The sequence below is a fragment of the Dendropsophus ebraccatus genome, chromosome 6, assembly GCF_027789765.1.
Source record: "Dendropsophus ebraccatus isolate aDenEbr1 chromosome 6, aDenEbr1.pat, whole genome shotgun sequence".
Lineage (NCBI taxonomy): Eukaryota > Metazoa > Chordata > Amphibia > Anura > Hylidae > Dendropsophus > Dendropsophus ebraccatus.
In genome coordinates, this window is record NC_091459.1 from 40510379 (window position 1) to 40642476 (window position 132098).

General features: G+C 43.9%; 3 protein-coding genes across 9 annotated transcripts in view; 2 read left to right on the top strand and 1 right to left on the bottom strand.

Annotated features, from left to right (window-relative positions):
* Window positions 1-1555, top strand: part of MARCKS (myristoylated alanine rich protein kinase C substrate) — a 3341-nt gene extending 1786 nt beyond the window's left edge. For both annotated transcript variants that reach the window (XM_069974861.1, XM_069974860.1), the window contains one exon: window positions 1-1555. This exon is cut by the window's left edge and continues 469 nt beyond it. In XM_069974861.1, coding sequence (XP_069830962.1) covers window positions 1-296 — 296 coding nt within the window. In that variant the 3' untranslated portion in view covers window positions 297-1555.
* A 63496-nt stretch (window positions 1556-65051) lies between these two features.
* HDAC2 (histone deacetylase 2) lies at window positions 65052-108115 on the bottom strand. Of its 2 annotated transcripts, none has more exons than XM_069974864.1 (14): window positions 108060-108115; window positions 88720-88832; window positions 87098-87215; window positions 86575-86649; window positions 85786-85924; window positions 83246-83387; window positions 80459-80551; window positions 80257-80365; window positions 77803-77943; window positions 74496-74604; window positions 70134-70264; window positions 69304-69459; window positions 66296-66353; window positions 65052-65357 (listed from the first exon to the last, which is right to left on the bottom strand). In XM_069974864.1, exons 2-14 carry the CDS (start codon window positions 88792-88794, stop codon window positions 65327-65329), a joined length of 1377 nt encoding a protein of 458 aa, XP_069830965.1. In that variant the 5' UTR covers window positions 88795-88832; window positions 108060-108115; the 3' UTR covers window positions 65052-65326. The 2 variants fall into 2 exon arrangements, with proteins under 2 accessions (XP_069830965.1, XP_069830964.1); XM_069974863.1 differs by lacking the exon at window positions 108060-108115 and adding an exon at window positions 107676-107971.
* On the top strand, window positions 108101-117866 carry LOC138795580 (uncharacterized). 5 transcript variants are annotated; one of them, XM_069974866.1, is made up of 5 exons: window positions 108101-108207; window positions 112288-112460; window positions 115038-115132; window positions 115670-115816; window positions 116851-117866. In XM_069974866.1, exons 2-5 carry the CDS (start codon window positions 112332-112334, stop codon window positions 117743-117745), a joined length of 1266 nt encoding a protein of 421 aa, XP_069830967.1. In that variant the 5' UTR covers window positions 108101-108207; window positions 112288-112331; the 3' UTR covers window positions 117746-117866. The 5 variants fall into 5 exon arrangements, with proteins under 5 accessions (XP_069830967.1, XP_069830966.1, XP_069830969.1 ...); XM_069974865.1 differs by lacking the exon at window positions 108101-108207 and adding an exon at window positions 108290-108490; XM_069974868.1 differs by lacking the exon at window positions 108101-108207 and adding an exon at window positions 108314-108373.
* Window positions 117867-132098: the final 14232 nt, after the last annotated feature.

The following is a 132098-nucleotide window of genomic DNA, read 5'->3' on the forward strand; positions in this document are numbered from 1 at the left end:
CTGCTGCAAGCAGCACAGAGGAAAAGAAAGAGGAGGCCCCTGCTGCAGCTGCTGCATCCCCTGAGGTTCAGGAGACCAAACCTGAAGAGCCTGTAGCAGAAAAGCCCACAGAGGAGGTAAAGCCTGCTGAGGAGCCAAAGCCTGCAGAGGAAAAACCTGCAGAGGAGGCCCCCGCCACTGTCGCTGCTCCCGAAGCTCCATCTACTGAACCAGAGGCACCAAAAGCTGAAGAGCCCGCAGCTCCAACACAGGAAGCTCCATCCGAATCCAGTCCAGCAGCCGAGTCAGCAGAGTAAAGAGATGGCCGTTTTGAGATAATCAAAGAACTTTTTTTCTCCCCTTGTTTGTTTGTTGGAGTGGTGCCAGGTACTGGTTTTGGAGAACTTGTCTACAACCAGGGATTGATTTAAAGATATATTTTTTTTTTTTTTTTGGTCTTTGTTTTTTTTTTTTTTTTCCTTCCTTACAGATCCCATCTCAAATCATTCTGTTACCACCATTCCAACAGGCCGGGTAGTTTACAGCAGTCACCGGCCTTAATCCTCTTTTCGCATCAGTATTAATGTTTTGCGTACTTTGCATCTTTTATTGAAAAATGTATACTACTTTTCTTTTTTTTTTTTTTTTGTCAATTTATGGACATACCCATACATGAAGGAGATGGGTGGGTCTATGTAGGGGGGGATATTAAATGAAGTGATAGGGGGCCACACTGGGGTTTAGGTGGTGCACACATTGCCAAGATAATGTGCCACACAGAATGGGGTCAGATTTCTTTTTGTTCCTTTTTTTTTTCTTTTTGTTTTGTTCTTCCTCTTTAATTTTAAGAGACGTAATGATGTATTTTGCGAGGGCAGCCTTCTACAAGGTTTACAACACTAAAGGTCTTGACTAAGATGGCAAACGAAATAATAATAAAAAAAAATCAATACCCAGATCATAGTTTTAGTAATTCATTTAAACCATAGGAACTTTTCACTTATCTCATGTTAGCTGTATCAGTCGGTGATTAAGTAGAATTACGAGTTGTATAGGCTTTATTGTTTATTGCTGGTTTATGACCTTAATAAAATGTAATTATGTATTACCAGCAGGGTGTTTTTAACTGTGACTATTGTATAAAAAAAAGGAATCTTGATATCCAAAAGCACATGAAGTTTGCAACTCTTTTCACCCTGGCCATTTTTTGTAAAACTGCAGTCATTGGACCTTTTAACCACACAAAAAAAAAAAAATTTTAAACTCTACAAAGCTGTGATAAGTGGAATGGTTACTGTTTCTACTGTGGTATGTTTTTTTGATTACAGCAGGCAATGCTTTCTTTTCCAGTTGTCTTTAAAGAATTAAGGATTAAAAAAAAAAAACTTCAGATGCAATGTTTTTTTGTGTAGCATCTTTGTCTTTCATGTTTTGTAAATACTGGAGAAGCTTTGACCAATTTGACTTAGAGATGGAATGTAACTTTGCTTACAAAATTGCTATTAAACTCTTGCTTAAGGTGTTCTAATTTTCTGTGAGCACACTAAAAGCGAAAAATAAATGTGAATAAAATGTATACGTTTTGTGTTTCTTTGACATAGTTAAAACACTAACGGCTTACTTCAGTCGTAGAGGTTTTGCTTCTTGCTAACCTGCATGTTGCCCATTTACATTGTGCTTGCTGAGTGTCTTAAAGGGTACTTGGCGGAAAATTTATTTTTGCAGATCCACTGGTATGAGAAAGTTATGTAGTTATTTGTAATTACTTCTAAGTCTTCCAATACTTATCAGCTGCTGTATGTCCTACAGGAAGTGCTGTATTCTTTCTCCTGACACTGTGCTTTGCCACTTCTGTCCATTGCCGGAACTGCTACTGACATGGACAGAGGTGGCAGCAGAGAGCACTGTCAGACTGGAAAGAATACACCACTTCCTGCAGGACATACAGCTAAGTACTGGAAGGCCTGAGATTTTTAAATAGAGGCAATTTTGCCACTATACATAAACTCCTGCTACCAGTTGATTTTGAGAATTTTCACCAGAGTTCTCTTAATATTAATAGGAATATTAATAGGGGGTTTTCAACCCATCTGCCTTTGTTTTGCCTGTTGGTTATGGCACCATTTTGCCTAATTTTTTTTTTTTTTTTTAAAGCTTTGCCTGTAGCCAGTTTATTTCAGAGAATGGACCACAAGACTTGTTTTAAGAACAAAAGGTGCTCATTGACCCCCCCCCCATTCCATCTTACATGCATAATAGCTCTTTTGTGTAACCCAATAAAGTGCATTTACATGTAACCCACCACAATGCCTTGCACCCTGTAGAAGGCTGCACACTTGCTTCAGGGCATGCAGGCCTATTTCCTCTGCTTGTACACATTCCAGACATAGTGTGTAAGACATTCCGGGTATGCTTGGATGGCTCTTTGTGCATTACTGCCGTTCTTCATGCTTTTGCCTGTATGGGGTAGATTGCATTAAATCCTGATATTTTAAATGTGAAGATGTGTTACGTAACAGCTTGCAGACATAGGGGAGATGTATCAAACATGGTGTGAAGTAAAATTGGCTCAGTTGCCCCTACAAACCAATCAAGATTCCATCTTTCCCTTTTAAAAGAATGAAAGGTGGAATCTGGTTGCTAGGGGCAACTAAGACCATTCTATTTAACATCAGTTTGACAAGTCTCCCCCATAGTTCTTTGATCATCCACACCCCCCCTTTTTTTTAAAAAAAAATATATATATATAAATCCTATTTTGGGGAATCTGAGATTGTTGCGGCTTAGTTTACACATGTTATATTAGTGTTTGGTGCTTTACCTCCACCATCAGGGGTTTGGACTCTTGTGACCAATCCTGTCATCTATCCCTTGACTTCTGTAGATGTTATGATGATGGTTCCCTTGTAAGAATAAACTTTTTTCTTTTAAAGGGGTGGGACTTGTTGAACATTGTCACTGTTTTTGTTATGTGAGCAGACAAACAACCTGCTGTAGCCAATGACACCTTCACTTTAGAGCAGGGTTCCTTTAATGTATGGTACCGTATGCAAAAGCTTTTACTCCATAGTGAATGCCATGTATTTAAACATGAATAGTTTTGTTTACACTTGTATAAACTTTTTAGATCAAAATGCGATTTGGTGCCTGTACCACAGGTTGGGAGAATAGATTGGAGTATTAGGCGTAGTAGGCCTCTGCCTAAAGGCTGGAGCTGATACTTGGTTTTAGCTCTTTATAGCACATTGACTTTTTTTAACAAAGTTATTGTAGCGATTAGAATTGTTACTTGTATTCTGCTCTGAGGACTGCAGAAGCTACAGCATGGTTGTATGCCTACAGTCTCTTCTGTCCCTGTTTACATTTTATATACTGGTTTATAAAATGCATACTTTTCAGGTATGAAAACTTTTTTTTTTCTGACATGTAATCTATGTTTACCACAACCTACCAATAAATGGACGACAAGTAGATGAGTCTTATTTTTATGAAGTGGTTGCCAAACACACATGCTTGGCACTTGACTCCCAGCAGCTGGAAAGTTGGATGCCACCCTTGGATGTTTTTGCAGGACTCCCTAGGGTGGCATCCAAGTGAAACACTGAGCATTTGGGTTCAGTGAATGCTGCCAAACTCGAACAGTGACGGGTCTGCTCAATATAAAACAAAACTGTATAGGGGAGAAGGGTGGAAATGAATAATGCACAGATGAATAGTCTAATCCACATGTAACATTTGGCTATTACATCAATGTCAAAATTTGTTACAAACGTCTGATCACATGCCAATGTGCGGACATTATTCAAGATAAATGTCTGCCTATAACTGATCACTTTACAACTTTAACAATGCAGGAAGCCAGTTTTTTTTTATATATAATCAAAATCTCAGCACGTGCCTATCTGCTTTAGGGACTGTTCACATTATAGCCACTGTACTGTGCCAATGCTGAATCTTGTAGATGTAACTATTAAAGATGACTGAGCCTTGAGCATGCACAGCTTTATCCGAAACAGTGTATGGCATTTGAATACCAGTGGCTGACGAGGTTGGATGCAGCCCTAAGGCATCCTGGAAAATATGGATACAACATCAAGCTGTATCCATGTCTTCCAAGACTCCCTAGGGCTGCATCCAACTACGTCAGCCATCGGTAATGAAATGCCACACGCTTGCAGATTTGCTCATGTCTTATAACTGTCAATGAGTGGAGGAATGCAGTCACTCCATACAAGAGTTTTGCATACAGGGCTAGTTTACCTTTCTACCTGGGCCGGTGCATGTAGCAGACACTTATGGACCATTTTAAGACCAGACCTTATCACCTGCTGCATTTTCCAGTTTCTGACTATTTGAGCCCATATTTTTGAAAGGGTGAAAAACAGACACTGGTATAAAATGAGCATATGTGTTGTCACCCCCCCCCCCCCCCCTTCTTACGCTCTGTGCAGTTCTCAGCACCATCCACAAGCTCAGATCCTGCACATTTGATATATACTTATAATACTTCACTGTGTCTTACTGCTCTAAATTAGCTTCCTTTTAGCAGTAGACAATGTCACCTAGGCGGGGCTTCATGACAGTACGGCCCCCTCTCCCCAGCAGGAAGATGGGGCCTATAATTGTTGTGAAGCCCACCTAGGTGACCAGGTCCACAGATGAAATGAAGCTGGGGTGACTGTATCATTTTAATATTTGCTTTTTTTTTCTTTTTTTTTTTTAAGGCGGGGTTAAGCTGCCATACACCATTTATGTAGCTGTTTATTGGGTCCGTAACGGAAATGAGTTACAGGCAGGGCCGTATTTACCACTAGGCACCCGAGGTCCGGTGCCTAGGGCAGCACCAGGGAGCAGGGGGACAGAAAAAACAATTTTTTTTGTTATTTTTTTTAGTTTCCCTTCTCCCGTTCAGACTTGCCAGTAAATCTGGTGTCTTTTCCAGGAGGGTGGCGGGTATGGTGGTATTGGTCATGTCTGGTATCGCCAATAGGTGCTTGAAGGTGGGGCGTCTTCAGGTTTAGTGCCTAGGGCAGCAGCAGCTGTTAATACAGCCCTGGTTACAGGTCAAGGAAAATTGGTGTAGGTGTGTGTGTATGTATGTGTGTATATATATATATATATATATATATATATATAAAAATATTAGCGGGAGATTTATTAAAGGGTGCAAAATTTAGACTGGTGCAAACAGCCCACAGCAACCAATCACAGCTCAGCTTTCAGCTCTGCTAAAATGAAAGCTGAGCTGTGATTGGTTTCTGTGGGCAGTTTACACCAGTCTAAATTTTACACCCTTTGATAAATCTCCCCCTTAGTGTTTTGTAGAAGTCTAAATTTTTGGAGCAAAACAAGCAATTGCAGGAAATTTTGTGACAAATAACCCCCCCCCCCCCACACACACACTCACACACATCCTCTTTTGTAGCACATGGGGGGGAGATTTATCAAACATGGTGTAAAGTGAAATTGGATCAGTTGCCCCTAGCAACCAATCAGATTCCACCTTCCATTCCTCACAGACTCTCTGGTAAATGAAAGGTGGAATCTGGTTGCTAGGGGCAGCTGAGTCCATTTTACTTTACACCATATTTGATGAATCTCCTCCCATGGTTTCTATGTACTTTACCTGTACTTGTCTGTAAAGTAAGCAACATGTACTTTTCTGCAGTGTGTGTGAACCTAGCCTTAGCCGCAAAAGGTATGTACGATATAACAAAGCATTTGAATCTTAAATTTCAGGACTAGACTGTCGTCTTGCACTACTGTTAACATAGGTGTCACTTATAAAAGTATTCCATCTATTCGGCATAGGCCTAAATAGAATTCACTCTGCTCTAGGAGCTTCGACCACTGTTCCATACAGTACCATTGCAATGTCCAAGCTGGATGGATAAGAACAAATTTGCCACGTTTAACTGGATTCTGTAGCACCTGGAATGTGCATAAAATGTTCATAAGGATTAATGACATTGAATCCTAGCCACCAAGAACCTTACCAACGTCCCAACGAAGTGCAGAACTAACTCCAATGGAAGCACCTTCACCATCCTATGGCTCCACATCCGCCTCTGACAAGACAAGGTTCTTATTTTGCGGCAATGCTTTCCATATAGAACAGGATTTCAGACCCACAGTCTATGGTCTATCGATGGCTTCATTTTGTTATATAAGAAATGAAGAGTCTCGGAAACTAATCGTTTTCACAGTCGACCATCTATGTCAAACGGTTTCTGCGTATCCAAGAATTTTGCAATAACTACACCCCAAATCCTGAACTGATTGGATATTGCAACAATGTTTACAAGAAAAAGCCAAGACAATAAGAAATCTGCTGTTCACGCATAGGCCTCCTTTCAGTTGGGAGAACAACCAACACTCTTTAGCATTGGAGCTGTGTGTACATTGCATATTGGCAATGTAAAGAGAGGAAGTGTTTCCAATAGAAATCTTGTACAACATAAACAGTATAGACTTGTTTTTTTGATGTTTCTGTGGGATTATTCCTTTTTCCGTTTTGTTAAGAAAATTGCAGGTCCCATCTACATGGGGGTAAAAAGAAAATTGTATGGAGTACAAGTATAAATCCACAAAGTAATGAACCTACAATAAACCTTGATATTTAATATATTTGAATATTGAAAATTCAAGAATTTTATAGGCTCTACTCCACTATAGCTGTCCTTTTGATGGCTGTGCCCTATGTATACCTTCCTCCTTGTGATGAATGTGTATTTATGATCTCCTGATCTTCCCTTACATGGTAAGAAAATCTTGCGACGACCTAGCTAATTGCTCTCCGGGTTGATAGGATACAGTGTACTTTGCCTAGATTTGGCACTGTTTAAGGTGATCTCTACTTTATGAGTAGAGGGCAGTTTCTGAGATGAGCAAGGTTGAATAGGAGTACAGAATTGTGAAACCCGTTCACTTTTGGGGATTTCTAAATAGAAAATATTCAGGGGCGTGGCCCTAGAAGATTGTCAACAGAACGACCATCTAGTCCCCCTTATGTTTCCTTAATATGTTAGGAAAGATATGTTTATTCCAGGCATGTTTAAGTTACTATAGATTTTCCAACCATATCTGCTGAAAATTTGTTCCAAGTATCTACTGCTCTTTTAGCAAAGTAATATTTTCAGTTTTGCTCATGCCTTTCCTCCAGGCTATATAGATTTAGATCTTTAACTCTTTGCAAATAGGCTTTATGCTTCAGACCGACCATTTTTGTAGTCTTTTGACTTGTTCTATTTTAAGTGAGGTCTCTAGAACTGGACACAGTATTCCAGATCTGGTCTCACTGGAGCTCTCAGCGGGATCACAGTCTCCCTATTCCTACTGGTTATACCTCTAGCTATACAGCCAAGCATATGATTTGCTTTCCCCACCGCCTGCTTGCACTGGTGACTCATTTTAAGGCTGTCAGAAATCACTACCCCTAGATCCGTCTCTTCTGAAGTCTTTGCCAACACAGAACTGCGGATATGATACTCAGAGGATTTCCTTTCTCCAAGTGCATTATTTTACGTTTGAAAATATTGCGCTTTCAATTGTTGTGACCACTTTTCTAGTAAAGCAAAATAATTTTCCATATTACTGACATCTCCAGGAATACCAACCCAATTGCACACTTATGTGTCATCAGCAAACAGATACACTTTAACTACCAAACCGTCTCCTATGTCACTTACAAAGATATTAAAAAGAACAGGACCCAGAACAGACCCTTGTGGCACACCACTTGTAACCAGTCTCTGCTCGGATTATACTCCATTAACAACAACCCTTTGATATCTATCCTTCAGCCAACAACAAATCCACTGAATATGTTCTCTAACTTCAGCTCTTTATGGGGAACTGTATCAAAGGCTTTGCTGAGGTCCAGATAGGCGATATCCACGCACCAGCTTCATCCAGTACTTTTGTGACAGTCAAAGAGATTAGTCTGGCATGATCTGCCATTCTGATTTGGGTCCACCAAGTTTTTGTTTATGTTGTTTTGAAGTATTTCACAATTTTTACTACTACAGATGTAAAGCTTTAAAAAAAACCTTGAACAAAACTCAGTTTTAATGCACATCCCAGTATCTCCTCTAAAGTCAGCACTGACCTCTGAATACTGGCTTTCACACAGCTTACACTGTGTAATCCTTTTGTTCTCTGCTCTCTGCTGGCGACTAATCTACCTCCTCCACCCCACCCCTCTCCATAGGTTAGCCAGAGGCTCGACTGATGTAAAAGAGTCGAGATTTCCTGATAATGAGCAGTGAATAAGAGAGGAGGGGGGGGACCAGGGGAAAGTCTTTCTGAATGCAGATAATGGCATATTTGCCTAATAAAGTTTCTTAAAATCGCCTGTACTATTGATTTCTGCAAAAACAAAAGACAGTAACACTTTAACTATTTGGAAAAGTCTGTATACATGTAAGTTGCTATTCCTTACCTATACTACCAATTATTTTTAGTAGTTAATTTAAGTCAAAGCAGGTTTTACGGGTCCTATGACAGTCAAGAACCGCCACGCTATCACACTATCATAGTGTGACTGTTGATGCTTTACCTACTTTGGAATGCTGTGTCTGATTCACGGCAGACAATGGGGCCTGTGTTCTCCATTAAGTTAAACCTCTGACTTCTCTGTCCATAAAGCACCATGTCAAATGGCTTAGGAATCATCCAGAAAATGTTTTTCAGATATGATGTAAGCAGTGATGCTGCCCTTGGATCGCAGAGTAGTCGTTAGCTAAGTTTCTTATAAATAAGCTCTGAACATTAGCTGTATGTGAGGTTAGATGCCATCAGGTCTAGCTCTTCCCTTTTTGTATGTTTTATGACTTCATAGATAATCTGCTGTGGTGCCATAAGACTTCAAGCAGGGCTGTGTGTGCTTTGAGCCTGAATGGCTAAACATAGAATCAATGGCAATTTCACAAAGAATTCTCTGCTATGATGAATGTTTTAGTAGTAAACAGATCAGCTGCCAAATATAGTGTGGGACCTTACTTTGCCACCAGAACATTTTACCCATTGAGGCATAGACTGTACAATACCTCTGAAAGTATCCTATGGTATAGATCAGACAATTCGAGTAGGCAACAGGAGAGGCAGATGGACAGGAAGCGTATACAGAAGAACGGCCATGGGTCTGGGTACAAATTAGCAGAATCACAAAACACCTTTTATTTGGAGTGCAAAATTCCAACAATGTTCAGGCAAGGGGGAATAGGCAAAACCCAGCAATCACTGAGCTCCATGATATCAGCAAAAAAATTCAATAAAGTATTCTTTTTTGTGAGTCTCCATCCATACGTTGTCCCTTTTAAAAAATTTGAAGACTTTGAGACTCGTGACTGAGACTTCACGGACCCTCTTTTTTTCAAGGAGGATCGGATGGTGTGAGTTTAAATAGGCACAAATGGAACTGGATTGGATGAAGACAATGGCATTGCAGTGGGGCTAGGAGGAACCAGAACCCTGATGCAGAACTGGGACTAGCATGGAGGGCAGCAAAGGAGCGGACAGGACAGAGCCAGGGAGCGGGACTTGGACAGCATAACAGGCAGTATCGGGACGATGCCGGACTTTATCATAGCACATTGTAAGGATGCTGATACAGTTGAATACAGGGATAGCTTCTATGTTTTTCAAACCAGTTTTCTTTTTATGATTTGGAGGAACTAGCTCCCATCTGGAGAGAAGAGAGGGAGTGTGGTAAAGGGGACCTGTGTGCACCCAGAATAGGGCCCAAGTTGCAATTGTGACTGAGGTAAAAAAAAATGTAATTCAACTGACCAGGCCACCTTCTGTCATTGCTCCATTGCACCCTGAGCCTGGCTGCAAACAGCCTAGTCCACTGTTTATGCAGTTTATGTAACTCCCATTAAAGTTATAAGAAGTTGCATGGAAAGTGTTACGCAACATGCTACACCGTTTCTCTAACTCTTGAAGTCCTTAAAGTAAATCTGTCAGGTACATCGATGTTCCAAACAGCTGCCACTGGGAGATAGGAGCCATACAATATGTTTTATATATTTGTGCTTCCAGAATGTAGAAAAATGCTTTTATTCTCCTGTGCAACATGTCAAAGAGGCTTTCCAAACCTTTTGAATTGCTGAGGGCTTTATAGCCTCTTCACTCCCCAGACCTATCCCTGCTTGCTTGACTGACAGCTGTAAGATGGGAGGTCTGGTCTGGTGTAATCGCTGATCGTCCGGGCAGCCCATAGCATATAGCAGCATCTTCTGCCGACGTTTCTATTTCACTGAGCGACGGCAGCAGATCGCTGCAATATGAGTCGTTTGTTTTTTAACATGTTGAAAAAACGACTGCAATAATCAGCTGACATGAACGATGACGGCTGATCATTGCCTTCTACTCCACGGGACGATTATCGGCCGAATACGGCCGATTATCGTTCCGTGGAATAGGGCCTTTAGTCTCTTTTACAATATGCTTGGTGACTCCACTGATTGAACAGAAATATGGTATATGACGGCCTCCTATCTCTCCCCCAAACATGAGAGTTGGGGCATGATGTTGAAGGTTTTAACTGCCTGTTCCTTTTGTTCTCAGAAAGATAAGCCACCTGCAGGAGTCTAGGAGTGGTTTACCCTCTTCTCTCTCTAATCAGAACATAACACTTGATCACCAAATCATCAAACCTACTCTGCTTGCAAGTTGGCTTCAAGGAAAACTCTGGCAATACTGTTGCTGGCATCACTTCACGAGGCGCTTTAGTGAAAGTTACATAAGGTACAACCATCTTGCAACTCTACTTAAATCTTAACCTCTTGGTGAACCATAACGTGTCTGTTCGCCATTGTTTGCAGTGTCTTAGCGCAGTGATTTTCAACCAGTGTGCCGTGACACATGGTTGGGTGTGCCGCGGGGAAAGTTCCCCAAACTATGGTGCCCCTGTGAAACAGGAGAAAACAATAGGGGAGAGAAACCTGGGGATAGGGGAGAAATAGGGGAGAGAAACCTGGGGATGGGGGAGAGAAACAGCGGAGAGAAGCAGGGGGGAGAGAAGTATGGTGGAGAGAAGCACAGGAGAGAAGCATGGGGGAGAGAAGCACAGGAGAGAAGCAGGGGGGAGAAGTATGGTGGAGAGAAGCACAGGAGAGAAGTAGGGGGGAGAAGTATGGTGGAGAGAAGAACAGGAGAGAAGCACAGGGGGAGAAGAAAACAGGCCCAGGTTTCACACTGAGTTAGTATAAATACATTTAGAATCTATATTATTAACTATATGTATAATATGTACTGTTTTAGTGTCATTTTGTGCCATTTTGGTTGGTGGTGTGCCCCGGGATTTTTTAAGTATAAAAAGTGTGCCGCAGCTCAAAAAAGGTTGAAAATCACTGTCTTAGCGCACAATGATGTACAGATTCGTCAAGGCAATTCTGTAGCCATCCCAGCCACGTAATGACTGAAACATCTATAGGGATAAGTGGAACTCCCCCCATCCAATCATGGAATTTAAGATGGGTGCTAAGAATCACAGTGAAAGGACCACTAAAGGGTAAAAGAAATAAAGTTAAAACATTTTTAAAATGTTTTAGAAAAAAATGGGATCACTTTTTGGGAGGACTGCAAATGCGTATGGTGCGCAAAATTGTTTCTGCAAAATCTGTGCTAAATACGGGGTACTGCTGTGACAAACTTTGCTTATGGGTGCTAATTCTCCTGAGTTCTATGTAAAAATGTAAAAATTTATGCTGAAACTAGAGGTGAACGAGGCAGCCGTAAATTTGCTTAGCAAATTTTTGGTCAAATTTGTTAATATTTGCGAATTGAATCTTAACAAATTTAATTAAAACAGCCAAAACTATAGCAGCTACAATATTGGGACTATTACAGAAGTATTGTAAATGTGTCAAAAATTGAAAAATCACAATAAAAAAAAAAAAAGTCCATAAGCGAGTCAATTATCCAATATCCGCCATTCCTCTCCCCTCTGTCCCTATATCACTCTGTTAGTCTCTCCCTGCTCTGCTCTAACTGCCTGCTGCCATCCTGCTCTCTCCTCCACACACAGCCGACTGGCCTCCTCCATTACCGAACCGCCTTATATAGAGGGGGAGGTGCTGCATCAGAGAGGGGCCTGCAGCTGATTGGACAGGTGCTAGGGATTATGGTTAATCCCTTTCTCCCGCCAAATGATGCTCCAGACAGCATGTGCGGCCGCCATTTTGTTTCTTTGCAAACGAATTCAGATTCTTGATTCACCAGATTTGCTTCGCTCATCTCTAGCTGAAACAACATAATATTGGAAACATTTACATTTTTCATTTTTATGACCTAATTCCAACACATTCCGTGAAACATCTGTTTGGTTCAAAAGGTCATAAATTCCTTAAGGGTCCATTCGCACTCACAGGATCCTCAGTAGATTTGATGCCGTGTTCAGTCATTTAGTTACATCGCTATTTCGGACAGCAAATCTGCGGCAGATCCTGGCATGTGTTGATGGACCCTAAGAGGTATCGTTACTGAAATGAGGTCTTTGGGGAAGGAGGGCTGATATGGGTTGGAACTTTAACTCCTCTGCAAACACTATAGTGCCTAAAAAACAGCCAAAGAAAAAGAAGCCCCCCAAAATGTGCACCTGGGATATTTCTAGAAACTATGTATTCAGGGTAATAAATATTTTGCGGAAATTTTCTGTCAATAACTGCTGTGTTAGGCCGTGCTCTCACATGCCATTTATTTTGCGATAATTATGTGTTTTGCAGCGATTTTGATGCTATTTTGCCACAAATTGCCACCTTTACTTTGCTTTAAAGTGAATGTACCGTCACCAACCTTGAAAAATATTTTTTTGCAGTACCTACTTTCCTTTTTTGAAAACACTGCCTGGTTCCCGCGCTCTGTGCCGTTTTCTGCTTGACCACCAGCTTGGAGCACTGGGGGCAGGCCCGGTTTCCCTCTGTGTGATGCCGGGCCTGCTCCAAATGCTCCGAGCAGGGCTGGTGCTATAGCAGAAAACGGAGCCGAGCATAGGAAACAGGCGACCTCACCACTAGGACCCCGTGACTGGCAGGTACTGCAAAAAAAAAAAAATTCAAGATTGGTGATGGTAAATTCGCATTAATTACTGTGATTCGCCTAACTGTTCACAAAGTGCCTATAGCTTGACGTAAATTTTTTCAGGGTTTAGTTAAATCCTTTCAGAGTTTAGGTAAAATTGTGTTTTTATGAGTGTTTTAACATGAGCCTTTCAAACCCACTTCAGAATTGAACTGGTCCTTTTAGAAAATTGGAAATTAGCAAGAAAATTTGCTGCTAAACTTCTAAGCCCTCTAACATCCTAAATAAGTAAGATGATGGTTACCAAATGGATGCCAAGTAGACATAGTGAATATATTGAACTGTTAGCCGCACCCCAATATTCATGTTGAGGATGGGGTCAAAATTAGTTACATTAAAATTAGATATATCAGAATTAAATTCCGGAACAAACAATGTACCCATGCTTGAAGGTTGCCAGTTTGGAACCACTGTTTCAGAAGCATCGACTTGTATTGGTACAATTTCCATCCTCTCTGCTGGTACTGAGAAGACTTTCTAACGTTTGGTCACTAGTTCTGGTTATTTTTACACTAGGACCAGCAGGCACTCCATGGTCACTGTGAAAGCCCTCAAAGTCAAATTCATTATCTGATCGGTTTTGTCGTAGCAGTGGAAGTTCCTGTGATGCTGGCGGCACAGGGGAGCTGCTTTTGACAGCTGCAGAGGAGAGGAGGGCAGGCGGCAGGGGATCGCAGCTGTGCAATTCAGCCTACAGACTTTCTATGGTATCATCTTGATGATAATGATTATTATTGCAATGACTGAACCGATCGAGTTCTGTCACTACCCTAGGGGCCCTGAGGATGCCAGAGCGGCGTGGGGGAGCTGCTTTTGACAGCTCTGGTCTGCCGCACAAAGAAGAGAGGAAGGTGGGAGGTGAAGATCGCGGCTGTTAACTTTAGGCTATAGTCTTGGTATGGAATCCTCATCATAATAATTATTGAATTAACTGTTCCTGAGAGCGTACAGGAAGGCAGGCTTCAGGAACAGGAAATACATTTTATGTCATGAGAGGCTTAAAGGAGTTTTCTCCTTTATAGTAAAATCAGTGCTATAAGTTGGCTGAGCATGGAGATGATGATGATGTGGTCACATGCTCCTCCATGCTCATCCATCTTATGAACAAGATCATACAGAGCAAGACAGCACAGCCTAGAAGAGTGGATCTGGGTGGAGTGGAGAGGGTCAGAGGGACTTGGCTCAAAAGTAGGGACTATCCCTCCAAAAAAGGGACACTTGGGAGGTATGGAATTATACTGGCAGATTCTAGTGCCACAACAGGTGATGTTGGTGGAGATAGGGGTCAGCGTTATGGGAAGTCATCACTTTGTTCAGTGTGAGAGATGATTATCCCTAAACGTTCCTATGTATGGGGAGGGCAGTTAAGAGTGATAACTGACCACCGGACAATGATATGGTCATCAGTTATTGAAAATGTGTGGGGACACTGAACAATTTTACTATAAAGTGGCCAACCCCTATATGTTCCAATAATCACGATTGTCTGAAATAGTACTAGCTGCTAACAATTACTGATATAGGCAAATGTATACATGGGTATCAAAGTACCCATCTATTAGGTTCTTTAATTGCTGGTTCATTGATAAGTCACTGTCACCCGCTCACACAGACTCTGTCGTTTCCCTTCATACCAACTTTAAGATTATCATAGCTGAAATAAATGATGAAATACATTTGCCATTAATCTATCTTGGTTAATAGCCCACGCTTTTAGAGAATAACCATAAACAATCGGCAATGTATGCCTTTTATTCCAGATACATGCTGCACTAGTTAATTAATTAGAATGCACATAAATAGCCTATAGATATGTAAATGAGCCAAACGCAACAGAAGGAACTTGGATTCAGTACATCTTACTACATGCTGTGCTAAATCCGGTACTGAGGAATTAGAATAATGTAGCACTTGCTTTCAAGGTGAGAAAAAGTCTGTTTTTTGTTTTTTATTTTTTTTATTTTCCTTTTAAATAAACATATTTTATGCACAGCATAAGGGAACTGCATGCTATGTTTGCCGCTGATGCCATCATGCTAAATATGCCATCTGATTAATTATATTAGAGAGGCCTCTATGTATTTGCATTGACTCTACAATGAGATGTATACTGCCATTTCTGAGAAACGCTAGTTACATACATGAATATATTAGCTTTTTATATGTTGTACTTTTGGTTATCTTCTCTATTTAGGGGTCTGCACATATAAATACTGCAAGAATTTTTGCAGCAGCTGAAACGCATTGGCCCAGCCCTGTGACATTATAATTATCTTTGATCAGAATTAGCTAACATGTTGAATGCATCAAAACAGTGTGGGATGTGTTCGACTCTGTCAAACTGGACAACTTACCGTGATTCCCTGAAAATAAAACCTAAAATAAGACACCCCAACTACTTTACCCTCTAGCCTAAAGTAAGGCATCTCTCCTAAAATAAGGCACCCCCTACTTTAAACTAGGACACCTCCAAAAGTAAGGCTGCTAGTTGCCACCCGCTATCGCCTCCCAGGACTCACCTAATTCCCTCGTGGACCTCCGAAGCCGGCTTCGTAGGCAACCTGGTCCATGGCCCCCACATCCTCTGCACGCCCTGCCGCACGTTCCGCCACATGTCTGACCTGCCGCTGACCTGCTCTTGGTGAGTATTCTGGGGAGGTCCGGGTAGGATGCCTTATTTAAGACATCCCCCAAAAATAACTGCATGTATTTTTGAGGGAAAAAATATAAGGCACGGTCTTATTTTCTGGGTGACAAGGTAGCAACCGAAATGAATAATGGGAGACAAGGTAGAAACCGAAATGAATAATCGTAAGTGTTCTATACCATATTTTTATTAAATGCTTTCTAGTACAAAGCTGAATTGCATCACCACTGTGTGTTTGTTTTCCATCTGTTAGTAAAAGTTCCTAACATCCCAGAATTCTGAAACATCATCTGCTTCTGGCTTCATGGATGGAGCCTCCTGGTTCAGGTCTTTCCCAGAACCTTCTTATAAATGGTTACTGTTAGGGATGGTCCTAACCTGGTTCGGGTCGGGTTCGTACGAACCCGAACCCTCGGAAATGATTCCCGCTGTCTGCCCTCTCCGTGGAGAGGGTGGATACAGCAGGAGGACCGCCTGGAAAACTGGGATACAGCCATAACCATAGGCTGTATCCCAGTTTTCCAGGCGTCCTCACGCTGTATCCACCCGCTGCACGGAGCGGGCAGACAGCGGGAATCTGATGCCGAGGCTCTTGTGTCCGTAATTTCTGCAGAAGAAATATCCGTACCATCTTTAAAAAAAAGTGGATTGCCTTTAATTTAACTTAACATTAATCACCTTACCATTTTTTGTGGATCTGCAAAAAATGACTGATGCAGTATGGACAATTTTTTTGCGGATTGCAGATGGCGACTGCAGATATAATAAACTGTCCTGAAAAACTACTGAATGTGTGCACGGGGCCTTATTTTATTCAGTACTGCTCCATAAGGTCCTTCATGCTGCTGCTGTTTCTGAAGGTGTCGTATAGAGATATAGGGGAGCTTAGCCTTTGGCCCTTCAGGGACAACTGAAAGTTGTCAATATGATTTAAAAAGCCATTTACAAGTTTTATAATGGCCAGAAATAGTGCTACTCCCCATGTACACACACACATGACAGCTGATCTTGAAAAGCTACCTGAAATAACAAGTGTGCTTTATTTTCTTTAAATATTAGTGTTAAGAGTACTACTGTCTCAGATTATTATCACCTGTTCACAGTATAAGAGATTACAAGCTGATTGCCGGGGGTCGGCCACCGGGACCTCCACCGATCCCAAGACTGGAGATGCAATTACATCACAATGAATGGAACGCTCAGCGTTATAGGTAACATGGCCCCAAGACAGTATCAGCTTGAGCCCCCTTTTTAACCCAAGGGTCTGTTTTCAAGGACCACTGTGTGCACTTTGTCCTTCCAGACAAAGTCTTTCCGGGAGATCAGATTTCTATAAATCTACTGTAGATATCTACTGTACATCAGCCAGTTCATCATGAGGGTAACAAAATAGTTTACATGCCTGACTACCACAGTCTAGAACCATATCCTTATCACTGTATAAGACACATCATGGAGTTATTCCCAGGCGAGTATAAGCCTGTATAATACAATAGCGCTTCTTTCCTTAGAATGTCTGTGTCAATGAGTATGCCGTTATGATTCATGTCTTAGACTGAGTAATTTATTGAAGTTTCTTCTTTAGAGGTAAACATTTCATGGTTTTGTTTGTTTTACAAAAATACATTGTCCTTGCTTGTTCATGTTGCTTCCTACCTCCCCATACATTTCATTATAAACTCTGTGGTTTTTGCATCCCAAATTCTACAAAAATGTTAACCCCTAGAGGACCTGAACAGTTTTTTAATTTTCTATTTTGTTATATATATATATTAGCATGTAAAAAAAAGATTAGCTTTTTTATTGTGCTAGATAGAGATGAGCAAGCCGGCCACAAAACGACAGTTCAGGTTCGTACTAACACGAACCTCGGCCGACTCGCTCATCTCTACTGCTGTGCCTTTGTAATACAGTGGTACCTCGGTTTAAGAGTAATTTGGATTGAGAGCGCTTTGCAAGAAGAGCTCACAGTTTTTAAAAATTGTAACTTGGTTTAAGAGCATTGTTTTAGTTTAAGAGCTCCCTGTTCTAGGGGGAGTGGGGGAGGGGTATGGTCTGCATAGCAGGGTCTACAGCACTGTACTCTACTCTGACTGAGGAAGTCTCTTTCACCAAATCATAACAGATCCACTTCAGGCTGGGGCTTACATCAGGGGACAGGACTGTGGACATAATCTCATCGTAGCTGTAACCCCTCTCTCCCCGGACAGGGAGTGCTGCATGTATGTGTCTACATCTGCCCTGCTCATTCCTTCATGCTCCCTGCAGTCTCTATCAGCCCTTGTATAATCCCATCCTCTCCATTCCTGCTATAATGTGCCTGCACTCACATGTCCAGCCCCAACCTGGCACTGCCCCAGCACGTGACCCAGGGGAGGAGATATTGGCGCACAATGGCTTTAGAATCTGAATAGCCGTACCGACCAAGTTGGATGAAAATATTTGATTATTTCTTGTACATTCGCTTTAATTATATATTAGACATATTTGAAAAGCACATAAGGTCGATTTATAAGGTTAACAGATCACTGATCTCAGGGAGACCAGCTTCTCGGGGTATTCCCCCGAGAAGGACCAAGCCAGGGGATGGCTCCTGTAGGGAAACCACCAAAACCACCATATTAAGTGGCCCTATAAGTCAATGTAATGACAAGGGAAAATCAAGGCCAGGCCACAGACAGCTGTTCCGGGGTGTTGCCCCTCATCAGTGTGGAGCAGGATTCTGGCTAGGTGGGAGCAATGCCTAGTAAAGCCATACGTGAACTCTGCCCCCTCCGCTCTCTCCCCTGCCGCTGTGTCAAGATTGTGACAGTGGCAGGGGACAGAGGAGAGGGGGCAGAGATAATGATCCCATAAGCTGATGTCCAAAAAACGACCTGGGCATTGAGGAATCAATGACCCATGGTCTTGAAAGGGTTAAAGCGCTCAATGCAGTGAAATCCTAGGTGCACTGCTCCCTATAAGTTTGTTTTACCCGGACAATCTGTACAAACCTGAAGATAAAATCTGATGATGAATTCCTGGACACAAGTAAAGATTCCAACGACTTCTAACTTCAATCCGGTTGATATGGGACCCTCATTCTTGTATGCACTAGGGGTGCCAATGAATGAGCCTAGGCCAATCACACACTGGTCACCAGTCTTTTGTAAGAAAACCCCAATAGGCTAAATCATTGTACAAGATACTGTTGAAAAGAGATAAATCTAACCTGTTGACATGTGCCTATTGTGCACAGGGCGCTGAGGATGAAGGTAATTCTTTTACCTTCATCCTTTGCGTTGTTTCCCTGCAGTTTGTAGTTTAATACCACGTCTAGTAAGGCTACTCCGCTTATAAATATTAGAGGGGGCCAGCCTGGCCGGGGAAGATGGAAACGGACATGGAGGGCCTATAACGGTTGACCCCCTTCCGCCTGGGCAGCATCTGTGTTAAGTTGCTGGGAGCGGGGAAACTGTACAGATATGAGCCGCGCGGTGCTGTCATTACAGTGCAGCGCATATCTGTATCTGTTTCCCCGCTCCCAACATCTTATCACAGATGCTGCGCGGGGGTGGGGTGGGTGGGGAGTCCATTACCTTCATCCTTAGTGCCTTGTGCGCAACAGGATTATTTAGTGGAAGGTAGGCACCCCAAGTGAAGCATATATGTGTGGGTGCTACTGATGCTCTAGAAATGCAATATGAATATAGAACAAAAAGAGAAAGCTAAAGCATATTGAATGACACCAAGTGAACACTAAAAATGAATATAAGAACTGCAACATCCAAGGGATTAGGGTTGTGCCTCACTGCTACAGAATGCGATATACTCATGACCTTCAAGAAGTAAAGCATCAAATAAACGGTAACATAGATCAAGTAATGAGAATGAGATATGCACAGATTATACATATACAACCTTAACCTTAAGAGAGAAAAGAAACGTGCACAACAGGGACATATCAGCAGATTAGATTTGTCTAATCTGCTGATAGTTTCCTTTAAACTCTTTTTATATTCTTTTTATATTACATGGCCATTTAACGTATCCATCATTCACTCGAGGTTTTACAAGTGACCCCATATGTTGGTAGAAAAATGTTACTATGAAGATTAGCTGTTGCTGTTGATAAAGCACCATATGTAAAATGTGAGAAAATGCCTGAGCCAGAACCCGATCTGATATAATGCGAGAAATAATGAGGTTACTGCAATTAGTAAGAAGCCATCTTCTTCTTCCTCTTCTGCTGAAACATATAAGGAAAAGATTCTGATAATACAAAGTGATTGTATGCAAGACATCCATGATGATAAGATTTCAACACAGATGACACTTGACAATCTAATATTCAAAAGAAAGGCATGGGTCACTAGTGTTGATATAGTGGGGCTCTAAAAGGTTAGAAAGAGAATAAGCAGCTGTATAAGGGAGTCCCTTAAGACAAGGTTCCCATTGCATTTTGATGTAAATATATGAATATTCCACAACAAAATATATGCCAAAATATGCACCATTTTTTCTTTAAATGTACCTGTCATGACATCTAAGAAATAAAAACCACCAGTGTCTACTTGATTTTATTTCCGCAGCTTCCGCAGTTCAATTAGTGCTGCTCCAGCTTCTGCATTTCACTCTGAGCCAGTGGGAGGGCCCTTAGATCAGTTTACTGAGCTGTGCACAGGGGTGTATACAGGGGCGTGTACAGGACGTGTACAGCTTCTGGCCAATCAGCATTCATCACTGGGCCAGTCTGTGCAGAGCAGAGGGACACCTGACATCACATCCTGAATTTGGTCTTTTTTTTGCTATTACTAAAGATTACAGATGAGCAAATATACAGTAATAACATAGCAGACGGTTTTGTTAGCTTGGCAGTTTTCTTATCAGTTGGCTGCCTTTTAACTCATTGCCACTCTGCGGCCGTTCCTCTCCGGGTTTCTGTGCGGTGTCCTACTAGGGGTGTTACTATTATCCACACCCTTCGTAAAAGTCTGTACTTGTACTTGGGGTCTTATTACAGCTGAAGTGTTACTAAAGATGACCACTAGATGTCGCTGTATTGTATAACTAAGTATGGAAGCTGTACGGCTGAAGTGTCTCAAAGGGTTAATGTATTTGTGTATACCAGATTCTGTGAACCAGTACGATCTCTTCTTTCTTATAGCCTATGACCTCTTCCCTTTTTGCTCTTCTATTACACTCTTTCCACCAAACCACAGCACATCTTACACGCTGGTTAGGAAGTTAGTCCCTTGGGTGAGGGAGGAGTCTTAGTTGACATTCTGTGGAGAAGGAATGCAGCTCAGGTAGCTCACCACAGTTGTTCTGCCTGGGCCCTGGCCCTCCGTCAGGTCCCCCCTAACAATTCGCAGTCTTAGTCAGAGCCCCGCATGGGTAGTAAGCAGGACAGTCACCTCTTACAAACTTCTTTCTTGAAGCACCCGAACCCTGCATAATGCAGTGCTAAACCCCTCAGGAGAGGACTAGCCAACAGATCATTTCAACCCACGTCATGGACTAGGAATAATCACAGTGCAGGACAGTATCCACTAAAGAGCCAAAGAGCTAGGAACTGATCCAGGTGGAGCAAAGTTACTGGAAAGTCTATGAACTCCATCTCGCAACGCGAATGTCAGCAGGAAACCTTTAGCACTCTGCTCATCCCAGGTAACAAGGTCTGGGGCCTGTGTCACCCATTAATACCGCCAAAGCTAGTGGGCATAAGGTGGTGTGAAGACTATAGGGAAATTGTTGTATTCCCTGCTGCACATTTACAAGTAGTAAACCAAGTAACGTTATTGTGATTATTCACCACCACCTGCACAGCATTCACACCACAACCTTGGGACATCTCCCCGTTCTGTGGGTGGCGGGTCCTACTACTACTCGGAAGGGTCATTACACTGCTCTGGCCAACTGTGACTACACTATCCCAAGGGACCCAGCAGCAACCCGACAGGACACCGACCACAGAGGAAAAGGGTACAACCGGCCTTACACCTGAAAAGCAGGCGTGCCATCACAACTGTGTGCCCACCAGGCACTGGCGTCAATTGACAAAACCCAAAGGTCCAGCTGTATCTCAGCCATCCACCACAGGAGTGGTGTCACACTTTCATCTAGCAAGTGACCGGCTGTCCCACTGCTACAACATCATCTGGGGGCTCACCACACCTGGAAAAGCTGTATCCAGTCCTGGGAAACCTCTCCCAGTTTCTTAGGGCTTTTTTAGGACCTGGGAAGGAGCGGCACAGAGTTAAAAAGCAGCAGGCTGATAAGCCAACTGCCAAGCTAACAAAACCGTCTGCTTTGTTATTACTGTATATTCGCTTATGTCTACTAAAGTCAAATGGCTGTAGTGACGGAGCCTTCACTGCAGTTTTCCAGTAAGTGACACACCTAGTGGCTAAATTTAGAGCAGTATTTCATAAAGAAAGCAGGCAAAAAAAAGAGTAAATTGCAAAGATTTGGTATATCACCTCCCCTGGAGATCTAACATGATTTATTGGTACCGATACTGCCCATTTAAGCATGGTTTTATACTTAAGAAAACAAGTCCTTAAAGCGAATTTACTGCTGGTACATTTACTATAAGTCTTTCACATGGATAGAATGGCTCCAGCGCAGGGAAGACAGTCTCGGTTCCCCTGTACTGCACCGTTCTATTCCTGGGATTCTAATAGAGCCGCATCATAGAGGGGCTTGGGCTTCCTCCCACTGGCGGAAGGCCGGCCCGCAATTGAAAAAAAGGATCGCAGTAATGGCTTTTCCATGCTGGCACTGTTCTATCCTTGTGAAAAACTTAAAGGGATTGTACTGATGGTACTTTCGCTTTAATAATTAAAATAAAAACACTTGAAAAAAAAAAAACTCCTTACAAATACATGTGTAAAAGGTATCAATTTACTTGAACAGTCTATAGAATGACAGACATAGGTCTCACCTCCGGGACCAACAAAGGCTCCCTTACCCTGCTAGTTTCGGGCAGCTTGATAACTCTGGGCCATAAAATCTGAACATTTCACAAACCAGTCTACTAGTAGAAAGCCATTACAGGAACGAGGAACAGAAAGTATCATTTTAGAAACTGCAACCTTATCACTTTTACAGATGCAGAGTTTTTCTATTTTTTGACCCATAAGAGATGCCAACCTTTACATGGTCACTTCTAATGAACATTAAGTTCAGGAGTATAAGATTGAAATGTTCTTTTGAAATATTACAAAAAAGTAAGCTACGCAGTCTGTATAGTAGGTAACATTCCAACAGAAAGTATTGGTTTGCATATAATTCTGCATTACTAACCACACATTTCCTGTGTGATTTAGAAAGTTTATTTTAGCTATAGCACGTGCCCCGCATTTGCAGATTAGTCAATAATGTACATTCTCAAACATGATGGAAAGTGTCACAAAAAAAACCTTTCTAAATGCTGTTTCCTCATTTTCACATTTTTCATGTGGCGCATAACCTTCTAAAACACTAGCACTAAAATTAGATGATGTTAGGAGGCCATGCCTTGAGCTGCACTTACCTCTCCTGACTTTGTCCCTTTCCGACCATATTAGTACTTTACAACAGTGGTCAGATGTAGCTCAGCAGTGCAAGGAATTTGTAAATCCACATTCACACAGTGCTGCTTAAAACAAATGAACCAATTCGCTTAGTGATTGTTTTTTGTTTTCACACTACCTGGTTGGTGCTCACACAGAGATTACGGTGGTGCAGTCCTTTTTTCAAAACACCGACCAGTTCTTGCGATTGGCGACATTTTCTTTATGTGAATTTGGCCCGCCCTATGCACTGTGGGCGGGTCCAGCGTTCCTTGTGTAATGATATACCCTCCCCTGTGCGACGCATCTCCATTACAATTAAGTCTGACCACGTCACCGTCGCGAATTGGAACATTCCCTTTAAAGTTGTATGATCCCTATAACTGTCAATGTTCATAGGAATCTACTTGTATTAAGATACATTTTTTGGTGAAAAACTAGATATTCAGGTAATATTAAAGGAGAAGTCCAATGAATATAAAAAAATCCCCACAGGAACCAATCCCCCCCCCCCCCCGAGTTGCGATGTCACAACTCAAATACCCAATCTGGCTGATGGATTGCCCGATGAGCCAATCAGCGACTGCAGTGATGGCCCACCCCAGTTGTTGACTGGCTTAGCGGGCAATCCATCATCCAAGTCGTGACATCTCTGCTGAATGAGATCCCTGAGCCTGGCGGTAGCGTTAAACAATGGCCTTTCATGACTGAACAGCTGTTGTTTGTACGGAGTGGGAACATAGCCTTAATATGTTGCTGCCCAGGTGCAGAACATACCATCCAGCCTATTCTTACCTCTCAGTGCTCCCCAGGTGTCTTCCTACATCATCTTCGGTCCCTGGCTGAATTATTCTGCCTCCACTTCCAGGACAGACTCCTCTGGCAGTAACAGCCAATGACTTACTGAGACAGGATAGCGGTACGGCCAGTGATTGGCTGAGCGGGCTTTCACTACCAGACGAGTCCATCTCTGAAGTAAATGCAGGATCGCTCAACTGGGGACTGAAGATGATGTAGGATGACAACGGGGGAGCATGAAAAAGGAAGAATAGGCTGTTTGTTATGTTCTGTGCCTGGGCAGCAACATATCAAAAGTTAATTTTGAGTGGAATACCCTTTTAAGTCTCAGTCTATCCATTATCCACCTTGAAACACACACACCACCACCACCGTCATTGTAGGGACTTTCCTAGAGAGATTCCTAAGATTACTTCCCCAGAGTAGTTTCTGTTAGCAACATAAATAGAAAAAAATGGAGTAATATACTGGCTGCAACTCCAACTATATTTCAGACTCCTTTATTAAGACTTTTACATTAACATCTCTGAATGCAGTGTCTCTAAGGTATAGTTTAACTATATGCTGTATACCGCTTCACCCTGTTTATCAAACATTCTTCTATCCCTAGCTAGCATCATATAATTACAGCATATGAAATTTCTGTGTGCCAAATAGCACATAAATATTAAATACATGATAACGTTTTTTTATCACAATTGTGTATTACATAGCCAATATCAAATGCACCAAGCCTTCTGCCAGTCATGTCACTGCTGCAATCAATAGCAATAGAGAAATTTAAACAGTTTTGGTGCATGTGTGGTGTGCCACCCCCGCGTTGATATGCAGGTGGTAGGGCCGGTCACTTGCTAGGTGGTAGAGTGTGACGCCAGCTCTATGGTGGTTGGCCGTGATGTAGCCAGACCCTAGGGTGGTATGTCGTGATGCCAGTGCCGGTTGGGCACACAGGTATGGTGGCACACCTGTTTTTAGTTTAAAGGACTGGTTACACCTTGTTCCCCTGTGGTCAGTGACCTGCCGAGCTGCTACGGGGTACCTTGGATTGTTATCACGGTGGTCCAAAGTGGAGTAATGACCCACCTGGACTATTGGTACTGCCACCCACAGAAATGGGAAATGTCCCAAGGAATGTGTGTATACTGTGTACTTGTGTGCAGCAGAACATACATCTTTACCTTGACAGGATACTTTACACTTGATATGACACTTAATGTTCAGGATCCAGATCTGTGAAGAGAGTTGTCATGAATGTGCCTGGGATGAACTCCGTGCGCCCCTCAGCTCGTGCTGCGCAGCTGAGATGGCGCTGATATTCAGTGTTTTGTATGTCTTGTGCAGTAACCTGAACCCTGTCTGAACACTGGCCTATTTCTATCATGATGTTCAGCCCCACCCATCTGCTGTGTGCTCTGGCTATTTAGGAGTTAACTGCTGCCAGTTCTGATCCGCAGGTGATTCTGTTTGGAACCAGGAGCCTTGTCCAATAGGGGCTGGGAGTTTCCCCTTATTCCCTATAAGTGTTTGGCTGAGGCTCATTCTGGTGCCGGATATTGAGCTTCTCTCAGCCTGCTTCTGCCTCTGTTTAGTTCTCTGTTTATTCTGACTATTTTGCCTTGTATTCTGACTATCCCTGCTTGCTGCCTGCCTCTGACCATACTGCCTGTTTATTGACCTTGCTTTTTGGATTGTGTTTTTGTACTGCGCTGCCCGATTGTTGTGACCCGGACTGTCGACCATTCTTTATTGTGTTTTGTCTGTCTGTCTTGTCTTTTTGTCCCACCAAGCCAGTACAGGGACCGCCGCCCAGTTGCTGCCCTAGGGTTTAGCCTAGGGGGCAAGTAGGTAGAGTCAGTGGGCGGGGCTGAGCTTAGGGTTCACTGTCTCTGTGTGTCTGGTGTCACCGGTTCCTGACAAGAGTGCAGACAGTGGTACAGTCACGCTGACTGGGTTGTGTGTTGAGAGGTATAAAGAAGGATCAGAGGAGCAGGTGGAGGATGTCGTGAGAGTCCCAACCCAAGTAGTACTGTGCTCTGCCAGGATGTTGAAGAATGAGGAAGAAATAGAAGAATACTTGAGAGAGAATACTTGTGCCTGTGCACCTATTGCCCTACCAGTGTTGGGGGACCCGTCCTAGAGGGTGATACAAGCCTCAGACCTTGTTACCTGGGATGAGCGGAATGCTGAGGGTTCCCTGCTGACAACCGCGCTGCGAGATAAAGTTCATAGGCTTCTAGCAGCTTTGCTCTATATGGATCAGTTCCTAGCTTTCTGCTTACTGTCCTGCACTGTGAAGGGTTTAACACTGCATAGTGCTGAGTAGAGTGATTAGAGGAGAAACTGTCAGGTGCATCTTGTCTTGCTTTGTAACTGTACAGAAACCTAAATAACACTACATACTAAGGCTGGGGACCTGACAGAGGGCCAGGGCCCAAAGGAACCACTGTAGGGAGCGTTCTAGCTTGCACCTTTCCCCTACAAAGTCCAATATCAAAAGACACACTCTTCCTCTACCCACGTGATTTCCTATCTATAGCTCTCTGTAAGGTGTGCTGTAAATGGGTGAAGAGTGCATAAAGAAGAAGTAAAGAAAGAGATGATAGGACTGAAGAAGATACTCTCATTGGTTCACAGATCGATGTGACATAACAAGCAAACAATAACCCTTTTCATACTTCAGCTGTGCAGCAACTAAGTACATATACCTCCAATAGCGACATCTTGTGGCGAAACTTTATCACTATTGAATCATTACTTACTTATACAAAAGTACAGTCTTTTGTGAAGGGTGTAACCAATAGTAACACCCGTAGTGGGACACCACACATGTCATTGTTGTTCAGTGGGTCTAACTGTCTTCCCAGAGATGCAGTAACTGCAGGTTTGAAATCTCATTGATTCTCAGGGCAGCACAAGGCCTCAGTGTAACAGTCTGTACCAATAGAGTGCTGATGGAATAGATTAGCGGCCCCCAACCTATTGCCCTTGTGAGCCCCATGAACTCAAAAATAGAGGAGAAATTGAGGACAAGAAATCATGAATTTGCAAATATTGGGGGGAATTTACTAAGACTGGCATCTCATGTGTCTTAATAAACCAGGTGCATCTGAGGCTGCCTGTACACCAACATTAGAAATCTACTACCAGGCATAAATTATAGTCAATTGGCCATGTCCTCTTCACACAAAATGAGGCTTCCTCTGAACTAAGCCCCACCCAATTGGTGAATGCATCAAAGAATGGCAAAAAGTCACTGTATTTTTGCAAAAATCGGAGGTTTGCCCCTAAATTTATGACCTTTTGCTATCAATTGTCAGTGTCAGTTTAGTCACTACTCAGGATTCCAATGGCGAGCCATGTATTTTTTTTTTTCTTCTTGGGGTTATATAGGGAGTGATGGCATACATACCCTCACTTTCTCTGTTGTGAACATTTCTGTCAGCAACAACAAGTGGTCAGGAGTTCAAAGAAATGGGAAAAAGTTGCATTGGACAAATTGGAGGTCAGGTCTGGTGGAGTGGAATACAATATGGATAAAAAGGCATGGATGGTTTTTGCAATCAGTTTTTTTTTGTTTGTTTTTTCCATCCATTTTGAAAAAAAAAAAAAAAAAAAAAGATTGAAAAACGCATGCAATTTGTATGCAACTGTTTTGATCAGTTTTTCTGATGACTTCCATTACTAAAAAGAGGATCAAAACGCATCAGGTCTTTTTTTTAACATACACTAAAATTCAGTCAAATACGTTTTTGTGTATGTTAAAAATAAACAAACATGCGTTTTGATCCTTTTTTACTAATGGAAATCAATAGAGAAACGGAACAATACAGATGCACACAAATGTATCCTTTTTTTTTTTTTTGTAAAAACAGATGGAAAAAATTGATTGCAAAAACATAGTGTGAACCCAGCCTTAGGGACAGTTCATGCTTTCCATTTTATTCAACTCATACACATAATAATGACAAGGTATTACATTTCAACAGAGCAATGTGTAAAAAATCTAATGTGAATGTATAGTCCTTTAGAATGTTCAGAAAAAAGGCTTGGTCACTGCTTCTCTACTAAGTACAGATCTTTACTGCCACCCAGTGGGCATTGTGAGGTTATGTTTGTCATAATATATACACATCTCTGAAATGCTGAACCAGTAACATATCTAGAGGCTTAGGAGCCGTGGACTTGAGGAGATTGTATTTTCTTATTTTCGAGTGCAAATTTAATAGGCATAATATAATTTTCATAAAGTCATGAATGTATTTTATCAGACAGAATTTCTCTCTCTATATGTACTGTGTATGTATATATATGTGTATATATATATATATATATATATATATATATATATATATATATATATATACAGAAAATCATATTGTGAGATTTCTAAATAATTAATTTGCATTTTATTGCATGAAACAAGTATTTGATTACCTACCAACCAGTAAGATTTTTGGCTTTCACAGACCTGTTGACATTCCCATTACATATGCCTGCCTGGTACCTGGCTCATCTAAGGGCTGGTAATAGGCAGCAATGACATTTCCAGCATTGCTCTAATAGAAATGTCAATCAGAAACTCAAAATGAATGATTGTCAGTGGATTGAAAAATAGTTCCTTGTAAATGCCTTTAGATTTCATGAGTAATTAAAAAAAAACACACACAGAAAAAAAAATTGTCAGCATGATGCTGGATGGAAAATATAAAGGGAGGACTTGAACTTCACTTTCCTGTTGGATCCACTTCTAGTCCGGCACAAGAACTTAAAAAAAAAAAAACTGCCTTGTGTGATTCTGGCATGAAAGTGTACTCTGTACAACTACTGTGTAAGTGACGATGGTTTGTTTATGAATACTGTATTTTATTACAGTAATTATATTATTTTACTATCGTTATTAGTGTTAAGTAGGTAAGGTGTATCAATAGAGATTAACCCCTACAGTGAGGAAAGGGTTAATCAGTTAACTTTCCCTCCAAACACAAGTCTCCAGGTGGCTGAAAACCTGGTGGTTCTGGTACCTGCTGGTGGTAGTGCCGGCTGCCTGGAACAGCTGTCGGTGAAGGGGTTAATTCAGGGATCAGAGGGAAGCAGCGGTCATACACCATCAAGGCCAACATGTAGGTAAAATGGTGGTGTCACGTGCGAGGCAGTAGATGTCTTGACCAGGACCTGGGCAGTTGAAGCCCTCACCGCTTGGGTTATGTTTTTGCACGCAGGATCTCGGCTGCCTGAACACTGGAGTAGGAGGGCGCAGATGCCTCACTCACACTCAGTCCTCCGGCAGTAGAGAAAAAGGAGATAAGGCCGAGCTGCTCGCTTCCACAGGAGGATCTCCGCAATTCTACAGGGTCCCTGACATGGACAGGCACCGGAAGACAGTTGGAGGGTGTCCGATCACCGCCAAAGTTGATCAGGTAGCGGAGGGTTAATATGAGAGGGCTTTCCACCCAGTACAGTATCAAGATGGGGACAAGGGGGGGGCTCATAAATCTTGCTCGTTGACAGAGTTACAATTTTTCTTTTTTTTTTTAATTATTAGCTTGTCTAATGCTGGGTTTACACGGAACGATTATCATGCGAATTTGCACGATGACGGTCGAATTCGAACGATAATCGTATGTGTAAAGGCAGCGAACGATCGCAAAAAATTCCGTGTAAACAGTCGTTCACTGATTTTACCTATGTGCGAGATAGGCTTAAGCGATCGCAAAACGATCGGAAAACGAATTTTCTGTACGATATATTGTTCCATCTAAATGCTGATCGTTATAAAAGAAAAATCGTTACTTAGAAATCGTTAATCGTACGATTGGGCGAATTATCGCTCTGTGTAAACCCTGCATTACAAAATTATCTTAAACCACATTACCTGTAATCCAGTGTTTCACTGTACTATTATAATAATTTTAATATAACAGCTGCAAAAGCATTCTGGGTTTAAAAAAAAAAATACCCTAATTTGTTAATCCAATTCCTAAATTTCTATAGGACCATAAAACCTTTGGTATTGATTTGTTTTACAATCCAATGAAAAATGTGACACTTCCTAAATCTCTGCAGCCATTTTACTACTGTTGGATTATTACGAAAGAAACTAAAAGAGTAGCAAAATAGTATTATGCTGGATTTGCACAAAAAATGTAATCTGCTGAGTTGATGAGGAAATCCTACCGTGACAGCTGCTTGGACTGGACAGTAAGTCTGCGAAATTGGTGGCTGCTATGGCTGCACAGGATGGATTTATGTAAGTACCAGCAATCTCCAGCTTTCAGGGTGTGCAGAGCTGTTCACATACAGACTGTCTTTTAAGGTCGGGGCATGCCAGGACCTTACTTCAGGGCTCAGAATTGATACTGTTGATGTTTTCAATAATGGGAGAATTTCTTGTTTGAGAAGAACTGAATTGATGAGTTACATTTTGTTAAATTTAGCCATTATAGCTGGGTTGTATCAGTACACTCACAAATGACACAATAATTGAATGTGCTCGGATTTGGAATGTGTCTGCATTCCATGAGGCCCCTAAATACTCCCAGGCTGGAAGGCTCCTACATTCCGGCATTGGAACTAAACACTCTCTATATATTTCCCCATAGTCATTCACATTCAATCCAATTTAAGGCCATGTTCACACATGGCAAAACAGTGACCATTCTGTGACACGGACGTGTAACAGAACAGCCGCTGTCTGAGATGTTCCACCCGGCCTGGTGAACATCACTACAACTTAATTGCAATGTGGGCATATTCAGGTGTGCCCGCACTCCAATTAGCCATAGCTCATAATGTAAAGCACGTCCGGGAGCCCTACTTTACATTGTTTGCATAGTTTATTTTGTGCGGTCTCTTTCCACTGAATAGCGGCTGCACAAAATAGACATAGCAGTTTTCTGTGTGGCCGCATGGAATCCCGGCCATAGTGTATACAGTGTATATACACTGTGGTCGGAATTCCATAGGGGTTAATGCGATCAGACGCTGTGATAAAACAATGGCCGTTGTTTAATAACAAAAAAAATACATGTTGTGAACTTGGCCTAAGGTTAAATTTGTAAAGAATATAAAAAATAAATCAATGGTGTAAATAGATAATTATTATTACTACTACTATCAGTGATAAAGAGAAGTCAATGGGGAAAATCCAAAATACATCTGTTGTAGAGATGAGCGAACCTCGAGCATGCTCGAGTCCATCCGGACCCGAACTTTCGGCATTTGATTAGCGGTGGCTGCTGAAGTTGGATAAAGCCCTAAGGCTATGTGGAAATCATGGATATAGTCATTGGCTGTATCCATGTTTTCCAGACAACCTTAGAGCTTTATCCAAGTTCAGCAGCGACCGCTAATCAAATGCCGAAAGTTCGGGTTCGGATCGACTCGAACCCGAACCCGGTTCGCTCATCTCTAATCTGTTGCATTCTGAACACAAAATTTGACATTCTGCAGATTTGAAATTTGTTCCAATAGTCAAGTTTTTTTCCCCAGTGTGTGACTGATATTTTTCAAATGCCATACATTTTCCTACTAGTGTAAAATTCTATGAATTTTCGGCATTGAAATACCACATGGAAAATACGCGGCAAATACTGTATGTCATGTGTGGAGTTGAGCGCAACTGGAGCATGCTCAGATCTGTTTGGCATTTGATTACCAGTGGCAGAGGAAGTTGGAGGCAGCCCTAGGGAGTCCAGGAAAACATGGATGTTGCCTATGGCCGTATCCATGTTTTCCAGGCAGCCTTAGAGCTGCATTGGTATTCATGCTTGAGTTGTGCTCATCTTTAATGGGGATCACTGCAACTAACAGGACGCTAACAGAACACGGCCTTCCAGTGATTTATAGGGTGATATAGGAAAAGGATCGCCCCCAACCTTAAAAAAAAGAAAGAAAATAGGTTTATCAATTGACCTGAAACCAAAACTGATTTGACCAACTTGAGTTGTGATTGGTTGCTGTAGGGAAAAAAAACAGATAGTTCGGCTCTCTGGCTGTCATATTTGGACCCCCATTACCCCCACTCACCCACTGCCAGGAAAGCAAGGAACCACCACCCTAACTGGCATCTGTATCACTGAGATTTTTTTGTTACCCTGGTTCTAGGGATTATGGGAATACATGGATGGATTATGGCAGTGCTTCTCAAACATTTTCTACTGGAGCCTCACCCATTAGACCAAGGCAATGCCTGGTCCTCACCAGACTGACCAAGAGGGTGACTGGGCCTCATTATCTGTGGTAAAATTCCATTTAAAAGCTGAAAATAATGCTAGGGCTACCTTTCACTCATCTCCCAAGCTCTATATACTAATAAATTAGGTACAAAATAATTTAATATTGTTGCTAAATAAAATAGAGATTTTTGCAAAAAGCAAAAGTACTGTGCAGATCAGTTACTTTGTGAAAACTGCCTCCCCAGCAGGGCCTCACCAACAACTAGGGGGCGCCTCACTGGTGAGGCCCGCCTCACAGTTTGAGAAGCACTGGATTATGGAATACTTATAGACATAGGTATCAGTGGCATGCATGAACTCTGCACATCTTAAACTTTAATTCGCAGGACATGTGTTGAGTATTTCTGACTGTTTTAGTCTGACTTTTAGCCAGTCTTTTTTTTATACTTAGTTGTGTTTTGATCAATGTAATGCCAGATGTTTTGGCTTAGATGAGTATTCGAGATGAGTGAACCTCAAGCACGTTCGTCCAAACCCAAGTGTGAAGCATTTGATTACCAATGGCTGAAAAAGTAGGATGCCGCCCTAGGGAGTTTGGGAAAACATGGATACAGCCTATGGCCTATATCCATGTTTTCCAGACAGCCTTAGGGCTGCATCCAACTTTTTCAGCCACCGGTAATCAAATAAAGAGCGTTCAGGCTCGGACAAACTTAAGCGTGCTTGAGATTTGCTCATTTCTAATGAGTATGACATTCCCTTTTTAATAATTAAGATGTGTTTATCTGAAGTGTAAAACTCCTGGTAGTAAAGGGGTTCAGAGCCATCTTAAAGAGAACTTGTCATCATTTTCATACTGGCCCAAAAAGTTATTGAAACGTCCCAAGCAGCTTCTCCACTTCCCACCAGTCTTGATTGATAGATCTCTTTCTGTTTGGGTATAAGCAAAGATCTATTATTCCAGGTCAGTGAGGTAGGGAGAAGCCGCTGGGGAGCGCCTCAATGACACATGGTTCAGGCAGCTCAAAAACGATGATAAGTTCCCTTTAGTTTAACATATTGGAAGGACACAAACAACTCCCTAAAAGAGCATGTCAGGTAAGAGGAGAGCAGTGCCACCATCAGCACACCACAGCGGCTTGTCGATTCACTCTACTGCTACAAGAATAAAGCAGATAGTCATGCTATCCTGTCTTGGATTTGCTGGTACACATTTTATTAACAAAATGGGACAATGTGTAGCTGTACATAATAGAGATTCTATGTAGAGTAGTGTCAGAATCAATTAAAAGAACAGGACGGGACTGAGTAATAGAGCAGCAAAGAAAATGGGTGCATAGCTGCATGAATAAGTGTAACTTCCTCCCTCTCTGACAAGGGCGCACTGTAATTTGCTGTGAACAATTTAGAAAATTTAAGCCATGTACAAAAAAAAGGTCACATCCTTTGTTCCACTTGACGGCCTTTTTGTTTGTGACCCCAATACTTGCCTGTTGCATACCAGTCTTCAGCCTCAAATGAATACATGCATTATGTGTGCTATTTATCAATACAGGGAAAAGAGAAAAATGGCCATTAGGCCGATTATATGTGCTCAGGAGGTCACATTTCAGGGGCTGAAAAATAGGCTATAACTAGAGACTAATATATGAAGGGTCTTATCTAAGGAATCGGTGTCAGGAGTGTATAGATCGCCTTTATTATAGAGCACATTATAACTAAAAGGAGAACTTTTTTTTTTTTTTGCTCCATTTGAGAAGTTTTATAAAGTTCACAGCATAAAAGTGTGTGTGTGTGTGTGTCGGGAGTGGGGGAGGATTAATGAATGACAATATACACACATAACTCTTATATACTCGATGTGTAAAGGGAAATAGATATGCTGATGATTAGGGCAATCTGACAAATTTGGGAAAAGAGTAGAAGGAAAACAACTGGTATCTGGTTAAGGGTGGTTAAAGGTGCCTTTATACACATTCACAATTTTTAATTAATTTAAATTAATTTTTAACAGCCAAAACTTAAAGTCTTTAAAAAACTATATAATTCAAATTTAAATAATAATCTGCTGGTGGCAACGATGAAAGGATGAGCAAGAAATTGTTTGTATGCCATTGAGCTGACCTCAAAATCATCATTAATCGTTTGCTAGTCTTAGGCCATGTTCAATTGGCATAAAAAAACCAGCCTTTCCGTGGCCCGGTCACAGAGTGGCAGGATGATCTTTTTGGACACAGGGTTCTGATGTGGGCGCATCCGTGGGCGCCCACATCAGAACTCCCCACAGCACACTGTGAAGCTTGCAGCCGCAGCCGCTCGCTTCATAGTGTGCACTGACATGGGTTTTTACGGCCACTATTCACTGAATGGCGGCCACAGAAAACTTGCATGTCAGTTCTATGTGGCGCCGCGAGAAATCCTGGCCGGAGCGTATACTATGTGTATTCGCTCCATCCTGGATCCCATAAAAAGCAAGGCAGCGTATGTTTTTGTTCTGAATCCAACAACGGCCGTACTTTTGCGAAAACATACGTTGTGTGAACATAGCTTTAGGCTGGGTTCACACTATGTATATTTCAGACTGTATTTGGTCCTCATGTCAGGTCCTCATAGCAACCAAAACCAGGAGTGGATTGAAAACCCAGAAAGGATCTGTTCACACAATGTTGAAATTGAGTGGATGGCCGCCATATAACAGTAAATAACGGCCATTATTTCAATATAACAGCCGTTGTTTTAAAATAACAGCAAATATTTGCCATTAAATGGCGGCCATCCACTCAATTTCAACATTGTGTGAACAGAGCCTTTCTGTGTTTTCAATCCACTCCTGGTTTTGGTTGCTATACAGCCTCAAATATACGTAGTGTGAACCCAGCCTTATAGTGTAAACACTTGTTCACAGGCATCAGTATTATATTCTGATATGAAAACGATCGTATTAGCGTTTTTTTGTAGAGATTTATCCTTTCGTGTAAATGTCTCGTTTAAAAGAAAAAATTATCCCTTGTCATTCACTAAACAAGCTATTTATCTGTATGTGCAAAAGGACCCTTACCTGCTGATATGTCTCTATTGTACACAGGGCACTAAGGATGAAGGTGAGTTTTTGTTACCATGTAGTTTGTGGTTGAATCCCTAGGCTAGTAAGGTGGATCGGTGCATTAATCCTGCCCTCAGTGCACCAAACCGCCATATCCTAGGGATTAAAGTACAAACCCGCTATGATAAGGCTTGTGGGACCATAGCCTTAGGGTGTAAAAATAAAGTAAAATAATGCAGTTACATTACTATGTACACCCTTAGGCTATGTTCATACTATGTATAATTTCATTAAACAATGGCTGTAGTTGCAGCTTTGCAATCACGGCTGTTATATAATGAAATTGCCAATTACATTGATTGTAATGGAATACCGGCCAGATTTTTTGCGGCTGCAGAAAAAACTGACATGTTACTTTTGTGCGACCGCTATTCATTGAATGGCGGCCACACAACACTGACAGTTCAGACAACAGTTCGGCTCTGGCCGGACTTTACATTGTTTGCTATGGGTAATTGGGATGCAGACACACTGCAATGTGCCCACATACTAACTCTGAAGAAATGAAGTTCATCCAGCCAGTACTGCAGTACCGGCTGCGATGAACTTCACTGACAACGGTGACACGGCTATGTTACAGAACAGCTGGTGTCTTAAGCAGTGTGAACTCAGCCTTAGGCTATATTCACACACAGTATTTTTGCTTAGTATTTAGCTTCGCATGTTTTAACCAAAACCAGGAGTGGATGGAAAACACAGAAAGGCTATGTTCACACACTTGTTCACCTTCCACATTAGATTGCAAATGCCTTCCCGGTCTGTGCGGAAGGAGGACCATGCCCGGGGACCGCCTGGAATTCTGGGATTCAGCCTAGGTAATAGGCTGAATCCCGGAATTCCAAGCAGTCCCCGGGTACCCTCCTCCTTCCCCACGGACCGGGAAGGCATTCACAATCTAATGTGGAAGGTTCGGGAATGTTCGAGTTAAATCAAATCTAGGATTTTCCGAGGTTCGATCAACTCTACTCATAATTCCTTCCACCTTGCCTAAAGTTACCCCAATGAATACTGCTGTCTCCATCATGGTTCACTGAGGGTATTGGTGGTGTGCAGTGTTGGATTTGCCCCAAACATACCTTTGGGATTTATAGTAAAAAAAAGTTAACCTTGGTCTCATCAGAACATAACACATTTTACCTTGTGCTTTTGGTAGACTTGATGTTGGTTTGGGCAAAATATAGCCGGGCTTGGACGTTCTTCTATATAAGAAAAGGCTTCAGTCTTGTTAACCTACACCAAAGCCCAGACACAAGGAATCTGGAAGTTTGTTGTTACATGCTTATATAACCATATTTATGGTGTTCTATGGTATATCTAATGCCTTGGGAAAAATGTTTGTACCCTTGTTCAGATTAATACCTTTTAGCAATGATGTGTTGTAAACTGTTTACTGACCATGGCTTTTGCTGTACTATACAACTAAGAAAATGTCAGAAAAAATCCTTCTAGAACAGTTATAACAAGGTGTTCACACTTATACAACTACATTATTTTAGATATTTACATAATTCATAAGGTTGAAAAAGACAGGAGTCCATCAATTTCAACCTATGAGCCTACTGTGTTGATCCAGAGGAAGGAAAAAACCCTTGTAAGGCAGATGCCAATTGCACCATCAAAGGTCCAAAGTTCTGTCCCGACTCCAACATGGATATATATCCCTGGATCAACATCCTATCACATGTAATCTATGTGCCCATAACTTGTAATATTATATACTAGAAAATGTACCCGGCGCTGCCCGGGTATAAAGTGTCATTGTGTTAATTAGATTTGTTTCAAGGTCGCCCAGGAGGCAAATCTATGCCCTTGGCAGTGTTATATACAGAGCCTGCTTATATACAACATTGGCAGTGTTATTGCCAGGTACATAGCCATAAAGAGTTTTACCTGATACACAGCTGGAGCAGCAACATACAATTGTCCATGCAGAAAACATGCAGAATCCAGATTGAGGGTGTGTTCACACGTACAGGATCTGCAGCAGATCAGCAGCAGATTTAATGGCCTAGAATGGATTTGCTTTGATTCTGCAGCTTCAAATCTGCGCCTTCAAATCTGCTGCAGATCCTGTACGTGTGAACGCACCCTTATGCCGCCACCTGCAGTGATAGGCCTTGGGCCTTGTTTATTGTCATTGCAGATGATGCTTAAAAGGAAACTGCAATCGTGTAAAAGGTATTGTTTCATCTGAGTTAATCAGTGGAATTCGTGTATACCTCTAGTGTATAGTTGGAGGGGTTCTGTATACCTAAAGTGTATACTTTTTAGGGGTCCTGTATACCTGTAGTGTATAGTTTGGGGGTCCTGTATATACCTATAGTATATAGTTGGTAGAGGTCCTCTATACCTGTAATGTATAGTTTTGGGGTCCTGTATACCTGTACTGTATACAGGGCCGGCGTCAGCACCCGGCTTAGCTGGGCAAGTGTCGGGGCCCTGTCCCGCCAGGGCTGCTTTCATTCCTCACTCAGACTGGCTGGACATAGGGAACATTCACCTCACTGCCTAGCCAGCCAGCGTCTCCTCCGTGCTGTAGATCAGCCTGATCTGCACTCCCTGCATCTTTCTGCTCTGGCCCTGATTAGAGGAGGCCAGACCTGATTAGAGGAGGCCAGACCTGATTGGAGGAGGCTAGACCTGATTGGAGGAGGCCAGACCTGATTGGAGGAAGCCAGACCTGTTGAGAGGAGGCCGGACCTGATGAGAGGAGGCCAGACCTGATGAGAGGAGGCCGGACCTGATGAGAGGAGGCCGGACCTGATGAGAGGAGGCCGGACCTGATGAGAGGAGGCCGGACCTGATGAGAGGAGACCAGAGCAGCTCAGTTCCTGGGCCAGGAGACTGGCGAATGCAAAAAAGGGAAGGGGGTGGGGGGTCAGGGTTTTGTGGAGTGTTTAGGGGCCATGTGACCTCCAATTGCTGCAAAACTACAACTCCAATTATATTCTGCTAGCAGGACATAATGGGAGGTATAGTTTGATAACAACTGAAGAGACACTTGTGGTGTTCTCTGAGATATAATTTTCCAAATGCAGAAAAACTACAACTCCCATCATGTACTGCAGAAAAACTACAACTTCCATCATGTACTGAAAAATTGTGCCATCATCCCCATAAATGAGTGTTGGGAAACACTGATTTATGGGGACAATAGCACAATTTATCTAAGGAGGGCAGTGACACAGTTTATTGGGGAGAAGTGGCACAGATTATTGGGGGTCAGTGAGATTTTTTGGTGGGGATGGGGGAGCAATGGCACAGATTATTGTGGGGAGGGGGGAGCACTGGCACAGATTATTGTGGGGAGGGGGGGGCAGTGGCACAGATTATTGTGGGGAGGGGGGAGCAGTGGCACAGATTATTGGGGGGCAGTGAGAGATTATTGTGCGGAGGGGGAGCAGTGTTACATTTCATAAGGGCAAAGTTCTTTTTGCACAGAGAGAGGCCTTACTACAGATTAAAGCCCAAAGGGCTAACCTACAGATCAGGGGCAGAAAGGAGGCCTGACTACTGATATGCCCACTAAGAGGCGGCACAGCTACAGATATGCACACTAAGAGGGGGCACAGCTACAGATAGGGGTGAAGAGAGGGGGCACAACTACAGAATAAGGCATAAAGAAAGGACATAACTTTAGGGGCACCAAGAGCGTCCTATTACTGTTGGGAGCTTTTATAGAGGAAGGTGCTGAAGTGCCTTAGATGTTTGTCTGGCAGAGGGAGGCTTCTATAAGTGGGCTACACAGAGGGGGGCATCTAAAAGGGGACTACACAGAGAGGGACCTACTGTTTTACTGTCGCCACATGATTTGCTCCACAAAGGGGACCTCTGAGGCTTTGTCGCCTAAGGGCCCACAAAACCCTGGAGCTAGCCCTGACTGTATATTTGGGGTAAGGGGGTCTACCATTTATTTCTGTGAATCTGTTGTGAGGCAGATGCCCTAGCAACCAATCAGATTCCAGCTCCCTATGAAAATGAAAGAAGTAATCCTATTGGTTGCTGAGGCTTCCAACTGCCATATCACCTGTGTGTGCAGTGTGGAGAGTCTCCCATTCATCTCTATGGGGCGCTCTTCCCTCTCCCTGTCCGCTCCTGTACATCTGGTAAGGACGGGACCTTCGTTCTAACCTTCCCGGGCACCCAATGTATCTGTGGGCAAAATTTGGGGTCAAATGGTTTAGGCGTGTGGAAGTCTATACGGGACAGACAGACTTTCATTTTTATGATATAGATATATTATATTATATATTTATATTAATATTTTATATATATATATATATATATAATATAAATGTTCAAGAAAAGAATCCATGCCTCCCTTAAACTTATTTAATGTATTAGGCACAGAGAGTTCCACAGTCTCACTGCTCTTACAGTAAAGAATCCACGTCTGTGCTGATGGTGAAATCTTCTTTCCTCTAGCTGTATAGGATGCCCCCTTGTCATGGTTACAGACCCAGCAGTAAAAAGATCACTATAAAGATCTCTGTACTGTCCATTCATATATTTGTACATTGTAATCAGATCGCCCCTAAGACGTCTTTTTTCTAGCGTAAATAACCCCAAGCCTGATAACCTGTCCTGGTACTGTAACCCACTTATTCCCTCAATGACCTTGGTCGCCCTCCTCTGCATCCGCTGTCTCCTTCTTTTATACCGTTGCCCAAAACTGTACACAGTATTCCATGTGTGGGCTGACTAGTGATTTATAAAGAGGCCAAACTATGTTCTCATCTTTAGCATCTATGCCTCTTGATACATCCCGGGATTTTATTAGCCTTGGCACCAACTTCCTAAAGTTGCGCTTACTGTCCACCACTCTAATTTTTCACATGCCAAAAACCTGGAATTTTAGGCTGGGTTCACACTACGTATATTTCAGTCAGTATTGTGGTCCTCATATTGCAACCAAAACCAGGAGTGGTTTAAAAACACAGAAAGGCTCTGTTCACACAATGATGAAATTGAGTGGATGGCCGTCATATAACAGTAAATAACGGCCATTATTTCAATATAACAGCCGTTGTTTTAAAATAACAGCAAATATTTGCCATTATATGGCGGCCATCCACTCAATTTCAACATTGTGTGAACAGAGCCTTTCTGGGTTTTTAATCCACTCCTGGTTTTGGTTGCAATATGAGGACCACAATACTGACTGAAATATACGCAGTGTGAACCCAGCCTGGGCCAATGTGTACATTTTTTAAATGCATTGTACGTGGCAGGACCCCTCAGGAGCCAGGTGTACATCCATACTGTAACTGCCAGGGTTAGACTTGTGTGACTTGCCTAACTCTGATCTAATGAATGTAACATCGATTCATGGAGTCATGTAAAATTCGTTGCAATTCCCTGCAGACGTCTGAAATGAGACAGTCCAGATTTTCATTCAAGACTTCTCCAGGGAATCACAATACTCGGAAAATGAAATATATTTCACAACACTAATTAAAAGCCAATTCATTAGATTCCGGGAATCTTACTGTAGATTCCCTCAATGCTTGCCAGGAGTATTCCACACTTTCCTATTATACTACACATTTTATTAGCTATCATTTTTGCATTGCTTATAAAACTAGTTACCCAATAATGCATGAGGCATGCTAATCCATGCACCCGGTGTGTTTCATTCTTTCAATGTCTCTTGGTGGAAATATTTTGAGCGCTTCAGAAATAAAACAAAGTATTAAAGTCCTACTGTATTTTCTATTTTATGACAAAACAAAACAAACAAAAAATATGAATAGAATGAAAAGAGGTAAAATACTTAATTTTTATTAAATCCATTTCTTACCTCATATAGCACAAAGAACTCATCAGGTCAATCAGAAAAAAAAATGCCAGTAGTAAATGGGAGATTAAGTTGAATGCTGGATTAGTTTGTCTCAGTACGATCTGCTGCATAAGGAATCAGAGCTCAGAGCTATGCAGCTTAATACAGTTGCAACATTAAATCGCTCTTCCAAGAGAGTCTGTAGAAAGAGGTCACTGGCAGCGGGCCATGGAGGAGGCATGCTGGAGAGGAGCGCAAAAATACTAAACTTCCACTATCAGAATAATACTCTACAATTCTTTAATGGCATACGTTAAACCATTCATCTACTGAGCTTTACATGGCTCAAAAAACATTTTACAGCAATGCAAAAATATCAAGGTTACACTGGTAATCTGTTTTCCATTATAGCACCAATTAGAGGTACTGTAGTCTCCACCTCTGGACAGGAAACAGCACCCTCCTTCAATTTCTTTAAGGGTATGTTCACAAGACGTTTTTTGAGGCCATATTTTTGGACAACTGTTATTTTAAGGTGAAAAAACTGCCGTATTTTGCAAAATTATGGTCGTAAATAAAAGGGCATGTTCATTATTTACGTCCATTATTCTATACGGTGTGCACTGACAGACGATTACCCATTGAATTCCAATAATTTTTTTTAAATTGAAGTCATAATTTCCCCTCAAAATTGGTCCCAAATTTGCCATGTAAGTCGGTTATCTGCCATTAAGGGAGGTGATAAAATTTTGAACTATACACTACAGTTGTGCTCAAAAATGTACATAACTCGGCAGAATTTGTTTTCTTGACAATATGAATGATAACACAAAAACTTTTTTCCCAGTCATGGTTAGTGGTTGGGTGAAGCCATTTATTGTCGAACTACTGTGTTTTCTCTTTTTAAATCATAATGACAAGCTCAAACATCCAAATGACCCTGATCAAAAAATTTACATACCCCAGTTGTTAATACAATGTATTGGCACCTCTGGCCATGTTCACACTACATAAATTTGGTATTAATCATGGCCGTTGTTGCCAATTTGCAACAGCCGTGATTATTACTTAACTTACATTGTGCTGCAACTAGAGGGAATCCCTGCCGGAGTGGATAGACATAGTATACACTCCATCCGAGATCGTTGACGGCGCTGCAAAAAAACGACTTGTCAGTTTTCTGCAGCCGCTATTTATTGAATAGTGGCCACAGAGAACCTGTCAGTTCACACAATGGAGTGTGCGGCTCCGGCCGGTACTGCCTCTGTGCCTCCTTGCAAAAAAAGTAGGGTTTCCTGAAGCAGCAGTACAGAATGGAACATTGTGGATAAGGCAGGAGATGTGCGGCTGTGTAGTGTTAGCACAGTATGGAACATCCTAGACAAGGCAGGAGATAGGCAGCTGTGTAGTTATAGTAGTGGTGGTCGTAGTAGTACCACAGTATAGAACATGATAGAAAAGGCAGGAGATTGGCGGCTGTGTAGTAGTAGTGGTGGTAGTAGTAGAAGTGGTAGCTGTAGTAGTAGTGTGGTGTCCCACCACTGGTGCAATCCTATGCACCTTAGTAAGTCTTTCAGGTTAACAAAGAATGAAATGTAGTACCTTATTTTCTCTACTAGATGTCACCACTGTTTTTGTCTTTTATGCACAGCTGTAGAGTCTAGGGTTAACTGTGTTGTACCATGTGTTTCTATGCTGACCAGTCACAGGTGCTCTTCCTTCTTATCCTATCCTGTCCTTCTCTCTCACCCACGCTCAGCCCCACCACTCACAGGAGGGTTTAGATTTACCCCTGTAGGAGGAGTTAACCTTGTGGAGGAAGGGAGTCAGTTCTTACTTAGTTTCCAGAGAGAGAACACAAAGAGACACAGTTCATGCAGAAGTTAAAGAGGTATTCCCCCAAAAAGCAAAAAAATGTAATGCCCCCAAACCTAGCTGGTCTTACTCACCAAGTCCCCCTGAGTATTTTGAGCCATCTCCCATCTTTCTAGCTGCTGCCATTCCTGAGTTACAAGTTTTTCTAAAAGATGGTCTATAATCAAGATAGGAAACTACATTTCCCATCATGCAATGCTTATACCTGATGATGGTGAACTAGGAGAGCTGAGATGGTGAGACGGTGTAGCAGAGCTGAGATGGCGAGACTGTGTAGCAGAGCTGAGATGGCGAGACAGTGTAGCAGAGCTGAGACGGTGAGACGGTGTAGCAGAGCTGAGACGGCGAGACGGTGTAGCAGAGCTAAAACGGCGAGATGGTGCAGCAGAGGTGAGATGGTGTAGCAGAGCTGAGAGGGTGAGACGGTGTAGCAGAGCTGAGATGGTGAGACGGTGTAGCAGAGCTGAGATGGTGAGACGGTGTAGCAGAGCTGAGATGGTGAGACGGTGTAGCAGAGCTGAGTTTGCGAGATGGTGCAGCAGAGCTGAGATGGTGTAGCTCAGTTGAGATAAACGCCATGCAGGTGAGAGGGAGGGGGGGTTTCAGTGGTGGGGACGGTATCGCCGGTAAGCCGTGGGTGATGGGGGGACCGTCAGCCGCCATGCCACTGGTAAGCTCCGCGGGAGGGCGGGCGGCGCTAGTGGGTTGTGGCTGACAGCAAGTGAGGGGGGGGCGGTAGGGTGCTGCCGCCGGTAAGCGCAGCAGGCGACAGTCTGACAGCAAGTGACGCGCGGGGGGGGGGGATGCCGCCGGTAAGCTACGGGCCAGCATTGAAGCCCAGCCGCAGGTAAGCGACAGCAAGTGACGGGGGGGGGGGGGGCGGTGTGTGCTGCGGGCGGGTGACGGGGGACCTGGTGTAAGTGCCGCAGGGTGCTGCGGGCAAGCAGCATGAGTGAGCAGCGGTGTCGCCGGTAGGTGACAGGGGTGCCGCGGGTGAGGGGTCACAGTCAGGGGGTGAGCTCTGGGGCTGGGGGGGGGAGGGGGGGGCACACGGTACCGGTGACCGGGGTGGCTGCTGTTAGAGAGGGACACAGTGACAGCTGCACTTATCACTGTCTCCCTCTCTAACAGCAGCCACCGCCGTCTTCCTTCACTTCAGTTTGGCTCGGAGGGGGGGGTTTCAGTGGTGGGGAAGGTGTCGCCGGTAAGCCGTGGGTGATGGGGGGACCGTCAGCCGCCGTGCCACTGGTAAGCGCTGTGGCTGACAGCAAGTGAGGGGGGGGGGATGTGCCGCGGGAAGCGCCGCAAGCGAGAGTCTGACAGCAAGTGACGCGGGGGGCAGGGGGGGTGCTGCCGGTAAGCGCCACGGGCAATCGCTTGACAGCAAGTGACGGGGAGGGGGGGGGTCGCCGGTAAGCGCTGCAGGCGAGAGTCTGACAGCAATAGACGCGGGGGGGGGGGGGGGGATGTGCCGCCGGTAAGCTACGGGCCAGCATCGCAAGCCCAGTCGCAGGTGATGGGGAACAGTGAGCCGCGGTGCCGCCGGTAAGCGACAGCAAGTGACGGGGGGGGGGGGGGGGGGTGCCTCCGGGTGCTGCGGGCGGCTGACGGGGGGACCTGGTGTAAGCCCCGAGTGAGCAGCGGTGTCGCCGGTAGGTGACAGGGGTGCCGCGGATGAGGGGTCACAGTCAGGGGGTGAGCTCTGGGGCTGGGGGGGAGGGGGGGCACACGGTACCGGTGACTGGGGTGGCTGCTGTTAGAGAGGGAGACAGTGACAGCTGCATTGATCACTGTCTCCCTCTCTAACAGCAGCCACCGCCGTCCTCCTTCACTTCAGTTTGGCTCGATTAGAAGCGCTAACCCGGCCCATTGAAGAGAAGGAGGACACGTGATGCCGTTTCGGAGGTTGCGGGCCAGGAGCAGGGAGCGGTGTCGGAGTGGATTGAGAGCTGATGATTCTATGCGTTTAGTGGGGGTGAATGCAACTAGATAACAGCAAAACTGTGCAGAATCAATAATAACTTTATATTGGAAAGATGGAAAGCTACGGGTGGGCAACGTATTAATGCAAAAATAATTTTGGGCGGAATACCCCTTTAAGCTGGGGCCTGAATTAGCCAGGACCCCTGACAGGGACTAAGTCTGGTGTCCCACCACGGGACATCAAGGCAAAGTTGTATTATCTGCTGCCCATATCAAGTATCTTAACAGTAAACCAGATTATATTTATGCTAAAGGGACTATGTGATTCTTCATTGAGCACCAACACAGCAAGCACACATTCCTTGGGTCATCTCCCCTTTCTGTGGGTGAGTTCGGTTGGGTTAATACTCCACTCCGGACCACCAAGATAATTGCCCAAGGGACCCACACACAACGTGGCAGGTCACTGTCCACAGGGGAACAAGGTATAGCCAGCCCACTAAAATAAAAGCAGGTGTGCCACCATACCTGTGTGCCCAACCGGCACTGGCGTCACAACAAACTACCACCTATATCTCGGCCAACGATCACAGAACTGGCATCACACCTTACCATCTGGCAAGTAACCGACTGCGCCTCCACACAGGGGGTCACCACACAAGGACCAACAGACTTTCTTTTAGGCAAGCAACTGACAGAGTTATGCAGTGCTAAGTTCACCTTAGGGGAGAGAAACCACTTAGTATAACCCTTGCCCATGCCAGGAATTCTTCTAAACGTGCAAGGCAGTCTCCTGACACTACAGAAACTGATCCCAGTAGGACAACACTACCAGAGTAAAGGTCTACATATCCTACTGCCCAGAGCAAGACGACTGAGAAGTCTTAGGAACCTGCTACACCCAGATAACCGACAACTGGGGCTCGTGCTTCCCACCTAGGACGGCTTCTACCCAACTAGGGAGCAGAAGGTGGTCAGACAATAGTCTATACATAGGCACAAGTATCACTTATCTCTTCTTATCTACACTCCTGTTCCGGCAGGAGTGTAAACGCACCCATATGGTGAACAATTTCAGGTTAACAATAAACAATCTTGTTCGCGATCGTCTATTATTAATCGTGTATTGTTAAAAATAGCTTCTCCTAGTAAGACCCTAACTCTTCCACCACCAATACCCACCAGTATACTTCTGTGTGACAAAGAAAGGAACTATGGTTGCAAGTTTCTCTCTGCTGTATGAAGAACAGCTCTGGTGCACAAACTGCTGCTCTAACAAGAAAATACTGTGCAGAATAGGAGGAGAATAATGTTTATACACCTGTTTATTTTATCAAATAAATAAATATATATATATAGTATATATATTAATTATAGTTACCCATACAAAACATTATTTGGCAACAAGACAGCAAAGAGGAACAACATCAGTCGGCTGGATATGATCGGGCTGCCATTCCAAGGTAGGGAGGGTCTTCTGGTTTATGATTTTCCCTTATTTTTTTTTCTTTCTTCTAAAATGAAAGCAATAACAGATGATGGTAGAGTTACCTGGACTGGGAGGGGCGTCCACGCAGTAATGTCATAGTTAGAGTAATAAGATGGGGCTACTGTGGGTATTTTATGGGGTAATACCATAGACTGTCTTGTGTATTCATGGAGGTATAAGATGGGCTATTATGGGTTTCCATGTGTTAGTACAATGGACTATATTGGGCATTCATGGAATTATAAGGTGGACTTTCTTGGCTATTTATAGGTTAATATGATGGAGTATATTAGGCATTGATGGGGCAGTTACTCGGACTGTCCTCTGTATTCACATAGTAATAAAATAGATTATCTAATGTATATTTATGTGGTACTAATATGGACTATCTTGGTTATTCATGGAGTAATAATACAGACTACGGTATATTAGGTATTTATGGGGTAGTAAGATGAACTATCTTGGGTAATAATGGAGTACTATGATGGGCTCTCATGGGTATGCATGGTGTAATAAGATTGATTATGTTCGATATTCAAGGATTACTGATCTGGAATATCTTGGGTATTACAGGGGTTGACCAGGCTTAGAGCCACTTTTTCCTGATACAACACCTCTCCTGTGCTCCGTTTGCTTGGGGTTTCGCAACTTAGTTCTAATGAAGTGATTGAAGGTGAAATGTAATACTACACACAGCCTGAGAACAGGGGTGGCTCTGTAGCTGTGCATGGAGTACTACAATGCGGTATCATGGGTATTCATGGGGTAATAAGATAGATTAACTTGACTATTTATTGGTTTATAAGATGGACCATGTTAGGTATTGATGGAGTAGTTAGCAGGACTATCCTCTGTATTGGGTAAAAAGATAGACTACCTTGTATATCCATGGGGTAATAACATAGGGTCCTATTAGAAGGCCAGATCAAAAAGTGTAAATGAGCGCCAATCCGCTACCATTTACAGAGCAATTACACGGCCGACTATCGGGCAGAAAGGGCTGTATGTATGTAACAAACACCACATTTTGTCTATAAAAAGGGACAGTCTATTGCTAATAATGTCATCAGGTCCGATATAGGTAAGACAACAAGAACAAGACAAATGAAGATGAGGTCTTGTAAAACTGGTACCTTCACCTGCTTATCTTGCCAGAACTGTAGTAGTATTATAAAAGGTGGCTCTATATGTCATCCACAGAATGGTAATATAATCAAGCTTAAGGGAATGTTCACATGTAAGACTAGCAATGCGATTTATATGTTGAAATGCCCGTGTGGGCTAGTGTATGTTGGTCAGACATCACGAGAAGTGCGCATTAGAGTTAACGAACACAGGTCTGCGATTCGCACCTACGCACAGAAATTAAAACAGACTCCAGAAAGCGACACAAGTAAGAGAAAAAATTATGGAGAAACAACAGTGGCGAGACATTTTCACGAACATAGACATAAGGTATTTGATTTAAAATGGGTTATCTTAGAGGAGATTGCGATAGGAAGCAAGGCAGACATGAGAAAAAAGATTACTCCAAAAAGAAACGTATTGGATATATACATTGGACTGCGTGGCCCCCTAAGGGCTTAATGAAATATGTAATTTTTCTGTATTTCTGTAAAAAATGTAATTAAAGGGACTCCTGGGCATTATATAGTCAAGTAGTGTAAAGGTTATATAACATCTATTTTGATGACGTTAGAATAGGTAATACTAGTGCATACTAGTGTAGATATAATGTAATGAAATCTAATGAATTTAAGAATGTATGCACATAGGTATAGACTCTGTTTTTAGTAAGTGTAATGGATTGTTATTTTGTTTCTTTAATACTCGTTTTTGTTTTTATAGTGACATGTAAATCATTACGTGTGTAGTATAAATATGGTGGCGGCTTCACTTACTGACAGCGCTTGAGAAAGAGGGCTCCTCCCTCGAAACGTAGCGTGCATGCCTACGTCATCGTTCCCCAGAGGGTGAGAGCCTCGAAGGACAGAGACTTGCCGAGCACCGAAGCGTGGTGCGAAGATCATCTGGCGTCTGTCCAACACACTGTGGTGACGTTTTCTATTTATATTCATGTGAAAGACTTTATTATTTGTATTGTTTCAAGCATATTCAATATAAAGATAAACAACCTTTTTTGCAACTTCAAGTTGGCTTAAGTTCCATTGCTTTATTTTTTGCTGGATTTGGTACCAAGTTAGTGGCTTGGTTTTCTGGGACGTGGTCACACAGTGTGTAAAGCACCAGTGGTACTTATATATACTTGCAGGGCTGTATGTATATCATTAGCTATGTCCACCTCTACCGAGAGCATTGGGCATGGTTTTACCTTTCCTTGTCTTTTGACAAGATAAGTTACACTTGACAGATCCCTAGATAAAGCACTTGATAAGACACTTGACAATACGATTATCAGATCTGCGACAGGAATAGAGTGTTGAAGGATACAAAGAAGCAGAGAGGAAGATATTGTGAGAGTCCCAACCCAAGTAGTACTGTGCTCTGCCGGGATGTTGGAGGATGATGCATCTTGAATTCCCTGGAAGATCCTGCCCGCAGATTCCTGGGAGCGCAACTACGCTCCCGGGATCGCAGGCATCGCACTGGAGTGAGCGGCTTTCGGACTGAAAGTCCGCGAAAGTTCCGCTCATCTCTACTATTTACCTGGGATGAGCAGAATGCTGAGGTTCCCTGCTGACAACCGCGCTGCGAGATAGAGTTCCTAGACTTATTGCAACTTTGCTCTATCTGGATCAGTTACTAGCTTACTGCTGTCTGTGGATACTGTCCTGCTCTGTGTCCTAGTCCACAGCGTGGGTTGAGGTTGTCTCTGACTTGTCCTCTCTTGAAAGGGGTTTAACACTGCAGTGTTGTGTAGCATAACTGAGAAGTTATGTGTCCTGTCTTGCTTCCTACCCATACGGGTCTGACTAAGACTGAACTTGAGTAGGGAACCTGGCAGAGGGCCAGGGCCCAGAGAGTACCACTGTAGAGTGCTGTCTAGCTTGCATCCTTCCTCCACAGTATCCAACTCGAAAGACTCATGCACTTCCTCTACCCATGTGACTTCCTTCCTCAGCGTTGAGTGGGTGAAGAGTGCAATAGTAAAGTGCAAAAGTAAAGAGAGAGGTGATGGAGAGAAGAACAGATTCCTATAGGTTCACAGATCCATGTGACATACAAACAATAACCCTTTACATACTTCAGCTGTGCAGCATCTGAATATTATTACACATATCTAATACAGCGACATCTTGTGGCGAAACTTTATCACTACTTTCATCACCAATTCTACACAATAAGTACAGGGTTTTTCTAAGGGTGTAACCAATAGTAATACCCATGGTAGAACACCACACCCATACACCTTATACTTTTGTCAGATGTACCCGTAGCTTGTGCCAGATCAGGTCGTCAATCTAAGGTGGCTCTCCAGAACTACCATAAGCAGATAGTGTTGGTGGTGTTAGGGGTTGGGCGTGATGGAAATTCATCGCCTGACCCACTTGTTCCTATGTATGGGGAGGACAGGCAGTGGGCGCCCCCTTCCCCCCATTATTATCACCATATGAATTACCATCATCTTGTCAATGACCAAATCCAGTATACTAAGACCAATGATACCAACAGAACCAGTTTACAGGGGACAAATATTACCACCAGATACTGATAATTGCAATGTAGTTACATCCAGTGACTTACAGGAGCTTCTTCTCTGAGTGAATAACAGGAGACAATTTCTCTGATTTGCTCACTTTTAGTTTTTTTCCCCACCATCTGGAATGGGCCATTATGAGGACTTCTCCCAGCTATGACTCATCTCCACAGAATCTGCCAGACAAATATTTTAGGCTCCTTATTCATGCGTCATCGTCATCCTCCACATCTGTAGTGCCTCCATATAGCAGTAGTGCCCCCCCACTCCGCCAGGTAGTCTTCCTGTTAGCTATGTACCCCTGCAAGGTATGTAGTATTTCTCATGTAGGTATCACCCTGATAGATAGCAGTTAGAGATGAGCAAACCTCGAGTCGAACCGAACCCGGACATTCGGCATTTGATTAGCGGTGGCTGTTGAACTTGGATAAAGCCCTTCGGGTTCGGATCGACTCGAACCCGGTTCGCTCATCTCTATTAGCAGTAGATAGTCCCCAGTAAACAGTATGTTATGTATCTCCCCTAGTATCCTCCCAGTAGATAGGGGGACTATCAGCAGGTTAGATGAATCTAACTTGCTGATATGTCCCTATTGCACAGAAGACACCGAGGAGGAAGGTGTCTCTTACCTTCCTCCACAATGCCGTTCCGGTGCAGTTAGGCTTGTGCTCCACCGTCCGGTAAGGGTGTCAGGAGCACTGGGGCACCCGTTAGGAGCACTGCCTGCCCTCTTAGCACCAATCTTCTCCAGCCAGTCCGGTTCTCATAACGGGTGCCCCAGTGCTGTTAACGGTCTCATCCGACCATGGAGAACACGACTAAATGCAATAAATACACGACTAATGGTGTTCTGGAGAAAGGTAAGAGACATACTGTACCTTCCTCCCTTGTGAGACCATATGCTGGTGGGTTTAGCCCTGGGCTTCCCCCAAATGCACAACAAAGCTAGACCTCATGTGGCTGGAGTGTGGCAGCAGTTCCTGCAAGATGAAGGTATTGACGCTATGGAATGGCCCGCCCGTTCCCCAGACCTGAATCCGAGTGAGCACATCTGGGACATCATGTCTCGTTCCATCCACAAACATCACGTTGCACCACAGACAGTCCAGGAGTGGGCGGATGCTTTAGTCCAGGTCTGGGAGGGGATCCCTCAGGAGACCATCCACAACCTCATCAGGACCATGCCCAGGTGTTGTAGGGAGGTCATACAGGCATGTGGAGGCCACACACAATACTCCGCTTCATTGTGACTTGTTGTAAGGACATTTACATCCAAATTGGATCAGCCTGTAGTGTGTTTTTCTTTATGTTTTTAATTTTGTGTGTGACTTCATGTCCTACTAGTTTGTCTGTTTATTTAAAGAGGATGTACATCCTCTTTAACCTAAACCCACTGATCGAACGGCGCCGACACGGGGAAGCTGGTACCGCGGTCCGTTTTTTTGGACCGAGGCCCCGTTCCCGTGCACGGTGCCGTTCCATGCACCGGAACCGGCCGGTGCTCAAGCCCAGTGGGAGGGAATTCCCTCCCCTGTAGGACGCGGCTCCATTCATTCTAAGGGAGCCGCGTGGCACCGGCTTCCCCGTGCCGGCGCCGTTCAATCAGTGGGTTTAGGTTAAAGAGGATGTACCTGGTGGTACATCCTCTTTAATGATTCACCTCATATGCGTAATTGCTGCGGTATATAATACTACTAGCAAACAAAACTGTGAGGGCATTAACTGGTCTCTGGGGCATGCTTGGAACAAATTCAAAGCACAAAAAGACCAAAAACTTTATACTTCAACAGCCCAAGGTTCCTCTGTCTCTCTCCTAGCTATAGGAAGTGGCGTTTTCTTTCCAGTCTGACACAGTGCTCTCTGCTGCCACCTCTGTCCAGGAACTGTCCAGAGCAGGAGAGGTTTTCGATGTGTATTTGCTACTGATCTGGAGAGTTCCTGTTGCAGACAAAGATGGCAGAAGAGCACACTGTGTCAGACTGGAAAACAAGAATTACTAACCGGTAATGTCTTTTCTTTGAGCCCATGACGGCACCCCTGGAGAGGACCACCTCCTATTCCCATTGGACAGGAAACAGAACACTGGACCTTAAAAGAATCGCCTCCTCTCACCACACCAGTTCTTTGCAAGGATCCTAGGAGCGAATCTTTTTAACAAACACAACATAGCATACTAACTGTGTTATATAATATCTGCATATATCCATATGTATATATCTACCTCTATATACATCTTTATATGTCTATATATATATATATATATACGCTTTTTTTTTTTTTTTAAATAAAGTATATACATCTAAACATACATTAACTACGTCAAGGTATGTCATATCTCTTTCAAGGGCGGGTATTAGGCGGGGTGCCGTCATGGGCTCAAAGAAAAGACATTACCGGTTAGTAATTCTTGTTTTCTCTTCTCGCCCTATGACGGCACCCCTGGAGATTAGATTAGGAATTTCCCCCGCCTAGGGAGGGACCACTGCGTGCAGTACCCTTCTACCAAACGTCAAGTCCTCTGTTGACGATAGTTGTAATCTGTAATGTCTAAAGAAGGTGTGTGGAGTGCTCCAAGTAGCGGTCCTACAGATCTGCTCTAATGTGACTGATGCCCTCTCTGCCCAGGAAGTGGCTACTGCTCTGGTGGAGTGTGCCCCAAACCCTACGGGGATATCCTTTCCACTGGATCTATAGCATTCCCCTATGGCCTGTTTTACCCATCTAGCGATGGTTTGTGAGGTAGCTGCTTTACCCTTGTTCTTTCCCTGGAAGGATACTAAGAGATTATCAGTCTGTCTCCAATCCCTAGTGACCTCCAGATAGTGTAACAGAATACGCCTAACGTCCAATGTATGAAAGGCTGCCTCTCTATCGTTGGATGGATTAGTGCAAAATGAGGGAAGAACTACCTCCTGGGACCTGTGGAAATTGGATACCACCTTTGGGAGAAAGGCAGGGTCAGGAGATAAGATAATTCTATCATCCCTAATTGTCATGTATGGAGGGTTGATGGAGAAGGCTCTGATCTCGCTAACCCTTCGGGCTGATGTGATAGCGAGCAAGAAGGCAAGTTTCCAGGATAGCAGCCTGATAGGTAATTCTAACATTGGCTCGAATGGAGAAATGGTCAGTCCTGATAACACTATATTTAAGTCCCAAGGAGGGAGTCTTGATTTTATACTGGGAGCCAGTCTAGTTGCAGCTTTTGTGAACCTTTTTACCCATGGATGTTCAGCCAATCTGAAATCAAAAAGTGCACTAAGGGCTGAAATTTGAACTTTTATAGTGCTTGGTCTCAAGTTCATGTTAAGACCCTCCTGTAGAAAGTCCAGAATTAGTGGAATATTAGGAGGAGCAATTACATTGATTGGCTGGTTCACGTACCTACAAAAGGCCTTCCAAGTTCTCAGGTAAATGGCTGATGTAACCCTCTTTCGGCTGGCTAAAAGTGTGGATATCACCTGAGGGGATAGTCCTCTGTCAATCAGAAGCTGCCTTTCACACGCCAGGCTGTTAAGTGAAGGTTCTGTGCTGTCGGGTGAAGTACTGGTCCCTGGTGTAGGAGATCCCGTCTCTCCGGAAGCACCCAGGGGTCTGCTATCGACAGTCTCCTCAACCAGGCGAACCACACCCTTCTGGGCCAGAAGGGAGCAACCAGAATGACGTCTGCTTTGTCCTGCCTGATTTTGCGTATCACCCGAGATAGAAGCCTGATCGGTGGGAAGGCGTAAAGGAGGCCGCTGTCCCAATTCTGTGCTAGTGCGTCTATGGCAGCGGGGTTGTCCTTCTGAGACAGGGAATAAAATTCTCTTACTTTTCTGTTCGTCCTGGTGGCGAACAGGTCTGCTTTCGGGGTCCCCCAGAGACTGCAGATTTGATGGAAAACCTCCTGGGATAGTTCCCATTCTCCTTGTTTTAGCTTGTTCCTGCTGAGGAAGTCCGCTGTTGTATTGTCTGATCCTTTTAGGTGTAGTGCTGTCAGAGAAAGAAAATGAGGTTCTGCCAACCTGAAGATATGGTGTGTGATCCTCATCAGGTCGGTTGATCTGGTTCCACCTTGGTGATTTAGGTAGGCTACTGCCGCCGCGTTGTCCGACAGTACCCTTACGTTTCTCCCTTGAAGCTCTGGTAGTGCCTGTATTAAAGAGAGAAAAACTGCCTTTAACTCCCGTACGTTTTGGGATTCTCTGGCTTCTTCCGGGCTCCATTTCCCTTGTAGAAGAAGAGGTCCCGTATGAGCCCCCCATCCAGAAGGACTGGCGTCTGTTGTAATAGTCTTTACTTCCGTGATGTTCCATGGAAGGCCCTTGTCTAGATGTTCCCGTTGCTCCCACCAGGACAGGGATCTTAAAGTCTGTGGAGATAGAGAAAAAGGGGAATCTAGGGAATCAGTTACGCCATCCCATTCAGACAGAATTTGACACTGGAGCCTTCTGGTGTGATACTGTGCCCACGGTACTGCCTGGATACAAGAAGTCAAGAGTCCTAACAATGACATGGCTGACCTCATAGTAGTAAGGGGATCAGCCCAGAGCTGCCTGATTCTTGTCTGGACCTGTAAGATCTTATTCTCTGGGAGAAAGGATCTTTGAACCCTGGAGTCTAGGTAGATCCCCAGGAATTTACACCGCTGGCTAGGCGTTTTGTTGGATTTTTCCTCATTGACTTCCCATCCCAGAGAGAAAAAAAACTGACTCTATGAATCTAATATCTGCCTCTAGGGCCATCTGTGAATTGTTAATAATCAGAAAGTCATCAAGGTAGGGGACAACGATGATATTCCTTTCTCTCACATGTGCCATGACTTCTGCCATTACCTTGGTGAATGCTCTGGGAGCTTGAGAGATACCAAATGGCATGGCTGTAAACTGGAAATGAGAAAACTCTGAGCCCATGTTCACCGCCACTCTCAGAAATCTGTAATGGTCAGGATGCATAGGAATATGATAATAAGCATCCCTGAGATCGATGGTGGCCATAAAGCAGTTTTCCGAGAGATTCAGAATAGCAGAAGATATTGACTCCATTCTGAACCTCTCGTAAGTAAGGGCCCTGTTTAGTGGCTTGAGATTAATTATTGTTCTGTATGAACCATTGGGCTTTTTCACAAGAAACAAAGTGGAGTAGAATCCCACTCCCCTCTGTTCCCCGGGAACCGGGATAAGCACTTTTTTATTTAGAAGGGAATGGATCTCAGCTAGAAGAGCCATGTGTTTGTCAGGGTCTGATGACAGGTCAGTACATACAAATCTTTCCCCTGGGGAGGACGAAAAAGAAATTTTAAGGCCAAATTTTATTGTATCCAACACAAAAGTGCTACCAGAAATTGTACACCACTGTGAAAAATAACAAGCTAAACGCCCTCCCACAGGGACCTCATGTCATTGAGGGGCCTTTTTGTCAGAAGAAGGAAAGAGAAAACCCTTATTCTTCTTCTGAGGTCGCCAATCTTTCCTACTACTGACATTTCCCCCCCTAGGTCTCCTACCTCTTCCCCTGAATGGTCTACTGGTCTGTTGGGGTATAAGGGGGAATCCCTTCTTTCTGTCAGAGGCCTTCTCTAGGATAGACTCCAGGGCAGACCCAAATAGAAGCTTCCCTTCACATGGGACTCCACATAGCTTGGCCTTTGATGTGGTATCACCCTTCCACTCCTTTACCCATATAGATCTTCGGGCTGAGTTTGAAAGGGCCGCTGATCGGGCTGACAGCTTTAGGGCATCTGCTGATGCTTCTGAAATAAATGACACAGCATTGTCAATCGTAGTAAATGCCTGATTAAAGTCCTGATTTGGATTACTCTCCTTGACTTTATCTTTAAGTTCAGTCATCCACATTTTTAGTGACCTAGCTACTGAAGTCGTCGCAATCAAAGGCTTGAATGCGGATGTGGATGCTTCCCAAGACTTCTTTAAATATATATCGGCTCTTTTATCTAGAGGGTCTTTAAGCACTGCTGTGTCCTCGAAGGGCAGTGCATTCTTTTTTGAGATCTTCGCCACTGGATGATCTATCTTAGGGGCCCCCTCCCAGGATTCACAATCCTCCTGACCGAAGGGATATTTCCTTTTGTACTAAAAATAGGAAAAAGGTTAGAATCAATATAAGTGTCATATTACATAGTTTTCTTCAAAGATAGATGTAATACCAGACTTACAGCCCGTGGGATAAAGAATTTCCGGTCTGGATTAGCCCACTCGTGACAGATAAGAGTCTTAATACTCTGGTGTACTGGAAACACCAGTCTCTTTTTTGGGGCTAATCCCTCAAACATAATGTCCTGTACGGATCTGGGTTGAGGGGTATCGTCAATCTCCATAGTTAGTCTGACATTTTTAATGAGAGCGTCTATGGATTCAATTGGTAATAGTGACCCTGCAGAGTCCTCCCCTGAGATCTCCTCTGGATCAGAGGCTACTTCACCCTGATCGTCCACCTCTAGTGATAGATCCTGATCTTCCTCATTTATAGGAGAGGGATCCATCTGCTGACTTGGTCCCGCAATGACCAGTGGCTGAGAGTCAGGAGGTGGGTTAATGCTGACTCCAGGCGTCTCAGAGGAAGTTGGGCGAGAGGGTAGAGAGGCCTGCAGAAATACAACAATAAGTACACTCGTAGAGGGGAGCTAAAGCGAAATTCAAATGATGAAACAAGATACTTCTACCTACCCTGATTTCTTGCCTAACCATGTCTCTCATGTTTCTAATGAAGGATGGTCCTTGATCTTCTAATACTCGGTTCATGCACCCCCCACACAAGATCTTATTGTATGAACTACTAAGCCTCTTTCTGCAGACCGGACACTCCTTAATCTTAGTACGCTCCTTTTTAGAGGATCCCTCCTAAAATACAAACCATAACATCCTGATAAGATAGTGTGTTTAAAATACATATATGGGGAGAACCCCTCTTACCACACCATACCGCTGGATTATCTGTAGCAGAGGTCTGGGATTGTTCAGCGCCTTGGGACTCCATCTGACCCAGGATTGGTCTCAGGTCCCCACAGCTGGCACAGCAAAGCACAGTAAAGCACAGCACAGCAAAGCACAGCACAGCACACAGTAACCGTCTTCCTAGCAGCAGGCTCTTTATGCAGGTGCAAGGCACTCTGAGCTCTGCTGCTTTAAATATGGCGCCAATGCACCTAGGGCCGGCTGACCCCGCCCCCGCCGCGGCGCTGATGCGGCACACCCTCCCGCCGTCACCCCCGGCAAGCCGTGGCCTGGGCCTATAGAGCAAGGCCTATAGGGACATCCCCCCTCCGGAAGCCCGTCCCGCGTCATCACGGCTTCCGGGAGCGCGCCGCGACACGTGGGGACGCTGCGCCGACGTCATTACGTCATCGCGCCAACATTGCGTTCCTGCGTCCCCCAGTTCGCGCATGCGCATCCCCGCCGTCTACTCACCGGGACGGACGCCAGAGGGGCCGGGAGACGCGCGGGGCCCGATCATCTGGAGGTGCTGGACGGGCCTCAGTCTTCAGGTATAAATACCTCAGGAGCCGGTACCCGTCTGCCGGTGATCCCTCAGCCCTATGAAGGTCCCTGGAGGAGACCCTCCATGTCCTGCTCCCATGGGACAGGAAACAGTAACTGGTGTGGTGAGAGGAGGCGATTCTTTTAAGGTCCAGTGTTCTGTTTCCTGTCCAATGGGAATAGGAGGTGGTCCTCTCCAGGGGTGCCGTCATAGGGCGAGAAGAGAAAAAATATATTGCTTCCTGCAGGACATACAGCATGTGATAAGTACTGATAGACTGGAGATTTTTTAAATAGAAGTAATTTACAAATCTGTATAACTTTCTGAACCCAGTAGATTTGAAAGAAGAAAAAATAAAATAGCTGGAGTACTCCTTTAAGGACAGGCTGGGTTTTGCAATTCCAGATAAGCTGTCAATCCACAGGTGTAGACTACTTTAAGTAATTAATATCTTTATCACTGCATTCACAAGATACTATGGGAACATGAAGGGAAAACAACTGCTCCTAGGATGCATTGGATTTAAACTCTAAATAGTCATTCATATATAATTTCAAAATTAGAGCGAATGTTTTTACAACTCGTTTGGCACTGGCTCATAGATCCCAGTGGCGCCGTCCATATTTCAAACCTACACCTGATTACCATGACTTGCGCCACTTTCTCAGTCTACAAACAGGGTTGCCCGGTGCACTAGAGCCAAACTTGGTTCAGAAGGCCGTATGTCACCCAGGGGAAGAGATATCGCTACACTGATGACCCGCTTTGCATATAGAAAAATGGACCGTGCCACCGACACCTGCGCTCTGGTGCTGAACAAGTCATTATATTTATATATATATATATTATATATATATATATATATATATATATATATATATATATATATATATATATATATCACACACACACATATATATATATATATATATAAAAATATTTTTTTTTTTTTTTATTAAGGGAAGTTGTACATTAAATGATTTCCCCAGCACCCCAAAAATGTATTGAAAAAATGACAAGAAATAACAGACACTGTAGATCTTGCTTCACCCCAAGATAGTTACATCTAAAAGGTGTTAAAATGCTTTATACATTTCTCTTTAAAGTAAAAGGTGCAAGTCCAAGCAAGGTTAAGAAGATTATGTTGTACTGTATCCGACTGATAGATCAACTATTAAGAAGATTATTTGTGATGAGATCAGCCCTAAGTACAATCTTTTAACTGGATTAAAGTCCTGATGAGAAAAAAAAATACACAATTAGCCACAAAGATCAGGTTGTGCTTCGGATCGTGTATATAAGAGAAGAAGGGTGGCTGTATAGTGTAAGTGGTGTTACCCATTTTATCTGTCGACAACTACCAGGATTGGTAAGGATCACAACGCTGTTTTGGTGTAGGGACATGAATGAATGTTGAATAGTGCACCCCTTTAATTTTTTTAAGCTTACTTTTTATTGGGCAGTAAAAAGATGAAAAAATAGGGGACGAAAAGCAACCAAGAAGTTGTATATGCAGAATCACTTTCAGACTAGGTCTATAAAGTGAAAAGGGTATGGATGCACATGCCTAATCTCCTCTGTGTCATTTTAACCCACCCTGTAGAAAAATCTGCATAAATGACTTTTCCAATAGTGATAAACAGTAAATCACAAAAACTTTACTGTTTGGTCACATATCACAACTGCCACCTAGTGGATGCCAGGGTTATGTCAGCTTTCGTGGAGATTGGCAAGTAGCTATTTTATCATTCTTACTAACTATTACTGTGAGGGTAAAGCACGGCTGCAATCATTTTTAGGGTGTGTTCACATGTACAGGATCTGCAGAAGATTTAATCGCCCAGATCTGATTTGCTTTGAATCTGCGATTTTAAATCTGCTGCAGATCCTGTACGTGTAAACGCACCCTTATAATAAATTAAGAAATCCTTCCTTTACAATTTCTTGTCACCCTTAGGCAGGGCCGTATCTACCACTAGGCACCCGTGGTCCAGTGCCTAGGGCAGCACCAGAGGGGGAAGGAAACAACTTCTTTTTTTTTTTTTAGTCTCCCACCTTCCAGTCAGACTTGCGAGTAAATCTGGTGTCTTTTCAAGGGGGGGTATGGTGGTATTGGTCAAGTTTGGTATGTTGGTGTTACTCAGTCACAGTATGGCGGTGTTAAATGTGATGCCTGGAGCTATTACCTACCAATCCTGTGGTGAGAATTCTTTCAGACAATATGTAGACTGCTCTAATGATTGATTCAATGTGGAAATGTGTTTATGTTTTAAGCAGTTAAAAACCATGAAAAACGCAATTCCAAAACCACTCTCCCCCACGCTCCCCAAGATGGGGCGTCTTCAGGTTAAGTGACTAGGGCAGCAGCAGCTGTTGATACGGCCCTGCCCTTAGGAGAATCTGCCATACAGTTTTAGGGTGCCTTCACACACACCGGATCCGCAGCAGATTTGATGGTGCAGATTTGATGCTGTGTTCAGTTATTTAGATCAAGTCAGCTGCGGATCTGCATCAGAAAATCTGCTGCCATACAGGGTGTGTGAAGCTACCCTTAGGGTGCGTTCACACGTACAGGATCTGCAGCAGATTTGATGGCGCTGATTTGAAGCTGCAGATTCAAAGCAAATCAATTCTGGGCCATCAAATCTGCTGCTGATCTGCTGTGGATTCAAATCTGCTGCAGATCCTGTACGTGTGAACGCACCAGATTAAAAAAAGCCTAGATAAGCCCCTAATATTATTGGCAACAAGAGTCCCTAGAAACGCTCATTCAGCCATTTAATGGCCCCTGTAAGGCTCTGTTCACACGGAGCAAAACTGGTGGGAATTCTCCACCGTGGAATCCCGCCAGCCTCCCTGTCATAATGAAAGCGACAGAGATCGGCAGCTGATCAGATTTTGTCTGGAGGTAAAATCCACTGTTATCAGCTGCACATCTCCCTGTGCAAACAAGAGATATACAGCCAATAATGAACGGTAACGGCTACATGAGCGATGCAATGTATGTTCGGGCCGCCTGGCCACACAATTTATCATGTCTTGTGAAGACTCTGCAAACGATTGCCGATTGGCACCCATTTGCAGCCTTGAACAGCGAGAGATTGCGGCGTGTAAAAGGACCCTTACTACTGGAAGGGGCAGGGGTACTTGTCTACTGCTCATCCTTTTCATTGCCGCATTGTCGGACAAAACTGACGCTATTAAATGTACAGCAAAGGGATGGAATAGCAGCAGTACACATTGAAGAGGTAGTCGTGCTAACACAAGTGCAGCCCCTTCACACAGCTGATCTGCAGGAGAGCCAAAGGTCAGACCCCAGCCAACCGAATATGGATATGCAATTAATATCAAAAGACCAGACAACCTGTTCAAAATATGTTTTATATCTTCATTTGAGACTGGTGGAAAATACATGGTTTCTGGCTCCAGCAGATTAACCCTGAAAAGAACCATGGTATCTGCAAGGTTGTCTGGGGGAGGGGGCTCTCGCAGAGTGCTATTGTGGAGTCCCAATGACTACTCAGCAGCTGAAGGTCAGATCAAGAAGTAGAGATGAGCGCCACTTAAGTATGCTCCGGTCCATCCAAACCCAAGCATGCGGCATTTGATTATTGGTGGCTGAGGAAGTTGGATGCAGCCCTAGGGAGTCCGTGAAAACATGGATACAGCCTATGGCGGCAACCAACTTCTTCAGTCACCGCATGCTCGGGTTTGGATGGACCAGAGCATACTCATGTTGATGTAATCTCCAGTAAGGCGTCCTGTCCTGGCTGTAACAGTCAGTGTAACACCAACAGGTATAGTATGCAGCAGGTAAGGTGTCTTTTTTCCCACCATTTTTAAGTTAGGGACCCACACAAATCACGGACCTTGAAGCGGTGTGTGGGCTTAGGCACTTTGATCATATTGTAACTAACTGCTAATGTTAGTAGTATATAGTGCTGAAAAGCAGATGGTAAGGCTGAAGTTTATGGATGTGCTCCTAGTCTTTTTTTCTCTCCATAGAATTACATTGTATGCAGCAGTTTTGCTGTATATTATAATCGGGACAAAAATTTATAATATATATATATATATATATATATATATATATATATATATATATATATATATATATATATATATATATATATATATATATATATATATATATATATATATATATATTAAATGTGCAAAAAAGACCTTTCCCATTAAATCCCTTTTTTTTTTTTTTTTTTTTTACAGAAAAGGGGGGGGGGGGGGGGGGAAGCACATGGGTATTAGGTAGTGCTGCATTTGCAGTGATCTATACGATAAAACCTCAGGGTTATTTGTCCCACAAAGTGAAGGCCATTAAAAAAATCCCCCCAGAATTACGCAATTGCTTTTTTTTTTTTTTAATCACTTTGCTTCCTAAGAAACAATAAAAATTATCAAAAAGGTCGCAGCAAGAGAGGTATCAATAAAAACTAGAGCTTGTCCCCCCCCCCCCCCCAAAAAAAAAAGCTTGTCCCGTAAAAAAATTAAATGGCAGTCAGTAATGCGGGTTATTAAACTATATGAGTCAGGTATCACTGTAATCATATTGACCCACAGAATAAAGATGAGTGAACCTCAAGCATGCTCGCGTGTGGCATTTGACAGCAGAAGTTGGATGCCGCCCTAGGGAGTCCTGGAAAACATGGAAACAGTCTTTGCAGTTTCCAAAATAGGGTCACTTCTGTGGGGTTTCTGTTGCAAATGGTGCCTTAACCCTTTCGTGACCTGGGGTCATTGATGCCTCAATGCCCAGATCGTGTTTGGACATCAGCTTATGGGATCATTATGATCCCATAAGCTGATGTCCGTATCTCTGCCCCGTCTTCTCTGTCCCCTGCCCCTGTTAATATATTGTAACAGTGGCAGGGGAGAGAAGGGAAAGGGGATAGAGCTCACAGGCGTGTGCCGGCGCGCCCAACCTTCCCTCCCGACCCCGCCAGCTTCCATAGCCAGGAAACCGTAAGCCTGAGGCTTCCGGTTTCCATGGCTACCATTGGGCCTCTGCGATCACTTCGCAGAGCCCCGATAGACACCGGAAAGAGAATTCTCCCTCTGTAGAGGGAGAATTCTCTATCTGGAGCCCCATAGATGCAGCGGGTCCCCGGCTATAACTGATAGCCGGGACCTGCAGTGGATGACACAGGCGCAGGTGTCGTCCTAGATCGCTAATAAACGTTGCTGCAGCATCAGGCATAGGCTGCAGCAACGTTAATTAACAGTGCGGCGGCGGGAGGGGGTAAAGAGTACAAAAAAAAATGTGATAAACTAGCAAAATGGTGCTCCTTCCCTTCTGAGCCCTGCCATATGAGTAAACAGCAGTTTATGACTACATATAGGTGCTGCTACTGCGTAGTACATTTTGGAGCACTTAATCCCATATGTTCATTGTGGGGAAAAAAAGAAATTTCAATCCAAAAATGAATTTTACTGTAAAATAATGTAAAATTTCACTTTAATGGACCAATGCAAAAAACTTTTCTTCAACACCTGTGGGGTCTAAATGCACCAGTTACCCCTATATGAAAGCTTTGAGAGGTGTAGTATTTAAAATGAGATCACTTCTGGGGTGTTTCAAATGTACTGGCACCACAGGGAGCAGTAGAAATGATAAGGTACTCAAAAACTGTTGCAGCTAAATCTGTACTAAGTATGACAAATGGCCCTTCTTCCCTTCTAAGCCCTGCCATATGCTTTAACAGCAGTTTATGGTCACAAACGGGGTACCGCCAGAGTAACTAGTTTTGGGGTGCTTATGCTCTTGTTTTCCTTGCAAAAATGTACAATTTTTTAGCTGAAATTACATATTAGAATTTTTTATTTTTTTTTTACATCCAAATTAAAGTAAACTATCTATGGGGGTCAATAGCTTACTAGCCCCAAAATGAATTCTTTGAGGGGTGTAGTTTCCAAAATGGGGTCTACTGGAGGGGGTTCATATGATAGTTCCTGTAAAAAACCCTAATAGAAAAAAACCCTAATAGAAAAAAAAAAAATCCCCCCCCCCCCCCCCCCAAAAAAAGAGCGGCCCTTTTTCTGTTAATGCATCCTGTGCGTTAAAAAAACAAATTCAAACTGAAAACTTGCAAAAAAATGTAAAAAATTATAAAAGTGTTCAGACTGTGACAGATTGGAAAAAGTCGTGCTCAGCACAGTCATCTCCTGGCTCTACATGGCATGGAAGTCAATGTGGTTTCTTTCCACTGACAGAGAGGGGAGAGGTTGTCATAGCAGCGTGGTTGTCTCCAGCTCATTCCTCTGATCGGTCAGGGTCTGAAAATAAGACTCTGTCCGATAAAAACTTTTGACATGTCAAAAGTTTTTTTTCATGACGGGTACACTTTAAAGAGACTCTGCCAGTAGGTTTATGCTGCTATATCTAAGGGTACCATAACAGAATAGTGACAGAACAGAATGATGTATCCCTTACATAGTTCTGTGCAGGCGATTCAGAGATATCCTCATGAATAACAGAGTCTGAGCACCGCACACTAGTCCTCTACTGAGATTTATCAAACATGGTGTTAAAGTGACACGGTCACCCCCTTTGTGCATTCTGACATCTCTACACAGGTGTAAAGGGTAAATTTAGCATTTTTCAGACCTTATTTCATATCATACGTCATGGTGCTTGTTCAAGTAAAAAGTGTCCTTTTATCAACTGCAGATTGTATTAAGTGGGCGTGGCCTTGCAGCATTAGCAGCACTTAGCCCTGCCCCATTGACGCCAATTGGTTGGCCGACGTAAAGAGGGTGGGGTCTAGAGTCTAGACCTTTAGGCCAGCCTGTTCCAATGGCCGGCAAGGGGGAGGGGCCAACTGTGGCGTTGTGGGCGGGGCTAAGTGGCGCTAATGCCGCAAGGCCCTGCCCACTTAATTCAATCTGCAGTTGATAAAACATTACTTTTTACTTAAACAAGCACCATGACGTATGATATAAAGTAAGGTATGAAAACCGCTAAATTTACCCATTAAACCTGTGTAGAGATGTCAAAATGCACAAAGAAGGTGACAGTGTCACTTTAAGTGAAACTGGCTCAGTTGCCCCTAGCAACCAATCACATTCCACCTTTCATTTTTCAAAGAGTCTGTGAGGAACGAAAAGTGGAATCTGAGTCAGTTCTACTTTACACCATGTTTGATAAGTCTCCCCCATGTGCTTAGTAGTCCTGGATATTCATAAGCACTAGAACACTCTGCCTACCAGCTACTAATTGGCAGTTGTCTATCTGTACTGTATATAAACAGACAGCTGTCAATCAATATCTGGAGGGTGGAGCAAGTGATGCACAACAAAGTCCATTCTCCTGCATATAAGTAGAACGGCTGAACAGAATGATGTAAATTACAACGATCTGTTCAGCATTTCTGTCACTAGTTTACGTTGCCCTCATTTAAGGCGGAACAAACATACTGACAAGATTCCCTTTAGTTTAGAGGATACAGCAGAATTGCCTATTTGGGTTGTATTTTTCAATAAAGTTCAATAAAGATGAAAAAAGCCACAATTAATAAAGGCAAAAAAGGCATTTTAATAGATCAGTTTAAGACATGAAACATAACACATTCATCTTAAATACTATTACATAAAGCATGGCAAAGATAAGAAATGTTGCTCCATAATTAGAAAACTCAATACGACCTGCCAGGAAAACGATACCGTTTTACAATAAATACGGTCCATGCCAAGTGCTAAGGGGGAAGAATCAGAAGTCTCTTGTAAGAAGGTGGGGGATGAGGCATACTCTACTTCCATCTTCAGACAGTATTCAAAAATCCTCTTCGTCTCAGGGATTACTCTGCTGTTCTGACTTGACACTATATAAAAAAAATATAAATCACTATCAGTGGCACACTGCCGTGTGTAAGAAGGTGATGTGTGGCAAACACTGATTAACTGAATAGTCTGGATAACCGATCACCACACGTATCAGGCATTTGGCACTCTCCTGCTGCCGGCCTGTGTAAAAGAGCCTTTATAGTCATAGATATTGGTCCAAAGTTCATTCAGCCGACTGCTTTATTTCCCAACCACAGTTACAGCCAAGAGTCTATGGGGGGGGGGGGGGATTTATCAAACATGGTGTAGCAACCAATCAGATTCAACCTTTCATTTTCCAAAGAGTCTGTGAGGAATGAAAGGTGGAATCTGATTGGTTGCTAGGGGCGACTGAGCCAGTTTCACTTCACACCATGTTTGATAAATCTCCCCCTATGGGTTTGCAATGGAGAGAGGGGGTGGTAAACCACCTTCAGAATCCTCCATGCAGCTGAATTTAAAAATCTTAATGGAATAGTAGTATGCTGCGTTTACACGGAACGATTATCGTGCGAATTTGCACGATAACGATCAAATTCGAACGATAATCGTATGCGTGATCGCACGACGAGCGAGAAATCATTCATTTTGATCTTTGAACATGTTCTTAAATCGTCGTTTGCAAAAAATTCGCAGATCGTTCCGTGTAAACAGTCGTTCACCGATTTTACCTATGTGTGAGATTGGCTTAAGCGATCACAAAATGAGTTTTCCAGAAGCTATGGCTCCTACACAGGGCCAAGGGGAAGTGTTTGGGAGAAAAAGTAAGGTAAAACCTTTATAGCTGTCTGGGACCATACTTTTAACCTAATAAGCTATATTGAAGCACAAGAGAAGGCAATCCTGTGGACTACCCTGCTTCCTAGTTACCACTCTCTGCATGTGCTTACTTTACATCTGTCTGTATGTAGGAGATGGAAATAATTTATTAAGTTACCCTTTGGTGTCCATTTTTTCCACAACATTGTCCTTTGATTTTTCTTCTTCCTTCACATCTGTCGAGATAGAGTTTTGATATTATAAGGCATTACCAAAGATTTAATGCATGCATGTAACTGCTTTCTCAAAGACATATGAAGATGCTTAAAGTAGCAGTTCACAGAATTCTTTATTATTTGCCCCCCTGGCATGTATACTCACCAGCAGTGATAGGTGTTCTACGACGCAGCTTCTTTCTGGTCCTGAGCCACCGTTTAAATCCAGCGCATGGTCACCTCACCCACTCCTGTGACCCCCTTTTCTGTCTCCTTAAGGCCGGGAGTCACGTTTTTTAATGCATTCTCTATGGGAGAGTGTGACTTCCGGCCTTCAACCAACAGGAGACAGAAGAGAGGTCACAGGAGCAGGTGAGAAGAACACGCGCTGGATTTGAACGGCACCGCAGGACCGGAAAGAAACCACAGGACACTGTTCACCGCTAGCGAGTATACAACCCAGCACGCAACTGGGGGAAGGGGGGGTTGCGCAAGTAAAAAAAAAAATAAAAAAAATTGTGAACTGCTGGAAACATCCTTTAAGAACCAGAACAAATAATCACTCTGGTGAATCCAGCCTCCCAGATTGTAGAGGCCGGACAGGGGAAGTACCCACACTTTAGATGACTGTGGCAGCAGGGGTTAAATTACCAGAATAAGTGTTGTCTTTATAGAAGGGCAAGCCCTAGTTTTAATGTGGTCACCTGATGCTGCCACAGCCTAGCAGATCAACTCTGCCAGCTGCTATGGTCACTACAGGGGCTGTTTTCATGGATATCAGAGTTCCAAAGAAAAAGTGCAAAAACACATAGAAATTTGTGTGAATGATCCCCAAAAAAGTGTACCTGTCATCATAAAAAAAAACACGCCAAAAAACGTTTGTCCATTCCCTGCTCGGTGTCAGTGAAAAGAGTCGGGCTCCATAGACTTCCATTATGTGACAAAGCTGGGTGAGGAGTTCACTTAGTGCCGCCTTCTCTCGGCTCATTCTCATGATAGGTACAGGTCTGAACACTCACTGAACTTTTATGATGACTGACACTTTAAATTAAAAATAAATTAATACCCAGAACAATGTTACCAAGACTTGCCTTACCGAAAGACTGTAAATATTATATAAACAAATAAAACTAAAAAAGCATTTAAAGCAGCCCGATGTGTTATTTTGGTAGCCCCAGTTGTACAATTCTGATCATTTAGCATTTAACCCCTTCCAAGACAGAGCCCTTTGATGCACAAAAGTCCGGGTCAAATTAGTGCAATGTTCCTCCCCGCCTTCTAAGAGCCGTAGCGCTTTTATTTTTCCACCTACAGGGCTGGTTGCAGTGTCATTTTTTGCGCCATCATCTCTAGTTTTTCTTAATATCATATTGGTGTAACAGAAAAATTATGATTGCTCTTTATTCATTTTTTTGTTATATATAATTTAATAAAATCAGCAATCCTGGTGTGTAGTTTTTTTTTGCTTCCGCTAATGCCGTTCACAGTGCGGGAACAATAATGTTATATTTTAATAGATCCGACAATTCCACACGCTACGATATGTAATATCTTTATTGATTAATTTATATTTTTATAATGGGCAAGGGGGTATTTTAAACTTTTATTGGGAGGGGGTTTATAAGGGTTTTTTTAATACTTAAAAAAAAAAAAAAAAAAAAAAAGTGTAATAAAAAAAGTTTTGATAACACTTTAGATTGCATATACTGATCTATGCTATGCTATGCTATAGCATAGATCAGTGTTAATAGGCAATCTATGTATAGAGCCTGCCTGAGAGCAGACTCTACACATAGATCGACGATTCGACAGGACGGAGGCAAGGAGCTTACCCCCGCCTGTTGGCAAATGCAATTGGGGCCCCCGCAGCCGTGCTCAGCAACAGATGCTTAATCTGTCACTGAGCACAGATTACCTTAAATGCCACGATCGCTGTAGATGGCGGCGTTTAAGGGGTTCATGAGAGTCGGCTGTGGGATCACAGCTGAATCATTACCTCCGGCGCTGGACACAGATGAGAGCGGGATCGCACTCCCTGCAGCTATCTCGCTCTCTTCACAAAGCCTCCATCAGTGTAGGAACGTATATATACATTCCTACTCCACGGGGTATGTGCAGTAGGAACGTATATGTACAGATTACTGACGCGAATGGGTAATATACTCTGGGACCAAATCTTTAGTTAAAGGAAAAATCAGCAGGTTCGATGAATCTAAGGGCCCTATGACACCAACTGATATCTGACAGATTTTTACAGCCAAAGCCAGGATTGAATATGAAAAGAGGAGAAATCTCAGTCTTTCCTTTATGACCTGTTCCCTGTTTATAGTCTGTTTCTGGTTTTGGCTGCAAAAATCCGTCAGTGTAATAGGGCCCTAACCTGCTCATATCTCACTACTGTCCACAAGGTGCTGAGGATGAAGGTATGTCTCTTCAGTGCACCAAACCACCTTCCTACCCTCGGGATTAAAGGTCCCAACAACTATGAAATCTGCAGGCAGGCAGGGGTGGGTGCAAAATAACTAACAAGTTAAATTACCTGTCTCCCGTGCCTCGTAGCGCCGCCTGGTGTGCAGCTGAGTGGTTGCCTGCTCAGCCAATCAGTGACTGGGTGGGGGGGCTCCAGTCCCTGACTGGCTGAGCGGGCAATTGCTCAGCCGCAGTGACGTCCCTGTTGCTGCTGCAGGAACCGGGTTCGTGATGTACCTGGTTTCCTTAAGAAGATGGCATCTGGTGGCAGTGCTACAAGGCATGGGGTTATTTTCACAGCCACCCCTTCCTTCCTGCAGATTTCAAAGTTAGTGGGAGGTAAGAATCATAGCTTCATTCTCAGCACCCTGTGTGCAATAGGGAGATATAATTAATAATTTAAAGTAAACTAAAACTAGCAGTTTTTAAATCAACGAATGAAAATACTATAGAAAAAGTTTTCAATAGGTTTTAGACGCAATATAGAAATATCAACGATTACCTGACTTCTTATCATCTGCTTCTTTTTTGTCCTCTTCAAGTCTTGCTTTTTTGGTTCCCTTTTTGTGATCAGATACATTACGCCTTCCTCCTTCACCTTCATCCTCAGAATCTGAAAACTCCTCCTCACACGCCATCCGCTTGTCAGATGCCCGTACTAGAAAAAAATATCAATAATGTTAAAGTAGTAATCAGATGATTATTTTTTTTTCCTCTCAAACCAACTGGTGTCAGAAAGTTATACATAGCTCATGTCTTCCAGTACTTATCAGCTACTGTATGTCTTACAGGAAGTGGTTTATTCTTTCCAGTCTGACACAGTGCTCTCTGCTGCCACCTCTGTCCATGTCAGAAACTGTCCAGACCAGCAGCAAATCTGAAATGTTCCTGTCACAGATAGAGGTGGCAGCAGAGAGCACTGTATCAGACTGCAAAGAATAAACCACTTCCTGCAGGACATACAGCAGCTGATAAGTACTGAAAGCAGGATTTTTTTTACTAAATGTAAATTACAAATTTATATAACTTTCTGACACCAGTTGATTTTAAAGAAAAACAATTTTCGCCAAAGCACTCCTTCAGGCTAAGTACCCCTTTTGCAACAAAAAAAGCAGGGATGGACTGCAAACACACATAGGCTATGTTCACACACTGTTGAAACTGAGTGCAAATACTGTGTGGAAACATAGCCTTAAAGTCAGTCACCTTTAAAGCCCTTTGACACGAAAACGCAGTGTGCTAGCTAATATTGCACTGATGTATTGCATACTCCTAGGTCTAGGTTTCTGCTGGCTGCCACTTGAATGTAACTACAAACACAAATTAACGCACTTGAGATACGCTTATCAGGATCTTCTCCTTCCTCGTCACCACTGTCTTCTTGAATGGCATCCTCTGGTATGGCCTGCATCTGAACACCGGGAGCATGTGGCAACATACGCAGGTTCTCAAACAGACGCTGCCTAAATAAATTTGAAAAAAAAAAAAAAAAAAAAGCTAAAGAAAAGCTAAATCTACATAAAATGCATGATCTGCAACATTGAGCATCTATCGGTGAATGCACAAAGGGTTGGTTTCAGACACATAGGTTCCTAGGTATGTGAAAACGTGGCCTAAGAGCAGCCGTGTAATTATGACATTATGCATTATTATTGCTGCATGTTCCAAAAACACTTTTTTTTCCTGAAACTTGGGGAGAAAAAAAAATTGTAAGATCTCTGAGACAATGGGAAGAGTACAAAGAAAAGTGCTTTAGAATTTAGGAGCGGCCAAACACGTTCATAGTATGAGCAGATGATGGGAGGAGTAGTAGTGTGTATCTGTCCCACTGCACCAAGCAGGGAGTGAGGGGGGAGGTAGATGCACTGGCACCTCTCTTCCTCCCTGCTCGGTGCCCCCCATTTGGGGAGCAAGTGTCCTTGCTCCCCAGATTATTCCAGAAACCTATTGCATAAATAAAGCATTACACCACATTACATTAGATAGACTTCAATACAGTGCCATAGACTTCTACATATAGTGCGCCCCCTGCTGGACACTCCATAGGAATTACACCTGATTTGTGACGTCATGGTTTTTGAGAGAATTTGAAGCCTCCCTGATCTCCTAAATAAAGGTAAAGAGCACTAAATTTATTTATTTTTATTATTAACCTGGGAAAAGGGGGTGATTCAGACTTTTATTAGGAGAGGGGGATTTTTATTAATAATGACACTTTTTTTTTTCTACTTTTACACTTTTACTGAACCGCGGCGGTCCCGGGTGCCGCTTGTAGCCCGGGACCGCAGGTATTAGCGGTCACGGTCCGATCGCCGTGCCCGCTAATACAGTAATCGGATGCAGCTGTCAAAGTTGACAGCTGCATCCGATTACCGTTTGCAGCGTCATCCCTGGTGTCTAGTGTGGAGATCGCTTCTCCAGGACGTTGTCCCGGAGGAGCGATCTCTGTTTCTGAAGCCGGCCGGGGACCGCTCCAAGATGGCGCCGTCTCCGGCTCGACACTCGTTTACTGCCGGCTGCAGGAGCCGGAAGTAAACGAGTGCCTATCTCATGGATCTCTGCAGCATATCTATGCTGCAGAGATCTCTATGAGAGATCAGTGCACTTATACTAGAAGTCCCCCAGGGGGCTTCTAGTATAAGTGTAAAAGTAAAAAAAAAAAAAAAAAAAAAAAAAGTGTCATTATTGACCCCTTAAGGTCAAAGCCTATTTTCGTTTTTGCGCTTTTGCTTATTCCATTTTAAGTTTAAAAGTCCATAGCGCTTGCATTTTTTCACCTAGAGATGTATATGAGCGCTTATTTTTTGCGAAACCAATTGTACTTTGCAATGACAGGCATTATTTTTCCATAACATATGCTGCGAAACCGGAAAAAAATCATTTGCGCTGTCAAATTGAAAAAAAAAACGAATTTGTTTTGATTTCGGGGAGTTTTGCATTTACGTCGTCCGTCCTATGGTAAAACTGACTTGTTATGCATGTTCCTCAAGTCGTTACGATTACTATGATATATAACATGTATAACTTATATTGTATCGGATGGCCTGTAAAAAATTCAAACCATTGTTAACAAATATACGTTCCTTAAAATCGCTCCATTCCCAGGCTTATAACGCTTTTATCCTTTGGTCTATGGGGCTGTGTGAGGTGTCAGTTTTTGCGCCATGATGCGTTCTTTCTATCGGTACCTTGATTGCGCATATACGACTTTTTGATAGTTTTTTATTACATTTTTTCTGGATTTGATGCGACCAAAAATGCGCAATTTTGCAATTTGGAACTTTTTTGCGCTGACGCCGTTTACCGTGCGAGATCAGGAATGTGATTAATTAATAGTTCGGGCGATTACGCGCGCGGCGATACTAAATATGTTTATTTATTTATTAATTTATATTTATAAAATGGGAAAAGGGGGGTGATTTGGACTTTTATTAGGGGAGGGGATTTTTTATTAATAAAAACACTTTTTTACTGTAACTAGAAGCCCCCCTGGGGGACTTGTATATAGACAGCACTGATCTCTCATAGAGATCAATGCTGTGTATATACACAGCAAAGATCGATTAGATCGGTCATAGATTACTATGGCCTGCTGCAGGCCACAGCAATCTATTGCCAAGCCGGGATCAGCGTCATTCCGACGCTGAGGCCCGGCACGGGCAGAAGAACGGATCTCCCCCCCGCGATCGCATCGCGGGGGGGAGATCCGTCCCACTAGACACCAGGGACGTGCGGCGCAGTGCCTCTAAGTGCAGCTGTCAGGTTTGACAGCTGCACTTAGAGGCTTAATTAGCCGGCGCGGCAACGGGACCCGCGCCGGCTAATAGAGGCACTGCCCAGCTGCACGTGTCAGCCCGGCGGGACCCCGCTCTGAACACCCCGAGCGGCACCATGACGTATCAGATACGTCATGGGTCGCTAAGGGGTTAATAAAAATCCCCCCCCTAATAAAAGTCTGAATCACCCCCCTTTTCCCAGGTTATTAATAAAAATAAACAAACGTGTGCTATCGCCGTGTGCGTAATCGCCCGAACTATTAATTAATCACATTCCTGATCTCGTACGGTAAACTGCGTAAGCGCTAAAAAATTCCAAAGTGCAAAATTGCGCATTTTTGGTCGCATCAAATCCAGAAAAATGTTAATAAAAAGCGATCAAAAAGTCGTATATGCGCAATCAAGGTACCGATAGAAAGAACATGTCATGGCGCAAAAAAAGACACCTGACACAGCCCCATAGACCAAAGGATAAAAGCGCTATAAGCCTGGGAATGGAGCGATTTTAAGGAACGTATATTTGTAAACAATGGTTTTAATTTTTTACAGGCCATCAGATACAAGAAAAGTTATACATGTTACATATCGTTTTAATCATAACGACTTGTGGAACATATATAACAAGTCAGTTTTACCCCAGGGCGAACAGTGTAAAAACACATATCCACTAAAAACACAAAATGTGTTGTTTTTTTTTCAATTTCACCACACATTGAATTTTTTCCTGCTTTTGCAGTGTACTTTATGCATAAATTCAGTCTGTCATTGCAAAGTACAATTAGTGGCGCAAAAAATAAGGGCTTATGTGGGTTTCTAGGTGAAAAAATGCAAGTGCTATGGCCTTTTATGCACAAGGAGGAAAAAACTAAATCGCAAAAATCAAAATTGCCCCGGTCCTTAAAGGGTTAATCCCATCTAACCCCATCTATATTTAGATTGAGGCCTTCCCATTTTCCTATTTTTAACTGCCAGAAGTGGTTGCGAAGCCAAAAACAGCCAAAGCCAGCAAGTTACACAACTCTAGGACTACACCTTTTGCACAATTGCATTAAAGTCAATGCGAGTCACACTAATTGGGCAATCCTTTAGGTATTTTTTGCTTATCAGCCACCTTCAGCAGCTGAGAAATAAGGCTATAGGGGAGCCACGAGCCCTCCAAAAAAAAAACAGACAACACCTCTCTCAAATGCGCAATCATATTGGAAATTATTTTCGTGAGCCAGTATGCAAATGAGTGGACTATTATCTTCCCCTAATTGTTGTGATTCTTCCTTCTTTAGGAGACAACTGACACTCACTCTGAAGTCTACAGCAGGATAACAATACGTTCACCACCTGTGATGAAGAATCCTTATACACATCGATTCAACCCAAAGATAACAATATTTCCCTGTGCAATTGGGGCAGCAATCAGACGATTAATTGGGTCATCTTGACATGTCAAAATGAAATCATTGGCTGTTCATCTCCCCGTGTAATATAAGATATGGGAATGATGGCAGATCGCAGCAAAGGGAACAGTGAATGATACAGCGATGGCTTGTGTGGCCCTTCCCACCAGACGAAAATCGTTTAGTGTAAGAGCGCCTGTTAATAGACCATGATCAGCTGGCATGCAAAATGCAACAGGAGCGGCAGCAGCAGTCCACCGCCCTGTTCAATGGGCCATCCAAACGATCTAAGGATCGTCCGGGCAGCCCCTCCCGCTGCTGTCCCCCAAGCTCCCGCCCTTCCCTGCTGCTATCTGTGCATATAATAGCAGGAAATAGAATGGAAGTGGGCACTGACCTGACAGGTCTGCGCACGCTTCTTCCTCCTAATCGTGCCGTGTAATACGGACACATTCTGACAAACTGCTGATTAAGTTAATGTAAGATTCAAACATTAGAAAGCCAGTAGATAGTAGCAGTCTCCTTACTTTATTTTTTCCATGTACTCAGGAGTGTTCTGATTGGTCATATTAGAAGGACTAATATGTAGCTTAAAGTCTGGACCAAAATACTCAAAGTAATCATTGTACGGCAGTTCTGAAAGACAAAGCAAAAACATATGTAAGGGACGACATCCACAGTAACCGTACCACACCACAGGCAAGAGCTGATTGTTTTGGCCATTGTATCATAGATAACCAATAAAAGAAATGGGGCATTCAACAGATACTTCTCACGCCAAGACTGTGCCATGCCCTGTGTCCCTCAAGTTATATTAGGGACCATAACAAAAGAAAATTATTAATTTGCTCTGAAGCTCCCAACATTATAAAAAAAAAAAGAACATTTAAAGAGTCACTGTCGTATTTTTTTTTTGCAGAAATCAATAGTCCAGGCGATTTTAAGAAACTTTGTAATTGGGTTTATTAGCCAAATATGCCATTATCTGCATGTAAAAAGCCTTTTCCCAGGTCCCCCCCTCCCTCCTCTTTTCCATCGACTGCAAAAAATCTGAAAATTGTGACTTGTTGCATGAGTCGTACCCTGTCTGCTCTAGGGAGAGGGGAGGGGGGAGGAAGAAGGAGGGAGTTAGCCAACAGCAGATAACAGAGGAGCTGGGTGACAGCTGTAATCTGAGCTCAGACAGGTCAGTGGTGACTGTCCCAGGAGATAACGGTTGAGGTATTTGTAGATTAACTCTTTGTTGTTTTGGTCTTTTCTTTAGCTCTCTCCATAGGAGAACAATGAAGAGAGGGGAGAGAGCTTCAAACTGCTTTTTCATGATAAAAATGCATTTTTTGGCTAATAAACCTAATTACAAAGTTTCTTAAAATCGCCTGGACTATTGATTTCTGCAAAAAAAAAAAAAGAAAAAAAAAATTCACGACAGTGACACTTTAACCCCTTCATGTCAGCAATACATATATAAAAATGTTAACCATTGATGCCCTGACCAGTTAGAAACTCTAAACGTTCCTGGCATAGAAGGGTTTTAATGTATTCGGGGATGCTTCAGTGTGAGCAGCCCCGCACACATTAATAGGAGCCAGAAATAATGACAGACAGCAGCAACCGCACTGTTGTCTGCCATCAACCCCTTTAAAGCGGCACTATCAGCAGGTTCTGTACAATGAACCTCCTGACATACCCAAAGAAGCCCTTCCCCTTATAACTGCAGGACTGTTAATCATTTTTCTCTTCTCCTCGGCATTCTGTAGAAATTCCCTAATTGCTTCTATGCTAATCCGGGGCATCGCACGTCGGCCTGGAGCACCAGCTCGGCCTACCCCCTCCTGTGCCGCTAACTATGCGTACATGAATATGCATAGTGGGCGGCCTGGGGCCAGACAGCTTATTTACACACATTACAAAGTTATATAACTTTGTAATGTGAGTTAATTAAGCAGAAAAAAGACAATCGCAGCACTATGTCTTTAAGTTAGGATGGCACATAAAAACACTATGGGGGGGGGGGGGATAGACCTGCAAAGGGGTACTCCAGCGAAAAGCATTTTCCCAGTAATTGAAACACATTACAAAGTTGACTGTTGACCCCAGGCTTTTCTGTGGCAGCCATTTTGTGACAATGACATCATCAAGACGGAGGCGGGTCTAAGCCCTGTTGGGCCAGCCTCCCTTTGTCAGATGACTCAGGTTGCCAAGCTCTGATTGGCTGAGCAAGATGTAAGCCATCTAACAGTTTTACAGAGTCAGTTAGACATCACAGGAGACAAAGTGCATCATGGGAAACCCCAAACCAGGAAGCTGTGCCTACGCAGATGATGTAATTGTCATAAAATGGCTTCCACAGAACAGCCTGTGGTCAACAGTCATTAGGTAAGAATTAGTTTACTTCCCTTCCTGGAGGGGAGGTTGAGGGGGAAAAGATAGGGAAGGGGGCAGATAGGTGATTGAAGCATATTACAACGTTATATAACTTTGTAATGTGTTTCATTTACTGGGAAAAACTTTTCGCTGGAGAACCCCTTTAAGCCAGTGTAACCAGGGAGACTGTTGCCCATTCCTTGAACTATAGTAATATTTAGCACCAGCAGAATGTCTTAAGGATAACTGATATCTTTAGCTTGGAAAACTGTCTTTTTAACACCACAGACAAAACATATGATGAGTAACAATTTTTACATTTAAAGTGATATTGTCCCCCCTTCCCATCCACAAGCTTAGATGCTAAACATTTGATACATATCTGTATAAAACTTTGTCCACTGAATAAATGAAGTGATTTTAGAGCAGTGACACCTAAGCGGGGCTTCATAGCAGATGGGCCATCACTCCAGCTGGGAGATGGGGCCCAACTGCTGTGAAGTCCCGTCCAGTTGGCACAGCTAACCAATTAAATGATGCAAGAGTTAGGCCACATTCACACACCCGTAGTGCAGTCTGTGGCCGCAGACCGCACTACCGAATGTGCATCCATAGTGCTATCCGTGCAGCAAGAAAACGGTCCTCATTCCAACATGTCTGTTTTTTTGCGGCACGAATCGCGGCCCCCGTATACATGTACGGACGTGTGAACGGGGCCACAGGAAAACATTGGTTTCATGTTCTGTCCGCAATTGGGTGCCCGGAATTGCGGACAGAACAACGAATATGTGAATTAGGCCTAAGGGGGAGGGTGGCCGTATCCCTTTAAACCAAACCATACCCCATTCATCATTACATGATCAGGAGGATCCACTCTAAAAGATGCCACTTAATGAATAGGCCTAAAGTGTTGTAGTCCTTTTTGCTAATTATTACAGCGAGAACCTTTAAAAGGCCTGACATTTTTAGATGTTCAGTCGCTAAGGGGTTACAAACTAACTTTTTTTTTTTACTTCTTTGGAGTACCCTTCTAACTTCTTAATATCCATCCAGCTCACATATGACATACTGTGTGCTGGACCATCAAAAATGCCTCAGTTGTTAAACACAGCGTACCTGTCACAGTGAGAAAAATACTTCCTTAGGCTGGGTTCAGATGAAAAAAGGATGGAAAAAACAGATGCGGTTTTTCACAAAAAAAAACGGATGAAAAAAGTGGATTGCAAAAACGTAGTGTGAACCCAGCCTTTTAGGGGTAGTAAACGGAACTCAGTATTGATTAGGGCATTTCCACAGCAACCCAGACTACCGTCAGCAGCTGCATCTGCATGGAGAAGTAAGCCCTCACTGTGACAGGTACTTTATTTAACATTAGAGAATCATTCCTTTTGGATGGTCCAGCACACAGCATGTTAAGTAAGATGGATTGGTTGGTTTCATATGCTGTAATAATTTATTACATTGACTTACCATTGGGAATTTCACAATCAAGTGCAACAGCAGTCTCATACGTCCAGCAGCGTGCAACATTGCGGATAGTGTACCCGCCTCCACCAAGCATCAGCAGAGGCAAATTGAAAGTCTTTACAACTTCAACACATTTTGCATGACCTGAGGAAATCAAGGTTTTTATTATCACTTATGATTTTTTAAATACACTTCCAATGGAGGGAGCAAAAAAACTTCCAATAAAGTGATACATGGTTGAATAAAGATTTTTAGGGCATCTAAAACAAAAAGGTGCATATTACAGATACTGCCAAGTGGCTGTCATCTACTGACCGCCAGGTCCTGCAACCACTTTGTCAGCTGTCAGTCTTTTTTAAACTGCTGATACTGTGAAGGAGACACCTGGTACCTCTCTGTGCTTCCAGAATGTAAAAAAAAAAAAAAAAATCTTTTATTCTCTGGTACAAACAGTCAAAGAGGCTTTCCCAAGCTCCTGATCTGCTGCCTGCTGCAATGTCTCCTCTCTCCCCTGCTCTTTGCTTGATTGACACCTGGAAGTGGAGTCCCAAGCAGGGTCGGGTATGGGAGGGAAGAGTAAGGAGGTGTTACACGTTGCTGCACTCCAGGAGTTCTGGAAAGCCTCTGACCCTTCATTCTATAGAAAAAAAGCATTTTTTTTTACATTCTGGGAGCACAGACAGATATATAAAAGGTACCATGTGTCTCTTTGATCTCACAGTGTCAGTTTGGAATGTGAATTGCAGCTGACAGATTTCCTTTAAGGTCAGGAGTCTTGAAACATAACTGGGAATGTATGCCAAGCCAGAGATCTCTCCAGAAGCAGGGTGCTGGCTGACTGAGAGGTCTATCGTTGTGGGACCAAAGGGCTTACAATTCTTGAAGGGAAATAAACCACCAGGGGAGTCTAGAAGCGACTTAAGAAGCTTTTACATGGGCCGCTTAGTGTCTCATTGGCTGATAATCGGCAGTTCAATAGACACAGTTCAGACAAGGATGGAAGGAACACCTGACCCTTGGCGCATCTTTTGGATTGCAGTAAAATTTATTGCTATCTGCCACATATATTCCAGTGTGAACAGATGATGCGTGGACAATGGCGAAGGTAAACTGACATCACGGATATGCATATATCCGTGCTGTCAGTTTCCAGATCACCAGCAGTACATACACTTACCTAGTGCTCTGCTGTGTGATCTGGCATCCTTTTGACCCACCCTGCCCTCTCTTCAAGCCACCTCCTTTTTCAGAATGACTGACAGCAGGAGGAGGTAGGGTCAGAGAGCCGGATCACACAGAAGCACACTAGGTAAGTATGCACTGCTGGTGATCTAGAAACAGACACCACAGATCAATACAAATCTGTGCTGTCAGTTTCCATGGCTGCACGAATGATGCAAGGATCGTTCACACAGCCTGGTTGCTCAATTTGTTGTGCCGTGTAAAGGTAAAGCAAACGAGCACCGATCTCCTGTAAAACACATGCCTAAGGATAAGAAAATCACTGTCTGTAGTCTTTTGATCTGGTTTACTTTCACCTGCAGTATAAATACAACGCATGATGTGACTGATCCCTGACCGAAACATATTACAGAATGCTGTGTCACTGTCGGTTGGTTTGTTGTGTTTTTTTGTTGTTGTTGCAGAAATCAATAGTCCAGGCGATTTTAAGAAACTTTGTAATGGGTTTATTAGGCAGATATGCCATTATCTGCATTCAAAAAGACTTTCCCCAGGTTCCCCCTCCCCACTCTCTCTCATCCACTGCTCATTATCAGGAAATCGACTCTTTTATATCAGTCGAGCCCTATGTGAGCCATGGAGAGGGGAGGGATGAGATTAGTCGCCAGGAGAGAACAAAGGATTACACAGTGGGAGCTGTGTGAAAGCCAGTATTCAGAGGTCAGAGCTGACTTCAGAGAAGATAGCCTGGTGATGTAGCTGTAAATTAACTCTTTGTTGTCCTGTTTTGGTGACTCATCTCCCTCCACCCCTCCCCTCTCCATAGAAAACCATGAAGACAGGAGGGAGAGCTTCAAACTGCTTTTTCATTATAAAAATGCATTTTTCGGCTAATAAATCCAATTACAAGTTTCTTAAAACCGCCTGTACTATTGATTTTTTGCAAAAAAAATTTAAACTACATTGACACTTTAAACTAAAAAGAAATTTGTATAAACTTTAAAAGTAATAAAAATAGTTTTCCATTTAGGGAAAGTTAAAAAAACAAACAAAAACAACTGTTCATTCTTAAAGCAGAATCTTTTGTTAAGAGGACTATAAAAACACACTGGACAGCCTTAAAGGGTCACTGTCATAATGCCGTCCACAGTTCAGCATGGAGACACACCGCTCACTCTCAATAATGTCATGTTATCCTGACCTGTGGAGCAGCATCACTGCAGTGACCACACAATCGGCAAACTCTCCACAAACAATTCAAGCGTCTATTATTACCTTTCACTGTCAAATTGAAACATCCAAGGCGATCCCCAGACAATGAGTCGGCTCCACATTGTAAGACTACAGCGCTGGGCTGGTACATTTCCATCACTTTTGATATGATCTACATTGCAGAAATGACCATATAAATGTTACTAGCATGTGTCACACACGTAGTGATGCAATATGAAGATCAGTCAGTATGTGTTATACTCACTGGTTTGAATATCTGTCCATAAGATTCATCATCGATCCCATCCCTCATTGGGAAATTGACAGCATAATACTTTCCTTTACCAGCGCCGATATCCTAAAAACACATATCAGAATAATAAAAGCCAACAGACACGGAATCACAGCAAAACTTTACTTTCACCCCAAGTTAATTTCAGAACTTTCCCATCTCCGCTAATATAATTATATGTGTACAATTCCTCAAGTTAAAGTGTCACTGTCATTTTATTTTATTTTTTGCAGAAATGTACAAGCGATTTTAAGAAGCTTTGTAATTGGGTTTATTAGGCAAATATGCCTTTATCTGCATTCAAAAAGACTCCTCTCTCTCATTCACTGCTCATTATCAGGAAATCTCGACTGGTTTACATCAGTCATGCCCTGTCTAACCTATGGAGAGGGGAGGGGTGAGGAATGAGATTAGTTGCCAGCAGAGAACAAAGGATTATACAGTGGGAGCTGTGTGAAAGCCGGTATTCAGAGGTCAAAGAGGCCAGTGCTGACTTCAGAGGAGATAGCCTGGTGATGTAGCTGTAAATTAACTCTTTGTTGTCCTGTTCTGGTGCCTCATCTCTCTCCACCTCTCCCCTCTCCATAGAAAACCATAAAGGGGGGGGGGGGGGGTCAGGGGAGGGGGGGGGGGGAGAGCTTCAAACTGCTTTTTCATGATAAAAATGCATTTTTACGGCTAATAAACCCAATTACAAAGTTTTTTAAATTTGTCTGTACTATTGATTTCTGCAAACTTGCTTCCTTCTCCTCATAGGCTGCTCTTTCCCTCCTATTCTTGACAAATTGTTGTCTAGGTTACCGACCACCACTCTGCTCTAAAAGCAGTGGTCTGGCTCGTAACTATATAGCTATATTAAACATATTAGAATACATACACTATGGGGGGTGAATTTACCAAGACAGGTGTACCTGTATGCTGGTCTGAAATAAAGCCCCGTCCCCATGCACAGCTGGCATACACCCCTTAGTAGATCTGGCGAATCCGCACCTGCCACAGCAGTTGTAGATTTCCAGCAAAATTTACTCCTAATAGAAGATGTAAATGATGATAAATCAGGCCACACTTCCTCTCCGCCCCCCCCCCACACACACACACTCACCATTTAGTAAGCAGGGCCATATGTTGGGGAAAAGGCAAAAATCTGCGCCTTCTCCATGAGGTGCACCAGGCTGGTGAATGATAAATTACCCCCCTATATCTCTATAAATATAGATCCCATTACCGCAGAGGCTTGCACTGAGGTCCACGTGAAATGGGCCAATTAGGTGCCGCTAGTCTATCCACTTCCTTGATATAGTCCACAGTCAACACTCAAAGGGATTATCCAGTGCTACAAAAACATGGCCACTTTCTTTCAGAGACAACACGACTCTCGTCTCCAGTTGAAGTGCGGTTTGCAATTAAACTTCATTCACTTCAATGAAACCGAGCAGCAAAACCCCGCCCAAGCTGGAGACAAGAGTGAGGCTGTCTCTGGAAGAAAGTGGCCATGTTTTTGTAGCGCTGGATAACCCCTTTAAGTGTACCCATGCCTAGTCTCCCCTAGTGTTTTCGATTTCCCTACATATGAAGCTAATTGTACTTCATACTGTGACCTTTTAGCCCAGAATCTAGAATCCACCATTCATCCAGTGTTTATACCATCTGTAGTTTCTAATATCAGCCTGAGATATTTATTATCCTATTATATTATTATATATTATTATTACTGCAGTCCCCAATTACACCCTCATATACTTCGTAGTGTTGGTTAGCCCATACTCTATTCACACCATACGGCTGTTTTGCCCATAATCTATATCAGACGTGTCAAACTCAGGCCCTCCAGCTGTTACAAAACTACACTTCATTTTGCTGGATGGTTAAGGTACCTGTGCAGTGTTCAGACAGGTAATGAATAGGAGAAATTGTTCTAGGGGTATTCCTAATGATGAGGAGGACGGGGAGGAGGGACGGAGGGGTGTCGCAATCCTAGGGCATGGACACTCTAGGCAACGCCGATTTGACACAGGGCTGCATGTTTCAAAGTTTTTTTTTAGGACAATAACTGCATCACCTGCCGATCGGACCCCAGGACAGATATTGGATTAAAAGCAGCTATCCAAAGGTACAAGTGGTTTGGGGGGGGGGGGGTCAGATTGTGGGTACAGAGTGGCTTTAACTTGACCTAACTATGTTGGATGACATGGAAATACATTTTATATATAATTTATACTGAGTGTTTACCCAGATTACCACCTGCTCAAGACAGCCCTAAATGCACTTTTTTTTAATAAATCTTTTGCAAAGCACTAAAATAAATGTTTTCAAATTAATTTTAAATCACAGCCCTGACAAGCCAAATGAATCCCGACAAATACTAACAGATCATTTACTTACAAATATACTGGAACTGCGATAGACCGAAAAGTATCCCTAGAGAATCCCAACTACAACTTAACCTTTATGAAATCCATAAAAAAATGACATGTAAACACTATTACAACAGAAATAGTTTTTTTTATTATAGGGTTTTTATATCTTTTTATTGCGACTTTAATAAAGGTTACGTTTTAATTAGGATTTTCTTGACATACAAGTTCCATGGTTGTTTCTCAATGTGTTATATGTTCTCAAGGTTAACAATACGATTAGTCCCTGCCATTTGGTAATCCAGTATGTGATAGGAAACAGGACTGCACACCATGCTACTTTTGCAGTCAAAAATAACAGAACCCCCTCTGGAAAAGCAAAAAACGCAGGAGCTGTGATACGTACTCTGAGATCTCCAGTGCCTGGGAAATATTCCCCATATTTATGGAAAGAAACAGTCATGACACGGTCAGTGGTATAAAAAGCCTCTTCAACACCATCACCATGATGGATATCAATATCAATATACAACACTCTTTGGTGGTACCTAAAGAAGAAAACCATATTTGAGTCCTCATGAGACAGCAATACAGCAAGGATCACTTTACAAAAAAGCACCTACAGAACCTAAGGAGAAACCCCAACCATCCCATACAAACAATGGCAATGCAGGACCAATGAAAGAACTAAAACCTTAAAGCAGAACTTTTTGGCTATTTGCACATCAGCTATTTTCCCACTTGATCTGGAGGCATTAAAGGGACTTGGAATCTTAAAAACCAATCTAGTTTCTTTCCTTATCTTACAACAGGGGTCTCAAACTCGCGGCCCGCGGGCCAACTGCGGCCCGCGGGACACAAGTTTGCGGCCCCCACCACTTTACTGCCCGGCGGCCCCCCTCCGCCGCCTGGCCCATTGATCGATCTTGTGACCGCAAGCAGTGTTTTGCTTGCGGTCACAAGAGTCTGTGTTGGACGGCCCCGGGCTGATGCTGCCTCCCTGGGGGTGTCCCCGGGATTCCCGGACAGCACGCGCACCAGGGAGCTGTGTGCGCAGCAGCTGTTGCTTCCGGGTCAGGGAGCGCTGACCCGGAAGTAACAGCCTGGCGCACATAGCTCCCTGGTGCGCGTGCTGTCCGGGAATCCCGGGGACACCCCCAGGGAGGCAGCATCAGCCGGGGGTCAGTCCATAAGAAGGGAGCTGCGACGGGGGATCGATGTGTTAGGTGAGTTGTTTTTTTTATTTTGTTCTTTATCTACTTTGCGAGGGACAAGATATGGGGACAACATCTACAAAGAGGGGGGGCATTTATTTGGGGGGAAAGATAAGGGAGGCATCTATATGGGGGAAAAGTTAAGAAGGGGGCAACATAAAAGAGACATCTATATGGGGGGGAGATAAGGGGGCAACATAAAGGAGGCATCAATGTGGGGGGGAGATAAGGGGGCAACATAAAGGAGGCATCTATATGGGGGGAGATAAGGGGGCAACATAAAAGAGGCATCTATATGGGGGGAGATAAGGGAGGCAACATAAAGGAGGCATCTATGTGGGGGGGAGATAAGGGGGGCAACATAAAGGAGGCATCTATATGGGGGGGAGATAAGGTGGGCAACATAAAGGAGGCATCTATATGGGGGGGAGATAAGGGGGGCAGCATAAAGGAGGCATCTATATGGGGGGGGAGATAAGGGGGGCAACATAAAGGAGGCATCTATATGGGGGGGATAAGGGGGACAACATAAAGGAGGCATCTATATGGGGGGGATAAGGGGGCAACATAAAGGAGGCTTCTATATGGGGGAGATAAGGGGGCAACATAAAAGAGGCATCTATATGGGGGGGAAGATAAGGAGGGGACTACATGGGGGGCATCTACTATAGGGGAACTACACAGAGAGGGGCTCCCAAGGAGATGCACATGGGGCCATCTATATGGAAGACTGAGCAAGGGGCCATCTTTACACAGAGGGAGGCATATACTATAAGGGGGGTCACATAGAGTCAGGCTACCCACTAAACGAGGGTGTAAATGGGACAATACAGATGTGCAGTTAGTAGAGAGATGAGGATGGTGCCAGTGTGAGGAGCCTAATATGTTTCTCTGGTAGATTCCGTGGATTCGCGGCTCAAAGAAGTTCTCACAATGGCCGAGGACAGAAGGAGAAGATGATAAAAAGGGAAGAACTCCGATCAATGAAGACGTCCCCTGTGAGTCACCTGATGTAACTTTCATGTTCAGAAAGTTAAATGTTAAGGAACTGTCAATACAGACATTTGAATATGAATAATAATTACATTTGATGACATTGGAATGTTTTTGTAAGAGCTTTTCTTGTGGAAACCCTGATGCGGCCCAGCCTCACCCAGACTCTACCTCCAGCGGCCCCCGGGTAAATTGAGTTTGAGACCCCTGTCTTACAACCAGTTAAAATATCAGCTACAGGGGTTCGGAGCAGTAAGCTTTTTTTTTATTTTTTTATTTTGAAAACACCAAGGCCATTTGACATGGCCAGAATAGCCATCTTACCCCTTTATCTCTGTCATACGCCGATATACATTTTTACAACCGATGCCCCATGCAGTATATATACGTTCCTGATGTAAAAGAGTTTTAACAGGCGCTGTGCTGCACACGCACACAACCGTGTTGCACTGCTGCCAGTCATTAACTGCTTAAACGCTGCAATCTGTAGCGATTGTAGCATTTAAGGGAGTCATTGAGCGGAGCGGTACCTGTCAGTGACTGATAGGAAAACTGATCGGCACCTCCACAGCATTCCGAACAGATGGAGGAATACTACTTACCTCCATCCTGTCGGAACAGTGATCTGAATCTAGAGTCTGCCTTAGGCAGAGAACCAATTTTGCTGATGCAATTGCAGAACGAATACATAGACCAAGACACACACACAAAAAAAAAAAAAAAAGGAGTACAAACTCACTTTAGTAACTCCAGAATGGCAAGAACAATATCATTGACGTAACAGAACCCAGACGCTTCAGATTTCTTAGCATGGTGTAACCCTCCTGCCCAGTTTACGGCCATGTCTGTCTGCTGACGATTCAGTTTCACTGCTCCAGCTAAAAAATAAAAAGGAGCATTAACCGGGGGGGGGATTGGAATCATAGAAATAATAATAAATCTACACATCAAATCATTTTTAAAGCAGTAAGGGCCATTTACATGCATCAGTGTTTGGCGACAAAAAACGAGTACTGGTCAGCAAAATCTGCCTTCAAACCGCACATGACCAAACATTGTATAGCTGTAGATAAAATGTGAAGGTTCTCAGTTGTTGATGCCTTTTTGTGGCTAATTGAAAAGATGGCAAATGGCAAAAAGCTACCTGAGCCTGTGCATTAGACACGGCGGAGTCTAGGTAGTCTTGAAAGCTTACTATAGGTTATTAGTCAGGTTTTCAGTTAGGGACTAACATATATATGTTTATTTTATTTAGAAAAAAAGAAATTATATATAGTAAATAAATAAATAAATAAAAAAAAAAAAATTAATATATATATATATATATATATATATATATATATATATATATATATATATTATACACACACACACACACCTTTATATGTATACATATATATATTAAATGAATTATTTATTATATAAATTAAATCAATAGCTATAAATACATTTGATAAACTAAATATTTATAAGTTTATAAATAATTTAATAATGTAATAACAGCAACAACAACAAGCAGCACACTTACCAACAGATCCTCCAGTAGACAGCTGACAAAATTCAAACAGGCCATCAAATACAGGACAGTCCTCTCCTACATTGACTGAATAACACACAATAATATAGGTTACATTCAGTTCCACAGTGTCATGGCCCAAAGAGACTCAAGTCCAATTGTACATGATACCATATAAATGAGATGCTTCTCCCTGTCAAGCGAACAATCTTTTTTACAACCAGGACAAGACAAGCCCTACTCAGCCCTGAGAGTTTACTACAATCAACAGGGATAATGTTGTTGCAACAAATTTTCACTAGTTTGAGATTCCCACAATATTTCTAACTTCACAGGGTAAGGGGCCAGTCACATGTCCGCATAATACTGTTCTAGCATGGACGGTATTCTACAGACTGGACCACCTGGCATCAGAATTTATTATGGCGCAGCGAGCTCCAAAAATTCTATTCTAGTGACATGTTGGACAGTATTCTGCAGACGTGAAATGGCCCCTTATAGTAGAGAAATAGGAGAAGGTAAATAGATGACTTACATCTCTGCATTTGTTTACTGTACTCAGACATGTTGTCGGGTCTTATCGATCGCAAAAATTTTATGTATTCATCACTGTGATATTTAGTCATCTCTTCAGCTGTTGCCTTGTGAGGGCGCTAAGAAAAAAGTAAAACATGTTAAACAGTTAAACAACATATACACATGTTACATTACAATAATCAGGGACTTGCTTATTTAAGTAAGGCTAGGTTCACACTGCATTTTTGCTGTCCGTTTTATGTATACATTTAAATGGAAAAAAAAAAAAAAAAAATGGATGTAGTTGTATGCCATCTGTCAGGTATCAGTTTTCCATTGACTTGTATTATTAGGGGAAAAAAAAAAAGAAAAACAATTGAAAAGGATGCTTTTTTTACCATGTTTTTCTGTATATTTAAAGTTAAAAGTTTAAAAACATATAGAGTGAAGCGGATGAAAAAAATGCAAGGTAAACCCAACCTTAATGATGCGGAATAAAATATCAGCGACATTGCATCTCCTTGTAACTCTACACTGTGCTGTGATTACCACGTTCCGTTACCACCTTCTTGTCTAAGAGTTGCATCCTCACAGTCTTCAAATGTCAGTGCAGATAGAATAATATCAGACACTAGTAGTTTTTTTTTTCTTATCCCCATCTAGTCACAACTTCCACTGAGAAAGCCACATGACACCTTGTTTATTGAGGAACATAATACTGCGTTTACACGGAGCGATAATTCACCCAATCGATCGTTTAACGATTTTGAAGCAATGATTTGGTTTCTATAACGATCAGCGTTTAGACGAATAAATCGTTAGAAAAATGGTTTGAAAATTCATAAGAAAAATCGTTACTGCGATTGTTTTAAAGATCGCCTAAAGCCATCTTTTACATAGGGTAATTCGGTGAAAGACTTTACACTAAGCGAGCTGCGAATTTTTAGCGAACGACGATTTAAGAACATGTTAAAAGATCAAAATGAACGATTTCTCGCTCGTCGTTTGATCATTTGCTGTGTTTACACGCTACGATTATCGCTCAAATGCGATCGTTTATGCGAAAATTCAAACGATAATCGTTCCGTGTAAAAGCAGCAGAAGAAATTCACTTGTAAAGAGTTGACAGAGTGACATATGACGTGACATGTCAATTCTGTGCATTAGTATGTAGTATATAGTTCGTTAAATTTTTTTGTAAAACTAGCAAAAAAAAAAAAAAAAAAAAAAAAGAAGAAAATTTATAAAAAATTATCACTTTTTACTGGTAATTCAGATTCTAGGATAACAGCACCACAAAATGTTAAAAAGCCCCTCCTCACACTGTACAGCAGTGTATTATAAATGCAAGAGAAGGAATATCCGCGCTGTCATGGAGGATTCATAGAGACCAAATTACCCAATCAATTACAGGCAAACCACACACACCAGGTAGAGATTGGGAATTGGGTCCCACAGGGACAGGAAGAACATTACTTAAGTATTTGGGAAGGGGCTTTTTAACCTCTGTTCTTTTGGATGGGGACTGGGGAGGACACAAACTTTTTTTTTTACTACATCCTAAGCATATTTTCTAATAGAAAATAGTCTCAAAACTATCCTTACAATACAATGTAATACATGATATTTTCAAAGACTCACATAGATTTCCATCTTTCTGTAAAGTCCATAGTTCAGAAGCAAGTTGTGAGTCATTCGTATCCGATGAGGCTTCATGGGGTGCCCTTGTCCATAGTAGTAATTTCCAATGTCACCTAAGAAAAAAAAAAAAAGCTAAAGTTCTTTGTTTTGTAACTTATTTAAGCAGACAGTTTGCCCCCCCCCCCTAACTACCCATGCACAGAAGACGACCCCAACATAGCTGCATCATTGATCATTAAAAGGCAGATTCCCATTTCATAAGGTGATGGCATTCCGCCAAGATATGCTGATCAGTGACAGGGAGTTGCAGTGTAACATTGACTATCTGTATTCCTCATATGACTGATTTGTATTGTTTCCGTCGTCTTTCAAAAAAAAAAAAAAAAAAAAAAAAAAAAAAAAAAACCTCCCCAAAGCAGAAGTTTTCTATGGGTATTTGCCGCTACTCTGGACAGTTACTGTCACGGATAGAGGTGGCAGCAGAGAGCACTTTGTCAGGAAAGAATACACCACTTCCTTCAGGACATACAGCAGCTGAAAGACTGGAGATTTTAAAACAGTAAATTAAAATAGAAAAATAAATAAATCGCAGGTTACCCCTTTAAGATTTCAATAAGTAAAAGATGACTAGGCAGAAACTACCAAAAGAAATTACTGGGTTTTCCATTAAACACTTTTTTCTTTTCTACGAAACAAATCAGGGGCTTTAATCAATTTGCTGTTTTTAATGGTCTCATCTTTTTATGTATATTTTTTCTGTCATATATTTTACAAATAAGGAGAATAATCCATATAATACCTTAAGAATGTAGGAATAACGATAGAAATTTATATATATATATATATATATATATATATATATATATATATATATATATTTATTTATATTTATGAGTGGTACCTTGGTTTAAGAGTAACTTAAGAGAATTGAGAGCGTTTTGCAAGAAGAGCTCAGTTTTTCAAAATTGAGCCCCCTGTGCTGGGTGGGAGGGAAAGTCGGGGAGAGCAATGCCTGCATAGCGGGGTCTACAGCACTGTACTCTGACCCAGAAGTCTCCCTCACCTTACAAATTATAGCAGATCCACTTCAGGCTGGGGCTTGCATCAGGGGACAGGACTGGGGAGGTAATCTCTTCATAGCTTCTGGACAGAGTGCTGCTATACTGTGCCCACATCTGCCCTGCTTATACCTTCATGCTCCCTGCAGTCTGTCAGCCCTTGTTTCCCATCCTCTCCATTCCTGCTGTAATCCACCTGCACTCACACTCAGATATACACGCTGCTGCTATAATGTGCCTGTACAAACATAATACACCACATATGATTGCTATACTCTACAGTAATTTATACAACATATCCAGCTTTCTAAATGTTTGTTTCGTTTGTTTTACCTGTTATTCAGAATTAAATAATCATTATTTTTGGGGTGTGGAACCAATTGTCTGCATTTCAATGATTCCTTATAGGAAAATTTGCTTTGGCTTAAGAGTGATTTGGATTACAAGCACGGTCCCGGAACGAATTATGCTCGTAATCCAAGGCTCCACTATACGATATCTACCTCTCTATATCTCTCTCTCTATCTTATCTATCTATCTATATATATATATCTCTATCTATCTATCTATATATACACACACACACTGCTCCAAAACATAAAAGGGAACACTTAACACAATATAACTCAAAGTACATCAAACATCTGTGAAATCAAACTGTCCACTTGGTATATACACTGCTCAAAAAAAATTAAGGGAACACTCAAATAACACATCCTAGATCTGAATGAAATATTCACATTGAATACTTTGTTCTGTAGCTCAATGTGCTGAGAAAAAAAAAAAAAACAAGAAAAATATATATTTTATCACAAAAATCAATGGAAATTAAATCTATTAACCAATGGAGGCCTGGATTTGGAGTCACTTACAAAATTAAAGTTGAGAAACACACTACAGGCTGATCCAACTTTGATGTAATGTCCTTAAGGGGGTACTCCAGCGGGGGGCGGGGCTGGCGCACTTTTTAGCTGGGACCGGGGAGGAGGTGGCTGAGGGAAAACACGTCCACTCAGCTCCCCAGTTCCAGCGGCGGGTCCCGCATCGCGGCGCTCCGGTGCCCGTCCGCCCGTGAGTATTGTGTGTGGCCTCCACATGCCTGTATGACCTCCCTACAACGCCTGGGCATGCTCCTGATGAGGTTGCGGATGGTCTCCTGAGGGATCCCCTCCCAGAGCTAGACTAAAGCATCCGGAAACTCTTGGACAGTCTGTAATGCAACGTGACGGTGGATTGAGCAAGGCATGATGTCCCAGATGTGCTCAACCGGATTCAGGTCTGGGGAATGGACGGGCCAGTCCATAGCTTCAATGCCTTCATCTTGCAGGAACTGCTGACACACTCCAGCCACATGAGGTCTAGCATTGTCCTGCATTAGGAAGAACCCAGGGCCAAGAGCACCAACATATGGTCTCACAAGGGGTCTGAGAATCTCATCTCTGTACCTAATGGCAGTCAGGCTTCCTCTGGCGAGCTGTGTGGCCCTCCAAAGAAATGCCACCCCTATACCATTACTGACCTGCTGTCAAACTGGTCATGCTAAAGGATGCAGATCGCTCTCCACTGCATTTCCAGATTCTGTCACATGTGCTCAGTGTGAACCTGCTTTCATCTGTAAAGAGCACAGGACGTTAGTGGCAAATTTGGCGTTCTCTGGCAAATGCCAAGCATCCTGCACGGGCTGTGAGCACAACTCCCATCTGTGGACGTGGGGCCCTGATACCCTGTCTCCTGCTAGCGCCTCCAGCCTCTGGACACTATGCTGACAGACACAGCAAACCTTCTTGCCACAGCTCGCATTGATGTGCCATCCTGGATTAGCCGCACTACCTGAGCCACTTGTGTGGGTTGTAGAGTGTCTCATGTTATGAGTGTGAAAGCACCACTAACATTCAAAGTGACCAAAACCAAAAAGTGGATATTTTATTCAGATTTAGAATGTGTTTGAGTGTTCCCTTTATTTTTTGAGCAATATGTATAACTATATCTAAATACACGCACAAAAACAAACACATGGCTATGTGGGTGGGTATTTGGCAAGACGTCATGGGCTTCAAGGAAAAACAAATATTGAAGAACCACTGCTAGTAACACTATCCTGCCAAAGGTACATCTTCCTGGGTAGGTAAAGCCTCTAAGCAAGCTGTCAGCACTCACCTACTCCTCGTTCCCCGCTCGCTGCCGGCGCTATTACATGTGTCAGCAGCGAGCAGGTAAGAACCGGGGGGGGGGGGGCACATAGAGGCAGCTCCAGTGATCGCTAGAGCGTCCGGGCAGCCCATAGAAGATAGCAGCGATCTGCTGCCGCTGCTCCTATTCCGCGGAGCAACGGCAGGAGATCGATGCTATCATAGCAGTTTGTCTTTCAACATGTTTAAAGACTACAACAGACGTCATGTTCATGTCGGCTGATGGTTGTCTTCTATTAGGGTCCATTTACGCAGAAAGATTATCTGACAGATTATCTGCCAAAGATTTGAAGCCAAAGCCAGAAACAGACTATAAACAGAGATCTTGTCATAAAGGAAAGCCTGAGATTTCTCCTCTTTTCAAATCCATTACTGGCGTTGGGTTCAACTCTTTGGCAGATAATCTGTCAGATAATCTTTCTGTGTAAATCAGGGGTGGGGAACCTCCGGCCCGCGGGCCGCATCCGGCCCCTGAGACCTCCCGATGCGGCCCGCGGCCCGCAGCTCCCCTGTGATGCTCGCCGCTCTGCTGGGGAAGAAGCCGTCATACACCGCATCCTCCGGTGTCTGCGACAGCTGCCGGACACCGGAGGATGCTGTCTGTGCCGGCTTCTTCCCCAGCAGAGCGGCGCGTGTCTTTAGTCTCTTGCGGGCCGCGCGCGATGACGTCATTTCATCGCGCGCCGCCTGCAGGAGAAGACCGGCACAGAGGACCTGGGAGAGAAGAGGACCTGGACTGCGTGGGAGCGGAGGTAAGGTGAGTGGGATGTTTATTTTTTTATTTGGGGGTTAACTAGGATCCCAGGGACATGACTGATGGGGGGGACAACTAGGCTACCAGGGACATGACTGATGGGGGGACAACTAGGCTACCAGGGACATGACTGATGGGGGGGGGGGCAACTAGGCGACCAGGGACATGACTGATGGGGGGGGGGGGCAACTAGGCTACCAGGGACATGACTGATGGGGGGGGGGGGGGGGGGGACAACAAGGCTACCAGGGACATGACTGATGGGGGGGGGGGGAAACCTAGGCTACCAGGGACATGACTGATGGGGGGGGACAACTAGGCTACCAGAGACATGACTGATGGGGGGGGACAAAAAGGCTACAAGGGACATGACTGATGGGGGGGACAACTAGGCTACCAGGGACATGACTGATGGGGGGGGAATAACTAGGCTACCAGAGACATGCCTGATGGGGGGGGGAATAACTAGGCTACCAGAGACATGACTGATGGGGGGGGGGGGAATAACTAGGCTACCAGGGACATGCCTGATGGGGGGGGGGGAATAACTAGGCTACCAGAGACATGACTGATGGGGGGGGGGGGGATAACTAGGCTACCAGGGACATAACTGATGGGGGGGGGGGGGACAACTAGGCTACCAGGGACATGCCTGATGGGGGTTAACTAGGCTACCAGGGACATGCCTGATTGGGGGGGGGGGGGGGGAATAACTAGGCTACCATGGACATGCCTGATGGGGGGCGGGACAACTAGGCCACCAGGGACATGCCTGATTGGGGGGGGAAGGGGATACCTAGGCTACCAGGGACATGCCTGATGGGGGGGGACAACTAGGCTACCAGGGACATGACTGATGGGGGGGACAACTAGGCTACCAGAGACATGACTGATGGGGGGGGGGGACAACTAGGCCACCAGGGACATGACTGATGGGGGAGACAACTAGGCTACCAGAGACATGACTGATGGGGGGGGAATAACTAGGCTACCAGGGACATGACTGATGGGGGGGACAACTAGGCTACCAGAGACATGACTGATGGGGGGGAATAACTAGGCTACCAGGGACATGCCTGATGGGGGTTAACTAGGCTACCAGGGACATGACTTGGGGGTTAACTAGACTACAAGGGGCATCACTGGGGGTTAACTACAATAGCAGGGGCACTAGGGGAACAATACTATGCCTTGTCCTGGGTGCTGCAAACCCCCGCTACTAACTGCCGTGCACGGTATGCGGCCCTCGAATGATTTTATTAATGCCCGACCGGCCCTCGACATGGAAAAGGTTCCCCACCCCTGGTGTAAATGAACCCTTACACAAGACTATGATTGCCCGTAACGGCAGACAGTATCGGACTGGCCCACCAGAGGACCCTCCGGTGGGCCCCCAGCTTTACAACATGCACAAGCACTGATTCACATGTCTTTTCTCATTGTTTCTTTTTTTTTTAAAGAATTTATTTAACATTTTGCAATAAAACAATACGTACAAGGCGTGAACACAGGCATATAAAGGCACCAGTACATAGATACACAGCAGTGAAGAATGTAAAACCAGCAAACAAAGAAATTAAACAGGACACAGTGCACCGGCCCTCAGGAGAAAAAAAATCGAGAAAAAGTCGAGATGAAAACGCCAAGTCTGAGGAACAGACACAGCACACACACACACACACACACACACACACACACACACACACACACACACACACACACACGGCACCCCTCTCCCCGAAGGACCAGACCATTAAATTGTAGCCCTACAACGTGATCACAGAGGTATTACACATTAGTAACTTCCAAAGATATCCAGTATCTTTTTAAATTTTGGGGGCACTTCCTGCTCTCATACAGAGCCTGATACAATGAAACATATTTATTAACTAATTGTATCCAGTGCGATAAGGATGGCAAATCTGAGCTCTTCCATTCCATGATGACCTTGCGGGCACAAAACAAAAGAAACCGAATAAACATTCAGTAATATTTTCTGTGGATCATTTCCTCTGGTGGGCCCCAGATACCCCACTCCGACACTGACGGCCGATAATTGTTTTGTGTAATAGGGCCTTAACTGAAGCTTGAAGAATGTATGTGGGGAACTCCAGGCAGCAGCCCTACAGATTTGTTTTAGAGACTGAGGCTCTCTGTACGTGATCAGTGGCCACATCTTGAGCAAAGTGTGCCCCAAACCCTGAAGGGATCTCTGACCACCACGCTCGGTAACAGGAGGAAAATGTCTGCTTAATCCATCTAGCTATAACCTTAGAAGATGCAGCTTTCCCCTTATTTCTGCCATGGAACTGCAAAGGAAGGTTGCTGGAGAGTCTCCACTGCTCTGTGACGTAGACGTCTTCTAACATCAAGACAATGGAATCTAGTTTCACCCTCATTGGACAGGTTAGGGCAAAAAGAGGGACCACTTTAGGAAGGAAGGCTGGGTCAGGAGATGTCCTATTCTGTCTTCTCTAAGACAGCTGCTAGCTGCCTGTGCTATTACATGCACAGACAGCATGCGGGGAGGAGGGAAAGGGGCCGAGCGGAGCCGCCCAGGCGATCCTTAGGGTCCTATTCCACGGGCGAGCAGGGCCCGATCAACGATGTAAACGTTTACTGGGCCTATTCCACGGCACGACAATCGTTAGCAAGGGCTACAGGGACATCGTTACCGATGTCCTTGCAGCATACATTACCTAGCAGGGCTTCTTCTCCTCTCAGTCTTCCTCCCCGGGTCCTGCGGAGCAGCATCAACTCCGGAGCGACCTGACTGAGCTGTCAGACCGCTCAGCCAATCGCTGGCCGCAGCGGTCCCGGACAGTGATTGGCTGAGCGGTCTGACAGCTCAGTCAGGCTGCACCGAAGCTGATGGTGCGCTGCAGGACCCGGGTAGGAAGATGGAGCGGAGAAGCCCTGCTAGGTAATGTATGTTGCTTCTCAAATCGTTGGCCGCCTGCCGCGCACCGCTATTCCATGAAGCAATGCGCGGTGGGTGACCGATGATTTTAAGTTTGGGCCTAAATAAACCATCAGCCGATGACACGATCATCGGCTCATAGTTTTCTCTATTCCACAGAGCGATATTCGCTCTGTGGAATAGGCCTCTTAGATCGAAACTCCAACTCAGGAATTTCTGATGTTCAGGACAGACAGGGATACAATAATACGCATCCTTGAGATTGAGGGTAGCCATGTAACAATCTTTACAGATTCGCAATGGGAAAGAAGATCGATTTCATCCTGAACCTTTCATAGGGCAGGAATTTGTTAAGAGTTTTAAGGTTAATAGTACAAAAAGTAGCACACGGCATCCTGACCAGGAAGAAAGAAAGTTCGCTCTCTTAGTACAGGAATCAAGGCGTTTTTTTCCATAAGAAATTGTACCTCAGGTTCCATGGCAGACCAGGGAAGTTATTTATAATACTGGTGTAAAGTGGATCTGGCTCAGCAGCTTCTTCCTAATGTCCTACATGATTTAGGGGTGACTTCCAAGTGAATAAGGAAACATATAAAGCAGATTCTCCTGTGTGCGCAGTGGATGCAGCCAGTCTTCACATCCTGAACAACTCAAAACTACACTAGATGGGGTAGGTGGTCTTATCCTGCTGCTGACAATCTATGTTTCTAACTAAATATTCACCATACACAAAGAAAAACTGCCAACAATGCCAGATCTCTGTGATAAAGAAGCCAGCCATTGGCCCAAATTTATGAGTTCTCTATCAGCGTCTGTGCTTCAGAATCATCGCTGCCCCATGGAAACTCCCTGCTCAGCCAGTCCTCACTCACTGATTGGCCATGTGGGGCCGTGGCATCACAGGATTGGGAGCACGGCAAGGGAACCTTGAGCTGTGACAATGCACTGGATTTCTTTTACTGTTGCCCAGAATACCCCTTTAATTTGAGCCTCTCTCTTTATAACATACACACAGCCTGCTGTATTCATACTAGTCACACAAGTAGCCTGTTGCGGCCATAGAACAAAACGCACGCAGCCTGCTGCAGCCATTGTAAGCACACATATGCACAAGCCTGCTGCAGCCATAGCACACTGAAGAAAAACACAATCTTCTTCCAGAGAGAAAACATCACATTGAGGACAGAGGTTACTTATTACACTGCTGCGCATATACAGTCATCCAGCATCAAGGAAGAGCCAACAGCGATTGAAATGGTTAAATAACTGACATTAGTGGGATCGCTATTATCAATCATTAGCAATGGTGGTTTGCTGTCCCCCTCCACATACCACTTTCCCTGCCTAGTCTATTTTTATCCCCTTCCTGACTGCCCTACATTAATAAAGTGCTGTTAATGCCATTCTATATCATTACATGGAATGTGTAATTAGAAAATGACCTATTGTTTAAAGTGTAACTGTCATTAAAAAAAAAAAAAAAAAAAAAAAAAAACTTCTGACATGTTTGCATCAGTCCGGGGCCAGCTGCTGAAACCCCCACTAATCGCTAGAATGAAGGGACAGACACGCTTAGCCCCTTCATCTCTGCTGTAACTGCTAATACGAGCAGTCTACGAAATTATAATGGGAGCCATTTGGTCCACCAGAAGTTCCATAGGCTCCCATTATAAACGCAGACCACTCATATTACAAGTTTACAGCAGAAAGGAAGGGACAGAGCACGCACTGCTGAACATGTCTGCCCCTTCATTCTAGTGATTGGAGGGGATCTCAGCCCCTAAATCCCGACCGACGCAAACAGAAATAGTTTTTTTAAATTATAGCTAGACTTTAAGGCATACCTGTCCCTAGAAGTTAATTTTGGACATGTCATCAAGGAATGTCAAAAGTTATTGATCAGAGCGGGTCTCACTGCTAACACCCTCTCTGATCAGAAGATGTTGTCGGGGAAAGATTGGGGCAATGCAATGCAATCTACGGCTGGTGGTGCAGTCCATCAATATTCAGAACGTAAGTCTATAGGAAACAATTGACGGACTGAGACACCAGCTGGGGAGAGGATCAATGCCATGATCATTCCCCAATTAGATCGTCTAATCAGAGCAGGTGACAACAGCGAGACCCACTCTGATCGATAAATTTTGATGTGTCTGATGACATGGCAAAAGTTCATTTTAGTGACAGTGCCCATTTAAATCAAGTTTTTATAATATACATTAAAAACATTTAAAAACTTTTGTGCCAATACAAATAATAGTGCGTTTTTTTCTGCTAAATAAAGATGCAGGATACGCAGGTATTTTATGTCTTGTTGCTTTACCAAGTGCATATTGTGGTCATTAGCATTAGCAAAGTAGTATTGAGCAAACCTGTCAAAATGTGACACGTCTATATATCGATGGCCCCTGGCTGCTAGTGACCGTGGGCTACTTAACCATTTAAATGCCTCTGTCAAAACTGAAAGCTGCATTTAAATGTTATTAAAATGCCATCTCTGGTGGTCTAATAGGGGAATAGGTCCCTACCACAAAGCGATCACTGAAAGCCGATCCATTCTACAGCCCAGGTCCTCTTCTGTGTCGAGGCACTGTCCCTTGGATTGGTGATTGCTACAGGTTGCCTTTTAAACAGCCTGTAGCAATCGAAAGCAGATCTCATGGATGTGTGTAAAAAAAGTTTTTTTTTTTTTTTTTTACACATTATAATATATATTTTTTTTTATTTATATATATATATATATATATATATATATATATATATATATATACTCATTTATTTTACACACCCATTCCATAATGAATGTTTAATTCACTCCCACACACCTCATACAGCCCTACAGCCTGAAAGATAAAGAGTTCTAAGTCATAATGGAACAAGGTAATAAACAAATTAAATTTTTTTAATGTTTTAATTTTTTAAAGGTTAATGTTTTCATTTTTTAAAGGTAGTAAAATAAAAATTAGATAAATTAGATATGATTGTAATCCTATTGATTTGAGCAATATAGATAACACATTAGTTTTACCACATGACAAACAACGTAAACATTTCAAATATCAGATTTTTTTTTTTTTTTTTAGTTTTGCAGCATATTTTATATAAAAATGGAGTGTCATTACAAAGTACAATTGGGATCACAAAATAAAATAAAAAAAATTATAAGGGCCTGTAGATAAAAAAAAATTAAAGCGCTATGGTTTATTAAACATGAGGAGGGAGAAAAATTAGCAAAATCCAAAATTCACTGTGACATGAAGGGGTTAAAAGGAATTTCCTTCATCTCTGAAGTCACATGGGCGCAGCAATGACATGCACTGTGATGAGATGCTTCAGCAGAGTACCCCTATCAGAAACACTGCCTTAAAGGGGTATTCCAGGGTAAAAGTAGGAGATCGCAGGGAGTCCGACCTCCGTATCCATCCGCCCCCATCAATTTCGGCGCTTTGTCGTTTCCATAGAAATTAATAGAGCCACTGGTGCTGTACCCACGGCTCTATTCATTACACATTACTGACCCCCCCCCCCCCCCCCCCCCCCCCCCCCCCCCCCAAATCTCCTACTTTGTTTTTCCTGGAAATATCTCTTTAATAAGGCTGAGATCACACTGCTGCCATAGGCTCCATATAAAGTCTCTGTCAGCAATTGATTTTCAGATCAGACCCCCCCCCATAACATGTGACTGATCTGTAGGACCCAATAACGATACTCAAGTAATGTCAAATAATAATACCCCCGCAGTCAGAGTATTAATGCCCCCTTCCCCAATAATAACCTCCCCCTTTCCTAGTAAAAATTCCCCCTGTAGCCATTATTAAGGCCCCCTTTACAATAACAACAGCCCCTGTGGTCTAATAATAATGCCCACCCTGTAGCCAGATATGCCTGCTCTAGACAGATAGGCCCCATGTAGCCAGGTATGCCCCCTTCAGCCAGGTATGCCCACTGCAGCCAGGTATACCCACTGCAGCCAGGTATACCCCTCGTTGCCAGGTATGCGCACTGCAGCCAGATATACCCCTGGTTGCCAGGTATGCCCACTGCAGTCAGACATGCCTCTTGCAGCCAGATACATCCCTAGACAGACATCCGTAGGAGCCAAATATGTCCCCTGCAGCCACATATGCCCCTTTGTACTAGGTATGGCCCCCTGCAGTCAGTTATATCTTGATGCCAGGTATGCTTCCTGCAGCCAAATATGCCCCTAGCCAGGTATGCCCACTGTCGCTGAATTCGCCTCATGGAGCTGGATATGCCTTGAGCCAGATATACCTTCTTGCAGCCAGACATGTCCCTTCACAGCCACATAATTCCTCATGTAGCCAGCTACCTCCCCCTTACAGATACATACCTCCTCCTTGTAGCCAGATATATGTTCCCTCACAGCCATATACCCCTCCTCTCTTTGCAGCCAGACACCTTCTCACTCTAGCCATATTATCTATCCCCATGTAGCCAGATAAATGTCCCCTAACAGCCATATAACTCCCTTCTGTAGAGATACATGTCTCCTTGCAGCCATATAACTCCCCTCTGCAGCCAGATACATGTCCCTTTACAGCTATATACCTCCCTTCTTGTAGCCAGATACATGTCCCCCTTGCAGCCACATACCCTCCCCCCCACCACTACCTGTAGCCAAATACATGTCCCTTTACTGCTATATACCTCTCTTATTGTAGCCACATACACTACCGTTCAAAAGTTTGGGGTCACCCAAACAATTTTGTGTTTTCCATGAAAAGTCACACTTCTTCACCACCATACGTTGTGAAATGAATAGAAAATAGAGTCAAGACATTGACAAGGTCAGAAATAATGATTTGTATTTGAAATAACATTGTTTTTACATCAAACTTTCCTTTCGTCAAAGAATCCACCTTTTGCAGCAATTCCAGCATTGCACACCTTTGGCATTCTAGCTATTAATCTGTTGAGGTCAGCTGGAGAATTTGCACCCCACGCTTCTAGAAGCAGCTCCCACAAGTTGGATTGGTTGGATGGGCACTTCTGGCGTACCATACGGTCCAGCTGCTCCCACAACAGCTCAATGGGGTTCAGATCTGGTGACTGCGCTGGCCACTCCATTACCGATAGAATACCAGCTGCTGCTTCTGCTGTAAATAGTTCTTGCACAATTTGGAGGTGTGTTTAGGGTCATTGTCCTGTTGTAGGATGTAATTGGCTCCAATCAAGCGCTGTCCACTGGGTATGGTATGGCATGGCGTTGCAGAGTGATAGCCTTCCTTATTCAGAATCCCTTTTACCCTGTACAAATCTCCCACCTTACCAGCACCAAAGTAACCCCAGACCATCACATTACCTCCACCATGCTTAACAGATGGCGTCAGGCATTCTTCCAGCATCTTTTCATTTGTTCTGCGTCTCACAAACGTTCTTCTTTGTGATCCAAACACCTCAAACTTGGATTCATCCATCCGCAACACTTTTTTCCAGTCTTCCTCTGTCCAATGTCTGTGTTCTTTTGCCCATCTTAATCTTTTTCTTTTATTGGCCAGTCTCAGATATGGCTTTTTCTTTGCCACTCTGCCCTGAAGGCCAAAATCACGCAGCCGCCTCTTCACTGTGGATGTTGACACTGGTGTTTTGCGGGTACTATTTAATAAAGATGCCAGTTGGGGACCTGTGAGGCGTCTGTTTCTCAAACTAGAGACTCTAATGTGCTTATCTTCTTGCTTAGTTGTGCAACGCGGCCTCCCACTTTTTTTTCTACTCTGGTTAGAGCCTGTTTGTGCTGTCCTCTGAAGGGAGTAGTATACACCATTGTAGGAAATCTTCAATTTCTTAGCAATTTCTCGCATGGAATAGCCTTCATTTCTAAGAACAAGAATAGACTCTCGAGTTTCAGATGAAAGTTCTCCTTTTCTGGCCATTTTGAGCGTTTAATTGACCCCACAAATGTGATGCTCCAGAAACACAATCTGCTCAAAGGAAGGTCAGTTTTGTAGCTTCTGTAACGAGCTAGACTGTTTTCAGATGTGTGAACATGATTGCACAAGGGTTTTCTAATCATCAATTAGCCTTCTAAGCCAATGAGCAAACACATTGTACCATTACAACACTGGAGTGATGGGCCTCTATACACCTATGTAGATATTGCACCAAAAACCAGACATTTGCAGCTAGAATAGTCATTTACCACATTAGCAATGTATAGAGTGTATTTGTTTAAAGTTCTCTTCTAGTTTAAGTTATCTTCATTGAAAAGTACAGTGCTTTTCCTTCAAAAATAAGGACATTTCAATGTGACCCCAAACTTTTGAATGGTAGTGTACATGTCCCTTTACTGCTCTATACCTCCCTTATTGTAGCCACATACATGTCCCTTTGCAGCCACATCCTCCCCCCCCCCACCACCACTTGTAGTCAGATACATGTCCCTTTGCAGCCACATTCCCCCCCCCCCCCATACACACACACACCACCACCATTTGTAGCCAGATACATGTCCCCTGGTAAGTGCCTACATTTGTCCTTGCAGTCAGGGTTTCATGGCAGGTACTAAAGTAGGAAGGACAAGGCTGGTGGGAGGAGCTAGGGGAGGGTGGTCTCGGAGCTGTGACCCATCAGTGACGCTCCTGAAGCCATGCAACCGATCGGCTTCCGTTCCCTAGCAGCATCACCAAGCCCCGCCCCCTGTACAGAACACTGAGGAGCTAATGCAGGGGGAAAGAAAGGTGGGTGGAGTCAGGAGTGGCGGTAATTGGCGTCAGGACATTGCTGAAGGCGCCACATCTCCCTCAGTCTACTGTGTACTCTAAGTTACTCTACCTGTTGAAGTGGTGAGTGTTTCAGCCCCCCCCCCCCCCTATTGGTTTACTTATGGACTCATTACTTTTATCTCTCACATCAGCAAATATTACGAACAAACTATTATATATATATATATACACACACATACATACATACACACACACACCTTCTATGCACTGTTAGCACTTAATACATTATTCAGTCATGAATATGGATGTATGTTGCACCCTATAAGAATGGACCATTGACCATCATGCATTGCTTAAAAATGGCTGAAATGCTTCCTTTGGATGGAATAAATCCCTTGGGGGAGATTTATGGCAGTCTTACAGTAGGAATGTCCTTTGTTGCCCATAGCAACAAATCACAGCTCACATAGCAACCAATCACAGCTGAGCACTTATTACGGCTTGTAAGCTTGATACATAAACAGCAGTGGCAGTTATGATGACATCACAAGCACAAGGCTCATGATGTCACACATGGGGCGGATTATACAGCTGTAGCTGAGGCTTCTGCTGTTAGTTACAGGTTGGCAGCATGAAGAAGACGCGGCCAGGTAGGGAGCTCTTCGCTGAGGCCTCGTTCACACACAAGATTTTAGCAAATACATGTGTGAACCTGGCTGAGCAGGACGTCCAGATGCCAGATTTCTTTAGAGGCGCACATCTTTTAGTACATTTGGAGAAATTTACAACATGTCCAAGACGGTATAAATTTTCACCATGGTAAATCAGGCACAAGATGAGGCCAGCCTCAGCCAGTCAGCGACTGCAGCGGTCACCTGTAGAGTGGAGCAAACTTCCAGCATGAGGCACTTCATTAGCGGTGGCTGCTGAAGTTGGATGTAGCCCTAGGAAGTCCTGAAAAACATGGATACATCCCTGCATCAAACTTCAGCAGCCACCGCTAATCAATTGCTGCACGCTCAGGTTCGGATGAGCGTGCTCATGGTTTGCTTGACTCTAGTGACCCGCTTTAGGGTACATGCACACTGAGGAATTCTTGCCGATAACTCACCACTCGCACCTGCTTGACTCTCCGCTCATGTCATAGACTGTTATATGCTCAGGCAGATTCCGCTGTCCACCCAAAGAACTGACTAAGGGAAAAAAAGATGTTTTTTATGCCACACGATGCCGGGAGATGAGCGGCAACTAGTCACCTGGGTACGGAGCTGTCTATGACTAGTTACGGCTCCCTGCCTATCACTGCAAAGTGCAAGGATGATTGACAGACAGAGAGGCCGTTAATGGACGCTGACAGACAGAGCTGTGACTAGTCCTGGCCAGCTCCGCACCCAGGTGACTAGTTGCCGGCCTTGTGTGGCATAAAAAAAACACATCTTTTTTCCCTTTGTAAAGCTACTGCTGCAGCCACAACTGTTATGCCCCACGTGCTGCACAACTGGTACTGTACTATACTGTGCTGCTGGGAACCATATCCGCACAATCATTGCTGACTGGTTCCCTTTACGGGGTTGTCTGGGGAGCGCACATGCTGGCCATGGCGTATGGCGGGGACACGGTGCAGCCACTGGACATGGTATGCGAGCGATACCACCGATACGTGGAATACCAGGACTAAGACCCCCTTACATTAACCTATGTAGACACGCTGGTATTTCATGTATACAGTCGTAATACACACCATAGTAATCTGCACTGTACTCTACAGGTGACGCTGTCCCAAATATACAGCAGAACGGCCACTAAAGTCTACGACGGCTTCAGAAAACACAAGTCATCCTGAAGAATCTTCCCAACTACACAGGTTACACAGCTGACATGACATATGCACATATACACATCAGATGGGCGTCCGGCGATCGCGGCTTCTGCCAATAACTTCTAATGTGTACAGCGCCGTTATACCACCATTCCTTATAGACAGCTGCCATCAGCCTCCATGTACTGTGTACAGCGCAGGTATACCACCATTCCTTATAGTCAGCTGCCATCAGCCTCCATGTAACGTGTACAGCGCCGTTATACCACCATTCCTTATAGTCAGCTACCATCACGCTCCATGTAATGTGTACAGAGCAGTTATACCACCATTTCCTATCACCCTCCATGTAACGTGTACAGCGCCGTTATACCACCATTCCTTATAGTCAGCTGCCATCACCCTCCATGTAACGTGTACAGCGCCGTTATACCACCATTCCTTATAGTCAGCTGCCATCACCCTCCATGTAACGTGTACAGCGCCGTTATACCACCATTCCTTATAGTCAGCTACCATCACGCTCCATGTAATGTGTACAGAGCAGGTATACCACCATTCCTTATAGGCAGCTACCATCACGCTCCATGTAATGTGTACAGCGCAGGTATACCACCATTCCTTATAGGCAGCTACCATCACGCTCCATGTAATGTGTACAGCGCCGTTATACCACCATTCCTTATAGGCAGCTGCCATCAGCCTCCATGTAACGTGTACAGCGCCGTTATACCACCATTCCTTATAGTCAGCTACCATCACTCTCCATGTAACGTGTACAGCACTGTTATACCACCATTCCTTATAGTCAGCTGCCATCAGCCTCCATGTAATGTGTACAGCGCAGTTATACCACCATTCCTTATAGTCAGCTGTCATCACTCTCCATGTAATGTGTACAGCGCAGGTATACCACCATTTCTTATAGGCAGCTGTCATCACTCTCCATGTAACGTGTACAGCGCCGTTATACCACCATTCCTTATAGGCAGCTACCATCACGCTCCATGTAACGTGTACAGCACCGTTATACCACCATTTCTTATAGGCAGCTGCCATCACCCTCCATGTAATGTGTACAGCGCAGTTATACCACCATTTCCTATCACCCTCCATGTAACGTGTACAGCGCCGTTATACCACCATTCCTTATAGTCAGCTGCCATCACCCTCCATGTAATGTGTACAGCGCAGTTATACCACCATTCCTTATAGGCAGCTGTCATCACCCTCCATGTAACGTGTACAGCGCAGTTATACCACCATTCCTTATAGTCAGCTGCCATCACGCTCCATGTAACGTGTACAGCGCCGTTATACCACCATTCCTTATAGTAAGCTGCCATCACGCTCCATGTAACGTGTACAGCGCCGTTATACCACCATTCCTTATAGGCAGCTACCATTACTCTCCATGTAACGTGTACAGCACCGTTATACCACCATTCCTTATAGTCAGCTGCCATCACCCTCCATGTAACGTGTACAGCACCGTTATACCACCATTCCTTATAGGCAGCTGCCATCAGCCTCCATGTAACGTGTACAGCGCAGTTATACCACCATTCCTTATAGTCAGCTGCCATCACGCTCCATGTAACGTGTACAGCGCCGTTATACCACCATTCCTTATAGTAAGCTGCCATCACGCTCCATGTAACGTGTACAGCGCCGTTATACCACCATTCCTTATAGTAAGCTGCCATCACGCTCCATGTAACGTGTACAGCGCCGTTATACCACCATTCCTTATAGGCAGCTACCATTACTCTCCATGTAACGTGTACAGCGCCGTTATACCACCATTCCTTATAGGCAGCTATCACTCTCCATGTAATGTGTACAGCGCAGGTATACCACCATTCCTTATAGGCAGCTACCATCACCCTCCATGTAACGTGTACAGCACTGTTATACCACCATTCCTTATAGGCAGCTACCATCACTCTCCATGTAACGTGTACAGCACTGTTATACCACCATTCCTTATAGGCAGCTGCCATCAGCCTCCATGTAACGTGTACAGCGCCGTTATACCACCATTCCTTATAGGCAGCTGCCATCAGCCTCCATGTAACGTGTACAGCACTGTTATACCACTATTCCTTATAGGCAGCTACCATCAGCCTCCATGTAACGTGTACAGCGCCGTTATACCACCATTCCTTATAGGCAGCTATCACTCTCCATGTAACGTGTACAGCACTGTTATACCACTATTCCTTATAGTCAGCTGCCATCACTCTCCATGTAACGTGTACAGCGCCGTTATACCACCATTCCTTATAGTCAGCTGTCATCACCCTCCATGTAACGTGTACAGCGCCGTTATACCACCATTCCTTATAGTCAGCTGCCATCAGCCTCCATGTAACGTGTACAGCGCCGTTATACCACTATTCCTTATAGTCAGCTGCCATCAGCCTCCATGTAACGTGTACAGCGCAGTTATATCACCAATTCTTATAGGCAGCTACCATCACCCTCCATGTAATGTGTACAGCGCCGTTATACCACCATTCCCCTCCATGTAACGTGTACAGCGCAGTTATACCACCATTCCTTATAGGCAGCTGCCATCACCCTCCATGTAATGTGTACAGCACCGTTATACCACCATTCCTTATAGGCAGCTACCATCAGCCTCCATGTAACGTGTACAGCGCCGTTATACCACCATTCCTTATAGGCAGCTGCCATCAGCCTCCATGTAATGTGTACAGCGCAGGTATACCACCATTCCTTATAGGCAGCTACCATCACCCTCCATGTAATGTGTACAGCACTGTTATACCACCATTCCTTATAGGCAGCTGCCATCAGCCTCCATGTAACGTGTACAGCGCCGTTATACCACCATTCCTTATAGTCAGCTACCATCACTCTCCATGTAATGTGTACAGCGCAGTTATACCACTATTCCTTATAGTCAGCTGCCATCAGCCTCCATGTAACGTGTACAGCGCCGTTATACCACCATTCCTTATAGGCAGCTGCCATCAGCCTCCATGTAACGTGTACAGCGCCGTTATACCACCATTCCTTATAGGCAGCTGCCATCAGCCTCCATGTAACGTGTACAGCGCCGTTATACCACCATTTCTTGTTGGGGGTAATCGCTTTCGCCAGCCTCCATGTAATGCCTATGGCCCCCTTACTTCAATGGTCAGTTGTCAATTTTACGGCAGGCCAGAAAGCAGCAGCAGCAGCACAGCCTGCAGGTGGGAAGCCTCCCCATGACACTAGTAGCAGCCTGCACTGCCTTGCCCAGCCGCAGAGGGCGCTCTCTCCTACACCCATCTCCTCTCCTGAGCTCCTAACTCCGCGGCGCACTTGTAGCGGCAGCCATCAGCCCGTGCTGCCCGGCCGTCCCTGCCATCTCCCCCGGAGGCCTCACACCTCCAGCTCGGGCCCAGCTCCGGCATCTCAGCAACCTGCGCCGCGGCCACCTGAGTACACGGGCGGCCCACAGCAGCGCCCCCGGGCGGGAGGCCTCGGTCCAGAGCCGCTACTGCCCCGGCACCCGCTCTTACCATCATAATAGTAGCAGACCTTCTTCTTTCCGCCCCCCTGACTGTACGCCATGGAGTGCTGCGCGTACGCTGCTTAGACTGGGAGCTGGCGGTGCACGGGACAAGCCGGCTATCACCGGGATACGCTCTGCCACCCACGGCTGCCCGTTATTCGGTGATCAATGAGAATTTCCCGCTCGGCCGGGGACGCGCACACACATATACAGACACGGTACAGACAGAAGTGGGAGGGGCCAAGTGATGGAGTGGGAGGAGCTCTGCGGAGAGGAGGCGTCACCCGTCATTTCGAGACCACGAAGGAAGGCTGCAGGATGTGGGCGGGGACACAAGGTCTAGGGCGGGCCAAATCCCTAAAAGGCATAGAATAGGCGTGGCGTCTATGACCTGTCTGTGAGGGGGCGGAGCTTTTACTTCATGTAGGAGGAGTCGAACCGCCTCAAAACACCGGCCACATTAGGGCACGTAACATGCGCGTTGCCGTAAGGGAGAAACCAAAAAGCTGTTGTTCAGAGGGGGGAGCCTCACCGGAAGGGTTCGTATCGTCGCGTCTCACTAGTTTGACGCTTGTAGATTTTTTTTCTCCCTCACTGTAGTTGCCGGCTGCTGATCCCCCCGGTCTAGCCAGGGTAATGGTTTAGGCCTGTCTCTTTATTGGCCTGCAGCGTGGCTCTGCGGGGAGCAGCTGGACGTGCGTTCGTGTATGTGGCGGGATACGGAGGGGATACTGTGCGGTTTGGGCTGCCGCAGCCTAGTGTGAATGTTGGTTAAAGGCTTCTATGTGCTCGGGGCGTCTGCTTCATCAGTCTGTGTGTGAGGTGGGTAGGCCTTAGTGTTCTGGCCTGAGGGGGTTGTACTGGTGGTTCCCCCCATCCGCTGTGGGGGCTATAGTGACTGCAGGATGTCTATAGGGGCTGACGTTCCTGCATTCTGGTTAGAATTGGTGTGCTTCTCAGCAGGGGTGAGGCAGGAGTAGTGCTGAGGAGCACCTCTCAGCTGACAGGTGACCCTGCTCTGTGCTGGATCACATAGAACTTTATAAATCACCAGGGGGATCTGAAATAAAGCATGTTTGCCATTTACATTAATTTTTTTTTAGTAATCATGTATTTTTTTTTTTGTTTTTAGTTATCAAGTGCAGTAGAACCCACCCTACCCCTCAAACTGTACGTGTCCCCAAAAAAAATCTTGACATGTCTAAAGTTTTTCTCGTTCCAGGATTCAGATCCGCACCGATTGTGAGAATGAGCAGCGCGGTCGGCTCACTGCTTTGTGTCCGTTATAGAGTTGGGCTCTGTAGACTTAGAGTGCTATTACACGGCCCAATAACTGCAAACAAGCTTTGATCTCAGCGCTCGTTTACTGGGCCTATTATACGGCCTGATAATCGTTTAGCAAGGGCTGCATAGACCTCGTTACCGATGTCCTTGCCGCTGTTGCTTATACTGCATACATTACCCATCCATGGTCCAGGGCTCACCTAGTGGTCCACTTCTCCCCGGATCCCGCATGCTGCAGCTTCAGAGCGGCCTGTCTCAGCTGACAGGCCGCTCAGCCAATCATGGTCCTGGCCACTGATTGGCTGGATGGCTTGTCAGCTCTGACAGGCCGCTCTGAAGCTGCAGCGCGTGGGCTCTGGGGAGAAGTGGACTTCAAGGGGAGCCCTGGACCATGGATGGGTAATGTATACACTTTGCTAATTGTCAGCCGCTGGCTGCGCACCGCTATTACACATAGCGATGTGTGGTTGGTGCCCGACAACTATAGGTCCAAACCTAAATCAACGATCAGCTGATGATCATTGTCATCGGAGGATGGTTGTGTTTATTACACGGAACAATAATTGTCCAGATAGGGCCAATTATCGTTTATGTAATAGGGCCCTGACATTAGGCGTCAGAGTCATCACGTGACAGACTGGAGAGGGCCACGCTGCAGCTGCCTCCTCCAGATCCATACGCGTCTGATAACTCAGACCTGGACCGATCAAAACTTTTGCCATGTCTCTGACGATGTAAAGTTTTTTTTATGATGACAGAAAAATTTTGATACCCTCTCCTGGTGACACTATGGATGCTGTTAGTGTTGCTGAGAAATCCTCACCTCTCGTCGTCGTGCTTGTTATGCTAATAAGCAAAGATGAGTTTGACCTTCATAGGAAACTATTGCTCAATGACTGCCAAGCATTAGTATACTGAGCACCAAGACAAGCAACTGATTTCTCGGCAATACGGACTGCGTCAGGAGAGTCACTGGGAGGAGAGGGTAAGTATCATAGTCTTTATTGAGGGGTAGAGTGGGTTCTGCCCTGGTCCCCTAAGTGACAAGTTCCCTTTAAAAGAAAGCTATACTTACTTGCATCCAGGTCCAGTCCCCTGAAGGCAGATTTTAGTACATTGTACAAGCGAGAACTGGACATGTGGAAATTCTTTGGCTCCCCCTATAGTGGTACGTGGGTTACTATAAAGTCTGTAGAGCCCATATGTCACTCATTTGACTCTGTTAAAAATAGTCCATAATTGCAGCCGCATCAGCCAATATATTGAACTGGTGGAAAAAAAATTAACTAGTTTTGCTTATGATTTGACCCATGTTTTTCACAAATGTCCTAAAAAACCCCACAGGTCCCATAGACTTCTATTGGATAATCTGTACCGCAATCACAATCCGCATGAGGACACGTCATATTTTTTTTTTCACGTAACATATTGTGGATCGGTAAAAAAGAAAGTGTGAAAGTAGCACAATAGAAATCAGTGGTTGATGAAATCAGTAAGTTGGTCCGTGATTGCGGATCTGCAGTCATGGACAACTTTGTGGGACGTGAATAAGGTGAAGATAAGGTAACCAGGAGACGCACCTAACTGCCTCTGTTGTGATATTTTACCCTACAGCTGTAGGGGCCTGATCTGGGTATCAGGGTGCAACTAGGAACCTAAGGGGTCATCCACACATTCCGCAACTAGGGTCCGTGCATGGATGATGTGCTACCCACCGGAATTTTGAACTCCCAGTATAAAGTTCTCAGTCAGTTTAACCTCTTAAGGACATATGACGTACCGGTACGTCATATGTCCTCATTAGCACTTCAAAGCGGGGCCGCGGTCCTGGGCTACACGCGGCACCCGCTAATTAGCTAATCGGAGGCAGCTGTCAAAGTTGACAGCTGCCTCCGATTACCGGAGGCAACCTTTCCCTGGTGTCTAGTGGGGGAGATCGCTCCTCCGGGACGTTGTCCCGGAGGAGCGATCTCCGTTACTGATGCCGGCCGGGGACTCGTCCAAGATGGCGCTGTCCCCGACTCGGCACTCGTTTACTTCCGGCTGCAGCAGCCGGAAGTAAACGAGTGCCTATCTCATTGATCTCTGCAGCATATCTATGCTGCAGAGATCTCAATGAGAGATCAGTATACTTATAGTAGAAGTCTCCCAGGGGGGGCTTCTAGTATAAGTGTAAAAAAAAAAAAAAAAAAAAGTGTTTATAGTAAAAAGCCCCCTCCCCCAATAAGTCTGAATCACCCCCCTTTCCCCAGGTTTTAAATAAAAGTAAATAAATAAATAAACATGTTTGGTATCGCCGCATGCGCAATCGCCCGAACTATTAATCACATTCCTGATCTTGCACGGTAAACTGCGTCAGCCGCTGAGCCGCGATTGGCCGAGCACACTTATGCTCAGCCAATCGCAGCTGAGCAGCTGATGACGGCGACCGAAGATGAGGTTTGGCACAAGGTGGCGGACGCGTGTCGGCACGGATCAGGTATGTATTATGCACTACACTTCCGGCTACACGGGTGGAGGTGGTGGGACACGGGGAAGGGGGCCATTCACAGACATAACATACATTACAAAGTTGTATAACTTTGTAATGTGTGTTATTCTGTGAATAATTTTTTACCGCCGCACTACCCCTTTAAGTCTTGGTGCTACTGTACTGACACAGCTGCTTCAGAGCTCCCGGCATCATCAGGAGTTCTATTCACTAGCACATCATCCATAATTGTGAACTGTACACAGAATGTGTGAATGCCGCCTTAGATGAGCGTTGCAGGAGGAGGCAGTGCCATGTAGAGGTGAGCCTTCTGATTCTCTTATGTTCACCTAGTAACTGGTTCTCTTCAGTTCCTGGATGAGAAGAAAAAGACAGCTCCACACCTGTCCTCAGATTGTGTGGGATATTACAGCTTAGCCTCATTCACTTTAATGGAACTGTGCTGCAAAACTCACACCCAAACTGAAGAAAAGATTACTGCAGTTTCTAGAAGACCAGGAGCCCAGCTTTCCCCCTTCTTCCTACCACGTAGCCATATATATAGCCAGATATAATCTAGTCGCTTCAATTTACGGTAAATGTAATGAATTTATTCAAGGGATTATACAGCATTAGAAAAACATGGCCTTTATAATTGAGAAACAGCGCCACTCTTGTCTCCAGTTTGGGTGTGGTGTTGCAGTTAGGCTAATTCATGTCAATAGAACAGAGTTGCAAAACCCCATCCAAACCTGGAGACTCAGTCTGGCTGTATAAACATATTCTCCCAGTCATTGTGTTTTCAGCTCTTGTATTATGAAATGCTCCAATTTCTCCTGACTTACTGCTTTTGTAACCCTTGTAGGATATTAATCTGTGTGCACAGTGCTGCTCACCAGTACAGCCACAATGGAAGAGAATGGAAATGCATTCAGAGCAGAAGATAATGGAACTCCAGCCCTGCCTCCAGTAAGACTTCCTTCAGCACATATGGCACTTCTAGTACTCCTGGCCAGAAGAAGAAAACTCAGGAGACAAGTAAGTACAAGGCGCTTTCACACAATGCAATGTTTTTCTCCATATTTTCTTTTTATCAGTATCTGTAAACCAAAACTAGGAGTGGATGAACATACAGAAGGGGTGCAAATCTTTGTGTGTTCTCCATTTATATTGTTTAGTTTTGGTTTTCAAATACAGTGGTACCTCAGTTCTCGAACTTAATTGGTTCCAGATGTTTGAGAAGCGAGCAGTGTCTTCCCATAGGAAATAATGTAAATGTGTTTGGTTCCAGCACCTACAATTAATTGCCTACAGTACTTATTTATTACATTGAAAAGTGCCCAGTATAATCACTACAGTACAGACCAGCACTATACTGCACAGGACATTACAGACCAGCACTACAGTATATACTGTACAGTCTATTACAGAACAGCACTATACTGTACAGGACATTTCAAACAAATGTTCAACAAAATCAATTATAGTACAGTAGTCACTAATTCCTCACTCATCCTTTACTGTATATTCCCCCCAATCACAGCACTGTAAGGGAAGTGAGATGGTGATGCACTGATGTACTACTACTGTGCTGTATATGCACTCCAGCAGTCTTATACAGTACTGTACAGGATGAGAGATGGTGGTGCACTCTCTTTACTACTACTGTACTGTATTTGCACTCCAGCAGTCTTATACAGTACTGTACTGTATGTGAAGCCTCACCCCAGTGCTAAACTCACCAGGTACAACCCATGATCCGCGCTCACAAAAATGTGCAGATAACGAGCAAAGTTTGAATTCTGAACGTTACTTCCAGGTAAATTTTTGTTCGACTGCTGTGGTATTACTGTACTTCAAGACTGGGTGCCCGAAAGTGTTTGAAAATACAGTTTGAGTTCCAAGCTACCACTGTACTGGTGAAAATTACTAACCAAAAACATTTGTGGGAAGTTCCCAAGTGTGTCTATGCCTGTACAGTATGTCCTTCCACCAAGGGCCCTGTTTATAACAAAGCACCTGTGAGCTGATGTCTAGAGCAGAATGTAAGTTAAACAGTTTAGAGGTAAACCTGCTATGGAAGCTACATTTAGTGAAGGTACTGCTTTGCTGTTAATTAAAAGTGTGACGGGGGGAGGGGGCAATATCAGTCTGAAAGGGGGAGATCACATACAGTAGGGAAAATAAGGATTTGATATACTGCTGATTTTGCAAGTTTTCGGATTTCTCTCCTCCCCCCTCCCCCCGAGTGATGCGATGCAAAGGAAGAGTTCCTTTTTTTCCGCCCGGGTCTCAGCATAGCAATGGTGCTGATCCCGACTCTGCAATCCATAGGTCTGTGCTGCAGCAGCCCAGAGCAATACAGCACTGATTTCATTGATCATTGCTGTATTATATACACAGCATTGATCTGTATGAGAAGTCAGTGCTTTGTATATAGAAGTCCGCCAGGGGGACTTCTAGTTATTGTTAAATAAAAAAAAAAATATTCAAATCACCCCCCTTTTCATATTTTATAAATTAACATATTTGGTATTGCATTTAGCGTGTGTAATTGCCAAACCATTAAATTATCACCTTCCTGATCATGCATGGTAAACGGTGTAAGTGCAAACAAATTCCATAGTGCAAAATTGTGCATTTTTGGTCGTATCAAATCCAGAAAGATTGTAAAAAAAGTGATCAAAAAGTCGCATGTACGGAAGCAAGGTACCAATAGAAAGAAAAGATAATGGCGGAAAAAATGAGACCTCAAACAGCCCCATAGACCATAGAATAAATAAAAGCGCTATAATGATAGTAATAGAGCAGTTTTAAACACATTTAGTTTTTTTTTTTTTTTTTAAACGTTTTATTTTTTAAAAGCCGTAAAAGTTTTATACTGGTTACATATCATTGTAATCATACTGACTTGAGGAACATAGAGAACATGTCTGTCTTACCACAGGGCCAATGGCGTAAACACGAAACTCCCTGAAATTATTTTTTTTTTCAACTTGACAATGCCGATTATTTTTTTTCCCGCTTTCGCAGCATATTTTATGGGAAAATTTTGTCATGCTGGAAGATAAATTAAAGGCTATTCTGCACCTGCACAGTACATCACAGATTGGACCTTCTGTACTGCGCATGTGTGACATGGTAGGAATATCAGTGCACCGACGCGAGGGACTTCACACAATTATGCAGTTTGAATTACGCCCAGAGAAGTGTGTGATTACTGCACAGAAATGCCATGGGGCCAGTGACCGCCCAGACTACTTGGGGACAATTTTACATACTGCGTGCTAAGTTTAAAAAAAAAAAAGTTTGTGGGTTGTACATTGCAGAGAGGGAGGTGTAAAACCATGTCTAAAAAGTGTGCTTGGTGCCTCTACAGCACATTTCCATAGTGTAATAGATGTTTTTAGGTGATTGGTTCCCTTTAAGCGGTTAAATACCATACAATGTGATTTTCTGTAATCTTCTTTTTTCTTTTTTTAGATTCTGTTGCACCTACGTACCTATGATACAAATTACATAAGTCCCCATTCTTTGTAGGTGGGAATACTTGCAAAATCGGCAGTGTGTCAAATCCTTTTCCCCACTGTACATAAAATATATTTGTATCTACAGGAGGCAGCCAGGCAAAAGCGACTGTGGATTCATCCAGTGATCAGAATGAAGCAAGAAAAGGGTCACTTTGCAATGTTATATGCGGATCTTCGCAGGTAAGACTTCTACCTGTAATCCCCCTCCCCTCTGTATAATGCACACTTATCCCCACTATGCCTGCAGTGTGATCTGTTTCATCCCAGCTCAATTGCATCCATACACTTCAGTACTATGTCTGGTGCACAGAAATGGCTTCAAAGCATTACATTGGTGTTTTGGCTTTCATCTCGTAAGAGATGCTAGCCCTTCCGCGGCTGCCGCTTGAAATTCTGCCTGTCTCATGTGCCTCCGCTCAAAGAATTGACATGAGAGCCAGAGAGCAGAGGCGCACAAGAAATCCCATTGAATCAATGGGACAGGCAGAAATTCAAGCGGCATCCGCAGGGTGGGCTCCGCTTAAAATTTTGCTCTGTGCACCCTTGCTCTGTGTGCACAGGCCCTGGATCAGTAAGTGTATTGGCCATTGTAGAATAGGGTTCTAATGTAACAATGTGGTACCTATTTATGTAAAACGGAAGGTGAGTGGCACAGCAGAAGACATGCCTCCTATACAGATTGAAATTAACTCCTTTTATGTAAACTTTTTTGCTTAGGTGCCCTGGGAAATTTCAAGAGTTTATAAAAATGTCAACCTCGGCATTTGATGGATTGCTTGATCTTATGAGACCCATGCTTACCATGCAGCAAACCTTACTGAGAAGGTGCATCAGTCCTGAGCAGCGGCTGCTCATAACTCTGCGGTAATGACGCTGTTATCTGTCTGATGCTTTCTAGATGCCATATACTCACATGTTTTTCTGTTTGTGTCAGCACTTTTTTTTTTTTTTTTTTTTTTTGTGAAGAAATCAACAGGGGTTGTGATCGCAAGCAGTTTAAAGGAGATGTCTGGTGAAAATTTTTATTAAAGTATTGTATTGCCCCCCTAAAAGTTATAAAAATCCCCAATATACACTTATTATGGGAAATGCACATAAAGTCCTTTTTTTTTCCCTGCACTTACTACTGCATCAAGGCTTCACTTCCTAGATAAAATGGTGATGTCACAACCCGATTCCCAGAGCTGTGCGGGCTGTGGCTGCTGGAGAGGATGATGGCAGGGGGACACTGAGGGACACAGGGTACTGGAGGAACACTGAGCATCCCTCTGCTATCATCCTCTCCAGCAGCCACAGCCCGCACAGCTCTGGGAGTCGGGTCGTGATGTCACCATTTTATCCAGGAAGTGAAGCCTTGATGCAGTAGTAAGTGCAGGGAAAAGGCCCTTTATGTGCATTTCCCGTAACAAGTGTATATTGGGGATTTGTATAACTTTTGGGGGTGCAATACAATACTTTAAATAAAAATAAAAATTTTCACCGGACTTCTCCTTTAAAGGGATGTATTGCCTAAATATATCTATCTTTACTCATTATTGTCAGATACTAAAACTTGTTTTATTCTGGGTTTTTTTGTACATGGCCTGAGTTGCTTTTAACAGCATTTAGTGACCTGCTTTACAGCAATCTTCATGGATAAAGATGAGAAAATTTACACTACAAAAAAAAACAAAACTTTGTTTGCTTGGCAGTCGGCTAATACGTAGGCTGCCTTTGATTTCTGTGCTGCTCCCTGCCACTTCACCCCAGGTGCCTGGAGAGTGGGAGAAGTTTGCCAGGACTGGATCCAGCTTTTCCAGGCATCCAGGGCGGAGTGGCATGGAAATCAAAGGTGAAAGATCAGTCATTGGTATACCTTTCTTAATTGGGTTTTTTATGATATGTTTTGTTTTTTTAAGGTTCTTGGCAACTGGGGAGACCTATTCTTCACTCCATCAGCTGTTTCACGTAGGGAAATCTACAATCTCTGGGATAATCAGAACCACTTGTGAACTGATCTACCAGAATTTGCGCACATCAGTGATGCCGCCTCACACCGAAGAGACATGGCTGCAAATTGCAGAGGGTTTTAAAAATGAAGCCTCTTTCCCCAACTGCATTGGTGCAGTGGATGGAAGACACCTACGTGTGCACCAACCACCACACTCCGGCTCCAAAAGCTTCAACAATAAGAAGTACTTCTCTGTGGTTCTTATGGCTGTGGCAGATACAAAATATCGGTTTGTTGCATTTGATGTTGGTGCGTATGATAGCACTGGTGATGCCAGAGTGGTTGAAGCGTCACAGATTAAGCAGAAAATGCTACATGAAGAGGGGTGTCTGCCAGGCCCAAGGCCTCTTCCAGGTACAACCCAGCCAGTGCCTTTTGTGATGGTTTCAGATGAAGCTTTCAGCGTGACGCCCTGCCAGCTGCGCCCATTCCCAAAGAAAGGTCTAGACACTCGCAGGAGGGTCTTTAATTATCGCCATAGCCGGGCACGGAGGTATATAGAGTGCACCTTTGGGATATTGATTAAAAAGTGGAGAATCTTTGGCTGTTCTATACAGTTGGATGTCGCCACAGTTGATGCAGTTGTTAAGGCATGCTGTATCCTGCACAACTATGTTATAGACCATGATGGTCGTGGCGAGGATGCAGATGTCAACGTCCCATCTCTTGGCACTGCAATCAACTGGCAGACGTATCAGCCCGATGATTCTGGATTAGATATCAGGGATCATTTTGCTGATTATTTTATGACACCTGAAGGATCTGTGCCCTGGCAAATGGCTTGTGTGGGTGGGACAGCCTAAGCGGTAATGGTGGACCTACATTATGTAGTATGGGGGGGGGGTCACCCCCTTATGTATTATTGTTTTGATCCAAGGTTTTCTATCTAACAACCTGAAAATGTACTATGTTGCCTGTTATATATATATATATTTTTGTGTGTGTGTAAAATTATGAACCTGCCTGTCTGGTATCGAACTGTACCACTGTTCAATGTATTATGAGACATGGCAAAAAGGGGACACCCAGTTCTGCTGTATGATTTGTTTTTTCATTGTACATTGGAAGATGTATTCTGTCTGTCATTTTGTCTATTAAATAAATGTGCTCAATATAATAAGTGGCTGATGCTATCCACACATACTTGGGATGCTATAGCACTGCATGGAACAGTATTAGCAGTCGAATGATCGGTTATGAAAGTTCCCCAATATACATAAATCACTCCATGACACCAATTGCCTATGAGCATAGGAAAGCAGATTAATGGTACCACCCAATCAACCTCACAACTAGGGATGAGCAAATTTAGTCTCAGCGGACGGCTTGACAGCCTGCTGTCTTTGAACTTGGTGCCGCTCCTTGCTGCTCTGTTCTGGATGCCAGAAAAAGCTGAGACCAATCCAGGGAAACTGGAGACTTTTTCCACGACTGGATCCAGCCTCCAGGCACACGGCAGCGTTCAAAGGCAGCAGTCTAACAAGCTGACCACCGAGACTAGCATAGCACTACGCTTAGCTATTACTGTAAATTTTGCTCATCCCTACGCACAACCAGATGCACATTTTGCCTTGCTGTGTCCTAGAGGTGTATTTCTGTGCAAAACAATCATATACTGCTAAACTAAAGCCAATGTACAATAGGGCATCTTAACCTTAATCCATAAATGTCACTTCTGGTACAATCCAAAGCTATAAGCATTAGAAGAAATTGGCAATTTGTCATCTTATGGTCCTTTTACACTGAACAATTTCTTGGCCTCTGGAGGCTGCAAACGAGCACGGGTTAGTGAGATCGCCGCTCGTTTGCAGTGCCTTCACGCAACGCAAGTAATTGAGTGGCCTGGCCACACTAATGATCCTTGTATGGTTCATGCCACCATGGAAACTGACAGCACATATATATATCCATGCTGTCACTTTCCAGATCCCACAAGCAGTACATACATACCTCCTGCACTGCTGTGTGATCCAGCATTTATGGCTCCCCTGTCCTGCTCTCTGGCCACTGCTTTGTCTTCTGGCTGTCAATCATTCTGGAGGATGCGGTGGTCCAAAGATACAGTGGTGGCTGGACAGCAGGATACTGGTTCACACGGCAGCAATGTGATGGAAAGTATGCACTCCTTGTGGGATCTGAAAACTGACAGCATAGATACATGCATATTCATGCTGTCAGTTTCCATTTGCTATTGGTCGCTTATTTCCTTTTTACAGCAAGATGTGCGACCGATAAGGACAAATTTTGAAACCCGTTCAAAAGATGCAATTGTCTGAGGACTTTTACACGTAAAATAGGTAAGCATCCCAGGCCTTGCTATAATCCTTTCTAAAGAATAGAGTTCTTGTGACCTAGGTTGAACAAACTTACATCTTACATCTAAGTACATTTATCATTCAGTTCTCATCTTGTAAATTTTTATCCACACCACAGAAAAATGCCTTTTTTTTTATAGATATCCATTAAAGATGTCAGAATACTTTAACTGTACCAAATGATAATGGTGGTCCATGGCAGATTAGCAGTAGAATGCTGCAAATGTGCACATGGTTTGTTTGTGATTGTCACAAATAGGAGAGAGAACTTATTTCTTCACTTTTTCTCATCTACAGTGGTTTGCAGTAAATTAGGATAGCAACAATTTTTTTTTTTTCCAGTAATTCAATTTAAAAAGTAACCTTATATATTCTTAAATCATTAGAGTTAACTTTCTAGCGTTTATTTCTTATAAGGTTGATGATTATGGTTTACAGCCAAGAAAACCCCAAAAGTCAATATTTCAGAAAAATAGAATTATTAACCCAAAACGCCTGCCGTGGCTTCCTAAGTGTTATAAAAGGTCCCTTAGTCTGGTTCAGTATGCAACACAATCATGGGGAAGACTGTCTTCTGGACATCTGTCAAGTCAGCAGTCATTCACACACTTCACAAGGAGGGTAAGCCACAAAAGTTGATTGCTAAAGAAGCTGGCTGTTCTTGGTGTTGGATCAAAGCATATTAAGGGAAGGTTGAGTGGAAGGAAAAAGTGTGGTAGAAAAAGGTGCACAAGCAACCGGGAGAACCACACTCTTAAAAGGATTGTTACTAGAGATGAGCGAACCTCGAGCATGCTTGAGTCGATCTGCACTTTCGGCATTTGATTAGTTGTGGATGCTGAAGTTGGATAAAGCCCTAAGGCTATGTGGAAATCATGGATATAGTCATTGGCTGTATCCATGTTTTCCAGACAACCTTAGAGCTTTATCCAAGTTCAGCAGCCTCAGCTAATCAAATACCGAACGTTCGGGTTCGGATTGTCTCCAACCCGAACCCGGTTCACTCATCTCGAATTGTAACGCAAATGCCATTCAAAAATTTGGGAGAGATACACAAAGAGTGGATTGCTGCTGGAGTCAGTACTTCAAATTCCACCACATCCAGACGTCTGCAGGATATAGGCTCCATATGTCAAGCCACTCCTGACCAATAAACAAAGCCAGAAGCGTCTTATCTGGGCCAAGGAAAAGTACTGGACTGCTGATCAGTGGTCCAAGGTGCTGATTTCAGATGAAGGTAAATTTTGCATTTCATTTGGAAATCTCTGTCCCAGAGTCTGGAGGAAGAGTAGAGAGGCTGTACACAATCCAAGCTGCTTGAGGTCTAGTGTAAAGATTCTACAATCAGTGATGGTTTGGGGAGCCATGTCATCTGCTGGTGTAGGTTCACTGTGTTTCATCAACCAAAGTCAACGCTGCCGTCTACCAGGACATTTTAGAGCACTTCATGCTTCCCTGTGCTGAAAAGATGTTTGGAGATGAAACTTTCATCTTCCAGCAGGATTTGGCACCTGTCCAAACGGCCAAAAGTACCAATCCCTGGTTTACTAACCACAGTATCACTGTACTTGATTGACCAGCAAACTCGCCACACTTTAACCCCCATAGAGAATTTATGGGGTATTGTCAAGAGGAAGATGAAAAACACCAGAGCCAACAATGCAGACGAGCTGAAGGCCGCTATCAAAGCAACGTGGGCTTCAATAACACCTCTGCAGTGCCATCAGATGATCGCCTCCATGCCACGCCGCATTGATGCCGTCATTCATGCAAAAGGTGCCCCGGCCAAGTATTGAGGGCATTTACTGTACAGACTTTTCATTTGGTCGACATTTCTGTGTTAAAAACAATTTTTCAGTTGGTTTTATATAATCTAATTTTCTGAAATAGTGACTTTGGGGTTTTTCTAGGGCTGTAATCCATAGTCGTTACCTTTAACAGAAATAAATGTTAGAAAAAGTTCACTCTATAGAACACATGAGGTAACTTTTTCATTCCCTGGCGTCCCACAGCGGCACAAATGGGGGGGGGGGTTTATTGCCCCTGTGTACTGGGCAGGACAAAAAGGAATTTTAATAGTCAATCAAAGAAATAACTCCTCCCCTCAGGAGTATAAATGAAGCCTTGCCCCGGTACTCACTCAGTTTTTATTTTGTCCTGGTGTAGGGCAGGACTGTTTGTTCTCCCCTCCCCCGGTCTTTTTTTCTTGTAGTAGGTTCGTATTGGCGGCCGGCGCGTGGAACGCACTCTGCGTTCCATTGCGCTGCGCCGCACCGGAAATGACGCGTATTGCGTAGCTTCCGGTGACTAGCGCATCGCAGTTCGCTGGCGAGGACGCGATATGCGTCATCAAGCTCCGGCCGGATGTAGGCCCCGCTCGGGTTTATACAGCGCCTGGAACGCCAGTTTAATTGCAGGTAAGCCTGGCTGTGGTCAGTAATACTGCTCAGGATTGCTACCTGTGGATTGGTGGCTTTTCTCCTGTGGAAGATTTAATCAAGTAGGTCTTTCTGGATCCCTAGGGAATAGGTATAGGTAGATCCTTAGCTTATTGTACTCCCTCCATAGCATGTCGCCTAGAGAATCATCTGGGAGAAAGAATCCTGCTAAAAGACATCTTGTCTGCAGAGAATGTGGTATGTGTGTTTACTATTCTCCCCTCTGTTCTGCAGGAGGGAAGTACTGATTATCTTATCTTTTCAGAGACACCTCTCCCGGATGACAGTGATTACACCACCTGTCTCTCCTGCCGTCCTAAAATTCAGGACAAGAATGAGCCTAATATCCATGATGTGGTTGTCTGGGTCAAGGATCTCATGCAGTAAGACTTCTGGAATAAGGCTGGAAAATTTATATATATTTAGACCGACACTGATAGTGTGTCTCTTAGGTCTTCCATGAAGGACATGCGTGAAACCATTAAGGGAGACATTGCTGCCATGATTCCAAAAAAGAGATCCAGAAGAGGTTATACTTCCTCTCCGTCTGCATCTGGTGAAGATTATACCATCTTGGATGAGGTTCATTCCTCCCCCTCCCACAAAGATGTGGATGAAAAGGAGGATAAATTTATATTTAATCCTGACAAGATTTCTAGACTTCTAAGAGCTATTCAAATTGATAATCCTGTGGATTATGCTGATATGCCGGGCTCCTCTAAGGGTCCCAAAGGGTTTTGTGTTGATGATTTTGTCTCTGAATTGATTCAGTCTGAATGGGATAGGTTAGATAAGGCCCCCCCTATCAGTAAGAGGTTCTGGTCCTTATTTCCTCTGAATGAGCAGCAGTCCAAAGGTTGGATCAATCCCCCAAAGGTTGATAGAGCCATCTCTAAGTTAAATAGAAATATTATAGTACCCTCTGAAGATGGCTCTGTCATCTGCATCCCGTAGAGCCTTGTGGTTACGTCCTTGGTCGAGCGACAACCAGTCTAAATATAATCTGTGTAATTTAGAGTATACTCCAGGTAAACTTTTTGGAGCTGAACTGGATACACTTATGGAGGAGTTATCCGACAAAAAAGCTAAATCCTTACCTAGTGCTCGGAGTTACTTTCGGAGGAGACAAGCGCGTTCCCCCCACAGGAACAGACAGTATCGCTGCAGAGGCAGAGGTTATGGTAACTACAGACGAGGAGGTCAGAACAAGGGAGCCAAGTCTCCAAATAGAAAGAAGGAGTTCTGACGCCACCTTAGAGGTAGGGGGTCGGATTGCACAATTTCTTCCAGCTTGGGAAAGGGTTGTGTCCGATGTTTGGGTGATAAACCTAATAAAAAGAGGTTATGTGTTACCGCTGCACCCCCTGCCTCCAGAACGTTTTCTTGTATCCTCCCGTCTTTTCTCCCCAGAAACAGATCGTTCTAGAAGATTCTATCCTACAGTTGATCAAGATCAGAGCCCTGGAAGAGGTCCCGATGGCGGAAAGAAGATCGGGAGTTTATTCACCAGTTTTCCTGGTTCCAAAGCCCTCAGGGAAATGGAGACTGATAATAGATCTGACATACTTGAATCAGTTTATGACAAAGAACAGGTTCAGAATGGAGACGATAAAATCTGTAAATTCACTTCTGAACAAAGGAGACTATATGGCGTCGCTGGATCTCAGAGACGCATACTTCCATATTCCTATATTCGAAAACCACAGAAAGTTCCTGAGGATAGCCGTGTACATCAAAGGTCGGTTGCAACATTTTCAGTTCAGGGTTCTTCCCTTCGGGATTACATCTGCCCCTTTTGCTTTTACGAAGATAGTAGCTGCTGTAGTTGCTCCTCTCAGGTTACAAGGGATATCTATCATCCCATACCTAGACGATTGGCTTCTCCTGGCAGAATCAGCCAAACGTCTGAGCCACAATGTTGCAGAAACATTGGATCTTCTATCTTCTTTAGGATGGGTAGTCAATTGGGATTTCTGGGGTTTATAGTAGACTAGGAAGCTATGCAGCTTTTTCTAACCCCAGAAAGGAGAAGCAGAATCCAGGAAGGGTGCAGTTATCTGAGAGTTCCTCGTCAGGTTACCCTCAGAACTCTGATGCGGTTTCTAGGTCTCCTTTCCTCCTCAGCGGAAGCAGTCCCTTGGGCATATGAGAACTCTTCAATCAGAAGTTCTTCAGGCATGGAACAGAAGACCGTCAGGCCTAGAGAAGAAGATAAGATTATCTCCGGAAGCAAGAGCCTCGCTCCACTGGCGGTCTTGAGTAAAAGATGGATTCAGCCTAGAGGAACCTATTTGGAGGATCCTGACGACGGATGCTTCAGGCACATCTAGGAGACCTAAACATTCAAGGCATTTGGTCACCTTTAGAAAGAACCCTCTCTTCAAACGAGAGCTGAAAGCCATTTACAAAGCCCTGCAGCACTTTTCTCCTCACCTTCAGGGGATGGCGGTGAAAGTGAAGACGGACAACATGGCGTCAGTCTTTTATATCAACAAGCAGGGCGGCACCAGATCGAGACCTCTTCTGACAGAAGTAGGGAAGATCCTGAATTGGGCGGAGAAGAACATACATCGCATCATGGCAGTCCACATCAGAGGAACTCACAATGTTTTAGCAGATCGTCTGAGCAGACAGATGACGATCCCAGGAGAGTGGTCCTTGAACAGGACCGTCTTCAATCAGATAGTCGAGAGATGGGGACGACCAGAGATAGACTTAATGGCAACAAGAATGAACACAAAGGTCCCAAGATTTTGCTCCCTATACCAAGCAGATCGCCCAGAGTTCACGGATGCAATGTTGATAGAGTGGAACTTCAACCTAGCCTATCTATTCCCGCCTACGGCCATGATCCCCAGAGTGCTGAGAAAGATCAGACAGGATCAGGCCTCGGTGATAGTGGTCATATCCTTTTGGCCAAAGAGGTCCTGGTTTGCCCAACTCATATCGATGAGCAAGGGAGACTATTGGAAACTACCATTGATACACAATCTGGTGTCTCAGGGCACTCACTTGTGTCAGGACATAGGGGCTCTCCATCTCACAGCTTGGAGATTGAAAGGACCCTACTGAGTGGTAGAGGGTTTTCCAATAGAGTGTTGGAAACACTATCTCATACGAGAAGTGAAGCTACCAACAGGTCATACTCTAGAGTCAGAAGAGTTTTCCAATCTTGGTGCTCCTCTAGACAGAAAGACCCGACTAATCCTTCTACACCGGATATACTTGAGTTTCTACAGGATGGGTTTGATAAGGGCCTATTTTCAAGTACCCTTAAAGTTCAATTAGCCGCCATGTCGGTTTTTCTACAGAAAAGACTTTTGTCTGATTCCTGAGGTGAAGAGTTTTGTTAAGGCTGTGTCTCGTCTGCGCCCGAGAATATCCAGACCGGTGTGTCCATGGGATCTGTCTTTAGTCCTAAAGGTCCTGGCTGACCAGCCCTTCGAGCCTATTTAGGAGATTTCCCTTAAATTATTAACCTTAAAGACGGTTTTTCTGTTAGCTATCACCTCAGCTAAAAGGGTTGGAGAATTACAGGCCCTATCTTCAACCGAGCCTTATACAACATTTTTTCCGGATAAGGTGCTCTTACGTTTTTTACCTACTTTTACCCCAAAGGTACCTACCTTTTCAAATCTAAATTAACTGATTTCAATTCCTATTCTGTCCCAAGAGGCCATCACGGAGGACCAGATGTTGGGAAAATTGGATATAGTGAGATGTCTGAAGGTATACCTGCAGCGCACAGAAGAAATCAGAACAACAGAAAATCTATTTATCTCCTTTATGGGAAACAACAAGGGAAAAAAGGCTTCAAAACCTACACTCTCAGATGGATTACAGAATGTATTAATATGTGTTATTCACTCTCTGGCAGTGAACCTCCAGAATTCACCAAGGCACATTCCACACGATCAATGGCTTCCTCTTGGGCAGAAAAAGCTTTAATTCCGCTCGATCAGATTTGCCTATCAGCATCATGGTCTTCTCCCAAGACCTTCTTCAAATATTATAGAATCAGTTCCTTATCTTCTCCTGTTTTCTCGTCTTCCGTCATACAGGCTGCTATGCAGGTCTCCCTCCCTGTTGGGGTTAGTACTAGCTAAATCCCCATTTGTGCCGCTGTGGGACGCCAGGGAAGTTAACATTCTGTATGTTAATGTGTTTTCCCTAAGTCCCATCAGCGGCACAAGCTTCCCTCCCATTGAGAATATTGTTATGTTATGTTTGTAATTTTTGTCTTTATAATAAAACTGAGTACCGGGGCAAGGCTTCATTTATACTCCTGAGGGGAGGAGTTATTTCTTTGATTGACTATTAAAATTCCTTTTGGTCCTGCCCAGTACGCAGGGGCAATAAACCCCCCCCATTTGTGCCGCTGATGGGACTTAGGGAAAACACATTAACATACAGAATGTTAACTTACTGGGAAAAATGTTTTTGTTGATATTCTAATTTATTGCAAACCACTGTATGTGGTGAAAATCTGCCACAGAAATTGCATGTGAACGGGTTTAGAGAAACCCTAGGATGTGAATTGTTGTTGGATTTTATGCATACATCTGTCCATGTAAAATGCAATGTGTGTAAGCACTGCCAAAAATGTATTGTGAAATGCTTTTAACCCTTAGAGGACCGGGCCAATTTAAATTTTTGCGTTTTCGTTTTTTCCTCCTTGTGCTTAAAAGGCCATAGCACTTGCAGTTTTTCACCTAGAAACCCATGTGACCCCTTATTTTTTGCGTCACTAATTGTACTTTGCAATGACAGGCTGAATTTTTTCATAAAGTACACTGCGAAACCAGGAAAAAACTCAATGTGTGGTGAAATTGAAAGAAAAAAAAAACGCATTTCCTTTATTTGTTTTTTTTTTTTCGTTTGTACGCCGCTCGCCCTGGGGTAAAACTGACTTATTATATATGTTCCTTAAGTCGTTACAATTACAATATGTAACATGTATAACTTTTATTGTATCTGATGACCGGTAAAAAAATCAAACCATTGTTAACAAATATATGTTCCTTAAAACTGCTGAATTCCCAGGCTTATAATGCTTTTATCCTTTGGTCTATGGGGCTGTGTGAGGTGTAATTTTTTGCGCCATGTTGTGTTTTTTCTATCGGTACCTTGATTGCGCATATGCAACTTTTTAATAGCTTTTTATTACAATTTTTCTGGATATGATGCGACCAAAAATGCACAATTTTGCACATTGGGATTTTTTTACACTTACGCCATTTATCGTGCGAGATCAGGAATGTGATAAATTAATAGTTCGGGCGATTACGCACGTGGCAATACCAAACATGTTTCTTTATTTATTTACTTATTATTTATAACATGGGGAAAAGAGGGGTGATCCAAACTTTTATTAGGGGAGGGGGCTTTTTATTAATAACGACACTTTTTTTTTTTTTTACTTTTACACTCATACTAGAAGCCCCCCTGGGGGACTTCTAGTATATGCACACTGATCTCTCATTGAGAGCTATCCTGTATACTTATACAGCATAGATCGATGAGATAGGCACATCGATTGCTTCCGGCTGCTGCAGCCAGAAGCAATCGAGTGCCGAGCCAGGATCAGCGCCATTACGGTGCTGAGCCTGACCGGAGCAGGATGTGTGGATCGCTCCTCAGAGACAACGTCCCGGAGGAGCAATCCACCCCACTAGACACCAGGGATGGCTACATACAAGCAATCGGATGCAGTTGTTAACTTTGACAGCTGCATCCGATTACTTTATTAGCGGGCACGGTGATCAGACCGTGGCAGCTCATAGCCGCGGCCCCGGGCCACATGCGACAACCGGGACCGCGGCGGTTCAGAGTGCGGCCCTGCTCTAAACACACGTACAGGTGGCCCTGGGCGTACAGGTACGTCCAGGGTCTCCTAGGGGTTAAAGAAATCTACAGGGGTAGAAGTTTCCTATGGTTAACCCCTTTATGACCCAGACCAAAATGGCCTAAATGACCAGGAGCCAATTTTCATTTTTGCATTTTCGCTTTTTTCCTTCACATCTTCTAAGTGCTATAGCCCTTTTATTTTTCTATCTACAGGGCCATGTAAGGGCTTGTATTTTTCAGGAACAAGTGTACTTTGTAATCTACTATAAAATGTATAAAAGAACTCCCCAAATATTATTTATTGGTAAAATTGGAAAAAAGTGTAATGGAATGCATACGAGTCTGCCGGTCTTAAAGCGACTCTGTACCCACAATCTGTCCCACCCAAACCGCTTGTACCTTCAGCTGCTTTTAATCCAACATCTGTCCTGGGGTCCGTTCGGCAGGTGATGCAGTTATTGTCTTAAAAAACAACTTTTAAACTTGCAGCCTTGTGTCAAATGGCCGTGGCCTAGAGTGTCTGTTCCCTAACCTTGCACCACCCCTCCATCCCTCCTCCCCACCCTCTTCATCATTAGGAATGCCACTGGCAGGATATTTCCTATTCCTCTGCAGTGAACACTGCACAGGTGCCTTAATGATCCAGCCCATGTGCAGCGTTCACACAGCTGCTGAATAGGAGACAATCTGCCTGGAGCATTCCTAATGATGAAGAGGGCGGGGAGGAGGGGCAGAGAGGTTGTGCCAGCCTAATGCGCACACACAATCTAGGCCACGGCCGTTGGGCACAAGGCTGCAAGTTTAAAAGTTGTTTTTTTTTAGGACAATAACTGTGTCACCTCCCTAACTGACGATTAAAAGCAGCTATCCGAAGGTACAAGTGGTTTGGGGGGTCAGATTGTGGGTACAGAGTCACTTTTATAAATGTCCCCCAAGACAGTCCTTTGCACGCTCAGGCAATGAAAGACACCTGTTCATGATGCAGGTTGTATATCCTATGGCAATTAACTTAAAATGATTAGCAAATGTTAATAATTTAATTAGCCTAATAACTCTGCATGCTTACAAGGAGACTTTGTTATGCAACAATTCAGTCAGGATAATGTCACTGTATGTTTACAGAGGTTTTAGTGCTGTGTGACAGGAGAGCTGACCATACAATGCGAGCACTCCCCAGGGTTCTCTGCTACTGAATGTGGATATGCAGCAGCTGTACACATGCACAGTGTAGGAAGACACCCAGTGGCTGTATGTGTAATGTATATTTCAGTCAGTATATTTATATTTCAGTCAATATTGCAACCAAAACCAGGAGTGGATTAAAAACACAGAAAGGATCTGTTCACACAATGTTGAAATTGAGTGGATGGCTGCCATTTAATGGCAAACATTTGCTGTTATTTTAGAACAACGGCTGTTATATTGAAATAATGGCAGTTATTTACTGTTATATGGCGGCCAGCCACTCAATTTCATCATTGTGTGAACAGATCCTTTCTGTGTTTTTAATCCACTCCTGGTTTTGGTTGCAATACTGACTGAAATATACGTAGTGTGAACGCAGCCATAAACAAAAAAAATTGCGACAGTGCCTTTTTAACAGTATCATAACTAATAAGAACCAAATATATGTACATGTACTCATATATACACTACAGTACCTCCATTTCTTAATCTCTCAGACAGGCAGTGTCCTTAAGCAGCATGAGCCTTTACAACCCTGACTCAAGACAGGGCACCAGCCTATATTCATTGCAGAAAGTCACAGACCATCAAGAAGAGGAGAGAAAACTGTGTTGTTAGGTTTTTTTTTTTTTTTTGCCATGACTAGGTCTTTTATCTGTGCAGTACCAAAGCCGTGAGCTCATTCCTCTCGTCTTCGTATAGACACATAGTGAAGCTTTTCTGTTACTCCACAGCCAGGCTGTAAGGATGAGTTTGGTTCATACGCCATGTTTTTTTTTTTTTTTTTTTTTTTGACCGCCTAATGAACGTCTTTTAGCTTATCCATCATTTAAAGACCAAATAATGTCTGTTATTTTGCAATGATGTCCGTGACTTCAAAGTAATGAATGTTACTTGGGCTTAAAATGACAGATGTCTAAAAAGATGGCCATTAAATGGCCCAAAAAAAAGGTGGTGTGTTAACCTAGCCAAGGGGTAATACAATGCTGTCATGTGGAAGCCCTAAAAAGCCTATTTAATCACAGTGACTGTACCCCCTCTACTCAGATGCAGTAAAGCAGTGAAGTGATAGGGGTTAGCCATGATGGAAAATCACAGCTGACTCCTTTGCCCAAAGAGGGATAAGCCACAACAAAAGCATTATGTGGCTTACATAATCATAAACGGGGGGCGTGGCTTGCTGATGGAGGAGTGAGGACGCACCTCGGCTCGGCTCCGCTCTGACCCTCACCCTGAAGCCCTATATGAACTGAACCACCCGGTCTTTTCTCTCCCATGAACCGAGCAAAGAAGAAGAGAGACCTCTCGGCACAGTCTCAGACTGATTCGGGCTCCATCCACCGTTTTTTCGGCAGTCAGGACAGCCGCCAGTCTAAGACCCCCCGCTCCAAGATGGCCGCTGCCACGCGCGCCTCAGTGTCGGCGCGGTCACAGGACTCTGGAGCTGCTTCCCCGGCACTGTTCGGCCGCTCAAGGGGCACAGATGCAGATGAGTCGGAGGACGAGTGGGATCTTAAAGCCTACATTAAAGCTCTACCTACAAAGGAGGACTTTGAGAGGTGCGTCACAAGGTTGGAGACGAGCTACAAGAAGGAGGTAGACGCCATAAGGGGGGAAATACAACACCTAGGCCACCGGGTGGTTGACTTGGACAGACAGCAAGAGGCCATACATGACAGGCTGGACGCGCACACGTCCATTTTGCAGGATCACGCGGCCAAGATACAAGATCTTCTCACCATGCAGGAGAACATTGAAAACCGACATAGGCGTAACAATGTCCGCCTGCGCGGTATACCGGAATCTGTGCAGCCGCAAGAGTTGGAGGAAGCAGCTCAACGTTTATTTCACACGCTCTTAGGCCCCGATCACACTGGGCCAGTTGAGCTGGACCGTATACATCGCTCACTAGGAACTAAACCACCTGATAATGCCCCGCCAAGAGATGTGATATGTCGGGTTCATTTTTATAAGGAAAAAGACAAAATTATGTCAGCTGCCAGAGGAAAGGGCCCGCTCAACTTGGATGGCGCGTCTGTCACCCTATTGCCTGATCTAGCCCGTCGCACGCTGCAGCTGCGCATAGCACTCAAACCTGTCCTGGAGGCCCTGAGAGAACGGGAAATCCCGTACAGATGGGGATACCCCTTCCAACTGATCGTCCAACATGGTGGCAAGTCGGTGATCTTTCGACATCTTGGCGACCTGCCTAATTTTCTGGGAGCCCTAGGCCTGCCGATGATCTCTCTCCCGGATTGGCCACCTGTGTTATACCCTGCTGATCCTCCGCAACGAGAAAGATGGCAAGAAGTCCCTCACAAGAATAGATCCTCCGGTTCTGCCTCCACACCGTCCAGAAGCCCGAGGCCCTGACTTTTCTCCACTGGTGGTCCCATGAGATGGTCTGGGACTTTGGCGTAGTCTCCTTTGCCTCGGGGCGCTCCCCGACCGTAGCTGAGAATATGGTCTACTAATGTCTCTCGGCTTTCTTCTTATTGGTTCCTACTTAGTTCCCTGGTTCAGTTTCACATAATGTTTTACTTTTCTGAGTATTTTGGTACCTGTTCACACTTATCTCTCTGTGTCTTTGGGGTGGGGGGAGGGGTGGGGTTTGGGTACTTGTGTTGGTCCTCCTGTTTTTGTTGGCTTTCATTCCCCCCAGCGGGCTGACTACAAGTGTACTAGATAGTTAGTTACTCTCCAGTGGTTGCTACCACACACTGGCCTAGCATTGCTAGCTATTCTATGCGCAGTGATGTTTCTTCACTCTGTTGTTTTTGCTTTCTTTCAGACTCTTCTGCCTTTCCCTTTTTCTTTTCTGATTACTCTCCCCTGTCGTCCCTTTCCCCTCTTCTCCTTCTCCCCGGTCCCGTCCCACCTTCCCTCTTCTCCTCCCTCCCTACCTCCCCCCCCCTCCCTGGTTCCTGTTCTTTGACCACCTATGGATGCCTTAACTGTCTGTTCCTTCAACGTTAAGGGCCTGAATGTGCCTCAAAAACGAAGCCACATTCTCTCCTATCTCCAGAAACGCAAGGTTTCCATTGCTCTATTGCAGGAAACGCATTTCCAAACCTCAGCCTGTCCCAGATTATCCACCAGATTGTACCCAACCTGGTACCATTCTACTAATGACGAGGCCAAATCTAAAGGCGTTTCTATTGCCTTTCATAGGTCCTTTCAACCGGATATATCTAAGATTCAGACGGACCCGTTGGGTCGCTATCTCTTCCTCCAATTCACCTATGCCTCTCAGTTATTCACAATTGCCTCTGTTTATTTTCCCAACCAGGGTCAGGTCTCGTTTTGACTGGATCTCCTTCGTAGCTTGGATGATTTTGCCGGGTCCTCCAAAATAATCCTGGGCGGTGATT

Coding starts and splice junctions, on each gene's coding strand:
- HDAC2 (XM_069974863.1), bottom strand. CDS start 107,727: ATGGCGTACAGTCAGGGGGGCGGAAAGAAGAAGGTCTGCTACTATTAT. Junction 80,552..83,245: donor CAGGCACTGGAGATCTCAGA/GTACGTATCACA, acceptor ATGTGTTTTTAG/GATATCGGCGCTGGTAAAGG. Junction 80,366..80,458: donor ATGGACAGATATTCAAACCA/GTGAGTATAACA, acceptor TCTGCAATGTAG/ATCATATCAAAAGTGATGGA.
- LOC138795580 (XM_069974866.1), top strand. CDS start 112,332: ATGGAAGAGAATGGAAATGCATTCAGAGCAGAAGATAATGGAACTCCA. Junction 112,461..115,037: donor GAAGAAAACTCAGGAGACAA/GTAAGTACAAGG, acceptor TTGTATCTACAG/GAGGCAGCCAGGCAAAAGCG. Junction 115,133..115,669: donor TTATATGCGGATCTTCGCAG/GTAAGACTTCTA, acceptor TTTTTTGCTTAG/GTGCCCTGGGAAATTTCAAG.